The following is a 143,490-nucleotide window of genomic DNA, read 5'->3' on the forward strand; positions in this document are numbered from 1 at the left end:
AACCCTAGCTCCATTAAAATAAATGGAAATTTTTCCATTGCTATCCAAGAAACGAAGATATCACACTAAGGGGCTTTGTATTGAGCACTTCTCTTTCTAAAAGCAGACGTTATGCATCAAATCTTCCATGGCAAAGCTAATTTATAATCTGGTCAGGATCTGTGTACGGGTGTGTACATTCATATGGTTGCCATGAAAATTTTCTACCAGCCAATCACTACTGCAGAGTAGAATGGAAGCCAGTGGAGTAGCTAATTACTCTCAATAAGAGAAATCTGCTAGCATGATTAATGCCTATTTTACCAATCACTGCAGTCATTTCAGCTGCAATCTCAGGAAAGAATTTCTAGGGATGACTCTTGTGGGATTTTCTCTTTTTTCCTTTTGCTGTGCTACAAGCAATGTTTCATTCCTCATTCTCAGAGGCATTTCCCTGGGCTTCCAAGTACCAGCAATGACAGCTATTAGTATGAAATGATTTACATACTGGAACAGGTTGCCCAGAGAGGATGTGGATGCCCCATCCCTGGAGGCATTCAAGGTCAGGCTGGATGTGGCTCTGGGCAGCCTCGTCTAGTGGTTGGTGACCCTGCCCATAGTACGGGAGTTGAAACTAGATGATCATCGTGGTCCTTTTCAACCCAGGGCATTCTATGATTGCCACAGTAATGGTGCAGCACCATCCTCTTCCATAACACCATTCATCTGCAGACCCCTACTTCTGGAAGGAGGCACCATCAGCACTGTTTAACAGGTGTCTAAATCTGGATGTTGCAGTAATACAACAAAAAAAGCTTAGCTAAAAGACACTGATGTTGTCAGTGAAGATGCGACTCAGCATTCACTGAAGTTAGATGAAAAGCTATCCATTTGGATCAGACTGACAAAGAAGGAAAAGAGTCAAAGAAAACTTCAAGATTGCTAATCTCCTTTCTCCATTTCCAGCTGTACTGAAAATAAAGATATTTGCGCCTACTCAGAAATGTACTTATCTCTAAACTGATATTATTTAAAAAAATTAGTTAAAACTATTTAGAAAAATAATAGCGTTGAGTATTTGGCTCACTGTTCATATGATATTTACAGTAAAGATAATGGCTATGCGATGACTTTTATGTAACGCCTGTTTATTCTGATGAATATCCATTTTCCTTACAAATGAATGGATAGATACCACCATTTCATCTGTAATTTTTTTGACTGCTTTAGGCCAAAAGCTTCTTTGCTTTATTGGTACACACAGTACTATGGCATGTGGGAAGGAGACATCCAGACTATTCAAGAGCTATTGCTTCCCTTATGTAGGGACTGAAGTGAAGTGGTACAAAATACCCCTTCCAGTCTGCTGCTCAAGTCCTACCAGCTGCTAAATAACATCTTCATGTGAAATGAAAAAGAAGGAGTTGTTACTGTCATTTGCAGAAATTCTAGTCAGCTTTAAATGACAGAAGTGTTTGTCTACCTTCATGAGCCTTCTTCAAGTAACAATTCACTGTGCCAAACAGGCCTTTTGTGTAGCTCGCTGGGAAGAAGGGATTGTGTGAAAATGTGTCTTCTCCTTTTCGTGGAGCAGTATTCTTTGGCAGCTATGGATAACAGGCGGCAGCACATGCTCCCTTCTTGTGGGAAGGAGGTCACCAAGAAGGGCTGGCAGAGAAACAACCTCTGATACTCAGAATCCCCCAAATCCCCACAGAGATAGTGTGAAAGGGTATTGCACAGCAGTTGGCCCTGTCATACCTCCTTCACTACATCAGCAATACTTTTTTTGCAAAGCATTTGTGCATTAAATGCTTTGTATTTCAATAATTAAGACTGGATACACCAAGTGAGACCACAGCTCCACTGAGCCAATTAACAGATTTACACCAGTAGAAACTGTCCTGGGGGAGTGAAGGAACAGAGGGAAGGGGAAGGCAGCAACTCCTCCCACTGCACTTCCACTGCACTACCTCCAGCAATCTCTGGCTCAAGGGCTTCTTGAGCCACATGTGGTATTTTTGTGTTTGCACATGTGAGAGTCCTGTGCACAAGGGGCTCTCAGTAGCTGCCAGCATCCGTTGCTGCAGTTGTTCCTCTGTCAGCACAGGACTCTCTGGGCTAAGCAGCAGTCTACAGTCTTTTGCCTATACCCTGTTTTGTGATGCAAAGAATCATAAGGAATGTAGCACATGTTCAAACAGGTTCTGAGTTGTGATGCTTAGTCTGCCTTTGTAGCCAATTTTATTCCTGAAGCTGGCTAAGTTCCATTGCAGTGCTCTGGTTTGGTCTAAAACTATGGTTTGTGTCTGAAACTGAGCCCAGAGCTCATGTGAATGGGATCTGTTCTCTTTTGAGACTATCTCAGATAGCAGTGCTCCCAAAGGAGCAACTTGGTGCTACTTGAAACAGCGCTCCCTCCCTCCCAATGAAGCTTTTTATCCCAGATGACTTCAGTCATGGTCATGTGAAATGTTTTCTTCTAACAGGAAGCAGCTCGACCTGAATACAGGGCTCAGTATTTGTGAACTTTGACTTTTTGCAAAAGTTTCAAATATACACAAATTTAGAACATCCATATGCTCAAGAAGCTGGCAAATTCCACCTCATCTCCAACAACAGGAAGAGAAGGAAAGATAAAAAAGGCTGGGAAGAGTACATCTGGTGCTGGGATCACAATCTAGTGCAAACCTCAGCCAGCCAGCAAAGCAGTCTCAGGAACTAAGATATACCAGTTGTGCGGCATTAATCCAGAACTCTTTTACGAACAATTTTGCTACGCTTATTGATGGAACAGAATACAAATGAGGTGAGTGATGCATAGTAAAGATACACCATACTCCCTATATGCTGAATACACAGCATTTGTGTGACTCATCCCTGAAAAAAGATCTGGGAGTCTGATTCATTTTTGAGAAGTGACAGTCTTTTTGTAGCGGAGAAATTAGGGAGTAAACACCGTTTAACTGGACCTTTGTTATCAGAAAGTTGACAAGCTCTCTTACCTTCAGACTTGTTCCTTTTTCCACTTATGCTGGTCTGAAAGATTTCTGGAAATATCACTCTGCTCTCAGGTTGCTTAGGTTGATGTTTAGGTTTAAAAACAATTAGCTATTTATACTGGCCTTCGTTAGAGAGCAAAAAAATAAGTAAAATAAAATCAGTGCTCTGAGGACCTTTTTGACATTTCATTGTCAACAGAGCAGTAAGGAATGTCTGACAAAGCCTCAAGGCAAATGATTAAATTATTTGTCATGCCAAAAAAAGGCTACTCCTCTTGGTAGTAAGGCTGTATTTGCTGTCCGTCAAAGAGAAGGTGAAAAATAAATCCATGACTAGAAGCTATAAAGCTTTGATCTCATGGTCTATTTCAGGATAAAAATAGTTCCTTTGGGTTGGGTAATAGATATTCCTCAAATGTCAGTCATATTTATCACAGAGATTTCAGAAAATTGTTAATTCCTGCACTAAAAGCAGAAGAGTTTTCCCAGGAAACATGAATGCTGATGAAAATCACAAAGGAAGCAGTGTTAAAGTCATATTCCTTTTCCACATTACACAAGTTTCCCTCTATAAAGTCTATTATTTTAGATTTTCTACACTTGAGCAACTTTTGAATCAACCATTTTGTTATTTTAAGACTAGAACCCATTTTGGGAAGATGTTAAAAACTCACAGAGAAAACACCCTGGAGTCCATGTTTTCATGAGCAGAAAGGTGACAAATCACAAACTGTCATGAAAAAAATTGGACTGAGTATCAAAGGCCTTACCTTGGAGAAGAAAATGCTATAGACAAAATTGAAGCAGTGCAATCGTAGTTGGGAGAACGTGAGGGAGTAGCAATCGTGAATCTTTGGAGCATTTATTCCCTTAGAAAAGGTCACATTATCAGAGATGAGTGTAAATAACTTCCACCTCTTATGCAGTATGCTAGAGAGGAGACACTAGAATTTGGGAACAGATATTATTTTATGTTAGAATAATTAATTGGCAGGAGATATAAACATGCTGAAACATATTTAGTTGTGTTAACAGTAAATAAATGAAATGGAAAAAAGATGAAGATGCACATCAGGGATGGCAAGAGACCTAAGCAAAGGGCATTGAAATGCTGTCTTCTTGGAGAAGGGGTCCTTCCAAAGCAGTGCCGTATGTGCTCAAGGCTGGTACAGAGTTTAAAAATACAGCTTTATTTTAAGAGAGAAATATATGAGACTGAGCCAAACTGAGTTTTTTCTTCATGTCCTGCCAGAAATCATGATTAAAGAAGTCAGAGTATTGTGTTTCTCTGCTTCAGCTGTATTATTAGCTGCTCGCACTTAATCACAAAAAGTGTTAAATAAAAAGCTCATTGGCAAGTTCCCTGCGAAGAGTTATTCTGGCTTCTTTGAGGCGTTGTCCTGTTTCAGAAGTCCCCATGAGTGGGCTTCACTGTGCCCGCAGCACCCAGCCGCAGGGCAGGCCTCGATGTGTGGGGCAGGCCTCGCAGCCTGCCTCAGCAAGCCAGCTAAACAGGGCATCTCATCTCTCACTGACGCTCCTTTGTATTTCAGAAATGAACAAACAAACTCTAGCAAACCCAGAAAGCATCTGGCAAGTACTGCAAACAAGAGGGAGGGAGAGGGAGCATGAGATCTCCTTGCAGGTCGGAGGTGAAGTCGAGTGTAAGACCGATGTGGAGGAACTTACAGAGCATTTGTTGGCAGTAGCAAAGCCCTTGGCTGCCTTTCTGCTGGATGAGTTCCTAAATCCACTCATCTGTTTTGGAAAGGACAAGGCAACGCTTCTAGAGTTAATCATAACCAATTTATGCTTCCAAAAGTGTCAACGTGTGATATATAGAGTGCATTTTCTTGACTAGCTTGTCCTCTGGAACACAATGGCTTATTTTTATTGTTTTTATTGCAGTGTGAATATTGCCTCATGACTGGAATGACTAACAACTTCCCTATTTAATTAAGCCGTTTGAGATTTGCATTTGTGCTCACTGAAGCCATCTCTCTTCTCTCCTGTGTTATCATGGCTGCACCTCAGCTCAGAGGAAAAGGTGAGTAAATTATTCAAAGATGGCTGCCTAATTATGAATTAATCCACCTCCTGGGAGTGTAACTAAATGTAGTGGCTGGCATTTTTTTCAATGACACCAACCTTGTCACCGCCTGCACAGCTGTACAGCTGGTTGGCTTGATCCCAGGATTCTCATATCTGCTCAGACAGCATATATTATGTGTAGATACTGCATCATGTGCGGAGATTATTTATGAGATCTTCCATTAAATGAATTTTGTAAAAGATATCTAGGCTGCCTTCTAGGGATTCATTGAAATCATCTGCATGTTTGGTTTGCAACATACAAATGAAGTGCCATTTGCACCTTGCCTACAAGAACTCAAAGCAGGCGAACTTCTGCAACATCACTGTGGTCTCCTGTGATGTACAGTGAAGCACTGTAGTGCTTCCTAGTGGCCTGGAATGTGGTGAGAACACTGACTGACAACTGGTTGTCTTTTGTTCTTCACAAACAATCCATGTACTGTAGAATTGCAAGCAAGAGTTGCCTGTAACATTTTTATGTGAGGATTTTTTAAATTTTTTTTTAAGGGCAACACTTTCTATTTTACATGTAGGAATAGCCACTCTGTGCAGGAAGACAAAACAGTAAATTACATGTATATTGCCACCCCCTTCCAGGGAAAGACTGTGAAGTCTCCATCCTCAGAAACCCAAATCAACGAAGGCTTGGGCACTCTGACTGACTGCGCCTGGATAAGAGGGGTAGGACTAGATGATTTCCAGAGTTCCCACTCAGTCTCAACTACTCTGTGAGAAAACGAACAGGTACTAACAAAGAAAGAGTGTATTGATCTTCCTAACACATATTAGATCGCAAGTTAATGACCTAATATGCTACTTCCCTGTATAGGAAAATATGAAGTGAGGAACTGTGAGAGGAAAGGGAGAAAGGCTGACAAGACATTCCATTTTAGAAATTGTTTACAGTGGTGAGGACTGTTTCCTTCGAATGCATAATATCCCCGTCTTCATTAGTTCATGCTTCAACCTGACATAATTTCTCTGATTTATAAAATTACTTGCACTCTTCTGCATATCTAGGGTGTGCACAGTGTACTCTGCCTTGCGTTTCTTTCATCTGTAAGCAAAATTACAGCATGTAAAAATATACATATAAATGATGAGTGGAGGTTTGCATATACTCATGCAAGGGATAGATTTTCAGTGGCACTGGAAACCCATCAGGCCACCTTCACAAACAGATCAGACAGACAGTCTGCCCAACACCCTGCAGAGCTATTTATTTCAGAAGATAGAAGCAGTCTTCCACACAGAGCTCAGTGCAGTCTCTCAGACTTACCTTCAAAGAGAGCTGGCACATCAGCTTCCTCAACCCAATCTTTGTTTTTTTCTTGCCAGTCCTGACAAAATCGCACACTGAAGTGGTACAGCTCTGGGCAGTTTTCAGATCTCGAGTGACCTAATGAAATTAGCAGCTGTCTGTATGCTCCCAGCTCCCACACTAGGCCATGGAAACCCTTCTGGAAACCCTGGAAATGAATGATGAGAATATCTCAATTTAAACAGCATATATTACAAAAGATGTTATTATGTGTCACTGGAGACATAATAATTTTGTCCCTCCATTTTGTCTCCCAAATTCTAGTCTTCCTAAAGTATATCCCGAAGCTTTGCATTAAACAGAAATAATTTGTTCCTCTGTTGAAAGGGAATGTTCTGACACATATCTGATAAAGTCATCAAGAACACCTGTTATTGTGTGCCATAATGGTCCACTGGAGTGTTTGATTAGAGCATTTTCCTTGTCACATCAATGAGCTAAGAGATATTATCTACCTCAAGAGGCTAAATGGTAGACTTGAAGGATAAAAAGGTCTGTTGTTACTATGTGCATGATCTTGTGACTGAAAACATCACAAGAGATTAAGACAGCTCACTAGATGTATGGAATGAGTCAGTATGTGTAAATTAGCTTTGTTTACCAACACTGATGTGTTGTGATTATTCTATCTAGCTTCACTTTAGCTTAAGAATAAACTAGGGAATACTCCAGCTGTGATATGATTGCTTTCTTGTTTACAACAAATGTTGCTTCCCTTATAAATGGAAAAAAAGGACTGGTGTAGATATGAGATGTCTGTTTAGATCCTAAAATAAGAAGCTCAGTAGTGCTATTACATGTTAAGATTACTTCCAAGTCCCACCCATTTTCCAGGTCTTGACCTCCTCTAAGATCATTCACTTGCCTAAAATACATGGGTTGGTGGGCCAGCTTTTTCACGTGGGCAATCAGCCCGAGAAATCCAGCTATTCCTGAAACCAAAGAAACTGCTCTTGTCCTCTGCTGCACTTTGTCAATTTCATGCAGCATTTTCTCAAGTGTTGCACTAGGAAAAAACAGAAGCAAAATACTTTGGGAAATATCAGTGAATATGCCTGGCTAAGTGCATACGAGGTGAGGAAAAGGCAAATAAGAAAGAATTGCAGCCCCAGGAGTATTGCGACTAATGATGTTGGCTTGCTTCCTCCTTTCTTTTTATTGTTGCATCACTGATGTAATTGCCATCAATCTTTGACACTAAGCCTCAAATATACGTTTATCATGCCAGATTTATGTATCGCTTTAAAAAATGCTACTTTTTTGGTGGTAGTACAGTTGTTATGGTGACTCTCCTCTCATTCCCTCTTCTAATGCAGGAAGCAGAGAACTAAATAAAATATCATTTCTTTTATGAAATTTATAAGAAACCTGCTCTGAAGCTGTAACTTACGGAGAGATGTTTCAGAATACTTAACAATGTTTTTATTTTATACTATTTGACTTTTCACTCTGAAACTCAGAACTTTGTGGAATTATGTGGTAATAAGAAATGTATGGAAGGAAATGTATGAGTGCTAAACATGGCTACAGAGTTAGCATATTAAACAGCAGTTCCAGAAGTTCTTAATGGTATCCATTCACATATTTTTCAGGCTTTAAGCATCAGAAACACCCAACACGCTTCCTTCATTACAGTTTTTCATTTAGGTAAGAGTTGTTTCTAAAGCTACCTTTGAGATGCAAGTGCCCATAACTGTACAAATTATTTAGCGTTTTATGTCAGCTCACAATTTTAAACAAATTTATCCCAACATAACTGATAAGTGTTGGATTTCTGCTTTATAACTAAGAAACTGAGGCAATCAGATGTGCAGGCTAAACCTGCTCTAGGTCTACAGCCAGTGCAGATTGATTGAAATTGCTGGAGTTCACTTTGTCTGCAAGCATGTCCTTTATTGTCTAAAGCTTCTAGGTGAAAAACAAGGATGGGCAGACCTGCAGAGTTCTTCATGCCACTTTGAATGTAACTTCACTGATGCACTCTGATGAAGCAGATGTGAAGGAGGCAGAAGGTGGTCTCCTGGAAGGAAGAGAGGGAGCTAATGGGGAAAAGGGCTCTGGCACAAAGAGGGAGGGGGCTAGGGAAATTAAGAAATGTAGGTGTTTGGAGGAAAAAAAAAAAGAAAGAAAAAAAAAAAACATGAAGGGAAAATATTTTAAATAGCATGTAAGTCAGGGTGCAGCTGGCGATGTGCTCAGAGAAGAACGAGGGTCTGAAAATTGGCAAAAGTAAATCAGTCCCAGAAAATACACAGCCTAATAACATTTCTCATACAAAAACACTAGAAGGTATCTGTGGTGAAATGTTGCATTTGAATTACTGTGAGAGGATAATTTTCCCAGAAGCAGTGTTATCATTTTATCAGCCTCCTATATGAAAGCATCACAGTGGAAGAGAAATGCTGAAGTTTTATTAGGAGCAGACTATCAGTGCAACTTTTTAATGAGTAATTTATCACCCTTACAGGCCCTGATTTTTATTAACCTCATCTATGGCTGAAGATGAATTACTTTCCCAATCTAAGGCTGGCAGTCATGAAGCATCCCCTTATCAGCAGCAGGCCATTTGCTTGAAAAGCAGCTCTCATGGCAAGAGGTATCCATTCTTCCTGGTAGTACTACAGCATGGGACAGATGCCATGCCAGTGCCACCTGCTGAAATGCTCTCTTAGGAGATGTTAAGATATACAAAATGGGCTTTCCAGGCAGTCTGGCAGGCTTGCACACTTCACATCTGCAGGCTGTGTATGAGAAGCCTTATATTTGTCTCACCAAAGACACAGAAGTGCTCCTCTAAAAAAAGACCCTGACACTGGATTCCTCCACGTCCATGTGCAAACACAGGCAGCTCCCATCCCACAATAGTGTGTTTGTGCTGGTATGCTGAAAACACAACTCCTATGGGTACCACAGTCTTTCTTCCCAGCTCATTGCCCTTACTTTCCATACCCACATATTCTCTGACACCTCCAAAAGGCATCATCCTCTGACCATCAGCCAGGCTGAGAGAAGGGATTGTCCCGCTCAGTTCTGTGTTGCTGCAGCCTCACCTTGAGCACTCTATGCAGGTTTGGGCACCACAATATAAGAAGAACATAAAACTGTTTAAGAGCGTCTAAAGGAGGGCTACAGAGATGATGAAGAATCGAGAGGGCAATGTGTATGAGGAGAGGCTGAGGTCCTTTGGTTTGTTCAGCCCAGAGCAGAGGAGGCTGAGGGGAGCCCTTGTGGCAACCTTAGGATGGACCCAAGGGAATGGCTTGAAGCTGTATCAGTGGAGAGGCCAGGTTAGATATTAGGAAAAGAAAGAGTAGAGCGGGTATGGGGTCACACACTGATCTTATTTTGCCTTTGACCATTTCTAGCCTGCTATCTCTAAAACCTCACAGCTGATACATCCCTAATCTAAATCAATAGATTTAAATTGATTTGAAATGAAGACACATGCAGCAAAATATCTTAAAATTCCTCATTTACAGGAACTCAATTCAATTAGCTTGTGTATTTCATATCACAAGCTTGTAATTACTATCTGTAAACATTTAACTGTCTTTTACAAAAAATTGATTTGTTTCCAGGAGTGTTAGGAAAATGGAAAAAAAGACTATGTCTTTCTACTGTATAATGATAAATTATTAGTTTGAGGAAAGAAAAAAATTGTAGAGCCTATGAAATACATATTTTTTTGATATGACTGAGTGGTTTCAAGGAAACTGTAGTAGGCATACACATAGGTCCAGAAAAAAGGAGGCTACATTGTCAGGTTGTAGTAAATTATTTTATTGTAATAACTGGTATTGGAGCAGATCACTCAAAATGTCCATTTTAATTTCAAATATCTCATCCAGTAATATCCAAATAGGACACTTTTGTCTACAAACACTACCAGCATCTTAACTGTTGTAGAGCATCACAGAGATATTAATAAAGGAATAATTAGACCTGAAATGAAAAATGAAATAAAGTGGAAAAACTGTAAATGATGTTTTTGATGAGAAAAAGAGTCCTTCTTTAAGAAATAGTTCATGAGACACACCAATAAGATATATATATATATATATATATATAAAAATCCTTCATTGTTTACTGCAACAGCAAACTAGTCAAACAGTAGAGATTAATCTGGGTTAGATGCACATGAAAATACCAACAAGAATCTGTATTGCTCATTATGGAAGCAAAATTTTGGCAAGCAAATCTGAAACTCACTGCAACATAAAAACAGATCCCAACACACTGACATACTATGGATATATCAAACCAGGGGGAAATGAAGTTCAGCCTTCCACCTTCTGTGTTGCTGCCAAGGGATAGAAATATACCAGAGGTTAAAGATTCTCCTCCAGCCCTGGCCACTTATAACCTAACATATAATTAACTTTCACAGCTGGTCACTAGCTTTATCAGAAGCTTGGGGGAATAAAAAAATCATGTCTGTTGAATCTGGATATGAACGTACTTTAAATACATCTCATTAAGTCCATCCTGAGTTACCCCTGTTGCTATCCAGGTTAGATGCCTGCTGGTGTGCTTACAATACATGAAAATACATGGAAACAGTACATCATGATTTATCTAGTCAACAAAAACAACTTCCCCGATCAGAACTGTTTTTGTCATTACACTGGTATGCAGCAACACAGATATCACGCTTTTTTCTGACCATAGGCTTCAGTCCCACCTGCAATTGCTCACATGCTCATAAATTCTGATCTCCTTCTATGATTGAGTCACTCGCTTAGTAGATGCTCTCTACAACTCCCTGAAAGGAGATTGTGATGAAGTGCAGGTTGGCCTCTTTACCCGGGTGATAGTGATAGAATGAGAAGTAATGGCCTGAAGTTGTGCCAGTGGAGGTTCAGATTGGATATTTGGAAAAATTTCTTCTGAGAAGGAGTGGTCAGGAGCTGGAATGGGCTGCCCAGGAAGATGGTAGAGTCACCATACATGGAGGTGTTCAAGAAACGTTCAGATGTATTAAGGAACATGGTTTAGTGGGGAAGTATTGGTGATAGGTAAAAAATTGAACTGGATAATCATGGAGATCTTTTCTGACCGTTATGGCTCTATGATTCTATGATTCGAAGTTATCAATGAGACTCACTCTACTTAAGAGTTTGGGCCTAGCTTGTTTACTCTCCATGGTCAAAACCATCGTATTATACACACATTTGCTATCAAAACTCCAGTTCTGCAACATAATACTTCTGCCTAGAGATTGCCTGCAGTGAACTGAGGATTTGAATATTCCTCTGATATTTTTCTGCTGAATTCTGTTGGCAGAAATGGTCACTGCAGAGGACAAGACAGAAAAGTGCATTCCTTGAGAGGGTCCCAGCTGATAGCCTCTAGCACAATCAGATCACGAGATCTCACTAGAGATATCCCAGAGCTTCCAGCTTCCTGTTGCAAAATCAAGGAACTCAGAGCATTTGGACCTATCTGAATTCATTTATAATGGTGTGATTTCAGTACAGATTCTCCAAACCACTTTTTTAAACAGGGATAATTACCTAATGCTATTTGGGCTTCTGATTAGAGCAGTTATAAATCTAGTCTAGCAGAAGTGGTAGCTTTTTAGAATGATGAATGATACAGTTCCTCTAGCTATGTGGACATGTTTATTTTAATTAAAATGAACATTTCTTATCTTCTCTAGCAAGTTCTACCACGAGATAAGGTGGTGGATAAACTGAAGTGAATCGAACCAGATTTAATCATTCCCATTTTGCTTTTGCAAGAGATTGCAAATGAGCAAGCTCCTGCTTGCTACATTGACCCTAGTGAAATTAATGGAACTTTTGGCCTGGACTTGGGTAAGGCCAAGAGGAGCAGCTCAGTTCCCTTGGTTTGTTCAGCCCAGAGTAGAGGAGCTGAGCAGAGACCTCATGGAGGCCTGAAGCTCCTCAGAAGGGGAGCGGAGGGGCAGCATTGAGCTCTGCTCTCTGTGACAGTGACAGGACCTGAGGAAACGGCATGGAGCTGTGTCAGGAGGGGCAGCTGGGGTATAGGGAAACATTCTTCATCAGAGGGTGGTGTGCGTGGGGCAAGGCTGCCCAGGGCCGTGGTCACAGCACTGAGCTGCTGGAGTTCAAGGAGCGTTTGAGACAACAACGAAGGATTTGAATGTTGGATGGTCTTATGTAGAACTGGGAGTTGAACTTGATGATTTTTGTCAATCCCTTCCAACTTGGAAAATTCGATTATTCTAAGGTTAGGATAAAAACATAATGCGTGCTATAAATAGAAACTTATTTTCATACCTGTGTCACACCCTGAGTAATAGTAAAGATAATTTCAGTCTGTCTTTGCAATGTAGTTGTGAATACCCCGCTAACAGCTTGAGGACAAACAGTGCTTGCTTTGTCTGGAGGGCTGAAGCTGATGGAGAATGAGTAAAGTATAACTTCACACAGCTAAGGATACACAAGTAAGCTTAACTGTCTTAACTTTCTGTTCAGAAAAAGAATATGTATATTTCTATATAAAAGTAGGTCATCAATTTAAAACATCTCCTAAATATAATTGCATGAGGTTTTTCCACTTCTACCTCTCTTTTCATAACCAAGTTCTCTTGGCTTTTTCTAGGTGTGTTATATGTGCAACAACCCTGTGTGAACCATGTAGTTTCATATTCCGTTTTAATGATGTTTTTACTTGTAATTCACAGCATGATGTTCCTGCTAGCAAGGAATGATATCAGAGCCCTCCTGAGACTAAAGTAACATATGAACATTTCTGTAGAAATGCTGTAAATCTAATGGATAAATGACTGTTTTGTTTGAAGATTCACAACAGCTCACCTTTAGCTGTTCTCAAAGTTCTACCTGTTTCCCCAAACATATTAATACGAAAAGTTAGGTTAGTTTTTATACTCCTCCATCTTTTCTAAAGCAGATCATCATCCAATCTGTTTGATAAGTAATGGAAGCCAACACTGTGAAAAAAAAATCAACACAATTGCCTGCAATGTCTTCATGGGCTAATTTTGTTACAAAAAAGAAGTAATTATCCCTGTTTGCAAGTCCAATCATCTAATAATCAGCACTATAAATACTCCTTAAAAAATGCATTAATAAGATGTGATAGTTTCTTTGCTAACAGAGGCCTCTATATCTGTTTGGACTTTCAGAAAGCCTTAACCTAAGATCTAGGAATCAGAGGAAATAACAAACAATTTAAGTAGTCATGCAGGAATGAAAATACTATTCCAGATTTTACTCTAAATGTCACATGTAGCTCCAGTCCCTCTTAAACGCTCACATTTATTAATTGTAAAAAATATGCTCACATAAAGACCTCTCCCCTAGTAAGTTAAACAGCACAGAGGAGTGTTCCCAGGCACAGGAACTGAAATCATCTACGCTCAAGTGTTACAAGGGTCTCTGGTATGTTTTTGGCACTGACTGATTTGTACTTTCTTTTGCAGTTCCCAGGCAGTTTGAGAGACAGAATAATCTGTGGACCATTTCCTCAGCTCAGTGATTTCACCAGATAAGAGAGTACAACATGGGATTTTTGTTCCATTTGGCAACATTGTAGCTGAGTGTGTCCAGCCAATTTCAGTTTAATAAACTCTTAAGAAACAGACCACAATGAATGGAGCTAAATTAACTTTATACTTATGCTGTTTTGGAGATGAAAGCAGTCTTTAGTTTACACTTCAGGTTTTATTTAACAAACTTCTATTTCAGTGTGTCTGACTTCAGGTAGAAAGATAATCCTTCTGTAGCCTTGGGACTTCAATAAAAGCATCTGTTTATCTGCTTTGTTGACAAGTCTCGTCTCTACACAAGGCCTTGATAAAGTCTATCTCTCTTTTGATTAGGAAACAGTACTAGACGTGAAAGCTAACTTGATACATCATTGTTACCAGGAATTTCATCCAAAAAAAAAAAAAAAAAAAGGAAAAGAAAAGGCAGAAAAAAAAGGAAAAAGCCTAGCTGAAGGTAACATCCTGGTTCATCTACAAGGCCATATGAACCATAAGGCTCACTGCAGTGTTCTTGAAGGTAGAGGCTTCTGACAAGACTCTGTTACCCAACAAAAGCTGCACACTCCTTAGTAGTTTCCTAAAACTGGATGCTCAGTCATATAGAAAATCAGGTCCCCTTCATGCCTTCTTGCAATTTATATGATTTGGGAAATACTTATTTCAACATTTCATCAAATATATTTTATGGTTCATTTTCTGGGTTCTATTGTCAAAATGATGTTCTTGCACGTGGAAAGTAATAATCATAGGCATTTCCAAGATGCCTAACTGTACACAAACTAGTCCTCTCAAGTACAGACAGCTCACTGTTCTCTGCTGATAGGTAAATGCTTTGTGCCTTCAGTGACAGAGAGGTCTGAACTTGTTAGCCTCTGGTCCTGTTCTTTTCCCATTCAGAGCTTTAGTCGCAATTTTTTTTCCTTCTTAAAGGTGCTCAGTTGCATTTTTTCCAGAGGCTGCTTCCTTTCCCCAAATTACTTTTACCTCACAAGGCATTTTCTCAATCTTGCACAGTTTCAGCTGTCCCAAATTAGGCTTCTTGTGCTTCATTCCTGCTCTCTTCATCAGAACATTTACCTCAGCCTGCTATAGAAGACTTCAGACAAACAGCTTCAGTGTACTCTCAGATCACGTTAATTAGTCGCCAGGATAAGTGCTTATAAAAAAAAGGGAGTAACAAAAAAATTCTTCAGACTTCTTCAAAAATCCCCATGTGAAGGAATATATCTGTATCCAGAACTGCTCATAGACAGATTTTTAATTATGAAAGCCTCTGTGAAGATAAATTAGTTCCTCAGGAAGTCTGTCAGAATATAAAAGAAGGACCGTCCCTCTGAGACCACACTGAAGGTATAAAGAAGCTTGTAACAGCATCACACCCTGATAGAGTCTTTTGGACAGTCAGGAATAACTGCAGGCAGTATTACAAATCACACTCAGCAAAAGACTAGTACGGCCTGAAACTGAATTCCTCACATTGTATTTGAAACTGTTCCTATTGCCTCAGCCGTGGCAGTATCCACTTTAAGTGAATTTAAACATAGCCAAAGCAATGAGAGTGGAGTTTATAAAAATAAATAAACAAATAAATGTGTATATATAAATATAAATAAAATTTTATTATATTTATATATTTACACGATGGACACAATACTGAAGACATGAACAAGAGAAAATGCTGAAGCTGTGTGACAAGAATGCTTTGTGAATTTGTGCTGTCTAGCTTTGTGTTAATTTTGCCTGCTAAATGCAACACTTCAGACAGTATCACTGAGATTCTTTGTTCTAACTAGTTACGGTGCAAGTTCTCTCTGCTTTCTGGAGGGATAAGGCAAACAGATAAACTCTAGGTTTTGGAAGGCTCTTTTTCTTTTTTGAATAATGCATATCCAGAGTTCCTCAGACATCAAAGGATGACAAAATGCATTTCAGTGATACACAATCACTGGCACTGACGTGTAGCTACTTTGAGAATGAAAGGTGGAAGGTAGCTCACATGGTATGGCACAGGGAAATTGTGGCCATGGACAGAAAGGTGAAGCTGTTCCATATATTAGTTGGGAGATTTTTAACATCTATACTGCTTAGACAGAAACACAGCTTTTGAAGTGTGGACTTGAATACTCGACAGCAAGCTGAAAGGAATTTGATTTATCCTGTGTAGAAAGAAGAGATGAGTTGGTTTATCAGAATAGTTTTTGCAACTTATGCTAGAAATGCTACCAGCTGTGATATTTAAAATTTCATTTGAAAACCTGGAAATGCCACTACCCAATCTAAGAACTATTGCCACCGCAAGTAATGTCTGACACTCCCTGCAAGCATTCTCCCATGAGTCTGTGAACACTTTGAGAAGAAAGGGTACTTTCCGCATGACCACAAATGAATTGTGACATTTTACCAAATGCTATGCTTTCTCAACCATCAGAGCATCCTCAGCAGTGCCTTGACATATTGTCCTGTGTCCTCAACTTCCTTCCTTGCCACAAAGATCTCAGCAAGAACCTTTGGGTTCTTGGCTACTGGCTATGGCTATTCTAGCTACAATCTTGAAAAGATGACAGATTCTTGAAGGCGTACCTGTGTCCCACGTTTTGTGTATAGTGACTGCATTCTCATTTGCCTAGCAGAACTGTAGCACTTCCACCTAGCAATATCTGTAGTGAAGCTGGTGGCCTTTCTCACTCTCTGGAACAGGGCACTCAACCTAAGAGCTGGAGACCAGAGAATAAAGTCAGTGAGGACTGCATAAGAAAGGTGAAACTAGAGGTAGCTACATCTCAGAAAAGCCTCTGAAGGATGTAGAGTAAGGAACTGGCAGTCTGGGGGACATGAAGGTCTGCAGAGATGCATGCAGATCTTTCTTGTGTGATGGGCTGGATCAGGATTGCTTGCATAGGCCTGGATCAGCTGTGGGGCAACACAGCAGGCATACCTCTTTTCTCCCAGAACACTGGTAAAAAGCTCTCATTAAGTGAATCTACTTCATTATTCGCTCAATGTAACAGCGCTTTTCCAAGGCGCTTTTGCAACAACTTATGGTCACACAGGATATCCCACAATTCATGGTGTGACAAAAAGATGAGGTAACTTCAGATATAAAATTATTACCATTATTAATTTCTCAAGTAATAGTTGGTGAACCACTGAAAGCTACTATTACATGACTTACAGCATCAAAAATCACTATCCATAGCATTTTCTATGTTCTTCAGGGGAAAAAAAAAAAAAAAAAAAAGAGGCTAGTATTCAATGGACTCACAGAAAAGTATGTATCATAATATCAACATATATATCAGTTGACAGCACCAAGTACCAGTAAACAAAAAGACACTGAATAGACAGAGGAAAACTATCCCTAAGAGCACGCATTTAGTCTGTGCTTCCTCTTACATTAATGCACCGCCCTTCAAAGATCAGATAAAGACTTACAATGTAATTTTAGAGCTAAAAAGAAAATTAAGTGTTACTGGGAACAGAGAGGTGGAGAACACTGTGGTCTTCTATCTAATGAAGTCATTAAAATGAAACCATTTTTTACCCTGGTAATGGAGGATGCACATTGACACAGTCTTACAAATCTCTCTGATTGATGAAATTAATCAAAAACAATGAGAGTTGCCCTCCACGTGCAGAATAAGAGCCTGAAAAAAGCAGGTGAACTAAGTTTGGACAGGACAGGGGATGTAATTTTCAAATGTTGTCCATCCTCAGGAAAAGGAAGCTATTGGCCTGAAACTCTTGGAAAAAAGTTTATATTGGAAAGACTTTACTTTGATGACCTCTACAGAGTGTGAGAGACATTCATAACCCATGAAATACACACGAGCTGTTGATGGCTTCACCCTTTCATACACAACAGAATGAGATCAACAAGAGAGTGTCCTATTTCAAACTCTTCTAAGAGGCTCTGAGGCTGATGACTCCATGTGAATTTATCAAATCTGGGAGTCTGCTCCAAGCTAGTTAGAAAGATGAAACACAGGAAAAGAGGAAATTAATCTCATCATTTCCCTTAGGATTTTAGAGGCTCCGATTTTCATGGGAAAGCTTTCTTTTCAAATTAAACTCACCTATACTTCATACACAAAAATAGGACTGTTTCTAAGAAATTTCTTACAGACTAGCTTGAGGCCAGTGCATTTTACATGTTTGCCATCTGATCCATTGCCCAGCAAGTCATTAAAGCATTGTCTTTCGGCCACATACAAACACATTATGGAAAGACTGGTAATGAGACCAGTAATGATGCAAAGCTCTTAAATGTTCCGTGTATTTTCAGCCATAGAAAATAGTTCAGAAAAACTGGAATCATGGTTTCTTGTGTTAAATTGAATTATGGGGATTACTGGTTCACACTGAAGCATGAATTTACTGGAGGTATTAAAGCATTGGGCAGCATCATACATATGCTGAAGTCAAACTTTAGTCACGCACTGTGATTTTAGTGCATCAGACTGCCATTGCATCTGTTGAATGTAAAAGAAAAATACTCTTCCTGATAGAGGAGTATTACAGAGCTCATTTCAGTGTGATTTTCCTTTTGCTCTGTGCAGTGTTTGGTGCTACATATGTCCTTTTTATTCCCTTGCATTATTCATCCTGCAAGGAACAGAACATCTCAGAACATAGGTAGCATCTCAGGACATGCACCCTACAAGGAACAGAATATCTCAGGACATGCTACCTATACAATTTTGAATGTATTTTCCATACAGTAAGGATGCATGCCCTGCACACCTCAGCTTTGTTCAGAATGCTTTATGGTCATTAAAAAACACCAGAACCATGCTTCTTGCAATACAGTTCTCTAAGGTTCATAAGGAAATCAAAGAAGTTAGAACCAAGGGACATGCAGAGATCAGATTGTTTTTCTTCTCTCAAGGACAGCAATATAGATTTTCTTCTTCACAGAATTACAGAATTTCCTAAGTTGGAATGGACCCACAAGGAGCAAGTCCAACTTCAGCCTTCACACAGGGCCACTCAAAAATCAAACCCTATGTCTGAGAGCGTTGTCCAAATGATTCTTGAATTCTGGTAGTTCGGGGCTGTGCCCACAGCCCTGGGCAGCCCGTTCCATGCCCACCGCCCTCTGGTGCAGACCCTTTCCCTGACCCCCAGCTGCCCTCCCCTGACACAGCTCCATGCCGTCCCCTCAGGCCCTGTCGCTGTCACACAGAGCAGAGCTCAGCGCTGCCCCTCCACTCCCTGTGAGGAGCTGCAGCTGCCATGAGGCCTCCCCTCAGCTCCTCTGCTCTGGGCTGAGCAAACCCAGGGAGCTCACCTTCTCCTCAAACATCTTGTCATCTGGACTCTTCACCATCTCTGCATCCCTCCTTTGGACTCTCTCTAATAGTTAGTTTTGTAGTCTTCCTATACTGTGGCAAAATTGTACACTGCATCTATTTGTACTTTTATCTACTTTTTTAAATAGAAAATCTCATTTTAGATTAAAAAAAACCCTAAATCTATTTCGTTTAGATTAGATTTGTTATCTCTATTAAAAAACAACAACAACTACTACACATATTTTATTTATGTCCAGATAAAAACAAGTCAATTTTTCTTATATCTTGAGAAGAAAATGTACATGGTTTAAAGTTCTTTCATGTTGACAGAAGAGTGTTTGAGTATCAGTGTAAATGAGAAGCAAGTTCTATGAGAATCAGGTACTTACAAATTCTGTGTGGATATTCACACAAAAAAAAGGATCCATAAAAGAATACAGAAAGGAATTAGTACCTGAAAAATATTGATTTCTTAGGTATTAAGGAGGCAGTATGAATCCTTTCTTAACCGCTTTTCCAATTGCAAAATTTAAAAATTCATTGTAATGCATTCATGTGAACTAACAGTATGTGAATGAAATCAGTGTTGACGATACCAATGATCATCATTACAAATGCCATGCCAATTATTTAATGCAAATGTTTTCCCATAGAGTTAATCAGGAAATGTACACTAACATTAAAATGATTAATATTTCTAAGTTAAAACTCTGGTTGTACCTGTAAAGTTTCCTAGAGATGAATCAATATGAAATCTATTCACTCTGCATCTATTCACATCAGTCGAAGATGAATATTAGGCGTTTGATGCTTCATGCAACCAGCAAACATGAGAATTTACTGAAAAGAAAGCAAGAGAAGAGAATGGATACTCTTCTGTCATCATTCTTATTGCTAAGGAAACCATCTTCTTGTTCTGTGACAGGCTACAGCAACCAGTATACCTCGTGTCTACTACATTTGCACCAGTACAGTTCTTTTTCATTGTAGGGAGGTAGGGAGAATGTAAAGCCCCATCCTTTACAGTTAAGGATACATTTTAAAGCATTGTCTGGTAACTTGTTCATTTTCTCTGAATTTCATTATATAACCTGTGTATACTTTTTCTTCTGACAGTGTTCATAGGTTGATAGGTTTTTGTAGCACCTGGATGCACAATATTCAGTACTTGGGAATATATGCAAATATTTTAAATAATACATACACTGCAGTGAGGAATGTGCCCTTTTTATTTATTTGTTTTTTAATTGTTTTCAACAATGACAAGTAGAACACTAAAACTGGATAAAGGCAGCAGCTTATGTGGCTTGGAACAACAAAACTGAAGTACGTTGTACAGTTTGGGCAAGAGTTATGTTAAACAAAAGGGAGCATAGAAGTAAATTTAGATTCTAGACAGCTGGTACCCACATTAATTCATTGTTACTCTGTTTTGGACAGTTTTAATGATATCTCTCCAGGAAAATTATGTTCTAGTGGAGCCAAATGAAAAGCGCCACCAGATACAAGAAGGTCACTGCCACTTGGCCTCTTTTCTGCAGAGGTTTACATGCAACTCCTGCTATATCCATAACACAAAATTAAGTGTCTTGCATAGAAGGTCATAAACCTGAATGCCTGAGTTGTTTGGTTCCTATGTTATTGTGCAGTGCTACATGGATTTTACCGTGCGGGGCCAGAAAAGAGTCCAGACACTGTAATGTGCAGTGACACATTGCAAGTCATTGCCTGTCACCATGTAGCCATAGTGTTCATTGTTAAAGTGCTCTAATGATCAAAGAGTGAGGATCCTCTTCTTTACTGTGGAAATCATGAGGATTCTTTTGAAACATTAGTCTTCCTAGCAATACCTACTTGATTATTTACTTCATTTCCACTGCTGAATTTTCTATGATGTACACTGAATGCTGCTTAGAAAAATGCCATGATATCATTTGCTTTAATCAAAGCTTTTTGTCTCTTAGTCTGGAGGAGTAGTAGGGGATGAGTCTGATACTTCCTTCTCCCTCAAAGTTGTGGCACTTGCGCTCTTTGCTGGTTCTGTCTTCAATAACTGCATTGATATTTTTGGACACAAAATGTAATGAAGTCGTGACTAGCAAGTAGTGATTTAATCATATTGGCTTCCCCAAGTGTTTTCTGTCTCCTAATGTTGATTGCCTGCTGAGCTAATGATAACATTTTCTCCAGTCATCTCAGCTAAGTCTGCTCTATTGCACACAGCCCTGTTCAGTATGTAGCCACATGACATATTCTTGGAACAGAGTAGAATGGGCTGTTGTATAGGCTCTTATGGCTTTGCAACTGAATATGAATATAAATGTCTATGGCAATAAGAGGAAAAAAAGAGTTATCTATCCTCTTCATCATTTTTTTTTTTTTTTTAACAATAAAAATAAGCATACTTAGCCTTAAGCTAAGCTAAGTAAAATAGAATATTTACAAATTTTCAAGGTTTAGTCTTACCTTGATTATAGCTTTAAAAACAAATATTTTTTTTTTTTGTCATAGTATAAATAACCATAATACTCACAAAAATAAATCCAAGTAATATATAACAGTATCATCACTTACAACAGCAAGGTTCATTTGGTGCTTCATGGAACAAATCCCTCAGGCCTACCTCATTTCACAAAGGAAACACAGGGAAGACAGCTAGATGAAGCACTCTCAGATGAAACATTTATGGACCATATGTATATACAGAAAAGTGAGACCGCAGGCTTTTCTTCTCCAAAGGCATTTGCATGGCCTAACACCTACAGTTACATCAACACAAAGCATTGCAGGAAGCCTCAAACTGGAATCCACCCAGTGTAGCTGACAAGACCGGACCACCTGAAATGTTCCATTGTGGTGTTTTAAAAGCTATAATATTTACAGTGTAGGTAGGATATTTCAATCCTTCTCCAAAAATAACATTTATTTCCAGCGGCTAGGATTTTTAAAGGCAGCTAAGGGACTTGGGCCTGCTGCTGAGAGCATGCAAGATATTAGATCCAAAATCCCTGGATGCTTAGAAGATGTCAGCCAATCTACACCATCCAGATTTTTTCTTGAATGTAGCCCAGACAACACAGATCTGGCATTACTTTAGATTTTCTCTCTGGCACCCATTTATTGCTTCAGCTCCACCAATTCTCACTGTCTCAGAGATAATTCCAGTTCTCCTATTTTAAGAAAAGAAATCCTCCTCCATTCCTTTTCTATGCACCAGTTCCTTCCAAAAAGAAGAGCCTCACATCCCTATGCAATATCCTGAGTTCTTCTGTGTTTAAAAACCTTCTCCCATACATGGAAAAACCCACAATTCCTTCCCTTTCTCAAGCCCCATAGTCCACAGTACCAAGCTGTATCTTTCTGGAGCACACCTGGGTGACACTGCTTCAGATTTTGATTACACTGGTGTGTGGATGCAAGGTTTTTAACCAGCACTTACAGTATAGAGAACTCTTAATGCGGCTGCTGGTGCTGTTGAGAGTAAGACGATACGGGCCTGTAAAACTTCCCATTTTGTTCAATGGGAAAAGCAAATGAGAAATCAGCGTTTGGCTGCTACTAGCACCAGATGGAGATTAGAGAGAAAACAATAAGCAAAACAGCACAGATGCACCAGCATAGTCAGGAGAGGTTGATGAAGCACCTTGTTCTTCTCCATGATTTCCTGAAGGTGTAGTCACTCAGGACTTACATAATTCTCTTGTTAAATTTTAAGGGCTTCGGGTCAAGTCTGTTGTACTGTTGAGTGCCTTTCCCCTCTTTCTAGCAAATAAATCATGCCACTTTTTGACATTTTCCCTGCTTGATAAGCAGTTGCTGTGTCTTACAGAGTGATGTGAGGCTTGTCAGATCAGTGCAGTCTGAATTAAAGAGCAATTTTAACACAAATGCCAGCTTTTTGCAAAAGCCTTCTTTCAAGGGAGACCTGTTCCCTGTACATTATATGCCACTTCAAGGAGGCCTGTTCATATAGTGCAATACTTGTGAATTATGAAAGGTCCTGTTCTTTGGATTTAAACATTTTACTTCAACAGTCCAAGAGTATTTAAACAATTCCAGGGTTTCATATCTTTAAACAACTTAGATTGGTCTTTTGAAGTCTGGTGGGAGCCACACTTGTGATTTTCTCAGAACAAAAGAGAGGCAGATGCACAGCATTTTTCCAGACTTATTTTGTATTCTTCATCCCACGTATGTTGTCTGGACGAAGGCATAAATGTCCAATAAAATCAGCATTGCAGAAAAACACAGTGAGCTCCCACAGTTTCTTCCTTTCTTATGTAAGCTTGCCTAGGATTAATTCCTTTAATTAGAGCTTAACCACTCAAGTGACACATATATTGCACATTTTATTTTTTACTCAGATACTCCTCTTCTGCAGAAATATCATTCCTACCAAGTGAATTCTGGACTCCTTCCTACTCATTCAAATGAAATTGTAAAATGAAATGGCAAAAATCAACTAAATATAATTTAAGTATATTCTTCACTAAGCGATACAGGTACAAAAGTAGCTGTGGTGTCCCCAAAGGTTTCTTTCCCTCCCTGATTTCCCATCAGGTAGTCACCTAAACTTATTTATGGATCCATACCTTTCAATAAATGTAGTATCCTATGATCTATACTCTTTTTAATTAAAGGTTTTTTTCTCCTTTCCATATGTTATTCTCATTCAGCCCTAACTTTGTCTTATTGTTGCTAAATCTATAGTAGCTTAGTTATATTGTTAATAAAGAGAATTTGTATTTTAGATTCTATGAATGTTCTGTCCAAATTTCCACGTGGTAAAATATGCTGTGAACTTGGTAATTTCCTCCCATCCCTGAATTTATTACAGTTGTACATTTTGATCAGCCAAGCCTATTAAAAATAGATTGGGCTGGTCTGACCAGAAATACAAATGTATCATGTACAACTTAATTAACTGCATTTCACAACACTGAATGCAAACAATGCAGGCAATGTTTGCCTTAATAAAGCAAATCTATTGTAGAATTTTCTCAAAGTAATGTTTTGGTTTTTTTAAAAATTCATTTCTTGTGCATTACATTGGAGCCATCATTTCACTTTCCTTTTAGATCATTTTATGTCTGTGACCAATGGCTCAGAAAATTCGACTTTCTTTCAGCAGAAATATTCACCTCCAAATTGTACCATAATATAAACTACCAGATGCATACTGAGGGTAAGAAAACTGTTAATGTACTCTATTTCCTTACTTATTTCAGAAATAGCTTTGGCATCAAATATGCTATTTGCAGAAATAACCATGAGTTCTGCTGTTGTCTGATTGATTTCTTGAACTTTTGGGCATCTCTTAGGAACACAATGACCCGTTTAAAGTCATAAGAGTACCTCCTCTCCTTTCCCTACTTCCTGTTCACACACAATAATTTTTTATTATTATTTTAAATTTTCTCTGTATTTTTGCACATTTCTTGGCCAATATGTTGACCTACCTGGAATTCTCGCAATGAGCCACACCAGTCAAAGACTCTGCAGGAAATAACAGTCTCAACTGCCCAGTTGACTGGAATCTCAGAGAGAGAGGAAAATGTTTGCTCTGCCTTATTTTGGAGGAGAAAGAAAAAAAAAAAAAAAAAAAAAAGCAATGAAAATGGTTCAATTTTTCTGAAATGACCTTTTTTCCTCTCTCCAGAACACTCCCATGCTTTGTTCCAAGTCAGAAAACAAATTTTCTTCGTAAGTGTTGGTTTTTCCACAGTCAGAAAAATCTAACCAGGAACAAGAAAAGCCATTGCTGCTCCTGTTCAGTCTTGCTGAAGCCATCTCTGCCAGAGCCTTGGTCTGAAAGCTGCAGACACTGGCCTGGTAGGATGGGAGTAGTGCTAGCTAGCAGCTGGAAGTCACAAACTCTGTCATTCCTTGGGATGCGTGTTCTGGTAGCAGGGCTCAGTGGTAGTGATCTGCTCATCCTACACATGCACGCATGCCTAATGCTTTTTGATACTCATAGGAGTAAAAGACCTATTGGCATGTAACTCTCCCATAGAGAGTCAGACAGACACATAGGCACCACGGTGGCTCACCTGTCTTTGCAGTGTTGGAACTCCTGGAGCTAAACCTGAAAAAAAATATGAAGAAGATTCTTCTTGTTTCATGCTTGAAATCACCAAATACTTTTGCATGGCACTGCGGAGCTGAGACCAGAGAATGAGTCTCACTTGTGCTTTTGTATCACTGTTTGCATGTTTACTGTATTGCTAAATTAATAGTAAAATACTCTTCTAGTTACTCCAATAAATGTTAAGCATTTCCAAAGGAAAAACAGTTGATAACAGCATTATGTGGGATGGGAGGCTAGACACTGCAGTATCAGATGTAGATCTGTATTATATAACATTAAAAAAAAAACCTTATTCAATATCCAGTAGTGTTTCAGTGCTTACTGTGTTGAAGACAATGCAATGTACAGCAGACAAAAATATTCATTAACTTTGTCTCATCTTTTCCTGAAAGGAAGTTGGTTACTCTCAGATAATCACATAGTGTTCAAAATGACAAAAGAGACTTTACTCTGGAGGAAATCAACAGATTTTCTGTAAAGTATTTTCATATCTCTTTGGTAGAACTGAAAAGTTTGTTTTCTGTGAAACTGGAACAGCATGTAGGAAACTCCAGAATAGTAAAGCACAATGAAACAAAAGGTCATTTCTAAATGTTTGGCCTTCACTTATATCTTTGGGACAAAGTACGTTACAGAATGTGCACTCTGAGTTCAAGTTACAAACAGAGCATTTTGTGTCATTTTAACATCTTGCACAAGTCTCAGCAGACAGACCCTATAATCCAACAATCACAATCAACGCCTTGTTATACTGTAGAACAGAAAAGGGTTCTTTGACAAGATGATTCGGTGTTATACATGCTAATGTGAGCCATAGCATCTGCAGAATAGCTCATGAATACCCCAAATACTGTTCAGCACTCCAGTGAGAGTTGTGTTTTACTTAGCTATAGTGCCAAGATGCAGTTTCGTTAACCTTATTACTCTTTTTTTTTTTCTTCAAGGAATAATTCTGTTGTCGCTTAGACTCACCAGGATACAATGTCATGGATACCAAGTAGAGTAAATAGTATTAACATAATATGCACAGCCTGTGCTTCCAATTTTCATGCTTCACACAGGAAGATGTGTAATGACTAGAATCTGACAGTTTAATTTATTCAGCCCTTTTGCACTGGTTTGTTAAACACACACACACACACAAAACACACAACAAACACTCAATTCCAGATTCATTTTCATTTTCTTAAACCACAAAGAAAAAAGTAATGTATTTCCATGCTGCCTTAATTTTTGACTGACCCATAGTGCACACAGTTAATAGAAGAGCAAAAATTTTTAAATATCAACAGGGACCAAGCTTCTAGGCTATACCTAAAATGTATTTAAAATTCTGACCACTACTTGATATTGACTTCATCCCACGGTTGCTCAAAATCAAAGAGCAAATGGGTTAAATGTATATTCAGAAAATGAACAACATTAGAAATATTATATTTGATCTCAGTTTCTAACCTCAATGAGGTTGTTTGTAATAACAGGAAGTTGTTTTATCTTCAGTTTTAGCAAAGTTAAAAAACAAAGCAAAACAGAGACTCTATAGTATGTCAGTAGTTGATGGAAATAAATTCATTGCAAAAATTGGCAAATGTTAGTATGTGGTTCTGGAACTGGACTTTTTCAAAGGGACCTAATCTAAAACTTCAGTTTAAGTCTCCATCACAGGTTCACTCTGTAATCCTAAGCAAATCACTTATGGACAGAATCTTTAAAGTAATTAGACACCAGATCCCATTAGCCATTTTGTTGTGACCATAGATACTTAACTTTGGAAAAAAAGTCATTCTCCCTGTGTCATGAAGTTCATTCCTAATGCAGGGCAGACAGATGTGCTGACTTTGGTCAGGGGTGTTAAATTCATTAGATACTGGAGTAAAAAACAACTTTGATAAAGCAAATCACAAATAAAAAAAAGTTTGCTTGTAAATCTCAACTTTCCAACATTCACAGAGCTCAGATTTTGAACTTTGATTGTGAGGTCTATTTCTAGAAAACTTCCCCATCAATCATATCCAAAAGAGTGCAATAATTATGGCAGAACATCTAACCTGTACAGACCTATGAGGTTTGCCTATGTGTGAAACAGCTTTGGAAATGCTACCTGGAAAATTATTCCGGTGATTGAATCGTGGCTATCACACTGTGCCTCTTGCAACACTCTTATGTTTAATCCCTTCTAAAATACCATAACCTAAATCAAAATCTTCAGCTTTCTTCTTGAACACTTCATCAGTTTAAAATATTCACATAAAGATGGGTTTTGGTCTAGTATTAAATGTGGAGGTTGGTAGCCCTGCATGTAGCAGGAGGGTTAGAGATTCATGATTCTTGAGATCCCTTCCAACCCTGGCCATTCTGTGATTCTGTGATTTCTAAGACATGATACTTTTATTTTGTTACACACTAAGACCATGCACAAATGGTTATCAACACATGGCTAATGAGCAGTAACTCAGCAAGTCGCAGATCACAATCCAGAATCCTGAAATCTGTGCTTCACCTTAAATTTACATAAACTTTTCACGCAGTTGAACCTCTACACTGACACAAATTCGACATAGCAGCCTCCTCACTTAGCATCAAAAACACCTTCTGCTGAGTAAAATAATCCAGAAGTTCAACCATGCAACCCAATATTACATTCCCAGAGAGAAGTGGAGGTTTGAAAATTCAGGGGATATTTAGACATGGAAAATTGAGTTTGATGTCATTACTAGTAGGAAAAACACAGAAAGGCCCCTTGATGGCCACAATATACTCATTTTGAATTACTGAATGCAGCAATATTCTGCTGGGTAATTCAGCATGTTTTTCCCAACAAAAACTGTTTCATCTATTTCTTAATACAAATGTAACAGCTAATTGCTTCACAGGCATGCTGTGCCAGTGGAGAGACTGCAGAAGAAATCTCTGTTGATCAAAGCTCTCTGTCTTGTTATTGCTTCCCACCTGGAAGTGGCATCCTGACACTGCTCACCCTCAGGACTTGCTCTGGCTCTGCTAGTCCTGTGTCTAACGGTGCTGCAGTTTGCTGATGTCTTTCATTCCTGGGCCACTGCCAGTTCCTTGGTGAAGTAACTGAGCTAGCCATATTCTATGAAATTCCACAGCCATAAGTACAGGTGTACATAAAAGCACTGCTTAATAAATCAACAGTTTCTAATTGCGCACAAATAGAATGAAAATCCAGGAGAACAAGAAGCTATACCATGTCATAGCAAGTGTTTTCAAAGAAGGCAAAAAATGCCCTGTGGCCACTACTTGCACAGTCACACATAAGATTTGAACTATGTAAAATATTTCATGAGGAAGAGTCCTTTCAGAGAGTTTGGCTCCATCACACCTGCATTACCTGTATGTCTGTTCAGGGAAGGCTTTCCCTGGGCTGGTGTCACAAAATGTAGCACCATATAAGGCACTGAGGAAATTAGGAGTGTTCATTATCTCTGTTATAAAGTGCTTTTCACATAAGTGCAAAACAAGTCAGAGAGGGGAATCAAAGTCCATGTAAAGACGTTAGGGGGAATTCCTCCAAATCTGTTTTTGGAAGGCAGGCTGACCTAAATAACTCCTCAATGACTAATTGGAAGAAAAGCACAAGCTGATTTTTCAGAAAGTCTTTCAGTAATCAAAGTCCTGCTAACGCTTCTTGCCAGACCTGTAGCAGGCAGCAGCTCTTCTGGGCTAAGTGGTGCATGAGAGGATGTCCAGCTTGACATATCTCCCAACTTAGGGCCATTTTTACCATAGTTTTTTACCATCTAAACCACAAGCTATTAAGATTTATTTGACAAGAATATAATTTCTTATTGGATGAACTGAAATGTAGTGCTACAACATGACACATAAGCAGACAGTCCTCACTCAGAGGTAGACTTCTAGGTGAAGGCAGTGCACCTCAAGAGTATTTTCACAGTTATCTGAGGGGAAGAAGAACAAGGAAGCAGAACTGCAGAATTGGCCAATCCTACCCCTCTCAATACAGTTGGGCAGGTATTTTTCACTCAAGTGATTTTTTTTACTACAAAATCCCAGATTGTCAAAATTGCCTTGCTAGTGAAGAAAGGGCTTTGATTTCAACAAATATTTGTTCCTGGAAACATTTTGGGGGAAAAACAAAACAACAATAACAACAACAAAGAACCAACCAACCAACAAACAAATAAAATGCTCAACATTTTGAGCCTGTCAGAATATCCAATAGCATCATTATTGACTGGAGAGATTCCAACTTTCCTTTTCTAAATGACTTATGCCAAATTTCAAGCCACTTCAAGCTCTCCAAACTAACCAACCAAAAATCATAAAAAACAAAGGATTTCTAATTTTGTTCAGGAGCGCTTTTCAAGATCTTAACTTTTCATCCTTATTTGAGAAAGGGCCAAAACTGCTATTAGAAAGGGATACAACTTAATTAAAAAAGTAAGCTGCAGTTGACTCCCTGCTGCTCAGATTTGCAGAAATCTGAAAGCATGAATCCACCAGTTTATGCCTTACCAAGTGAACTTTCTTGGCAATCCTATACTTTTGTTTTGTACAGAACACTTCAAAGACTCACAGAAGAGATTGATTTTTCCAGGAATCTTTCTTTATGGAAATGTTTAGGTGATGTCCTTTTCCAAAGTTCACATATCCTGTAACAAGCCAGGTGGTGTTCATCATCTCCCATCTTGCAAGGTGTGACAGGTTCTCTGACCCCACTGTGGGTTGCCCTACTAATGCAGATTAATGGCAGGGAGATTTGTAGATTTGTGGGTTTCTGTCATTTGTCTGTAAGTGCCTAGAAGATACTGTCCGGGCTACAAGAGCAGCAGTCAACAGCTGTCTCTTGTTATTCATCTCCTTTAATTCTTCTTTCCCTCCTCACTGTTTCCACTTACTGATTCAGTAGTGAGGGAAGATAAAAGAACTGCCAAAGATGAGAAACACAACATGTAGAAATGAAAGGAAAGGCTGCAAGGACAGGGTGCCTATAGGTGACATTCTAGACCTTGTGCTGAGGGGAAGGGCAGAAGTTTAAGTGGATGTGGATGAAGTGGTGCTCATGTTCCCTCATGTTTCTAATGGGTGCGCTCTAATGTCACCCATTAGAAGAAAAGAAAGATCAGTTCTAACTGTATTCCAAAACACAACATGTAATAAAACAAAATAAAAAAAATCAAAAGGAAAAGGTATCCCTAGAAAACTAGGAAACAGCTGAAATAGTTTATTTCTAGGCATGTCTCTTTGGGTTACTCTACAACAAAAAAATCATTTAAAAAAAGATAAAATTCCTGTTGTTTCCAAAAGAACTTGAGGCTTAATAAAACTTTCTAATACTCAATGCAAATAATGTGAGAGTAGCATGAAACCTGTGTATAATGCTACTTATTAGTGATAGAAATTCAACAAATTCATCTGTAGCAATCGTCTCAAGCAAATTAAAGAAAAAATTAGTATTGCCTGGGACTAAATTCCTTGTGATGTGTTGCGTGTACTTCAAAGTGATATTCCCTAACAAACATCTTACCTTAACCCATAGTGGAGTTGTATACTGACAGAGAGGAAAAAAAGACTCAAGGACATACAGTGCTTTCCACACTCAGGTAACTGAGATTCTTGCATTAAGAGCATTTCGCAGGAAATACACCTGGAGTGCTCTGAAAGTAATGCTTCCTATTTAATTCCATGGAAACCACAACAGATACCAATAACAAGATTTGATAGAGAAAATTCTCAGCTACAAAACATTATTTTTCAACATAGCACCACCATGAGCTATGTATTTTGCCAGCAATAAACAAGAGTCTGCTTGTGCTCATAAAAATCCGCACCAGCGGAAGTGATCCACAGTTTCACAGCTGTGGTGACAGCATTGTTGCTGGAAAATGTTGTGCACGCAGCCCATCTTTCATCAGCCTTAACAGACGGCACAAAATCAGGACTGTAGGGTGGGTATGATAAACAGTTCAGCCAAGATCAGTGTGGGGGCCTGGTGTTACTGTGTTTCAAAAGAAAGGTTGTCCTCTTCTCCGGCCTGACTCTGGAAGTTCAAGCCTTCAGTTTAGTCAATATTGCAATACAGTGGTCAGAGTTGGTGATTTGTCCAGGTTCCATGAAATATAGAAGGACCATCCCTTTCCTATCCCAAAAGACTGTACACATCACTTTACCTTCTGAGAGCTGTATCTTGAACTTTTTCTTTGATGGTGAATTCATATGCCACCACTTAATGGACTGCCATTTTGACTCTGACGTGACACAACATTTTGTCGTCAGTAACGATGTAATCCGGGAAACTGTCACTTTCAGCCCCATGTTGGTTCAGTAGGTCCTGACAAACTTGCAAACAGAGATTTCTCTGTTCCTCGGTCAGACTCACTTGGCACAAACTTTGTGATATTTCCACATTGCTACCATCGTTTCCAACACATTGAAGCTGGTATTCAGCTCCATACACAGTTCCCAGGTCATAATCTGCCACTTCGCGTATATGCGCTGATGGAGATGCTCTTCATTTCATGGTGTGACAGCTGTGCATGGCCATCCAGAATGTGGCCTGTCTTTCATGCCACTGTCACTGCTGCTGAAACGCATCACCCACCTCCTCACTGCTCTCACATCCACTGTTTGGTCTCCATAAATGTTCAGCAAGTGTCGATGAATATCAATGAATGCCATTTTTTCTGCATGGAGGAATTCAATTACGTATCTTTGCTTCATATGCACTTCCATGTCAGACAGAGTTTTCTCAGACTGCCCCTCTGCTGCCATCTGTCACATGGCAACAAAATGTAATTGAATATTGGTGGGAAGGTTCAACCTCTACTGCCATACCACCTCTGACATTGTGGGCCAACATAATAAAACAGTGGGCGTTGGTTTCAGAGGAGCCCTTACACTTTGGCTTTGAATAATGATTCAAAAGTAATGATTCAGAGTTTTAGGGGTGGTATTCTATGCAGAGAATTATTTCTCCACAAATTCCTTTTTAAGTGCCTGCTGTATAATTTAATTCAAGTTCCAAGCATGTCTCTTCGTGTATGTGGTAACAGAGAGGTATTGCTATAGGTGCACACTATAACAAAGGGAAAGAAACCACCTCAACCTGGTCTTCAGATCATTGGCAGCATTTTGTTAAAGCTTCTAAGAATTCCCATGACTGCTACGTAACTTATTGCTATCCTGCTTCCTTGAACTAGTGGGGGAACAAAATATTATAAACTGCCTATTTCTTCCGTATGTTCTGTATAGAAATCAGTACTGCACTGCCTCAGTACATAGCTACAGCTCTCAGCCCCCACAGCAGCAAGAGAAATAATATTTAAAATTAGAAAATGCTGTAGTAATGGTATCAGCTGGGGGAAAAAACATGAACTGCTGCCATTCAAGCCAAACCTACAGTCCCTGCTGTCTGTTGTGTCAGCACCACCTGCTGCTGCTTCTTTGCAACGCTGCTGGGCAATCAGCTTGACTCTGTATTTCAGCTCTAAACATGGGAGAAAGTAAGTACCTTGTTTTCTAAATGCTTCTGAGATCACACAGAACAGTTTGTGCTGATGCTTGTTGTTGTATAAGGAGTAGAATAAGAGACTGATCAAAATCTTACCTCCCAGTTTAGGCAAAGCTTGCTCTGAAACCAGCAGAGACATCTGGAGAGTTGATTTCTGATTTGCAAAAATTTTTTGCGGGTAATCTTGTTCAGCACATTTTCCAAATAAAAGCAAATTGGATTCTGGCACAGTGAATGATCCTGAAAAGATCTGTAGACAGATCTCATTTCACCTTTTGGGTCTGTGAAATGTCCCAGCATCTCGGAGGATTCATCTCACCTAACATAGTCGTGTCCATAAGCATGTTCCCCATCAGCTGAGTGTGCCTGAGCAGACAGAATTCTCTCAGCTTGCCCCTTCTTGCTATTCCTGCAATACAGTACAAGTCACACAAAACTAGATGTGCCTCCGCTCTACCAAAGGCAAATCAATAGATATCAAGACTCCTGGAGGGAGTTTATATACCTCTCCTGAGGTCCCTCTGTTGATTGCAAAGGAGCTCTGCCAAACTGACTGCTAGCATGAAATGCAAAGGCAAACCCAAGCTCAAGTGAAACTGACACTGGCAGCTGTATCTAGAGGAAGTTTATATACCTATACATTTTAAACAGATTAAATTACGGCAAGTTATTTTCCTGAAGGGACTACCACTGGTATGTCACAGAAATTTACTAGTGTCAAAAACATTGCTAGGGACAGAAAAAGTTACTGGTAATTACCAGAGGGGCTGAGAGGATGGGAAAGACCTTGAGCATGATAGAAGAGGAAAGTCTGATATTTCATATGCAGATGTGACTAAGGAATTGGAGAGAAATACAGTGAGAGAGTACGCAATGCAGTACGCAGATTTGTGAAAGTTTGAGAAAATTTGAGAAAGTTTGTCTAATATTTTCATTACTACAGCTTCCCCCTGCAGGAGTCTCTTGAATCTGATTTGGACCACCTGCCACACTACAGATCATCAGATCTCTGAAACCTCCATCTTTCTCTGCACTGTGCCTCTGAAACCATTTGTTGGCAATAAGAGGCAAGGCGACAGCAACTAGAGCACCAAATGAACAAACATGAGCACTGACAAGATTAATTTGACTTTCCTGATTTATAAAACCATAACTGGAAGCAGTTCAGTTCTGCTCTTGAATGCTGCAACTATAGCTGTAACTTTATGGTTTTTTTTTTTATTTTTCTCAATGGCATTCTCTATTTTTCATCTTTCATTTTATCCTGTTTTCTAAGAAAACTTTACATGTGCAATTCTTATCAAATGAAAGACAAACACTTGTAGGTGCCCAAACTAAACAACTAACTAAATGTAGTCATCATTAATTTTTTTCAAAATTGTAGGTAAATATAACCAGCAAAAAAGAAATAAGAAGTAGTCAGTAATGACATGTTTGAAAACAACAAAACAGCAATGGAAAAATTAAGAAAATGGAACGTTGCTGTTTTGGAATTTTATTTTAATTTTTTTGCAAAATTCAATGCAGTTGAGAGCTCAAGACATTCTAGATTGAAATAACAGAACATTAAACAACTGAAATAAATTTCTCTTAAAATATTTTAACATAATGAATTTGAGAATTGTAGACCTTTAGAAATCAGCAATACCGATATATTTTTAATGAACTGTGTTCTTTGTTGTTATAGGGGTGTTTTTGTTGGTTTTTTTTTTTTTTTTTTTTTAATTTTAAATAGAAATGTGAATCTCTTAGCCCCTAAGAAATTTCCTTTGGTTTATCACACAATGTTATCAGTTGCAAAACAGCTGGTACACTGTAATCATAGGCCATGACAACCCATTGTGTTCACCCCAACACATTTCTCATTCCTATGTTATTTTCCTATGGGAAATTTCCCTCTAACAGTTTTCTTCACAGCCACAAAGCACAGAAGTCCTCCTCCCTGCTCCACTCCTCTTTTTCTAGGACAAAGGCCATGGGACCACAGCTCCTGGAGAAGAAACACTACTGGAGAACTACCTGCTGACCAGTACTCACAAAATCTCTCCTACAGGACCTCACATTTTTGGCAGAAAACAAAGTAATTGATTTAAATACAAATGTATGTCAGCACTAATTAATTTGGTGCTCAAGTGTGAAAGGTACAAGGTTTCTAAGATATTATACCTCACTGTGACTTCAGAAATGCCTTGAGAAGATTTTGTTACATTTCTCCATTCTCCAATAGCTTTCCCTTGCATTTTCTTCAAAACATTTCTTCCAGCTGCCCCAGTTACAAGATCTCCTCATTTGACACTTCCCAGTTCCAACAACTTCTTAAAATAGTGACAAGGTGCACACCATGGCAATATTTACCTCCAGCTTTATCTTGCTACTGAGAATCCAGTCTTGGCCAGTCCCAAGTCAGACAGGATCTCTCACTGTTTTAGCAAGTGATATCTGAACTGAAGCTAAATCTAATGAAAATGGTGTCTCTTATACAAATCTTAGTCTCACCTCAGCAACCTGTAGCAAACTCAGCAAACTGTAGCAGTTCAGTTCAAGTTTTAGGATCTCCCATAAAAATCACATCAAAGTATCAACAGCTGTTCTGGTTCTGCTGAAGACATACCTTCATTTCAACCTTTTTTTATAGGAACATTGTCAACAGACCTTTCTGAATACTCTTCATTCAGAGTTCTGAGCTATTCCTCGCAGAGCAGAAATAGGTGGTTGGTGAGTAAACAATCCACACCATTATTCTCTACCTCCAGCAAGAAAAAGGTAGCAGATTGTATAAAAGATTGGAGACTAGATAGCAGCTAGCTATGTTTAAATAAGGAATGTGCCATGACTCGGTAAGTTACATTCTCAGATCTTCCCATCTCTCTAGGTATACCATAGAATCATAGAATTGTAAAATCATAGAAACACAGAATTACAAATGATAGAATCACAGAAGGGTTTAGAGATCGTTCAGTTCCAACCCCTGTGCTATGGGCAGGGTTGTCATCTACTAGATCTGGTGATATATACAAAACTCAGATGTTTTTCAATTTAAATAGATACTCCCTATTCATTTTTTAGCATGTATGCATTCCTGTTTGGTAAATTATTAAAAACAAAATCCAGACTGATGTTCTGCCTAGCAGACAAAAATGTCTCCTTTATACTTCTGAGATTCATGGTAATCCCAGTGTGTCAATATGTAACCGTTTTGTATTTTTTCTGTAGAGTTTTTGTAGACAGTAAAAATAATTTGGCATCACAAGTCCTTGAAGTTCAAAGACCTGACCCTAAGATGCCAGTAATATTTTGATCTTAGTCCAAAAAGTATTTACTCATGTCAAGTCTCAGCACTCTATCTCAGCCTCCAACCCCATTAGCCCAGTTGTTCCTTAATGCTATAAATGTAAAAATATAATTTTTTCCCATCCCAATCCTGATCACTCTTTTTAAAGGTTCTCCAATGTTTTTATTTTAAATATATTTCTAGGTACATTTCTATTAATCTTATGTACATGGTAACTTCATTCTTCTCACCTTTTCGTCTTTTCTTTTATGTTACATCTAAAAAATCAAAGAGAGGCTTGTTTAACTACTGTTTTTACTTGATTTTTAATCATAGATTTACTTCTGGACAGCAACAACTGCAGTAAGATTTTGAAAATAAAAGACTTGTCCATTACCTGAGTTATTTCCAAGTAGAAGATTGTAAAATTATGTTAGTTTTAATGACCAGGAGAAAAATATCTAGGATAATTGAGGAGTATCTAAGACAAAAATACAGAACCAATTAATTTTATTTAAGGAACTAGAAGCCAATAGATTGTAATTAGTTGTTTTCAATCTATTACCATGAAAGAAAACACTGGTCACAACAATAATGTTATAAAAATCAAAATGACTGCTTGGGATAGGCAGATTAAAATTTCCAGATGTCTGAAATTACATAAATTTCACTGAGAAAAAAAAAGATGCACTAATCTGTATTCAGGTGATCTCTGAAAACGCTGCTGGCAGCCTTAACCAAAGAGGAGGCAATCACAGAGAAAGACAGATGGGAATAATGCCAATGTTTAGGGTAGACAGGCCTGTCAAAATATGAGACACTTATTTATTAAAAAAAAAAAAAAAAGCAAACAAACAAAAAAAAACCCCACAACTGATTTAATAATAGAGTCATTTGGCTTTTTAAAGCAATTACAGTTTAGACATCCTCTTTGCTAATTCAGTCTGTATCACCACAGGACACTTTCCCTTAGACAACAGCTGCACACTACTCCTGAATCCAGGGAAGACTGAATGGAACAGCACGTGACTGCATTTTTATTCTTGACATATTCATACAAAAGGCTTCAAGTGCAGGAGCCAAGTGAAGTTGAATCTTACTTCTATTCACTTTTTTCCCTAAGTAAGGAAAAAATTCTTTACAAGCACACATGATTTGACCTATAGAGATGAGAATGTGAGAGCAACGTGAAATGTATTATATATGCAACCTTCAATCGTGCTGTTCTTCTTTGTCAAACACCTGAAAAGATTCTGAAAAGGATTCTGCAGGAAAAAGCAATCACATGTACCTATGGTTTCACTAAGAACAACACTGACACCGCTGTATAGAAGGTAGTATTGACCCATGAGAGTGATCTGCTGAGCAGATCCTCCAGTCTGCATACACACCAAAGAGTTGGCTTACTAAGAAGACACAAGCACATGTGCACAGTTCCACAGTCTGCCTTACAAGGTTGCGTGTGACCCCTGCTCTGCTAACCACAGCCCCCAGCATTTCTGAAGTGTAAGCTGTGGTAAGCAGGCTCTAGACAGGCTCACTAGAGAAAGCAGTAGGTTTTTGTTTGAATGGCTTTGAAAACAAATGTTCGCTGGCTACTTCAACAGAGTGTGAATCACAACCAGCTGTATGCTTCAGAAATATCTCAGTTTAGCATACAGGTCACCATCACGTGCTAAGGAAAGTCCCCCCTTCCTTTCAGTTGGGGATTAATAGAGCATTTTGTGTGAATGCTGGATAATTAGTGTTGTTAGCTGTCAATTCACAATTTCGGATGAAATCCCAAGTAGCCAACTGCATGCTGCAATCACTGGCATATTCACTAATTTGCATTACAAAACTCTTCAGCTGCCAGTCATCTCAGCTGGCCTCACAGAGATTTATTTGTGTGCATATACAATGGACCTACTTCTTAATGAAATATCTAATTGGAACCGATCTATTGATTTCTACTTGTACTATTACTAACACTTGTTTTCCATTACATACAAAATATATTCATTATATAAATATTCTTTTACTGCCTTGTCTCCTTTTCTTCTTACATTCATTCTTGGGAAACAGAAAACATACACTTCCAGATATTACTTGTTCTTTGTTAGTTGTACTTAGGGTCATTCCAAGTCTTACCTCTCGCACTACATTGTTTTATTTCAGTACAGATTAGGACATGAAATATTCAACCAAAATTTCAGGGGTTCATTGCACTGGATCTGGCTGAGATGGCATTAATATTCTTCACAGCAGTCCCCAGGTGCTATGTTTCCATTTGGGACTAAAGCAGCATTGACAACACACCCAAGCTTTGGCTCTTGCTAAGCAGCACATTCACAGCACGGAGGTTTTCTTCCTCCTGCTCTGCCCTGTTGGTGAGGAAGCTGGGGGTGGCCAAGAAGACAGAGGGGGACACAACCAGGACAGCTGACCCCAAGCAGCTAAAAGGATATTCCATACCATGCAGCGCTGGTTAAAGCAATCGTTAAAGGAAGGTGGACATTTGCATTTATGCTGTTTGTATTCCTAAGGAATCCTTGAATATCATCACAGAATCACAGAATGGCCAGGGTTGGAAGGGTCCTCAAGGATCATGAATCTCCATCCCCCTGCCACATGCAGGGCCACCAACCTCCCCATTTAATGCTAGACCAGGCTGCACAGGGCCCCATCCAATCTGGCCTTGAACACCTCCAGCGACGGGACACCCACAGCCTTTCTGGGCAGCCTGTTCCAGCACCTCACCACTCTCTCTGTGAAGAACTTCCCCCTGACATCCAACCTAAATCTGCCCTCCCTCAACTGAAACCATTTCCCCTCGTCCTGCCGTTATCTACCCTTGTAAAGAGTTGAAGCACTGACCAAACAGTGCTCCCCTGGAAACAGCTAAACATCTGCCCACCAGCAGGAAGTTGTGAACGAAGAACTTATTTTGCTTTGCTTATGCATGCAGCTTTGCTTTGCCTCTGCAAGGAGGAGGAGAGGACACGGACAGGCACACAGACACGAAGCCCGCCGCCCAGGCTCTCTCCGATGGCGGCGAGCCTCCATCCGTCTCCACGGAAACAGCGCGGTGGGCGGGGCCGCTCCGTTGCCATGGCAACCGGAAGTGCCGCGCGGCGCTGGCTCCGCCCAAGGCGACCCGCGGGAGGGGTTGCCGCCCTCAGAAGATGGCGGACGGCGAGGCAGCTCCCGCGCAGCAGGAAGGGGAAATGTCGGCGGCCGGCCCGGGCGTCCGGAGGGAGCGGCAGCACCGCGGCGGCGGTCGTCCGCCCAGCGCGCGAGATTTACAGGTGAGCGAGCGGGGAGGAGCGCCCCGGTCCCTCAGCGGGGCGGAGCGTTGTCTCGGGTGGCTGTGAGGCGGCAGGGCGGAGCGCGGGGCTCCTGGTGGGGCCGTGCGCCTTAGGGCCGGGCCTCCGAGTACGGGGGTGAACCTGAAGTTATTTGCTATTCCCTCTTTCCTGGCTCCTCCTTAGCATCTGCTTGTGGTCTTTGCGTCTGCGATTTGATATCGCGTATTAAATAAAGGAAAAGTTATGAAACAACGTACAGTGTTATTCAGGGCAAAAGTAAGTTGCTAAAAAAATGGTGTGTTAGATGTGCCTCTCACTGTTTCCTGAAAAAGAACTTTCCATTGATATGGCAGCCCGTGGGGAGAAGTTTCTTATTAGAAATATTTACAATGATATTTGGAAATCAAGCCAGTCAGGCTGAGTTTCTGTCTTAATCCCAGTATGTACTTCAGTTGCATTTTTTTTTCTATTTCTGTGTCGTATGGTTGTAAAATTTATTTGCTTCCCAGTTTTATCAGAGGGATTCTTAACAAATTTATTTCAGTTTATTAGCATTGAAGAAATTATGTGTAACGTATACAGGTGTGTGTAGTCTGAAGCTTTAATGTAGGCTGAAGGTAACTAATGAGACTCTGTGGACCAAGTGCAAGCAGAGTACAAGTATCACATAACTCTGGCATGAGCATATTGAGTATTTCTTGCTTTTTTTTTCATAAAATAGAAAGGAAGCTTAATTTAGAGAATTAATTGAGTGTTCTCATGTTGATGTCTCTAATTTTCTGACAGTGTGCACGTTTAGCATTAGTGTGTCTTATTTCTGTTCTATATGTAGCTTTAGACCTCTAAAAAGAGTACTGTTTCCAACAGTTGGCCTTGGCAGAATTGTATGAAGATGAAGCTAAAAGGCAGTCATTGCGTCCTGACAAACCAACGACAACAAAGATGAGTAACTCAAAGGGGTAAGGGGCGCTTTGTACTTCAGACATGTGTCAAATAGGAGCTGTATTAGCTAATAAAATGTTGTCGTCGTAGTTAATTTCTTCTTTTTGTACAGACAGTGCTCTACAGCAGTTCACAGTCAAAAGTTCGGAATGCCTGCAATAATGCATAGTCCACGTCTTAGAATGGTTTTTTAGTCATACTTATTTGGCAGCTGTTGTGTTATATGCTATTCCAAAGTGCTTTAAACCCACTTCACCTAAGATGAGATTAAGATGCTCCAAGTGAAATGTGGTGTTGCTTGTTTTTTTTTCCTCAGAGATAGAATTCAGGTAATTGCTGTGTCAGAAAAATACTGCAGTTCTTTCCTTCTTCAAAATTCAGCAGATCAGTAGTTTGTGTGGAACTTGATGAGAGCTGCTCTGAGTCTTCTGTTTAGGTCAGTATTACTTAAGTAACTAGCCAGATAAATGAGTTGTGGGTTCATAGGAGGTGAGAGAAATTAGGATGACTTTGTGATTAAGTTGTTTGGTGGTGCTGGGTGGATAGAAGACGTGTTTGTAGATATAAAGCCAGGTTTTGCTGTCCTGTAGTGTTTGCAGTTCACATGGGGTTTGAAGATTCAATATAGCTTTGAAACTTTTATAAAGAAACCTTGCCAGTTCTTAATTAATTGTTCTTTAATTGTTCTAAAGAAGTCTTTAAATCATCACTGTCAATGATGCCATAACAAGGATTGTATTTGGCTTGTCTTTCCTTCTCTGCTGCCAATATGAATCTCCATTTCAAAAGAGGTCAAATATCAGAAAAAGAGCTTAGTCAGCAGCACTATACCTTGAGTGCATTTGCAAATGCAGATCCTTAGGAAGAGGGAATTTAGCACCAGATGAGAAAATTGCAGAATAATAGTTTGGGTTTCTTGGACAAAACTGCCTAAGATCAGTTATGTAGAACAGATTTTATAAACAAATTAAACAAACAGCTCTATTTATCTGTACCTGTCATGAAGTTACAGCTTCCTGTTCCAGATGAAGAAAAAACTGCAGTACAGTGTCTTAAATACTCAGTGTGACTGCTATTGGCAAGGACTTGCTCTTTGTTGGCATTCATGCTGGAATCTGAAGTGGAAAATGGCTGCAGTTCTGTTATTTGCATGGTATCCAAAATGAGATGTATATATATTTTTTTTTACTTCAGTTTTCTTTTAAATGAGCAGTGTTAATTATAAGGAAACATAATGCTTCTCTTGAAGTCATCTACTTGTCTGCACAGTTGCAGGTATAGAGGATGTCTATGGGCCCTGCCGGAGCAAATGCCATTATGTTATATAATCTCTAGCAACTTCACCAAATTTAGGACAGTTGGCATAAAAGTACAAAGCCCAGAATGTGTCAAAGGAAGAAAACAGAAGAGATTAAGAATAGAAGAATAACACCATAGAAAAGCTTTTAGTGCCCATGACCTAAGTTTGTAACAATACGTTTGTTATTTTTTTCTGAGAAGAAAATAAAAAGCAGAGCCTTCTTGGAGATGTAGAATCACCTTGTTTTAACACCAGTACTTAAAAAAAGTGATGTCCTGCTCCACTATATTTTGATTTGAAATGTATTGAGGTGAAACATTGTTTAAGTCTGAATTAGCAAACTGCCGTGTAGCGGACTGTTGTATGTGTGTTCTTATCTTGCCTGTGAGCTTGGCTGCCTTACGCAGATCCTTCATTGATGAATTTTATTGTGAAATACTGCAGGATGAGGGTTTACATCTGTACAGCTCTTCCTGGCATATTGCAAACTAACAACCTCGTTTGTCTTCTGGTAGCATACCAACTGGTCCCTGTGTTGAATTAAATGGGCATTTAATAATCTTCTGAAAGTCTTTGCAACAATGCCATTCAATATGTTTCTAAGATCATGCGGGATAGAAGTGAAAACTGCTACTACTTAGTTTCTGGGATACTCATAGACAGGAATTCCAGGACATCAAAAAAGTGGCAGTGGCTTCACTAGGCAACAAAATCAGCTAAAATGTGGGAAGAATTTGAAGTGAAGTTAATACTGCAAGACAGGATTCTCCAATTGATGTTCAGCTTGTAATATTACCTTTATTATCTGTGAGATCTGCCAGCAGAATTTCACTTCAGGCTTATTCAGTATTAAGCGTCTGTGTACCATGGACAAACAGATATGATGAGAAGATAAACTTATCATTAAGGTGGATCTTCTGGAGCATTTTGTCTGGCTTAGAAATAAAATTGTCTTGTTTAAAAAATGGTAAAATCAAAAATATGTCCTTCCTTTTAAAAAAGTGGTTTCAGAAGTTGGATGTGAAGAATTTAGTGCATCTGATACATGTGGCGAGTATGTGCCAGTCATCTTCATTTATATTCTTTCATTTTTTCTCAACAGTCTTAAAATAGATTCTTTCAGAAGCTTAAGAAAACCAGAGAGAAGCATGAGTGATGATAAAGAAAACCAAAGGTATTTTAAAAACAAAAAGCTCATGTAACAGTTGTGAAAGTAATTGTTATTTTTCTTGACATTGCTCCACCCTGTTTTTGAAAATGCATTTGTTCATAAACTTACTTTCACTAATGGGAAGAGGAAAATTATGTTTGTTGTTTTAAAGCATTGTTGCTTATGAATGTTACTATTCTCTAGATTTTATTCAGGTGACTCAGAATACAGCGGATTACAAATTTCTGGGGCTTCTAACAATCCGAGTAAAATTGTTGCTGAACTCTTCAAAGAAGCAAAAGAACACGGGGCTGTACCACTAGATGAAGCCTCAAGAACATCTGGTGACTTCAGTAAAGCTAAGGTAAAAGTCAAAAGGTATTTTGATCTCTATTTACATCAGGCTCTTCGAAACTCGCATAATCACATGAGAGCAAATATGTCCTTCTGTGGTTTGCATATAGCAGAGGATTTGATCAATGCAGTTGTGTATTGTATGTGCTCAGTAGCTTGTTCTAGAAAATAAAGTGATGGGATACCATGCAATTTCAGGGAATTATAGAATCACCAACCTTGGAAAAGACCTTCCAGATCATCCAGTCCAACCATCCAACTACCACCAATATTTCCCCACTAAACCATGTCCCTTAGTACATCTAAATGTTTTCTGAATGCCTCCAGCGATGGTGACTCAACCTCCTCCCTGGGCAGCCCATTCCAACGCCTGACCGCTTGTTCTGAGATGAAATTTTTCCTAATATCCAACCTGAGTCTCCCTGGATGCACCTTACAGTCATTCCCTCTTGTCCTATCATACTTACATGGAAGAAGAGGCCGACCCCCCCCCTTGTCACGACTTCCCTTCAGGGAGTTGTAGAAAGTGATAAGGTCTCCCCTGAGCCTCCTCTTCTCTAGACTGAATAATCCCGGTTTCTTCAGCTGCTTCCCATATAACTTGTGCTCCAGACCCTTCAGGGCTTCTCGCTCCACGGCCTCAATGTCTTTCTTGCAGTGAGGGGCCCAAAACTGAACACAGCACTCGAGGTGCAGCCTCACCGGTGCTGAGTACAGAGGGATGATCACTTTCCTGCTCCTGCTGCTGCACTGTTTCTGATACAAGCGAGGATGCCATTGGCCTTCTTGGCCACCTGGGCACATGGCTGGCTTGTTTAGCAGAATGCTGACCAACGCACTCAGGTCCATTTCTTTCACGCAGTCTTCCAACCACTCAAGCCTGTAGCGTTGCCTGAGATTTTGTGGCCAAAGTGCAGGACTTGGTCTAGTTGGACTTCATGCTATTGGCCTTAGCCAATGTCAGCTTCTTTAGGAGAATACTGTGGGAGACAGTGTCAAAGGCTTTGCTGAAGTCTAGGTAGACTACATCAACAGCCTTTCCCTGGTCCACCAGGTGGGTCACTCGATTGTCGATGGAGATGAGGTTGGTCAAGCAGAAACTGCCTTTCATGAACCCACGCTGGCTGGGCCTGATCCCTTGTTTATCTTGCACTTGTTGTGAGAAGAATTGTTAGGTATCAGCTTGAACTGGGATTATTTGCTTCATTTTTAATTAAGTTGATTTTTAAAAATCAGCTGCAGTCAAAATGTCTGGTTTGAATTACTTATGTTTGAAAAAGTGTACAGACTAGAAACTAATATTGTTTCTATACAAATCACTAGATGTATACTTTCTAAACAGAAAATTTTAAGTTACAGTTGCTTGCTCTTTATCATGGAAGCAAGCTTGCTGTTGTTCTTAATTGTACCTTGATAAATTTAATAAACTGTTTCAGATATCTTTTCAGTGAGCTTTACTTTGTCTACTTTTCAGTCATTTTCTGGTGGTGGATATAGATTGGGTGACTCGTCTCAAAAGCACTCTGAATATATATATGGAGAAAATCAAGATGTAAGTACAATTCTGAATAGCCATAAACACTGTCTCTGATTGTTGCCTGCCTTTACTGTGTCTGCAGCTTAAAATACCAGTATTACTGCAGTTGTCTATGAAGAAGGACAAATATCTAAATATTAAAAATGCATTCAGTAGAAATTAATTGAAAGTGTTCCCAGAGGAAAAATATTTATTTAGTAGATACCATTAAGGGTTGTGTTACAGATATGCTTGACAAGAGGACTGGATGACCACATGCAACTTTGGGAACTTGAGTGCTGGGAGCATTCTGATCTCCTGACCTGATTTGTGAAGCAGAGGTTAGAATTAAAAGCTTAATTTGATGCAGAGAAGAGACACAACAGCTATTAAGACCTCTAGGCATTCACAGAACTGATCTGGGTTAATTAAAATCCCTTGGTAATTAATTATTTCTGTTTAATATTTTTTGCTCTGTACATATATTGGAAGTGACTGTTTCTAGTAAATACCTACCACCTGAATATCTTTACCATGCTTGGTAAAATAATAGTAAATAATAAATTAAAATAGTGATTTTTGGGTAGTTCATAATGTAGAAAAACAAGTTGTCTTTATGTTAAATGATACCACAACTTTATTTTGCCAGTCACCTTTTTCTTAGTGTTAAGACCATGCAGATAGTTGAAATGTAGGAAAACTAGAAAAATAAAGGATTTCTTCAAAACTGTGGGGAGAGACTGCTTTGATTATGACTGGAATGCAGTTAGCAGGGTACTTATCCATGATTTCACAGAATACTTGAGACTGGGAATGTCTTTGTTCAGGTCACCTAGTCCAATGCTTCTCCTCAAGGAGCCTGTTGCCCAGAATGCCATGTCCTCTAAGGAGGAGACTCCACAACCTCTCTGGGCGGAATGTTCTATTGCTCAGAAACCTGCAAAGTAAAGAAATGCTTCCTGATGTTCAGAGCAAACCTCCTGTATTCCAGTTTGTGCCCATTGGCTCTTGTCCTGGCACTGGGCAGCAGCATACGCAGCCTGACTCTGTCTTATTTGCACCTTCAGGTATTTACAGACTGATGAAATCTCCCTGAGCTTTCGCTTCTTTAGGCTGAACATGCCCAACTCGGTGTCAGACTTCCCACATAGGGGAGGATGCTCCATTGCCTTCATCTCTGTGACCCTTTGCTGGACATTTTCCATTACATTTGTGTCTTTCTTGTACTGGGGAGCCCGAAACTGGACACAGTGCTCTTAATGTGGCCTCCCCAGCCAACTGCTGGCAAAGCTTTGCCTAATACAGTCCAGGATACCATTAGCTGCCTTTGCTGCAAGAGTACATTGCTGGATCATGTTCTACTTGGTGTCCTCTAAGGTTCTGCCAAGCTGCTTTCCAGTAAGTGCCCCCCCCCCAGTCTGGTACTAACTAGGATGTTTTCTTCTCCAGATGATGGGCTTTGCATTTCTTCTTGAACTTCATGAGGTTCCTGTCAGCCCTTTTTCCAGCCTGTTGAGGTGTCTGTGAATGCCAGCATGATCCTCTGGTGTATTCAGCTACTCCTCCCAGTTTTGTGTCGTCTTCAAATTTGCTGAGGGTATACTCTGTTCTGTTGGTGAGATCACTAACAAAGATTCTAGACACTCATCACCACTTCTGGGCCTGTCTGTCCAGCTAGTTTTCAGTCCAGCTCATTGTTTGCTCATCCAGCCCACACTTTACAGCCCCTCTGTGAGGATCTCCAGGTGGGCAATGTTGACTGTTCTCCCCTCATCTTCCAGGCCAGTCATTTAATTACAGAAGTTGGTAAAAACAGTTTCTAGTTGGTGAATCTGTGCTGACTGCTCATGATGAATTTGATGTCTTTCCTATGCCTGGAAAACGACTTCTGGGTTTAGATGCTCCAGTCCTTTTTCAGGAATTGAGGGGTGAGGCTGACTAACAAGTAATCATTTGGCAAATTTGTTTCATTTCTTATGGTCAGCAGGTCTTAACGAAAGACTTTTTCTCCCAAATACATCTGAGCTACCACAGACATGCTTAAACTCTGTTCCAGATTTATTTGAGCATGTTAGTGATTTTGAAACCAGCAGTTCACATCCTATCTGTTAACCAGCTGAAAGTGGATTTGAGTATAGTGGCAGTTCTGTGAATGTCACCCTTTGATTTTTTTTATGGAAAATGCTTGAAAACAAAATTAATTCAAAATATAAAAAACAGTTATGTTAATACCTCTGTAGCATTTATTCTTTGTTAATGGAAACTAGTTTTCTCTAGACACGATTCAAGTTCAAAACTGTCTTAAATTTTGATGCTAAGTTGAGGCATGGTTATTTCTGAGAATAGATAAGCTAAAAGAATCCCATTCTTCTTTAATAATAATATTCAGTTCACTGTGTCTTTATAGTTTTTTATATAATCTGTGTACAATTTGTGCTAGAGTTGTCTTTGCAAATTATTTTCAGTATGGTGGAAAATGCATGGTTTTCCCTTCATAGCAGACTGTAACTAGTGGGAAAGAAGGCTCAAGTCAGGGACAGTGTGCCCACCCACAGCTGAGAAAGCACTGATTTCACTACTTGAGAAACTGTGAGGAGGAAAAAAAAAAAGTTTTCTCCATGTTTGTAGTCATCTTTTGCATGCTTTCATGTGAGTGGCTGAAATTGATTAAACCATTCTGTTGCACAAATTATAAATGGCTGGTTTTGTAAATCCTCTCTATGCAGGTTACTTATATCTTCTCATCTTGACACTTCTTTGCTGTACTTGACACAATTTGTGGAATAGTCTACTCTGACTCAAGATCGAATGTGGGAAAAATCAGGTCATCTTTTAAATTATTCCTCATTTTCTTCCTTATACAATTTAAATGCATCCTAGCTGATAATATGAAGATAGTGGAGACATCAAAAGCTTTTATTTGCCAGTTTTTCAGTCTGAGCATGAGTTTCTGTCTTCTTTTCCCTGTGTCTTAGATACAGCTTAAATTTTTCCACTTATTAGTAAGAAAGAAACAAAGGTTATATATACTGCTAGTCTCATAATGTTTAAAAAAAAAAAAAAAACAAAACAAAAACCTAACATGCTAGATTGAAAGACGGTCTAGTCCAGCCTCTTGTTCCCACAAGCCAGCAGAAGTAATAAGTTGGATCAGGGAGATGATCCAGGTTAAAAGCTAATCTTTTCTTCTTTTTCTCCCTTTCTTCTTGTCAGATTTATGTTGTTCAGGATCATGTCATTGTGTGAAAGTGAGGGAGAGTCAAAAATACAAAATCTTCTATATCTCGCTATTCAGATGAGTGGCTAGAGATGATGTTAAGCTCATCGAGGCAGGAAAAATGAGAGAAGCTAAAGGATGTAGTTTAGGTTGGGAGCTTATGTCATGGCATGCCAGGAAATGATGCCTTCTTCCCTCTTAAGTAATCCTTCTGCTTGTTAAGTAATAGCCTGCTCTGTTGAGCCAGAAGCATGTTGCAGTGGGGTTACCATTATTTGAAGCAGGGCTAGTTTTCTAAGCGCAGTTTTACTGATTAGGAAAGCCTAATCTTGCTGGGCTGTAAGGTGTTAGTTGCAGGGAAGAGAGGTGCAGACTTCTGAGAGCTGCAGTGCCTCCAGTGATACAGGCTTTGGCTGGTGGTACGTGCAGGCAGCAAAATCAGAGGGAAGTGATGGAAGCTGGTGCCCAGCAGTGCTCAGAATTTGAACTGGGTAGAGATAGTATCAACTTTAACTGCAGTTAAACAATTTGAGGAAATAGCAATTATAACTCTAACTGGTATATCAGCAATATTTCGTGAAAGTATGCATTTGTTTCTTAATTTATCAACAAGAAGTGTTTACTGCTTTTAAAAGTAGTTGAAATACTGTCGAGCTCATTATGAAGTCATTGTATATTATCTGTATGTCACAAATAACAGATTAATAAGAGATTCTTTACTGCAAATGTAAAAATGGTCTTGGAATAAATGGTAATCTGTAGGAAACTGAAATACCTTACTTGTGTATCTTCACTTTCTGTAACTTCCATATTTTTCCCTCAGGTTCAAATTTTGCTGAAACTGTGGAGGAATGGCTTCAGTTTAGATGATGGAGAATTGAGATCCTATTCAGACCCAATAAATGCCCAGTTTCTTGAGTCTGTTAAAAGAGGGTGAGTTAAAATAGCAATTTTATTGAGGCGCATCCTTTAACTGAAGAAAACTGTTTTCTCAAAATGATTGAAATTATTAAAAACTCAAGGTTTTTGCTATGTTTGCACCCATAAAATGAGTTCTATATTTGTCATCAGATGCATAGAGTACTTAAAAATTTGAAGTTTTTTGGTTTCTTACTCATATAGGCTGTTAGTTCTGTGTATTTTGTTAGTGATTTCTAGGCTGATCTTTTTTCTTCATTTTAATTTTTCATTTTATCTGTTATTTTGAGATGAAATCAATTCGTAAAACAATTGGGCATCTCCATCTTCTAAAGCAAGCAGAATGCAAGCATGAACTTGTACAGTGCAAGATTTTTGTGTAATTCCTCATTGCAGTACAGAGCATAACTGAGAGCCTTTTTTTGTATTAAGGGAAATTCCTGTGGAACTGCAGCGACTTGTTCATGGTGGCCAGGTTAACCTGGATATGGAAGACCACCAGGAGCAGGAATACGTGAAGCCAAGGCTGCGATTCAAAGCTTTCAGTGGAGAAGGGCAAAAACTTGGAAGGTAAAAATCACTGAGTGTTCTGTGTCCATATGTCATTCCAAAAGCTGAATTGAATCAGTTAGGAGGCTTTTGGAGAACTAATCAGGTGATGAAAGCAATATGAAATCATTTTGTGCTACCTTGATTTCAAGGTCTCAGCCCTGATTTCATAGTCACTTGTGAATGTGGAAGCTTATATGTAATCTTACTAAAAGGCAAGTCTTACTTCTGTGTCCTGGATCTGCTCTTAAACCTGCTAGATGTTTGTTGGAAATACAAGATTTCTCTGCATATTCTTATGTATAGCTTTGTGTATACATATATTTTTCCACCAGTGGAACTGGTACCTAATAATGCAGAAGTCATTTCTGTGTTTTGCGTGTCTACTTTGTCCAAATATGCATAATCTCTGTTCTGATTAAATTACTGTCATAATAAACAGTTAAGTGACAATTCTGCCAGTGAGCAGGCTTTTTACATGACAATTATCAGTTTCATAGCATCTTCTCCCACTGATTTGATATGAGCTGTTGAGTTGTGCATGTTCCTCAACTTTTATTTATGATTATGTCTATTCATGTGATGTTTGTTTGCCAAAAAAGATACTAACAGTATGCTGTTGTACTTAATGTTGGGGAAGAAGAGGCTGAGGGGAGACCTTATTGCTCTCTTCCAATACCTGAAAAGTGATTGCAGCGAGAGTGGGGTTTGTCTCTTCTCATTGGTGACTGGTGACAGGACAAGGGGAAATGGCCTCAAGTTGCACCACAGGAGGTTTAGGTTGGATATCAGGAAAAAGTTCTTTACAGAAAGGGTCGTTAAGCACTGGAATAGGCTCCCCAGGGAGGTGGTTGAGCCACCATCCTTGGATGTGTTTAAAAACCGTCTGAATGTGGTGCTCAGGGACATGATTTAGCAGAGGGTTGTTAGACTTAGGGTAGTATGGTTAGGTTGTGGTTGGACTTGATGATCTTTAAGGTCTTTGCCAACCTGAGCAATTCTGTGATTCTTTGTAATTCACTAAATGCTTCTTAGTAGTTTCCAAACTGTATTTCCCATTTAAAAAAAAAAAAAATCAGGAAATGTGCTCACAAGAAATAAAAAGGTGAGAAGCTCTGGTAGGAGTGATGCTGTGAACAGTTATATTCAGTAGCATGTTCACCTGAGCACTTGCTTGGGCTACTTAAAGAAATACAGAACAAAAACAGGTGGGGAAGAGAGGTTGTATACAGAAGAATGTGCACACAAAATTGTAGAATTTCTTTGTTTTAGTATCTTGTGCAGTCTTAACTATTTAAGCAGTGAAAGAAAGGAACCAAATAGTTATCTCCAATCAGATTTGTCTTATTTGTATACTATGCAAGACAAAGACTGTAAGCTTTCTACGCGGTGTTGCCAATTATCTGCTCTAAAACGGTGGGGCATACCCAGAATCGTAAAACGTTGCTCATGACAGCAATTTCTAAATTTCTAGTTTGTGACAGTTAGTACAATATAATGCTGTGTAATTATTCTTTTTAAGTTCAGTCTGTGAGTTATGATATGTAAATCCTAGTATCAAAGACTGTCACTTCATGTTCTGCATGCATAATATTTCAGTTCAGATATTTTAGTTTGTACTTGATTACCAATTTAATATCGGGTAAATGTAAGGATCTACGCAGTTACAGGAAAAATATATGTGGAATTTTAGTCTTTGAAAAGAAACTATATAAGTATTGTTTATCTCATTTTGTTTTTTTTCCACTTGTCTAGTCTTACACCTGAAATAGTCAGCACACCTTCATCTCCAGAGGAGGAGGACAAATCCATTCTTAACGCACCTGTTCTGATTGATGATTCTGTTCCAGCAACTAAAATTCAAATCAGATTAGCTGATGGAAGCCGATTAATACAAAGATTTAATCAAACACACAGGTAAATTAATTCTACATCAATAATTAATTCTTCATCAATCAGTCTGTGATTCTGTGATTCAATACAGGTGACAAAAATTATTTTGGTAAGTTTGTGCTTTATCATCAAATGAATATCAGGAAAGCACCGAAAAGGGGGAAATAAAATTCCACAAGAATATCACAGATCTGCATTGTTTTCATAGACAGAGATGTATTGATAAATTGACCATCAGAACAAAACTCTGTAATTGAAAACACAGGATATTTGGTAATTGCAAAGTCACAAACTTTCCTGACTTGTGATGTCCCGTGACTTGTAAAGACTCAGTACCAGCCATAATGAGTGTCTGTTTAGGTATGAGATCCTCTTACTATTCCTGAGAAAGCTGACATCTGGACAACCTTTCAGTGTAGTCATCTCAACCCTGAACTGATCATGGGAAAAGCCAGTGGCTGACTTGAATGACTCTGTGAATGCACCTTGTTTTAAGGCGTTATGGAGTATAATGAAATGTATTCCACAGTATAGGCAGAATTGCTCCTGCAATCTGTATTTCTATTTCACTGTACTTGAAGCTGCCTAAACTATGACTGAATAAGATATGATTTGTAAGTGTAGGCTGATTCCTGTAGTCAGAAGGGTATGGTCACACCATACTCTTTTCAGTTCTGCTGTGTGGCTGGGCTAGTGCTGACAAACAATGGATGGTTGTCTCCTAGGGATGGGCAGTGTGTGAAACTTGATGAGTGTTTAAATTCATTAAATAGAATAGTTCAGTAGGAAGGGATGTTCAAAGATCATATAGTTAAACTGCCTGACCTCTTTTGGGGTTACTCAAAAGTTAAACATGTTGTTGAGGGCATTATCCAAAAGTGTCTGGAATGCTAAGGAGACACGGGTCATCAACAACCTCTTTAATAAGCCTGCTCCAGTGTACGATGACCTTCACAGTGGGGAAATTTTTCCTTATGGCAGGTTTGAATCTCCCCTGGCACAGCTTTGTGCTGTTCCTACAGGTCTTGTGAATGGTTATCAAGGGGAAAAAGGCCAGCAGCTGCTAATTGCTCAGTGCTCCAATCTCTCTAAAACCCTCTGCAGAGCCTCTCATCCCTCTCAGTTTAGCATTGCTAACAAACTTGCTGAGGATACACCCCAGTCCTGCATCCAGATCATTGATAAAAATGTTGAGCAGACTAGAATTGAGCCCAGGGAACACCGCTGGTGATCGTCTGCCAGCCTGTAGCTTCATTTACTACAACCCTGTGCATGCTACCATCAAACCAATTCATCACCCTGCATGACATGAAACAATTTATCTCAGAACTGGTTAATTTGTCCAGAAGGATGCCATGAAGGGCAGTATGAAAGGTCTTAGTGAAATCCAGAAAGATTACATCCCCTGGTTTCCCGTGATGAATTGGTCTTGACTATCCCTGAGAGTATTTTTGTTGTTTAAATGCCTTTCAGTGTTCCACAGGACAGTCTTCTTCATAACTCTTCATGCGTCTGAGATTAGATCGATAGGTTGTAGTTTCTTCAGTCTTCTCTCATGCCCTTTCTGTAGATGGATGTAAGATTAGCTAGTTTCCATTAGCAGGGACTTCTCCTGACTTTCATGACCTCACTTAAAATTTTGAGAGAAGTCCAGCTGTAACATCTGTTAATTCCTTCCTAAGCACTCTGGAATGAACCCTGCCTAGCTCTGGGGACTTAGGAATGTTGAGCTAATACAGTTGTTCCTTTACAATTCCACTGACTATAGATGTAAAGTCAGGGTCCTCCAACTTTGGGATCGAGGCACCCCAAAATCTATCATTGCTATTAAATATCAAGGTGTTAAATACCTCTGTTTTTTCCTCCTTATTCAGTGACCATCTGTTCCAGTCAACTTAGTAGGCTGTTGTTTGGATCTTGCCATCACTTTTATTGACATTTTTGGGGCATTATCACAAATGGTGTTGGCCAACCTCATTTATTTGTCTAAGAGATTGTTTTAGAGCAAAGTTCTGTGAAGTTATGCTTTGTGCTTGCTGTTCTACGTGGCTGAGAGAACTTTGAGCAGAAGGCAGAGATTTGGGTAGTGGTTCTACCCATGCTTGACAACCAGCAAGGCTCAAGTTAGCCCACTCCAAAATCTGTAGCATTGTGTTAGAACACAGCTGAAACTGGACTTGAATCCTGCCTTGAAGGTGATCTTAGTATCTTAGTGTGTGGACTCAGTTTCTTTACAAAGCTGTTATATGGCTTTCAGAGTCCACCTGTTCTCTTTTTTTTCTTCCATTTCTGTCTCAGAATAAGGGCAGAGCCAATGTGCAACTTTCTGACAGAATACACAGACTACAAGAAGGTAATTTTAGCTGAGATGCCAATAGACAAGAAGTTGCAGTAATGTCTCATACTTAGTAGACTTGATGATACCAGCCCAGGCTCTTCCTTCCCAGCACCAATTGGAGAAATTACTTGCTGGAGAGGCTCTGTACTCATGATGTTTTATGTTCTCTGCATTGAAGGGTAGAAGTGGTAAATTCCCAGTAACATCTGTAAGAATGGCTGTATTGACAGAAGCTTATTTAATAATTACTGGTGTTCTCTTAGTTATTTTTACTAAAATGCATTGCTTGCATCATAAGCCTTGAAGATAGAAAGTTTGTCCCTGCTTATTTGTTTACAGTAAATCTATCTACTTATTAGTTCAGTAGACCTTCAAAGATGTTATTCTCAGTTTTATTGTTGTTTTTTATCTCTAAAAATCTTACTTTCATCCATGTCTTACAAAACTAAATTATATTTGCTATGCTGTGTCTGTTTTATTTTGTTTGCTAGTTCAATACTAAGTGAAAGCAGGGGAAACCTACTTGCTATTGAGGTGCATTAATAATTCCCCTCTGCTTTCTTATCACCGTATGTTATAAGATTTTTCCTTCCATTAATATTTTAACCTTCATGGTGTATACTAATTAATATGGATATATATTTTTTTGCAATAGGAATTGAAATTACTTGACTTCCTTACAATGCACTCCTATGTTAATACTTTTATTTCTCTTATTTGAGAAAACATGCAGCATTAAAATTAATTCTTAAGATTTTGTCTACAAGAAATAAAACATTTCTAGGCTGCAACCCATAGCAGTATGGATGAAATTGAAAAGTAAAACCAGTAAGACATATTAAACAGTTTTTCAGTCTATTAGAAGATTGTGTTCTTTGTCTTCAAAGATTCAGATTGGAATGGAATCATACACAGCTTTCATGTCCATATCCCTTCCACAGGATTAAAGATATTCGAGATTTCATTATCCAGTCCCGTCCAGCATTTGCATCAACTGATTTTGTTCTTGTGACGACTTTTCCAAATAAAGAGCTAACAGATGAAAGCCTGACACTACGAGAAGCAGATATACTTAACACTGTGATTCTCCAGCAATTAAAGTAATCTTAGAGCTGTTGCTAACAGAAGCAGTATGTGCTGTATTGTCATACAATGTTTTCAATAGATGAAAAGAAGAAGGATCGATGTCTTTATTCTTCCACTTCCATAGATCAGATTTTTAGGTTTCATGTCTTCCAGCTATAGCGTGTCTTATTTTAATTGCTCAGCATTGTTTAACCCCCTTTCAGTGTTAAATTGAGCTTCCCTTTGTTAGTATGTTTCAAACAATGCCATGTATGAGATGTGAGCTATCACTCTTCAGTGTTTTATGGAGGGGGGTGGGAGAGGAGGTGAAGAATTTTTCTGGAGGGGACAATGTATTTCACACAGTTGGTAAGATTTGCACTATGGAAATGTTTTATGCTGCACTGACAAACAGCCATGTGAAAAAAACGTAGCCTGTAGGCTATGTTTACCTTCCAAGCTGTATTATCATTAAGGTATTCTGTTTGATAGGTTGACAGATAATTAATGCTGTATTATAAGTTTTGTATATTCTGTTTCTAGTGTTTCATGGTGTAGTATAATTATTTATATTCTAATTCTTATGTAAATATCCTTATATTGTTGTTTTGAGGGGATCAGTATCAGGAGATGCAAAGCTCAGCTCTTGCAGACTATAACAGTGTTCTAATTTGTATTCTGGTTGTTCTACTTGTGGTGTAAATTAAGTATGAATTTCTTTTCTTCTGAAGTTAGGGAAATGAGAAGGACTACTGTCATCTGAAGAACTGCTGTGATGTAGACTTTGTGAGGGTAGGTCTGTGGTTACTTTGAACTTGAACCCTGTGCAGCTGTGTGATTCTTCACATGAGCAGTTACTTAAATAAAAGCTACCGAGAGGTGCACAGACAAAAATTGTTTATTCAGTCATTTGCATGCAGAAAAGTAGACATGTTAACTGATTGTGTATTTTTGACCTGAAAGTCAAAATGTTTATATTTGGAATTTTGGCTAATAACCTTTTGTAATATTCAGTGGGGATTCACTTGTGCAACTTGCCATTATACACTTCCATTGGAGGTTGTATAATTAAACCTCTTAATCTTTGAAATCATATATTTTTTTTCAAATAACGTGGTCCTACACTGCAATATGTAAGTAGGGATCTTACATTGTGGGCAGACTGGCTGCTGTGCTTTAATAGTATGCAGATTTATAATATTTGTGGCTTTATATCAAATGAATGGATCAGACTCTGAAGGAGAGTAAATGGTCTGTGTTCTTTGTACAGATATATGTATTAAAAATACTGTTTTCACTGATTATTTTATCTTGAAAATATCAATGTGTTTATTTATGCATAGCTTTATCTTTGGTTGATATATTAGGTTAATCTTTTAATCTCAAAAGAAAAGTTTGAGTAAATTTTAAATGTGCAGTTGTATTTGAAGTCACTTGTTTTTGTAATCTGTTTGCATGATTTAATCATAAAGCATTTAATGTGCTAAGTAAATAAATTTCTACGCTAAAAGACTGTAGGCAGTTGTTGTTCTTTCCAGTATATGTTGTGATGAAGTGGTGATTGTTGTGTGCCAAATATAAAAAAATATTTAGACCTAAGTGGAAAGGGATGGACACGCACTGTGCATGTATTTTATATATTTATATTCTGTCTATAAACGTGAGGTCAGAGTCAGTACTGTGAAGCAGACCATGGGCAGTCTGTGCTTTGGGCTTATTTCAGCTCAGAATGTAGGTGCAGTTGCATTGCTTATTATCTTTGAAGACTGACATTAAACACGGAGTTTAACCAAATAATATTTTTTTCCTCTTACTGTGCCAAAAAACAGCTCATATTATGACAGCGTTTATTTCAAATAGCTGATAAATGTTAATGCTCAGTAGCAGCTGATACTATCTAGGAGCCCCAGTAGTTGAGTTTATTTTGTCAAGCATTAGAAATTTGTATCGGTGCATGAATTAAAATATTTCAATGCTTTGAAGTACTCGAAAACCTCTAGAACCTGTTCCCTCTTTCATAATTGTGTTTGTCATACTTTTTATTAATGTTAAATTCTCCCTCTTGAAGCTAACACAAGGCACAAAGCTGTTCTTGGAATGAAGATCTATGTGAACGTGTAACTAAGACTGGCTACAGGGAAGAAGGGAGTATGAAAACAGAACTGGTGGAAGATCTCTTACAGAGCAAGGCTATTGAGGTATTTGGAAGTTCCTTTTAGCTTCTGTGAAATACAAGTGATAATGCTATCACACTTCTAGGCAGCTTATGAAAGGCTCAGGCTTGACCTTTGCTTGCCTTTTACAGAAATCCTTTATCACACAAGACCCAAACAATCCAAAAGTAAATGTTTTCTGTTGAAAACCTGGGCTTGAAAGCTTGTGCTTTTTTTGGACACCACTACCATTTTTGTAATCATTTATTCTGGGCAAACATAATCAGGCTTGTTGGTTTGGATGTTTTTTCAGCAGCATTTTGAGAAGTTTGTAAACATTCTGCCTTAATCTGACTAGTGGTTGCACTTGTTGTGTATGCTAACAACTAGATCGTGCTGTTCTCACTCTTAATGCAAATCTTTCTTAATATTAAATGAACCAAGTAAGAGCTTCTAAGTGCTCAGAGGTGCAGTTAGCAGCTCCTGCTTAGTTGCTTGCACTAAGGGAAAGCTCCCACGATCTTTAAATGGCATTGTTCTGCAGGAGGATCAGACTGTTCCTTCTCTTTGCTTGTGCTGTTCAAGCCTGTCAGGCCTCAGCCAAGGCATCTGCAGTTCTATGGGCAGATGAGGCAGTGAATGGCAAGAGTATAGAATAATAAGGATTGAAATGATGTCACACAGAGAGCAGTGAGCTTGTGTTATTTCTGTGAGTTGTATATTGTTGGAGTGGGGTTTCGAAAAGTTTAAGACTAGGATTTTTCAGCTGATGTTCAGCTGATCATCAACTGTTTGAAGTTAAACTTCAAAAACCCAATGATTAATGCAGTGATAAATGGCAGTAGGCAGCAATTGTGTTGAACACTTAGTGAATTATAGCAATCAGATCAAACTGTATCCTTAATGCAGCTAAATGTTGAGGTATGAATCTGGAACTAACTGTGGAAGGCACGAATAGTCTAGAAAGTACTGACCCTGAAAAGGAGATGGATGACAGCAAGAAAAAAATTCAGCAGAACTGCCCCTACTCCTCTGAGGTTTATGGAGTTTTCTTTATGGCTGGGAGATTACTTTTATCCATATGTTTGTTAGTAGTGAACTCAATACTTCTATGGTGCTTGTCTTGCTGAAGAGCTTTGGAATTAGGAAAATAAGTAGAAATAATTTAAGAGCTGAAGAAATTACCTTAAAGCTCAAAACAGGGTAGCTTATTGGGTAGAAGACGGAGAGCTGAGCTGATTTACAGAGGGCATTCATTCACGGGGTGGGATTATAGTATTATAGGGCTCTAGTAGAAAAAAAGCATAATGAAAATTAGAATCTTGTACAGAGATGGAAGATCAGATATTTTTGAAGAGAAATTAAAACACATTCTTTAATATATGAACTACTGCAACGAATCCACTTGAGAATCAACTGCTATTTTAATTCTCATTGTTATGGTGGTTTTCTTTAAGATTTGGTTACAAACACAGTATGTATGGGTTTTTCCACTGTGACAAGATAGAATGAAATGGTTTAGTATTTGAAGAGCAGTTGATTTGGCTTTTGGCTTGTGATACTTGCAATTAATAGTTTGTGATGGCTGTTTCATGCTAAGTACTTCACTGTGCATCTTCAATATTTCCATTAAGAAAAGCTGGACGTGAGGCAGCAGTGTGTCCTTGCAGCCCAAAAGGCCAGCTGTATCCTAGAGTGCATCAGAAAAGGGGTGCCCAGCAGGGAGAGGGAGGAGATTGTTCTCCCTCTACTCTGCCCTTGTAAGACCCCTACCTGGAGAACTGTGTCCAGGCTTGGGGCACCTAGTACAGGAAGGGTGTGGAGCTGTTGGAATGGGTCCGGAGAAGGCCATGAAGATGATCAGAGGCCTGGAGCACTTAAGAAGACATGCTGAGAGAGCTGGACTTTTCAGTGTGGAGAAGGCTCCAAGGGGACCTCATTGTGGCCTTCCAGTACTTAAAGGGAACATAAGCAGAAAGGGGAGTGACTTTCTACATGATCTGATAGCAGTAAGACAAGGGGAAATGGCTTTAAACTGAAAGAGGGAAGATTTAGATTGGATGTTAGGAAAAAGTTCTTTACTCCTTGGGCAGTGAGGTGCTGGCACAGCTGCCCGGAGAAGATGTGGACTCTCCATCCCTGAGGGGCATTCAAGTCCAGGTTGGATGGGGCGCTGGGCAGCAGAGCTGGTAGGGGGCAGCCTTGCCCATGGCAGGGAATTGGATGATCTTTGAGGTCCCTACCAACCCAAGTTATTCTATGATTCTAGTAAAAAATAAATAATTAAAAAAAAAAAAAAAGTTTACTATCTCTACCTTCCAAGATTACCAGATAAGTACACTTTGAGGATAAAACAAGTTTTCTGACTATCAAATTTAATTTTACTAATTGTTTCATGTTAATAGCTGTCTACAGAGTTTTGGACAACTTAATGTCTCAGAATTTTAGAGTTTATATTGTGCAGATGTTTCAGTGAACACAATTCACTTGTGTTTATCTTGCAATTGATCCTAATCAAGTTCAGTTAAATCATGATTTATCAGAGGTTCAGAATATAAATATCCTTATAGTCTTTTTGCTCTCATTTAGTTAATCCGTTTTAATTGAGACTTCACAGATAAAAATTTCTGCCCAAATGTGCAAGTGCTTGTTTTATGAGAAAGTTTGCAACTGATGAAGAGTCAGGTATGGAATTTATTTGTGCTTGTGTTTGAATACTTCATCTGTTAACAAGCTGGTTGTTAAAATCTGATTTGAGGTGATTTTGGCTCTGAATGCAGAATTTTATTGCCACATATTGTCTATAAATGAGTATGTCAGTTCTTGTGAGCCCTCGTTTCCATTTGTATCACTTTTTTATTGAGTCTTTTGTTTTGAACATGTGTATGCTCTCAACTCCAGTAACTATAAAATTGTTTGTATAGCTTTTAAAGCTGCGTATCTTTACTAAAGCTGTGACTTTCCATAGCAGTCCCCACATCCCTAGTCTAAAAGGAACTATTGAAAGCAGAAGACCAAGTATAAATGGATATAGACAGATGGTTATGTTAAGATGCTTTTCTCTAAATGATTTGTTCCTACTCTTACAGTCCAGCAACTCCTTTAGTTTTTTTAAGGAATCTTCCCTGGTAACAGCCACAGGTCTTAGACCTGTGACCGCCACTGAAGATAAGCCTGGTCTGTGTGAAGGGATTGAATGCTTCATCTGGAGAGATAGACCTTAAAAGGGTCTGCTCAGAGAAAGGCAATGAACTCAAATCCTGTCTTAAATATTAATACTGGGAAGGCTCAGCTGTATCACTGAGTGGTACCAGGTGTATTTCAGGTTTATCTTTTCAACCAGTAAAAGGGAGACTAGCTATTCTTTGTATAGTACAACATGCAGCTTGGTGGCCATTTGTTGAGTTGTCCCTCTCTACCTCCCTCTGTTCCTTGTTGTTTTGATATTTCACATTTAAATCTGACCATTCATGGACTTTGTCCACCAAAGGACTCAGTATGAGTAAGCACTACTTTTTGTATTGTTGCTGCAGATCTCAGCCTTTGGAGAACGGCTCTGTCTTTGTAGGATCCTACTGTCCAAATAAAGAAATAAAGCTTAGGTTGCATGTATGATAAAGGTGTAGAGTAGGTTCCATTGTCAGCAAGTAAACTTGAGAAAACTAGATAGAACTTTGGAAGAACTATAGTTCTTCATGTTATTCCTGTAACCTGCAATGACCTCTTCCACAAAGCAATTTTTACTTGTTATTTACTCAGCTAAATGTCCATATACAGAAAATCCCTTTAAGTTAATCTTGCAATGCTTAATGTCTGCATTTAATTCTGTGCTCTGAGCAGTTTACTAAAGACTATTGGCCTGCCTGTAAACACATGAAAATAAGTTTGATGCTTTGTTCCAAAGTTTTTTTTGTGGTTGGTATCTCTCTGCCTGCAATTCCTAAAAATACTGACTGCCTAGTTGCACTCTTCTAGGCAGATTGCAGTAAAGCTTAAAGAATAAAAATAAAATTAATTAGTTTAATGGGTATATTACTGGTTTCCCCAGTTCTCACTCCTAGGTCCTGAACAGGATTGAGTGTTGCTGCAATAAAATTGTTGTTTCCATGGGTCTCCAAGTTGATGCACAGATGTACGCAATATCTAGTTTTGGTGTAGAGAAAACATATGTCAGATAAATACTTGTTCTCTTGTTTCTTTCTCTTTTGAAACAGCAGTTTAGCTGAACACATAGAAGTTAGAACGCGCCAACCTGGCAAGGTCTGTTTGCCTTAGTTGCCTTTATAGGTTTTATTACCCAATCTGCTGCGCAAGCAGAGAAGGTAGAGGTGACCTGGAGTTAGCGATTACCAAATAGCCTTCACTCGTTGCCAAGGCCACCAACAAACATGCTCTTCACTCCATGAACATTCTTAGAATAGTACCATTTGCAAGCTGAGATAGTGCTGCTGTCTCTGTACGAGCACAGAATGGTTTGTTAAGTATTGTTACAACAGTAATACAGCTTTACTGTAGAGAAGACTACGTATTGATAAAAGACTTAAGTCTGTGCTTAGTGGAACAAATTTGACTCCCTCCCAGTAACAATGTCAATAATAAGTATTTGTATTATTTAAGTATATAATATATGTATTATATAAGTAACAATGTCAATAATAAGTATTTGTCAATAATAGTATTTGTAATATATTCAGAAGAATTTGAAATTCTGTTGTAACAGTTTTATTATAGAGAACTTGTCTATAGTTATATGGGTATTTTAAAGTCTGCAAGACAGAATGAAAAAAATCTATAATTTTACCATTATATAGGAAAAAATAATGTGGGATAGGGTTTTACAGAAATAAACAACCAGGGAATGCCAAAGCTACTGATCTAAGGAATCAGACTATTCATCAAGAATCAACTACAGCATGGTTTGTTGAGGACATGGTAGTATTTGTCTTTCTCTTCTCAGTGGGGGGAAAAAAAAAAGATTCTGCTTGTAACTTGCTATTCCTACCGAGAGGGAAATGTTAGACCTTTAAGAAGTCAGAATGTTTTGGAGATTTGAAGGCCATACTTGAATGTGGCAGTTAAGCAAATGAGAAGTAGCTATTAACACCAGGGAAGAGTTTTATTTTCTGGTTTGCCTTAACATTGGGCAGTTAATTAGAGAGAGACTTTGTGAGCTGATCATAGCAAATAAATAGGAGATTTCTCTTTTTATGCAGTCAGTCTGAGGAACAGATCGTGATCTGTGGTAGATAATTCTGCCAGAAAAGCTCCAACAAATGTGACAATAAAGGATGTTGCCTTCTTTCTTCAGGCCTCATAGCACTCACTGAGCTTGCAGCCTATACTTCCCATGCCATATGGCTGTCCTTTCATAATTGTCAAGCATGTTCCTTGTATTCTTGCCTGCTTCAGCATCTATCCCAGTAACTGAGGGAGTCTTCTGACAACGTTTTCATTCTGTGTTCTGAGTCTCATTCAGTATATTGTATCTTATCCATTTTACAGCTACTGATTCTACTTGAGTAATGAATACTGACCTGACTAATGCTTTGCTTGGTTAACTAATTAGGCTGATCATGTAGCAGCATCTAACTAAAGTTTACGTCTTTTGGAAAACTTTGTATCCCAAGGATTCACCTTCTGAGAGCCATTTTTTGAGGTGCATATTTAAGAAGTCATTGGCAAGACATCTTTTAAAGTTGAAGGAAGAGAAACAATTCATCCTCAATTCAATAGTGGAAGATTGTCATATTTGATACAAGCATCATTAATGCATTTTGATTTCCTCCCTTTTTGATAAGCTAAGTTTTTCAAGTTAAACATCTCAAATCTTTTTAGTGTTGCTTCTCTGTTGCTATTACCCAGGAGGTATCAACCTCTGAGAAATTCTCAACCCTTCTATGCCCAGAATGAAGTCTTTTTAATTTGAAGGGAGAGGTAAAAGGCAGGAATTGCATTAGAAGTATGAGCCTCATCTCTTATTCAGTGAGGGAAAATACAGGGAATGCAGAGTGAAGTTGGCCACAAATACCAGTGGATGTAATAAGTGGATGCTCTATTCAGCATTGGTGAGGCCGTACCTGAAGTACTGTGTCCAGTTCTGGTCCCCTGAAAACAAGAGTGACATGGTCATAATGAAGAGTGTTCGGCAGAGGGCCATCAAGAGAATGAAGGCACTGGAACACTTCTCCTATTAGGGGAGTCTGACGGTGAGCTGGGACTGAAGAAGAGGAGGCTCATAGGGATCTCATCAATGTCTGTGAATACCTGAAGGAGAGGTGGAGAGGGGATGGATCCAGCCTCATTTCAGTGGTGCCCCATACCAGGACAAGAGGCAGTGGGCATAAATTGGAGCACAGGAGGTTCCTGCTGAACACCAGGAGCTGCCCAGAGGCTGTGGAATCTCCTCCTTGGAGATCTTCAGCAACTGCCTGGGTGTGGGCCTGGGCCCCTGCTCAGGGTGTCCCTGATGCAGCGGGGATTGGGCCGGTGGGGCCCTGAGGGGCTTTCTTACTTTTGTCATTCTAATTATGTAATAACAACAAAAGACCGTGTTTAGCATGAGAGAGAGTGGTGGCTGGTCCCTACTGTTCCTACTTATGAATTTCTCTTTTCTCATTGCTTTTCCAACTTTTTCATCCTAGAATGTTGTTGAAGACTTCTGTCTTTCCTCACCATGTTTGAGTAAGTGGATGATTATTGCCTTGAACCTAAGCTAATGCACTTTTGCATTGTCATCTCAGTAATGGGATTTGAGATCTTAGAGATCTGCAGCTGATCTGTCAACTCATGTCATGCCAAAAACTGCAGATATTGCAACTTAGCTGTGGAAGAATTTCTCCTTTCTGATTCTCCTTTTTAATTTTTTTTTTCTTTTCTTGCTTCTCTGTATTCCAAAGCAGAGCAATCAGTCTGGATTGCTACAGAAGTCAAAAGGGGTTTATTCTCATTTTTAAGCCCCAAACCACAAACAAACTTATCTAGCAGCAAGATGTGACTTTGCTTCTGAACCTCTTCCTATGAGCACTGAATCTGTTGCGTGAAGCTCTTCCTTTCTTGCTAGCAATACCGAGATTAAAAAAAAAAGAGGGGTGAATTATGTTATGAATTAGGTCAAAAGCTCCTCGTTCATTTGCACCCTAGAGCTCTTTCACCCTATTCTCCAGATTTAGTAAGGGACCAACAGATTGGGTAATGCACAGCAGCACGGGCAGAAACCATAGAAGTGATGTACATGCCAAATGAAAAGATTGAGGTTTGGGGATCATTTGGATCCAACGCCATGAGAGAAAACTCTTAGAATGTGGATTTGGTACAACTTGTTTTACAAATGATGGGAATTGATGCTGAGAAAGGGTAAGAAACTAAAAGCTAAAACGTCTTTGTACCCTCAATTATAACTTTATTATTATTGTTTTTAATAAGAATCAATTTTCAATATGATAAGTAGAATGTACTCTTACCAGGTAAAATGTACTTCTTATGCAGAAGAATTTTCCCGTTGCCTTCAGGTTCCTTTAAAATTCTTCCTTTGAAGGATATAATTGATGTAGTTTCTTATTGTGTTTTGGGAGTGAAAATTAATGATGGAGTTGGATAGTCTTGCACCAGTGAGCCTAGCAAATTGGGCTTTTTTTCTTTTATGAATACGTATTATTCTATATTGCTCTGTGTAAAATAGATTAATAAAATTCTCATGTTGATAAGAAATATCTGCATCACCAAGCATAATACATGGAAGCTTACCAGAATAAACAGCAAATAAAACCAAGTAGTAGTGCTATGAAATGTCAGTTATTGACTTTGCTTTGCTTTTTGATTGGCAATTTGTATTTTTTCCCATTGTATTTTAAACTAATAGTGATGCAGCTCTGCGCCTTTAAAGCACTTCTTATTGACTTTCAAGGGTTTGTGCAATGGGTATCTCGCTGCCTGATTTGAACAGGAAACCTACCACAATCATGAGACTGTGGTTGGACTTAATGATCTTGACGGTCTTTTCCAACCTAAATGATTCTATTATTCTATGACTCCGAGCGCCAAAATTTACTGTCAGCAAACAGGAATGGTTTGATGAGTCCACGTTTGTGTATAGAGCAGTAGGTACACAACTGTCCTTGGAATCTGTCTTGATATGTATCCCTCATGTGATTTTAAGTTAATAGTAACAACACCCCTTTCTGCCTTGTAATCGTGTTTACAAGGGAGAATTTCAAAAGCTTTACAGATTGAATTCTTTCATCAAGAAAGCTCTAGTTTAAATTCCTTCTGATGTTGATGAGGTTGGAAACAGGCCACTCTCCTGTATTTTGGGGAACTTTTACTACTGAAAAAGTCCAAAGTGAGCTGGTAAATGTTTTCAATAGAAAATTCTGTTTAGGTAGGCTTCAACATATGACCCACAGTAGGAGAAAAAATTAACAGTTCTGTGGTTAAAACAGAAAAGCAGAAGTTGTAGTTTATGTATGTAGTTTATTATGAAGCTATGGAAATAATTCATTTTGGAAGGAACTGGATGGTAGTCATTTCACAGATCTGATCTGAAGCAAAATATATGAGAATGTTTAGCAAACTAAAACATCATAACAGCCAACATAGATCAAATGGACCAATGGTGTTTTTCATCTTTAATCCTTTAATTTGCAGTAATTTTGAAATGAAAGAGCTTTTCAAATGGGAATAAAACCAGAATCACAGAATCCCCTGTGATTCATTACGTCAAATCGCACATAATATTTCAGATCACAGAATCACAGAATGGCCAGGGTTGGAAGGGACCTCAAGGATCATGACTCTCCAACCCCTCTGCTACATGCAGGGCCACCAACCTCCTCATTTAATACTAGACCAGGCTGCCCAGGTCCCCATCCAATCTGGCCTTGAACAGCTCCAGGGATGGGGCATCCACAACCTCTCTGGGCAGCCTCACCACTCTCTCTGTAAAGAACTTCCCCCTGACATCCAACCTTAATCTTCCCTCACCCAACTTAAAACAATTTTGCCTTGTCCTGCAGTTATCAACTCTTTCAAAGAGTTGATTCCTCTCCTGTTTGTAGGCTCCCTTCAGATACTGAAAGGCTGCAATGAGGTCACCCTGCAGCCTTCTTTTCTCCAGGCTGAACAAGCCCAGCTCCCTCAGCCTGTCTTTGTAGGGGAGGTGCTCCAGTCCCCTGATGTTGCATTTTTCAACAGAAACCATTGTTTGAAATGTTTTACCAGATCTTTGCAGTCTTGACTCCCTTGGCTTTTTCACAAATTGCCTAATATGATGCATGAACCAAGAATACTTTATCTCCAGGATTCCCTTTCAGAGGGTGATTGTGAACAATAGCCTCCAGTGCTGGATCATTGTTTTACCATTGTTTATCTGTTGTTCATTTAACTTTGTTTTAAAAATTAATGACCCAAACTGAATTCAAAGACTGTTGTTTTTTGGTGGTCCTCAACACTGAGAATAGGATTCAGTTCAAAAATTAAGAAGCTTAAATGCTGGTATCTATTTCTGTGCATTTCCAGCTACCATGATAGTGAAGGTTTAGGCTTGGTTAGGCTGCCACCCCACAGCCAGACCCCTGAATTCTTGAGGTCTTTAAGACACTAGGATGTTGATAGATTTGACACTTGACTTACAGGATCCAGATATCTTTATGAAGTGAGCCTAGAAGTTACGTGGGATACCTCAGGGCATTTGCAATGGCTGTGGATACCTGTATGTGGGCAAAAATCAAACCCCTTGTTAGTGCTGCTGATGTAAATTATTTCAATCTGCATACACGTGGCACCCAGTTTTTTCCTTTTTGTATGTCACCATGTATTCATTGCTGAAATTATTATACTGCAAGAAACTTGAAGCTATTAATTTATAAAAAAACACCTGCCTAAAAATATAATTATCCCTATGGATAAGCATAGCAAGCAGAGAAAATTCTGTATTTCTTTAGCTACTTCTTGTTGCCCAGCATAAATTTGGCAATACAGAGATTGTAATAATGGTTACACAGTGCTGCTGATAGTTGCATGTGTTTTATTTGGCAGGCTCCAAATATATTATTTTACTGGTAGTCCTCTGCACAAAGGGTCAAGGCTGGTTGGCAGTGCAGTTTGGTGTACTGATCTTTAGCAATAGCAGTAGTAGTGGAACACCTTAATAAATGCTGTTCAAGGCCAGCTTCCAAGGCTGAACATTATCGCCTAATAACTTTGATCAGAGCGCTCACAAATATTTGTGTAAGTACATGCATGCGAATTCAGGCTGCAGTATTTTATTTACAGCAGAAACTGTTTGGAACAGAATCTGTTTGAGACTGCTCTGGAAACATACATTCATACTTTCCACTAAGGTGTCAATTACAGACCTGTCCTGTGTTTCTTCTGACTCCATCCTATTGTACCTTCTGGTAATCCCCGTTTCTCATTTCACTTTTGTTCTTTCTTGCTGTTTTGTTTCCCAACACAAGCTCACTTCAGTTATGGTCATGCCATGTTCCTTTCTCTCCTGCTTCTAAGCTTACACAAGTGCTGACTTCTTCCTACAAGCTGCATTTACATTTCTTCATTCAAACTTCTTCCCAATCAGCCACATCAAGTCTCAAAAGCAGTACTCCATCCTCACCCTTGGTCGTTGCTGGCAGTCTTTGTCACAATTAGTGCTACTCCTCTTAAAATGTTATCTCTTGGCTTCTGGTAACTGCCACTAAGATACAGCCTTTCCTATCCATCCTCTGAACAAAATACTCACCCATGAGCTCCTTTCCAGCTCTTTTGGTATTGCTGCCATTTTCTGGTGCTTTCCTGCTACATCTATTCCTATTTTTGTGGCAAAGGTAACTTATTTATACTGTGATCCTGCCCTGCTGACTTCTACACCCTTTGCAGAGTCAAAGACAAATTGTTCTTTTTTTCACTTTCAAGTATCTTCGTGGGTTACTCCTCAGCTGTCTGTCATCTGGTATCTTGTGCCCTAGTTCTGACCAGATGGAGACAGATGCTTTCAGTGCCGGTGATGAACTTGGCCTCTGTCAACCTGTTGGTCTATCAGACCACTAGTTGGCATACTGGCAGCACTGCCTCCTTGTTTCCTTGTCCTCCTCTAGATGGATGCATTTTACCTTGTATTTTGCTTAGATTATTACCTCCTTGGGAATAGCATTTTTATTCTGTGTTTATATAATTCTTACAAGAAAGTCCTGATCTGTGTGACAACAATATAAATCATAAAAATAATAGTAAAGTACTAGGCCAGGGAATACGCACGTAACTTATGCCAACACATAACTTTTGAAACAACTCCTGGAGTGAGACTGGGGTGGCCCTTCAGCTCTTAGCTCTGCTCTGCTTGCACTGGGAGCCTCAGCTTGATTACTGAATGGCAACCAGTGTCTACATTCTGGCATCAAAACACCTCTAGTACGAACCTAATGTCAAGAACCCACAGGTATCTCTGCAAATCCACTTACCCAGTATATCTGTATCCAGCACCCATATCATTCAATTATAGTTTCTACAAATTCTGCAGATTTGCCAATGGTTTATCATCAAATTTCAGGAAAGATCCTTTGACAATAATCTCTTTGGACTTAGTCCCTATGGACTTAGGAGAATAATTTTAAAACTTTATTGGACAGCATTTCCTGATCTGTTTACACAGGTTCACTGTCTCTGAATAATACCTGTGAAAAGTTAACACATGAGGCATGCTTAATAGAACCCATATAGTTACTGTGGCTTACACTGTTAAGGGCTTCCCCATCATTTTTAATGCCAGCTTCTGACTCTTATAAGGATATTAGTCCTTGTTATGAGTTCTCACAAGTGAGAAGTAAATTAGTCATTGAATGAGCTGGTTCCATGTAGAGGGTGTATTTTCAGAGAACCTCCACCTTTCCCGAGGCTTTGCTTACTTGTGCCAGAGCATCCCAGCTGAAAAGTTGAGTAGAACAGAGAAGAAGTATTTATCCCCCTGCCTAAGGAAGACTTGTCTTTGAAGAAGGGTGCAGAGCTGAAATCATGAAATCATGGTCATCAAGGCCCAGATCACCTCCCATCTGCTAATGCAGCTCTTTGTACAACGTTCATCAACCTGTTCTTCCAACCAATCATGCAAATTTGTGGTGGTAAGTGATAAAGCTTTTTGGAGGTAATAAAAGTTCCTGTCTGTCCACAATTCTTTTGCAGACTCTGTATGGTACGGATCAGATACCTGCACAGAGAATGGGTTGAGAAGAGACAAGCGAGCTGGCATTGATCTATCTGCAAACGAAGTTAAAGGTGAAACTTCATGGTGCAGCTGGCACAGCAAATCACAGGGACAACAGAAACTTGGTTTTGTGATCCCATGAGCAAGCACTTCATGCAAGGCATCTGCCAGCATTTAACATTAGAGCAGAGGATTCCTGAAACACACCAGAATATCACAGAAAAAAAAATTATATATATTTTTTGGAATCACAGCATCGTACGCAGCTGCCCCCAACCAGATGAGTCTGCCCAAAGCCCCATCCATTGTGGCCTTAAGTGCCTCCATGGATGGGGCACCCATAGCTTCTGCGGGCAGCCTGTGCTAGTGCCTCACTGCCCTCTGAGAAAAGAATTTCCTGGTAGGTAGGGCTGGTAGGTTGCACACCTCTAGTTCTTATAGGGGTTCTGAAGAGGTTTCAGTTACATTTTACATACTCTCATATACTTCTGGCACTGTGTGGTGTTACTCTTGACAAAAACGGAAGGTTTGTTGAACCTTCAGTCTGATCATTCCCAGTTGATGGTTTTCTAATGTTCTTGTGGATGTCTGTATGTCTCAAGTCTGTACTTATTGGAGACGTTGAGACATTTAATCTCCTGTCAATCAACAGTTGTACCAATGCTTTTGAAGAAGAATTACGTGGGTCTTCACACTGAATTGTTCCCAGAGTGATTTAATCAGCCAAGGTGTTTTAATCTTTCAGAATCTCTATGAGGTCCTTCTGCCTGAGGAGTTAGATTTCAGAAATGATTGTTATCTTTAAAATTATAAATAGAGAGTCTGCAGGATCTTATTTACCGCTGAATTATGTAAAATTGGCTTTTCATTTAAAAAAATCATTGGTTTTACACTGATTGCTCTGAAGTGACCTCTTTCTTTTCTTGATATGTGAAACACTGAAGATTATTTGATTTTCGTTGTTTGACTTTTAAGTGCATCTCACAGATTTGTCTGTCTTGGCAGAAAACAAAATAAAGTCAACAACAGTTAGCAAGGCGGGTATTTACTTTGACTACTGGACAGTAGTCCATTTAAGAACATGTAATCTTTTTATTGTTTAATTCTAAGGTTACTCTGAGGCAATGACTGCTTTTACCACCAAACCTGCTGTATACAGCTGCCTAGAGAGGGACAGGCTGCAGGCATCATTATGCTCAAAATCTCTCTGTGAGCTGTTTAAGTTTGCTGACATAATTGCAGTTATTTGTGGTGTGAATGAGGGCAGATCTGGAGCAGGTCCAGAGTAGGGTCGCTAAGTTGGTCAGAGGGTTGGAGCACATCTCCTGTGAAGAAAGGTTGAGGGAATTGGGCTTGGAGAAGAAGAGGCTTCAGGGAGACCTCTTCGCAGCCTTCCAGTACATCAGGGGTGCTTACAAGAGAGACCAACTTTTACATGGTCATGATAGGACAGGGGGGAATGGCTTTAAACTAAAAGAGGGGAGATTTAGGTTAGATGTTATTGGGAAATGTTTCACTCAGAGTGTGGTGAGGTGCTGGCACAGGCTGCCCAGCTAAGCTGTGGGTGCCTCATCCCTGAAGGTAATCAAGGCCAGGCTGGATGGGCCCTGGGCAGCCTGAGCTGGTGGGGGGCAGCCCTGCCCACGGTAGGGGTCTGGAACTAGATCTTTAAGGTCCCTTCCAACCTAAGTCAATTCTATGGTTCTATGATTCTATGTTCAGGCAATTGGCTACACTTCTTTAGCACTCCGTGCATTTCATAAATAGTGGTTGCATATTCATCCTGCGATAGCTCTGTTTACGCCAGGACTACAGACAACATTTTCTGAAGCACCTCACTGACAACCAAGCTGTAATTATCGTAAAAACATATTTCATGCTTTCAGACAAAATTATGCTGTGATCTTTCCTCTTTCAGGTTCCTCTTTTTTTGCTTTAGAAACTTTCATGAAAGGTCCTATAATGTAATCAAAGAACAATTTAAAATTAACTATGAATTTAAAAATCTCTGTTCAAAGCTGTGCTCACTGAAGACACTTGACAGGGTGAAGAAAGTCTGACTGAACCTAAAGGAGTTCTGTTACCAGGCACCCACAGTTCTGCTTTTATTTTATTTGAGCTCAGTTTTGATCTAGAGTAGCACTGTGCACACAGCTTTGCCTTTGACCCTTCAGGATCCACAGATGAGGAGCACCTCAAAGCTCTGAAATTGTGTCCCCATGCAATTCAATGGCAGCCTCTTCCATTTAAAATTTGGCAGCGATAGTTTTAGAGACCCTGTCAAGCAGCTCTAGGCTAACCCTGAAGCTTGAGAAAGTTGCTGATGTGCTGCAGCTTTTGAGGGCCAGGCCCCAACCACTCAGAGCCAATGCTAATGGGTAAAGAACTGTCTGGAGGACTGGGCCCAGAGAATGGCAGTGAATGGAGTTAAATCCAGCTGGCAACTGGCTATGAGTAGTTCCTGAAGGGTCAGTAGTGGGGCCTCTCCTATTTAGTATCTTTATTGGATAAGGGGAATGAGTGTAACCTTAGTAAGTTTGCAGATGACATCAAGCTAGGAGGAAGTGTTCATATGCCTGAGAGTTGGAAGGCCCTTCAGAAGGACCTGGACAGACTGGATCCATGGGCTGAGGCCAATGGGATGAAGTTCAACAAGACCAAATGCTGGGTCCTGCACTTTGCCCACAAGTCCATTCAGTGCTACAGGCTTGGAGTAGAGTGGCTGGAGAGCTATGCAGAGGAAAAGGATCTGGAGGTGCTGGTTGATGCTCAGCTAAACGTGAGCCAGCAGTGTGCCCAGGTGACCAAAAGGAATCCTGGCTCGTATTAGAAACAGTGCAGCCAGCAGAAGCAGGGAGGCGGTCATCCCTCTGTACTCAGCACTAGTGAAGCCACACCTGGAGTACTGTGTTCTGTTTTGGGTCTCTCACCACAAGAAAGATGTTGAGGCCTTGGAGAATGTCCAGAGAAAGGCAATGAATCTGCGAGGAGTCTGGATCACAAGTCTCATGAGGAGCAGCTGAGGGAGCTGGGATTATTCAGCCTGGAAAGGAGAAGGCTCAGGGCAGACCTCGTTGCTCTCTACAACTCCCTGAAAGGAGGTTGTGGCGAGGTGGGGATCTGCCTCTTTTCCCATGTAACTAGTGATAGGACTAGAGGGAATGGCCTCAGGTTGTGACAGCGGAGGTTCAGGTTGGATATTAGGAAAAATCTTTTCTCACAAATAGTGGTCAGGCATTGGAACAGGCTGCCTGGGAAGTGGTGAAGTCCCTGTCCCTGGAGGTGTCCAAGAAACATGTAGATATGGCCCTGGATGTTACAGTTTAGTGAGCAATATTGGTGGTAGCTGTGTGGTTGGACAGGATGATCTTAGATTTCTAACCTTTATGATTCTGTGATTCTACTAAGGCCCCTCCACTCTACATCCTCCAGTCCCAAGCCTGCCACTGCTGCCTCCGACTGGGGCTGCTGCTGCTTTGTGCCCACACTGCTGGAAAGGAGCTGGCTCAGCCTGCCTGGCACTGCTGACTGACCAGGTGGTGTTACATGACTCTTAGCATCCAGCAAAAGGTCACCTGGTGGAGTTGATGAATCCCAGCTGGTGAATAGCAGCTGTGGCCAACATGGTTTCAGACACGTAAATTGTCTTATCCTGCTAAGGTGTCTTGTTACATTAGTAAGGTCATTGTGTTGCTTCCAAGAACTGCAGCATGAGGTAATGTTTTCTTTTAGCCTGAAAGCTGTAAAACATTTTCACTGCCTTGATTCTGTCTCTTTTGCTTAGGTCATAAGCCATGTGCTCTCACTCAGCTGCCCATGGCTTGTTCCCTATCCCTAGATTGCTGCACAGAAGCACTCACACAGCGCCAAGCAGAGCTCATCCAAAAAATCTTGTGCCTTAAAACCCCACGTGTGTCTGATCCATCATGCACTTTTGCCTCTTAGGAGGTACCCTCACCTCTACCCATCTTTTACAGCATAATCATGCAGTTACTGTCTTCCCTTAGGGTGTGGATTCAGTGCTCTCTTCTACATCAGGAGCTTCCCCATGTCAGGGAATTAAATGGTTTTTCAGCTATGGGAGGAATTTAATTATAAGAGTACATGTTGGAGTCATGCAAATTGTCCTGCTGAATCTGTTCAGTTTTTCAGAGAAAAGCTACAGATTCACTGAGCAAAGTGAATGTCTGTGCCAACCCAATGGTTGAGGTTCTCAACTGGGAGGTGGGGTCTTTCCCCCCTTTCTGCTTGTATCCCTTTATGCGTTTTACCCAGCAGTTACGTAATGTGAAATACTCACGTAACCTCACGTAACATGGCATAGGCTGCCTCCTTCACACCAGCCTGGATCAGCTCAGTATTTTCCTATTTGCTTGCACGGTGTTTCACCTTAATTTTTTTTTTTTTTTTTTTTTTCTCCTTCTGTCTTGAGAAAAGTACTGTTACTGGAGAGGCAGCAAAGAGAATCACCCTGATATAACCTCATGATGTCCATGACCCTGGAAAGGCAGGTGAGCATTGATTGCTGAAGTATTTGATTACTTTAGCTGAGGCATAGCAGCCACAGACTTTGTACCATTTTCTTCCCTTACTTGCATCTATGTGACCCTGGTAACAGAGGTTTAACTCTGGTTAGAAAAGTAGCAGTTATGGCAGCGAACAAAAATACTTGCATATAAGCTAATATTAAAGAAGAAAATAGATGTAAGAAAACTGTTTGAACTTTTCATCTGTATTTCTTTTGCCACAAAGTAGGAAGAGCACTCAGGATGTTATGCTGGATCTTTTCAGCTGCATAACAGTAGATCAACACTAGAAAGTGGCATTGGTCTGCAGAGTCCTCTGAAATTATGCTGATACAATCTTTATGCCACAGAAATTCAGAACTGGGCAAAAAGATCTGGTTGACTGCACTGTTTTATATTTCTTTTGGTGTGAGTATCAATTCACAGGCTGTGAGTCCAGACATCCACTGAGAATTCCTACCCCAGCAGAAAAAATGATGGGAAGCTGAGTGATGAGGCCTGTGCTCCAACAGGGATTTTGGCATGAGTACCTGAGCCACCCATATGGGGACCACTGGGTTCTGGTTTTTACCAACTTATGGTGACCCTGCAGCTAAGGCATTGTGCTGGAGGGGTCAGGATATGGACTTTCATGCTTGCCTCTGTGCTGTGACTGGTTAGCTTGGGAATGGCCCCACTGCCTCTCCTAGGAAATCTGAGTTAGTTCAGTGTGAGAGGTGTGCAAGAACTGGCTGTTGTTAAGTATGTAGATCTGATCACTATTATTAGAAAACAGTTGAGCTGCATGAACTAGTGCCAAGGTTTGTATTTGGAAGAAGTCTTCCTACATTTCTCATGGAATGAACCTTCTGCTGACTCAGGTAACTCAGAGCAATAGAAGGTTATGAGTCAGATATATTATAAATCCTACGTGGAAAGGTTTGAGTGCAGGGCAGATCATTAGCCTACCATTGGAACAATGTCTAGGAATGCTCTTGCTCTCAGTAGGTTTAAACCAAGGGCATAATTTGAATGAAAGAATATGTTAGGAAAAAAATAGTTTCTGGAAAAATAAACTGTCTGGTTAAAATAAATTTGGCTAGAAGTTGATGTCAGGGTGGCTTTATGACATAGGCAGACCCCAAGAAGTTTGTAGGTATTGGCAGTCCAACCCTATACACACTGAATGATCATAGACCTTATTCACATGACCCAGAACCTTTTTTTTCTTAACATGGTACTGCTTTTCTCAAGTGCAACAGTGAGATTGAGCCAGTTGGAGGACCTGTCCCACCATTCACTTTCTTTGACATTAATTATTTCCAATTCCTGAATTTAGATAGACTCAGATTGACTTTTGGCCCAAATGACTGTGTAGTCTTGAGAGGCCTAAAGAGCTAGTTTTACATGGGATCTTTTTAGCTAGATTTTGTATTCATTAAATAATTCTCATGAACACAGTTCTAAGATCATAGTACTTTGGACACAAAATGTCTTGGTAGCTCTCCTGGACATTTCTTAGTCACGTTTGCCCTAGGAGGAGTATTTCTTTCTCTTTGGCATTTGATTCAGATTTATTACAACTTCTTTGAAAAATAATGTTTGTAGCTTGCATATTGGGGTAAATAATTTTCAAAGCAAAGTTTGTCATTGGGTGCATCAACATGTATTACAAATAAAAACAGGTATTCTTTATATTTTAATTGCAAATACAGTTTTGAGAGCATTGGTTTAGATTATTTCAATTGAAAATGTGTAGGGATTTATGCAAACTTCAATTAAGCACTTTTTGTACTAAAATGTCAATGGCAATTTTAGCATTGACTTCAAAACCCACATAAATTTCTGAATAGCAGCCTGGTCACAGAACTCAACAATTTTTTATTTATTTGCTCTTTACCTTCCTGGTACAAAAATTGGCTGAAGACTATAGACAAATCCAAAACTTATTTGTAGCAGTTATCTTGTATGTGCTGAGCATTAAAGGTTGATCTAATTCTCACTGATGAAAACAACAGAAAAAACAAGCCTCAAATAGAAAGTGAAGTTTCTCTCTGTATGTCTGCTGCAATGAAAACTGTGGATGGCTGCCTCTAACTGAACCTTTAGGTAAAATGCTAAAGTCTTTATGAAGGGATTGAAGAGCCAGAGAGACAGCACCTATTTCCTTCCCAACACCCTCTGTAGGTCTGTCCAAGTATCTAGAAGGAGTAAACAAAGGAATATAACACGGGGAAGACTTAGTGGTTTAGGAGTCTGTTTCAGAGCACTAGGAAAGAGAACAGGTGTCTGACCTAATGCATACACAGTTGGTATAGTAGGTAAGACTGGGTAAGTGAGACCAGGCCAGACAAGCAAAGACCTGAGAACATATTTCCAATGGATCAGGATTGTCACACAGCAGAGGAAGGAGGAAAAAGTGTCAAATAGTCAATTCAGACCTGGAGATCTTGGTTTTTTTATTGCCTGTGCTGTCTCTGTGAGCGTCAACTCGTGATAAAGTCAGTGACCTCCCCACAATGCTCCACACTTGATTTTAATCCACTGGGTTAATCCTGTGGTGTTTTTGACCCTAGTTCACTACCAATGGTATTCCTTAAGTAGCTGAAAGTCAGATCAGCTTTGGGAGCTACTGAATACTTCGATTTCTCATAGACCAAGGGAGCTGAAAGCAAATATTAAAGCAGACTGAAGCTGTCAGTTTGAAGGAGGCAGGAAAGAATGTTTAATTTTTCAGGGAATTAATTTAGCAATTAATTTAGGAATTTATGAATTAGTTTATCTTTCATTCTCTACCACTGTAATTCTTTCACTGTAATATTTTGAATACATTTTCATCAAGGAAGAGTATTTGCTTAAAACATTGCATAACGTTGCAACCCTCAAAACCTGTTGTTTTAAGCATTATTTATTTAAGAAAGGAGGAGTAGATACTCTGATGGTATTAATATGTGCCAGGATAAATATGACTTTCACGTATTCTCTGAGTCAATACTAACTTAGAATGAAACTCTTATAATTGATAGAAATCATACAAAATATAACTGATGGAAGTGCAAAAACAGGCTGTACTGGATACTAATAATTCAAAGCCACTTTCATTATACCTAATAGTTGTAATATTGCAGATACTATACATGGCAAAGTTTGAATAAAATTAAAAAGATAACACGGTTAATAATCACACATGCAGAATCTACTTCTTTACCTTTGCATATTTAACATGGTGGATAGTGAGAAGAGAAACATACATAATTTAAAGCAGTTCTAGGACACAGTCCAAAATTCCATGTTTAGGATGCTCTATCAGCCAGATCAGATGTCTTGCCAGAATGTAAAATTTGAAAATATCAAATAGCTGTGTATTTCATTTTCTGTCATGAGGCTAACATTCAAGTCAAGGACAGAAGTTAAATCCTTTGATACATACAACAGGAAAACAACTGTATTTTAGGTCCATTTGTTCTTTCTATTGGCAGATGATAAGAAACCTCCTCCTTTCAGCCTGAAGGTGGTTCACTAAAAACTGGATTTTATGATACCTATCTATCATTTGCAGAAGAAAAGGACAGGATGTTACAGAGAACCAAATGGTACTATTCCTGAAATGGTTTTTGATGATGGAATTGAGTGCACCCTCAGCAAGTTTGCTGACGACACCAAGCTGAGTGGTGTGGTTGACACGGTTGAAGGAAGGGATGCCATTCAGAGGGACCTCGAGAGGCTAGAAAGGTGGGCCCGGGTGAACCTGATGAGGTTCAACACGGCAAAGTGCAGAGTTTTGCACTTGGGCCGGAGGAATCCCAGGCATCCATACAGACTGGAAGGAGCGGTCCTTGAGAGCAGCCCTGTGGAAAAGGACCTGGGGGTCTTGATAGATGAAAAACTTAATATGAGCCAGCGGTGTGCCCTGCAGCTCGGAAGGCAAATGGGATCCTGGGCTCCATCAAAGGAGGGGTGGCCAGCAGGGACAGGGAGGTGATTGTTCCCCTCTACTCTGCTCTTGTGAGGCCCCATTTGGAGTACTGCGTCCAGGTCTGGAGCCCCCAGTACAAAAAAGACAGGGAGCTGTTGGAGAGGGTCCAGAGGAGGGCCACAAAGATGATCAGGGGACTGGAGCACCTCCCCTATGAAGACAGGCTGAGGGAGCTGGGCTTGTTCAGCCTGGAGAAAGGAAGGCTGCGGGTGACCTCATTGCAGCCTTTCATACCTAAAGGGAGACACATGAGGAGCAGCTGAGGTTACTTGGCTTGTTTGTCTAGAGAAGACTGAGAGGAGGTGTCATGGTGGCCTACAGCCTCTCGTGAGAGGAGCAGAGGGGCAGCACTGGACTCTGCTCTAGGGTGACAGAGACTGAGAGAATGGCATGGGGTTATGTTAGGGGAGGTTCAGGCTGGGAGTGACTGAAAGGTTCTTCACCAGGAGGTGTTGGGCATGAAACAAGCTGCCCAGGGCAGCAGTCAAAGCCCTGAGCTTCCAGAATGCAAGGATTGTTTGGACAATGCTCTCCGACATAGGATTTAAATTTTGGGTGGTCCTGTGTGGAACCAGGAGTTGGACTCAATGATCCTGGGCAACGTAGTGCCTGATCTAGTGGTTGGCTACTCTGTCCATGGCAGGAGGGTTGGAACTTTTAGGTTCCCTCCAACTCAAACCATTCTATGATTCTATGATGGTTATGAATCCCTTCCAACTTGAGATATTGTATGATTCTATTCTTTTAGCTGGCTAGTGTAAAGGTGGCTCAGTTGGCATGAGATAAGCATGTAAACCTTTGAGAACATTAAGACACTAAAACCAATAATGTAGAGAGGCACTCAGTACACATAAAATCATTTATTTTAATAGATTTACAACTTTCTGAAAAGAAATATATTACAGTGAATATAATACAGGTTTTGTAATTTCACTAGAACGTGAAAATTTTTGTAGATTTTATTCAACTCTTTCTAGTTCTTCATAAAAACATAAAGGTACTTTACCAGGAAACTCTTTCCTTCCACTGCTTTTACACAATAAAAATTTTACTTCACCCCTGAGGAAAACTTTCCATCCCCAACATTTCAGCTATAAAAGAGAATAAGTTTTAACTTCCTGTTGAATTTATACAATTTTGAACCATCTGGTAAACTTCTAATTATATTAGAAAAATGGGATACTGAAAAAGTATTTTCTGGCCAAAAGAAACCCCCCAAAACTACTGTATAAACACAGTTCAAAACTACTAGTTGCATTTTAGAATGGCTGATAAAAGGGGAAACTTTTGTATCGACATCATGCATTAAACCCACTGTTTGCTGCTACCATATGGCATACATAATATATTTTCTATTAGGCTGATGAAGTAGCATCTTCCTTTAGATTTTTCCACTGATATTTGCAATGTTTCATTTGCAAATATATATAATATATATACAAAGTGTAGGTTAGATAGTGTATTTATACTGTACATAGTTTATAGATTTAGTAATATCTGTATTCATAGACATTTTAGTCTGTACCTGAAGTCAATGTCATTGGATGGTTGCAAAATACCCAGTCCTGCACGGGATTGATCTAAAGATGGACACTGCACGTTACTATCAACAAGATCTATCTCAAAATATGAAAATATTAAAACCAAAAATTGTTTAATTTCATGGACAGCAAATAACCTGCCAGGGCATTTTGCTATTCCTGCCCCAAATGGCATATAATAATACTTCAACTTGCGACCGTTGCGGTAGAAGTCAGTCTTCTCTTCTTTATTCTCATTGAGATAGCGATTGTATTTGAATGTCTGCAATAAAACCCACAGAAGAGTTACTTGATATCTGAATACCTCCAAGGTCTGGGTGATGCTATTAAGACACAAAATGCAGTCTGGGAGGGAATTGCTTCTGGCAGTGTTGTACAAGACAATTTTTCTGCTATTTGGAATGTGTAGCCCCTGAGAAATTCTGGCCTGTGGGACAGTATAATCTCAGGACCTTTGCTAGAGTTGAACTAGTGATTCTTTTTGATAATTTTTCTTTTCTGACCCATTAAAATAAGCATTACAACTTGCATCAGAATTTGAACATTGATCATTCCATATCTTTGGGAAAATACTACCCTTGTCCTCCCTTGATCTCCCCACAATGATGACCTCTTCTTATTGAAGAAAGCAAAAAGCAGAAGGCTCTCTTGGGTTTCCAGCCCAGTTTTTGGTTATAGCAAATCATGTTCTTCAGATAGACAGTGCTTGCACTGGCTTTACTTTTTCTCTTGCCCATCTTTGAGTATTCATGCATTAAGAACAGACTGTCTGGAGTGTAACAGTGAATCAGTTGTGGGGCGCTCCTGATAAATGATCTGTTGAATGGCATGTTAGCTTCTGCCCGAGCTCAGAATGTAATGCACTATGATAAATACTTACCAAGGGGTCAGCATAGATTTCTGGATCAAAATGCAACAGTTGAGGATAAAGAGCTACAATATCATCCTTGCGAATGTTGTAAAAGCTGTTCTCTAAATGCAGAGTGAAATCCTCCTTAGCAACTCGGAAAGTCATGGATGCGCTCGATAGCCTCATTGCCTCCTTGATGATGCTATCTATAGGCAGAGGAAAAGAAATGGTTACCATAGAAACAGTATGTATATGTCCATGGGGGAGCTTATGTATTTTGAACTGTTCAAATCCATCATCAGGTCCTGTTATGAGAAATAATTTAACAAAACTTTACAAATGCCTAAGAAAGTATCTTCTTCATTTTTTGTTGGCATTTTTATCCTTTCTGCAGATTAGTCTGAGAACATAATCTTCTTTCCATTGAAAAATATTTATAGCTGATGCAACATAATATTTGAAAGTAAAACATGCTTTTATACTGAGGTTAAGGCAAAACTGAAAAAATAACCTTCCGTAATGGGATATAAAATTTGACAACACCTTTTTTATTTGATCTTAAGTAGACAAAGTATTGTTTTGAATTACCCATGGGTGTCCAATGCTATGTAGTTGTGTAGCAGTATTCGGACATCCCTTTACCCATGAAAAAGTGCTATTCATGTGAAGTAATATTCCCAGGACCAGTTCTGATTCTGGTAAGAATGATAGTTAGCCACTGCTAAGGAACAAATAGATGTTTGTTCTGGTTTTGGTTGGTTAATAGTAATCCCATAGCAAGTATTATTTTGGGAACTAATAGAAGATATTGAAAACAGTGGGGCAATTTTTGGTACTCCTGAATGAAATAGTCATACCTAGCACTGGCATATTATCCAACTGTTTTCGGTTCAGTGAAATATAGTTGCCATCTAAGCTAATCTTCTCTCCAGCACTTTCCAAAATACTTTGCACTTCTTCGGTAGCAGCTCTCATTGCTTCTGGATTCCTAAAATAAAAAAAAAGAAGTGTAAAGTAGTCTTAGGAGTGGTATAAAAACAGGTTTTGCCATTCGTTTTTGTCCTGACTAAAATGTAGTTTGTTAGCTGAAAAAACTTCTAACATGGCAATGTTGCAACAAAATCTATTTATGCCATCACACTGCTTGACGTCTTGGCAAAGACGCAATAGCTGCAAAAAAGGAGAAAAAACACTATTTGTTTCTGTCTCCAATGACAATGGGACAGAACTAATGTGCGTAACATAGGCAATAAACAGTGATGTCACGAAAAAGCAATACCAGGAATAAGAAATCAGAAACAATCAGTCATAGATTAGGAAGGAGCCCTACAGCGGCTACAAGATTTAGGAAGGGGATCATAGATCAGTTTTATAACATCACTTTCCTACTGATGTCCAATCCTATGGCAATGTGTTATGTCTAAAAAATTCTTAATACTAAAAGACATAGTATCCTCTACTGTCTAGATTTTGTTATAGAATATCTATCTATAAGCTATGGTGAAATATGTATAGATAATAATACAGAATGTGACAGTATCATTGTTATGAATGCATAATTGGGGCATTAAATGACTTCAAGGCCAGGAGATTTAAGCCAGTGCATTCATGGAATGAAAAGTACCAAAAAACTTCCATTATTAGCATCAGTGGGTAGATATGAAAATACAAGACAGAAATTTAGATGAATACTCAAGAGGTAGACATGTAGGGCTAGATTATGCAAGTTTAGATTCATTCCAAAATGGACATTTAATTGTTTTATCTGAACTGTGCACTCCTCTCACGAGTTACAAGCTCAGCAGATGCCATTTACACTGCAGCTATCTAAACTTAGGAAAATACTATATTGGAAAGTCTAACCTGGAAGTTTAGGAAAAGAGATGTAAGAATCCTGAATCACTTGGGGTTTGAATACCCATCCTTCTCTCAAGGAATTCAGACATATCTCAGGTGAATCTCAAATCTCTGGTTTAAAACATCATGCATTACTTGTACAATATTTTGATGATCACTCTTCATGCTGCCACAATGGCTTTATCCTCAAATACAAAAGCACTGTTGCAGTGAGGGTGAAGAAAGCAGCAGGGAAGTGCCATTTCAGTATTGCTGCATGACTACTGTAACCTCAGTAGTATATCAACATATAAACTATTTTCTATTAAATATCTATTAAAACAACAACGAAGTTAAAGCTCGTTTTGCCTGCTCTAGAGAGATGATCTAAAAAGATCTGATTATACTGGGAGAGCCTTCAATACAATTAGTATTCTGACTGCAACCAGCACTTTTAATGTCATATCGTATAGGCTTACTCCAAAACTTTTTTTACAAAGCGTATTACATTTTACTTTTTACTGCTAGGATTCAAAGTATTGCCCCAGAGTAGTATTTTTTGAAAAAGCATCTATGGAATTGCCACCAGTGGTACCACCACTGCTTGGTCTGAGACAAGTGAGGGAGTTTTCTGCAGAAGTCCAGAACAGCTTGTCACTTGTGCTATTATTGGCTGAAGCAGCAAAATTTGTCCATAGTAATGAACTGGCTTCTGAAAGACAATAAATATTATTCTTCTCATTTGGAAGCAAGAAATGCTGGGACTTACTTAAGAAGGTAGAACAAGCTCCAGAAAGTGGCAGGAATGGTGTTAGCTTGTGAGGCCCAGAGCACTGCCACGTGTGTCTTTGCTTTTTCCATGTCATCAAAGGTTGACAGAGTGTCATTAAGAAACATGCGGAGCATGACGAGCTCGGAGAGGTTGTCCCTTTTCAGGAGGTTCTTGTGGAGCAGAGCCTCTCCCAGCTTCTCACGGGCACTGTGGGCACTCTTGAATAGATGGATAGGCAGCCCTGCCACAAGGGCTGGGAAGATCCTATCAAATTCCTTGAAGTTTTCAAGGGCATTCAGGATACGAGCTCTCTCTGTTTCCCGCTTTGATAGATTTTTGTCATGATTTGGATTAAATTCTTTACCAAAAAGTGTTAAAAAGCCAGATTCAAACATCACCTGGCAACAGAATGTGTAAAGTCCTTCTGTAACCCAGGTGTTAGGCTGAAATTTAGGTGCTTTTGACTGCAGCATGACGTATTGTAGATTTTCCATCATTGCTTCGATGAGGGCATCTAAGGCATTACCTTGAAGTGTTCTAATGAAAGTATGATGAAAATTTTCAGTGGTGTTTCCTTCTGCAGGGTCAATGCTACCATGCCCAAAAGCCTGTTACAAAATAAATTATGTGCATGATAAATAAGACCTGCCATGACCTTGATAATAAAGCCTAATAGAAATTAAAGCCAAAGTATAAATTCACAGCTTACTAGAGGAAAGTATGATAAGGACTGCAGAAATTAAAGCCAAAACACATCATAGCTAACCATTGGGAAGCATCATATGGACTACGAATACTAGAACCAAAGCAGCTAAGTAGGCAAATGAAAATAAAAGTGAACAGATGCTCACAGATAAATGGATGTGGTTACATAAAGCATCTTTCAGCTCCCACTGACATCAAAAGGAGCCTGTTGCTTACTTCAGTAAAAGTTTGATAGACCCTCTACTGTGTTGCATCTCATGTTGAGATAGTAGGACCAAATCTTCCATAGTGATAAGAATCTCCTGAAGAAAGCTTAAGCTTCAGCAAACTACATATAATTTGGCAGAAGGTTCTAACTGTGTTTCTCCTATAGCAATTCGGGATACTGCCTTGCTAAATGTATTTCTTGGATAATCCAAATCACTGTAAATTTTCTTTCCATTAAGGAAAAAAAAGAAAAAAAAAAAACCCTCAAGATTTTATACAAATAAAAGTGCAGAAAAGTGAAAATTATATTTCAAATTAATAGTTATGCTACAGGGATTAACTAAGCACTATCTGTCCTGCCAGCACGTTAGATATTAAAACCATTTTTAAAGTGGTACCTTGGCAGAAGTAGCAAAATGGAACTTTTTCCAGTCCAAGTGTTTTCCCTGGCGCATCAGCGAGTGATATGAAAACGGGTCAGTGAGGAAATGAATATATTTCCCTGCTACTTGGCAAGTGAAAATGTGGCCATGCTTCTTCCGTTTTTCCCTGAGGAATTCGAGGGGGTTGGCACCAAACTGCAAGGCACAGCCCAGGTATGGAAGAAACCCATTTTCAAGTGGTGGCTCTCCTTGGCGCCTACAAAATAAAAAGCTGAGTTTAGAAGTATGTATCAAGATCACTTCTCCAAAACTACCAAGTAAAATGGTGATGGGAGAGTTTTAATACTTAATTTCTGTTGCTGTTGACAAGTAATTTCTTGCCCTTCTGAAGAGTAAGCCAATTGTGAAGTGTATGTTAGTCAAAAAAGAATAACAGTCTCCATTACAATAAGCATGACAGAACACAGATTCACTATCTCACTTTTCCCTAAATTTGTTTGTTTTTACCTGTTTAAACGTGACATTATTGCCTCTAGCTAACATGCACAGATGCATAATTGTCTCATAAATGCTTTCCACTAATATTGTCTGAAACGTAATGATATCCACAAATCAATTTGAACACCAAGGGGAATTGCCTTTTGAGTGTAGAAAGGTTGTTATTATTGGCATATCTCACTTGGACTCAATCCCACTGAAAACAGTGGGAAATTTGCCATGATCTTCACTAAGCATAAGATTTAGTCTTTCAGGCAAATTGTCATTAAGCCCATGCCTTATGTTAAGCATATGCTTAAAATGAAGCACATGTTTAAATGATGTTTTTTATTCTGACAGACAGAAAATTACTTTCCTGCAGAAAGTCACCATGGCTGCTAAAAAACTTTCAGATAACTCTTTTCCTCTAGTATGTTCTTGATGGTTATCATTATATGAGGTTAAATATTTTTACTTTTTTTGTTGAACTTTTAATAGTAAAACAAGAAAATGATTGCTGAAAAATACAAAATTGTAACAGAATCATAGAATCCTCAGTTGAAAGGGACCTTTAAAGGTCATCTAGTCCAACTCCCCTGCATTGAGCAGGGAAACCTACAGCTACATCAGGATGCTCAGAGCCCCATCCAGCCTGACCTTGAAAGTCTCCAAGGATGGGGTACCCACCACATCTCTGGGCCACCTGTGCCAGTGCCTCTGCACCCTCACTGTAAAAGACTTTTTCTTTATATCCAACCTAAATCTCCCCTCTTTAAGTTTGAAGCCATTTCCCCTTGTTTGATCACTACAGAGCATGCTAAAGAGTCTGTACCCTTCTTTCTTGTAGCTCCCCTTTATATATTGATAAGCAAATAACTTGCTCTGTGTAACCACACAGGATAGATTGATAATAGGAAATGTTTATAAGTGGGTATTAAACTAGGTAGATAAAAGCAGGTATTAGCTGATTAGCTAAGATTAGAGTACACTAAGCCCAGTGCTTTAGCAAAACAGAACACACATATTAATATTTTAATTAGCTCATTTGTGCATAGATTTCTATCGGCATCTATCTCAAAGAACTCACTCACTATTATTAAAAGTCTGTACAAATTCTATTGTCACATAAGTCTCTCAAAAGATGTAACTACAGTGCTTCCCATGTTACCTGCATTTATCCACCCACATTTATCCATTTGATAATCTTCAGATTACACTCATTTTAGTCACATGCACAGCATGTTTGAAAGAAGCAAAGAACAGGTATATACTAAGATGCATTTACAAATGGATTCCTTACCTCCTCCTCCTCCTCCCAAAAAGAAACCAAAAACTGCAACAGATTATTATCACTGTTCCCCAGATCCATGGTGTTATGAACATTTCTGGTAGTGCCCCAAAACTTCCAAATGGAAAACCTGCTAACTAACACTATAGCAGAAAAGGTGACTGAGAATGATACGGAATGACCGGTCACATTTTATATACGGTAGATGCACCACTGCATTTAATGGCACTCAGTCAACCTAGCAAGCTATTGATTAACCATTTCTGGACGAAGCCTGCTTTGTCTCTGCTCTGACATCTTTCAGCAGAGCTCTTCACTGGACTGATGTGGACAGTTGCAGACACGGCCTTGAGTTGATATCAGGTATCAGAAGTTGTTCCAAAGTAATCAAACAGCTGTAATAGTTGATAATTTGAAGGTCTCTTAGGTGTGTTTTCATCTATCCTGCAGATTTACCAATTACAGTCTATAGTTCAAGTTTAGCAATAAATTAAATGGCTGCTGACAGATGTTCAGTGGAGTCAGGCTGAGTAAATGGTGGCTGCAGTTCATGATGTCCCTTGGCTGCCAGCCTGCCCATTCTCTCCTTTTTCCTTTGTGTGAATTTACCTGGCTGCAGTGCGCTGCTGCAAGAGGGAGTGGGAGAGATTCAGCTGTGGGTATAAGGATGGACTTATTCCTCTAACCACGTTTCTCTACTAGAAAGAATGAAATACATTTTATGTAATGCGGAGCAAGGGAAAAGAAAACAGATTTAGATCATTACACTGCTTTTTTTTTTTTTCTTTTTTTTTTTTCCCCTCTGTGTCTTTGGATCTCCAAATTGCCTTTTACCTTTCCAGTTAATTCTTCTGCTTTCTGCCCTTGCCTCAAGCTGCACAGCACCAATTCAGCCAATTTAACAGCTTTGGAATATGACCTCTGATCCTGTATCAGAGAAACTTTGAGGAATGTATTGAATTTTCAGCGCCCAGGTCAACCAAGACTTTTTTCTTTTCTTAATTTCCTTTGATTGACTTCTTTCTGTTTAAATATATCCATATGTAACCACTTTATCTGTTCTGAGTTCTGCCATAGATCAAGAAAGTGGAGCACCTCTCCTGTGAGGAAAGGCTGACACTGAGCTGGGCCTTTTCAGCCTGGAGAACAGGAGGTTCATCAGTGTCTGTAAATACTGATGGGGAGCTGCAGAGAGGATGGATCCAGGCTCATTTCAGTGGTGCCCAGTGCCAGGATAACAGGCACAAATTGGAAGACGGAAGTTCCCTCTGAATACTAGACAGCACTTCTGTGATGTGCGGGTGATGGAGCACCAGTACGGAGCACCTCTGGCCAGAGGCTGTGGAGTCTCTTCCTTGGAGATCTTCAGCAGCTGCCTGGATATGAGCCTGTGCACCCTGCTCTGGGTGTCCCTGCTCGAGTGAGGGTTGGGCCAGATAAACCCTGAGGTGCCTTCAAACCTCAGTAATTCTGTGACTCTGTGATAGCTTGTCCATACATTGCTAAGACCTTTCTAATTCTCCACTTGCTGTGGTCTAACTCCAGTGGGCAACTAATTACCACACAGCCATTTGTTCTCTCTGCCCAAGTGGAATAAGTGAGAGAGTTAGAAAATGAGAATTCCTGGGTTGATATATCCGCTGCAGCATGGACTTACTCACAGCCATAGTTGCTTTGAGGTGTACCTGGCACAGTCTTTTCCAGTGGCCACAGTCCTTCTGAACACCTGCTGTGTTGTGGTCTTATCCACGGTCACAGACACTCTGTGGTATTCTGGTATGGCTTTATTCCCAGATATTCTATAGGCTTTGCAAGGTGTGTACCTGCTGCAGCATGAATTTCTCCATAGCCACAGACAATTTGAGGTATGCTTGCTTCAGAGTGGACTTATCTGTGGCCAAAAATGCTTTGGGTCATACATGCTCCCATGTGGGCTCATCTGCAGGCAGTCCCTTTGAGTTCAGCTCAGTCTGGAGTCCCAGCCTGTCCAGTGCAACAGCACAGGGACAGCAGTGATGACCCAGCCATCTGCCAGCCCAGGCTTATGGCCTTGGCTGTTATCAAAATGTTCCCAGGCAGAGAAAGCAACATGATAAGGAGTCGATGATAAGGCAGAAGCCAAATCTGCCACTAACAAGCACTGGTCCATAACATACAGTAAAGCAAACATGTTGCATGACAAGTGGAGGAGCTTGCCAATTAGCAGCTAACCTGCTATAGTATCTCTAAATTTGATCTAACACACTTCACACACCAATCAAATCCGTTGCTATCTCAAACCCTTCATGCCCCACATTGGCCACCAAAAAGGACTGTAGTGGTTTAATCCTGGCAGGGAGCTCAGCACCACCCAGCTGCTCACTCATTCTCTCCAGATGAGGATGGGAGGGAGAATTGGAGAGCTCCTTCTGGGCACCAGCCACTTTTGTTCTGATATTTGCTTTTATCAGTTATCACGAATCCTGGAGTTGTTCCACTACTCAGATAAAAAGAAATTGCTCGGAAACTTCATCTACTCATGTTGTATACTGCTCTGAATGCTATCGAATCCATACCTTTCCATTTTAAAACTCAAAATCCTTTCAATTTCATAACTCCCAGGCTTCAAGCCTTTCCCTTGCTCACTTCTATCATTATGAGCTGAAAAGATTACAAATTGAGATGTATCATCTGTGTCTGCACAATATGTATGCCATTCTCCAGCATCTTGGCAAGAGAACCTTCGCAAGTGACAGGATGGGACATTCCATTCAAGAGTTGACTAAATTCTACCTGTAGTATGACTTAATCACAGAATCACAGAATGGCCAGGGTTGGAAGGGACCTCAAGGATCATGAATCTCCAACCCCCCTGCCACATGCAGGACCACCAACCTCCTCATTTAATGCTAGACCAGGCTGCCCAGGGCCCCATCCAACCTGGCCTTGAACACTTCCAGGGATGGGGCATCCACAACCTCTCTGGGCAGCCTGTTCCAGTACCTCACCACTCTCTCTGTAAAGAATTTCCCCCTGATGTCCAACCTAAATCTCCTTTCCCTAATTAGTTAGGGGGGGAAGTGCAGTCAAAAGGCTTGGGGCAGAGAGATCTGGGAGAAGATCCCAAAAAACAAATTTGCATGGGAAGAAAGCCATGAATTGCATTGCTATTAGTAGAGCAGCAGCAAGCAGCAGAATGTGTTTCAGCAGGATCACGAGGCATATGTGTACAGAATACAATAAACCATGAATGATGAATCACACTAGCTATGATAATTTCTTGGCTATTTATTCTTCAATATTACCATTAATTAGGACACCCCAAGAGCAGATCCCCATTGTGACATGTGCTGTGGAAGTATATTTTTCTCCTGAAGCCACTTCCAGTACAGCCAATGCAGAGTGGCTACGAGAACAACGTGAGAGACATATCTTGTTAACTCAAAAGAAAAGTGACCTAGATGGCAAAGGGAAGGAAAGGAGTCAAGAAAAATTGGGTGGGAAATAGGACTGCATGTAGTGGGGGACCTACTACAAAGAACAGAGACTGGAGCAAAAAGTCTGCTAGCTCTAGGCTGGAGATAATCCAGGCATGAAGTAACTGCCGGGGGCATTCCAGCTGCCCAAAGGTCAGCAGTAGGAGCGCTCATGGACATGCTCCTATTTGGTAGAGAATATGTCTGGCTTCTCCCTGCTGCTTTCCCTCAAGGCTAAGCTGTGGGGAGTAGGAGAGCACTTCTGGTGCTCAAAAAGGATAAAAGGATAATCCAGGATGAATGTAGTAATCATTAAACAGAAATTTCCTCTTGTGCTTTGTCTAAAGTCTTCAAGAAAATTAAGGAAAAACTAATGGAAGCTATGCTGCTTTTTAACTGAAATGAACAAATGCCATAATGAAAGTTGTTGGATGACCATTGGAAAAAAAAAGGGCACAGCTATGTTATTTCTATCGTGATGTTATTTTAACTGCTTAAAATTAAACTTTTTCCTTTACAGTGAATGTTCCAATTTTGGCTTGCCCATAGCACCTGGCATTGAGCCATCTAGGAGGCAGAGCAGCAGCATATAGCGATGTCTCACTGGTCATGTGGGGTCTAATCCGTTTCTGAGGAAAACTCTTGGGTTTTATTCCTTTTTCAGCCTCACTCTTTTCTCAGTTTTTGTTGAGGTCCCTACAGCTGTGTGATAAAACAGTAAGGATTTGAATACTTTGCCAGGGTCTGCCCTGTCAAGCACAGCACTGAAGGAATTAAGCTGCAAATCTAGTAGATGGAAGTACTGTCCTTGTGTCAAACCGAGGTAGGCAGTGAAGCAAATGCTGTTATTTTGGAGACAATTTTTAAATTTCTACGCTGAAAGAAAAAAAAAAATGTTTTACAGCACTGAAGTTTGCCCTCACTTACTCTGAAAGCCACCTCCTTTCACATGTCAGCTCAAGATCCAGTCTCCTACTTCACTTACTTTTAAGTACAGGTGTTTCTTATATTTTCCTAGAAAAATAGTTTATTCCCTCAGCTGAAAATAGCTTCTTTTAACAGAGTCACTCTATAAAATTCATGCTTCACATTTTCTGCTTGTTTCTGTTAGGGGAAATTTCAGTTCTGAGTGTCATCTTTGACTACAAACTGTCATTTCATCAACCTAAACAGGTATGGTCACTTTATTATGTTTGCACCTGATTCTTACTGCATGTATAGGTCTCAGACTTCTCATTTCCAAACACCACTAAACAAGAAAGTAGGAAGTTTTGTCAGCTTTGTGTCTAACACCCCACAATGCTGTTTATCCAGATTCAGATACCTGTGGCTCCTCACACAATGCCTTTTCCTTTCATGATCTGGGTAGTTGTGCTGCAGTGTGATGATGATAGTTACAGATATTACCCTGCTTCCACAACAGGAGTAATTTCTCTCAAACTGCTAACCTTTCTTGATTTGCTCATGTAACAGTATTAAAAGTGCAACCATGTTTAGGCAGAGAACAGGACTTGCTTTGCGGCCTATTTTAAATAATTGCATTTTTTTCTTTTTCTTCCTTAGAAAAATTAAATGTGCTCCTTCTTTTCCATTTAAGAAACCTTTCGGTTGCAGCACTGTTGATAAATAACTATTATAGCCCTCTTGGGCCAATGACACCAACACAAATAAAGCACCGCTTATGCCTGTTTTGGCTGCTTTACAAACATAGGAAAAACTGAACAGTGCATTTGATGGTAGTTAAAGGAAAATGGAAAACATTTTAACAATTGCCCAGTGTGCGCAGTGGCTACCAGGAGCACCCTTTCTGTCACCTCTGTTCCAGGCTGTGAAGTATTTTTGGTCATGGACTCACTCCATGGATTCAGTGCTGCTCCCATGAAGCAAACAGGCTCAGCTTCACATCTGGAGAGGAACTGCTGTGATTCCTGAAGCCTAAGAGAGCCTCCTGGCTTGCTTGGTACAGCTGCATGGAAACAACTCGCTATCCACCTAACCAGCTTCATCTCTTATATTGCAGCTCTATGGTTTTAATTAGTCATGACCGACACACGGTACTTAAATAGACAATAATTGACAGGCCAAGCTAAGGTTAATCGTTTTTTTTTTTTCCCAGGGTTGCTGATGGCTTCATAACTCAGGGGTACTGAAGCACAGAAGGGTGTGACTGAGTTACAGAAGGCTGCTGAGTGCAGTTGCCTGTAAATAGCAATGCTGTACACAGTGAACTAAAGCCTCTTTATTCAGTGGAAGTCAATAAGAGGTACACCCTATTAAAAAAACAGTTGAGTTTTTTTCCCTTGAGTGTGATGTGAGATCTGGGTTAATAGTTTTCACCAGCAGATAGAAAATAAAGAAACTGCACAAAATGCAGCACAGCAGCACAGCAGCAGTTGGCAGAGCAATGCAGGCTGACACAGTGCAGCCTGGAGGTGCCATCACAGCTAGGAAATGCTACTGAAACATATAAAAAGAATTTCAGAAAGCTGCAGCAATATGAAAGGAAAGCATAAACAAGAAATTTAGAAATCCCTGAGTACAGCTGCTTGTAGTGCTAGAAAATTACTAATAAATAATTAAATATCACCACCTACTGGTAAACCTCCTCGATTGGCACTTGTGTGCTGTGTCCTAGAGCAGGCACTGAACTTTGCTAGTCAGTGTTTCCTACTTCTATAAAACAAAACTGGCATTCATTCTAGGTACCTATGTATTTGTCTTTGCGTTTAAATATAATTATAGATTTGTTCAGAGCTATTTTGGGGGGAAGAGAGATTTAGGTTGGCTCATGGCACGGATGTTCTGTAGGCAGCACTGCCTGCACTGACGTGATGGGTAACATCGCTGAAGATCCCCAGGGCCAAAGTGTAAACCTGGCTTACTCAGCATAATTGGGAATTTTGCTGTTGAATTCAACAGAAATAATGCTTTACTGTTCTCCAGCCATTAGTAGCAGCTCTTTTTAGAGAGGACTGCCAGCTGTCATCACATAGCTCCTACAATGAGAGGAGAGTCTAGAAACTGAAGGTCCAGCATCAGTGTTGACCTGACACAACTATCATATGCCTAGAAACTTATTTAAATCATCTGCCCCTCTTCTACAGACCACTGACTCACAGTTTGAAAAGCATCAGTGATGTTCCATGCACAGACAGGACAACACTGGCTGCCACATCTGCTAACAACAGCTAGCCCTGATCTCCCACCATGGCACGCCATCACTCAGCCTGACCTCACTGTAATTTTCCAAAGCCCAATGCATCTAGTTCCTGGATGTACTTAGGCAAAGAACTGCCCCTGCAGGGAGCCTTAACAGCAGCCAAGCCATTAAGTTTTAAGCCTCATCTCCATTGCACTCCAAATTTTCTGTTCTGCCCCTTAAGGAAAACTTAGCACTAGGAAATGGAATTATGACACTTCTCAATCCCGTATTTCTCCACCATTTTAGAGCTCTGTTGTAAGAGCATAAACTAGTTGCTGTTTTCAGTGGATCATGCCAGAAATGTAGTATCTTCTTCAAAGAGACTGTAACCCCAGAAATAAATCCAGCAGATCCCAGCCTGGACCTTATGCTGATGGAAATGGTGGAAGTCTTGTAGACCTGACTAAGAGTACAGCATCTAAAAGAATTGAAATTTTAAAGTGGAAGAGGGTAGATTTAGACTAGATATTAGCAAGAAATTTTTTATTGTAAGAATGGCAAGACACTGGAACAGGTTGCACAGTGATGTTGTGGATGCCCCCTCCCTGGAATCACTCAAGGCCAGGATGGATGGGGCTTTGAGCAACATGGTCTAGAGGGAGGTGTTCCTGCCTATAGCAAGGGGTTGGAACTAGATGATCTTAAAGGTCCCTTCCAACCCAAACCCTTTTATGATTCTATGAAAATAATATTAAAATATGCCATAGGAAATAATGCCAAGCAGTTTAGGATTTTAATAATCTAAATAATCTACAGTAATTGCATGATACTAGAATATAACACTACAATTCTATTTTAATTATGGTTGTTCAAAGGGCAGCTTTTGCCTACACTGCAATCTGCCTTCTGCAAAATTTGTGAGTCATCTCACTCCAAAGATGTGCTGTGCTCAGATTTCCTTTACTTCTCTCCCCTGCTGTAGGTTGTCTGAAAAGAATTACAATTCTTTTGTAATAGCATATCTTTGTAATACCTTTGAACCTGTAATTTCTTTCTTTATGAAAAACTATGCATGTACAGTGTATCGTATTTGCAATACAATAGATTATAAAGGTGTGGAAACCAAGCAATTTGCATCCTGTTTAAGGACAATTGCCCCAAACATTTCAATAGCAATATGGCTGGATGTTTCTTTTACTGATTAAGTTAATGTGTACATTCAGAGGATGCTCTGAATGTACTCACGTATCAAATGATGATAAGAGTGATTGCTTACACAATATCACTTCATTTTCTGTCTGGAATTTTCTTTGGCAATGTCCAGTACAAAATTCTGTAACCTTTCCCTCAAAAGATGAATCTTGCTATACCACTACCTTTCCTTTAGTATCAACCATCTCAAACTAGATCTCATTAACAATTATCATCCTTTCTTTCATTTCAATGAATTTTAATAATATGCTGCATGCTGACTTGACAGTTTTCCTTAAAATAGTAGAACGACTACAGGAAGTACTGAACTTTTGTTTGCTGGTAAAAACAAACAAACAAAAAAGAATATTAAGATTTAAGGGTTTTGTTTGTTTTGTTTTTTGTCTAGGTATCGCAGAGAAGAAACAGAAAAGAAAGAGGGCAGATACAAAAGTGGGGTAAGTAGGGAAAGGAAATGAATACTGGATGCAAAATAAGCCACAAGGAGCTTACTACTACTTACTACTACTTTTTACTACAGGGCTTACTACTACACAACCAATGAGCATCTTCCTAGAGCTATCTTTTTTTTTCCCAGTTGGTCAGTTTATTTGTATCATTTGTTAGCAAAACACTAAACAGAGAGAAATCAAAGCTCAGATGCAATTACAAAAAAATGATACTACTGCAAAAAAAAAAAAAATTATTTGGAGAAAGGTAATTGGGTGACATGCTAGTAGGAAACGACTACAGTGCAACAGTTTTGAAGAACACAACTAGCTATTCTGGACTGGCCCAGCAGATGGAGCAGGGAATGCAACAGCACTTTTGTCTTGCTTTTCTTCACTTTGTTCACTAAAGTTCTCTTTTTTTTTTCCTTCCTTTTTAATTTTTTTTTTAACAAACAAAAAATAAACAAGTTCACAATTTTCCTATCTCCCACATATCATTGTGGCTTACTATTTGCTCTTTTGCAACTTGATGTGTGTATTCACTTTCCTGAGTTATCCAGCTCTGAAGAGTAGCTCTTCATGTTCCTTACTCTATCAAACTCACAACTTGCTTTTACATCCCCATTTAGAAGTCATGAGACTGGGATGTCGAAAGATCCTCAGCCAGCCAATATCATGTCAGCAAAAGGAGTGTGAAATAATAGGAGTGGATCTCTAGAGTCAACCAGTGCTGAAGACCTGATATCTATCCTTACATATATATATTTTTTCCACCTTCACATTGCTCATTGGCTAAATGTACTAAATGCTCATCAGCAGAACAGACTACATGTTGTTCTGTATTGCCAAGGTTTACATTCATCTCAAACAGAAAAAAAAAAAAAAAAAAAACCACAAAAAATGATGCCCTCTGTGAAATCCAATTCTGCCTCACCTGAGGCAAATTCTCTTTGCACTCCTGATCCAAACAAAAATGCTGAAATAGTTATGCACAAGTTTACACTTACACACATATTAAGACCCTCTCCCTTTCTACTTACATACACAAGCATGTATGTATCCCTCGACTGTCAAACAAAAGATAAAAAGCCTTTAATTCTACTTGGTCTGAAACCACAATTAGCCTGGCCAAGCAAATTGACGCAAAGTCTCCAAACAAGCAGATAGGCTCACCCACCTACAGGAAAATGCCCAAACTATTCACCAACAGATACGCTGGCTGTTGGTTTAGCAGATACCTAAAATGGAGACTGAAGGACAGTAAATGAGAAGGATAGTTTTGCTGTTTCCCCATTCCCTCAAAGGCAGATATCTCAATGAAATATATTTGTTTCTAGCTTTAATAGGCTAGAAGGCAGCTGCAGTGCTTGGGCAATGCAGCAGGAGAAGGCAGAGACTGACTGGCCAGTTTTGTAAAGCAGTGGGCAAGCATGTAAGAAAATAGTGAAAAATAGTCAGGGATGTCTGTGAGAATTTACTTTGTGAGAAGGATGGCATCTTCAGAACCATTACAGCAATTTTCATCTTCTCTGTACAAGTGCTGGTATCCCTCTGGGTCCTACATCACAGGCTTGTGGCACTTTGACAAGCCAAATATCAGGTTGCCGAGAGGTTGGCTGCATGCTTGTTTTGTTCCTGAAGCAATCAGTCTGTGCAGTGGTACCTTCCATTGCTGCAGTAAGGAAGGAAATTAAAGGGTCTCCCACCTTACTGGTAGGATGCTCTTTAAGAGTTGGGAACAAGCATGGGACCTGTGGTCAAAGTGAGGACTCTTCCTATCGGCTGTCGCTGCTGATCTGAAGGGAGACAGACCAGGAGGGAATTTATAGTTGGAAGTCATCTATGAGTTGCCCTTGATGGTGGCTCTCACAGCCATACTGGCACTGGTGAAGTCTTCCATCAGTTTAAGGAATGGGGAAACTGACTGTGGGGTACTCTGTAACTGATCCACATTTTTCTCATCCAAGGAAAAATGCAGGTGTCCTCCTCACATTACAATTGCTTGAATACTATGTTTTCTCCATCTCTATGTGCTACTCTCTATTTTACAGTATTTGTTGGAGGACATGATAGAGTGATTCAGCAGTGAGTTAATTTATATACTGCAATACAAATCTGCCAGTCATAGCTGGAATCATTTTCTGTGATATATTTCTCATAATGATCATATTTGTATCTATATGCAAGTTTTTATTTTTTTATTTTGTTTGTCTAAAAGAAACTTTGGCAGGGAACAGTGTCTTCATTGTGTAGAAGAAAGAAAAAGGAAGACATTGCTATAACAGACATGATATGAAAGCATCTTGAAAGTGTGAGGCTGCTCAACTATCCAGATGAGATTAAAGAGAGATTAATATGGAACAACATAAACAAGTTTTCTAAACCACACTTGCTTAACATGTGAATCAGCCTTCTGGCCTAAGAAAATTTAACTGAAACTGAATGCAGATGGCTAATTTGAAAAACTATCAATCTTTGCTAAAATTTAATATGTAATTTGATTTTCCTCTACCAGAATTGCTGTAATACTGTATTTTACTCAGCTCTGCCTGTATGTTTTTATATATATACATTTAACTTATATAAGCTAAAAACAAAGATATAGCTACTATGGCTTTACTTCACAAACGGAAAGACTTAAACCATAACAGTAAAAGAAATATACAAAATGAACATGGTACTGCAGAAAGAAAAAAGTGATAGATGATGGATGACAGGTAGATGTTACAGAGAACAGGAGGTTAAGAGAAAACATAAGGTAAAAGACAGGAACAGTGAAACAGCTGGAAAGTTTACAAGCGGGAATCGATTATTGCTTCTCCCAACAAATTAATAAACATGAGTGCTCCAGAAGCCACATGGGTCTTACAAGACTCAAATCTTGTAAGTTAAGTAGGTTGTGTGCAGTCAGACATACGGTGGCGGACTTCCAAAAAAACCCTGCAGAAAGCATGTGACTTGCTGAGTCAGTGTGGAGACAGCTCCCCAGAAAAGCGAGGGCACTGAGCTGCCGGCACAGCAATCCCTCCAATGAGACACACGTACCATGAGCATCCAGCCACTTAAGGGCAAATCCTGTTTCCAGGGCTGTCTGCTCCAAAGCTGTCAGGTTAGCCCAGGGGGAGCAAAGACTTCCAGCCATGATAGGTGAACCTTGCCAAAGGAGACGGAGTCATTGTTGGCATCAGCTTTTCTTTGCCTCCTCTGCCTGCGGTCACTGTTGCTACAGCAAAAGAAGAGCACCTGACTGCATCTCGGCCACTCCAGCTTGAAGGCTGGTGTCTGGTCAAATTTATGCTCAGCCTATTTTAAGACAAAATGCCAGATTCCCATCCAGGCAGCTGTGCTCCTGCTTCCTTGTGCCACCAGCACTGAAGCTCTGCGTTAGCAGGCTCGGTGAAGTTTACAGGCACAGTGAAGTTTACCTTGTCACCATAGGAACTTTTCTGTTGGCAGCATTCAAATCTATCTAAATTCTGGCTGTGCATTCATTTTTGGCTGGCTCCAGAGTTTTTCTGTGACCCGGTAAAGGCAGAACCCTGAGGTACGGCCCACCAGGCTATGCTGTCTGCATACTTTGAGTATGCAGACGGACATGTCTGCAGTCCTCCAGTCTGGCATCACTCTTCATTAAAAACACAGAATTTCACCAGAGGCTCCATAACTCAAAGACTAGGGCCTCTGCCTGAGCTAGACAGTCTCTGATGTGAATGTACAACACGTTCAGTTAAAGACACTGAGAAAAGGGAACAAAAGCACTGAATTCCTGAGCAAGCAGTGCTAACAGTTAAATTGCTTCTTACTGTGAAATATATGCCTTATTTCTGCTATGCCTGGTCTCTGCTCCTACTGCTTAGAACACTAAAACAAAGAACACAGAAAGGCAGAGAAGAGCTGTGGGGTTCATTCCAACCCCTTCCAGCAAACTCCTGTCTGCGGCGTAGGTGCAGGAAAAGCACAGACCCTCCCACCTGAGGCCTGCATCCACCCCTTCCCAGGGCACCTTGCTGCCTCCTCCTGGACTGAGGGTCTCCTATTAAGAAGCCTGTGGCTGGCAGGACCAGTGCTTTGTCTGCTGCAGGGGCGGAGAGGTGTCTAATGAACAAGGAGGAAGGATCCTGGCCAGAGAGCTATGTCTCCAGGCTCCTGCACTGGGGCGAGTGCTTCTCCTTGCTCTCACGTAGGTGATAAACAAGTCCTCCTGCCAGGCTCTTCTCAAGCACCCTCTGTGTTTTCGATGCTCTCCCGCTGCCCTGCAGGAAGCCCTGAAGGCTTATTTGGAGAAGTGTTGGGCACACGCGGCCCAGAGCGAGTACAGGAAGGTATCTATTTAATAAACAATTCTCAATGCACAAAATACAAGTTTATAGAACTGAAAGCTCATTATAATGCACTGTGAGCATGCTAGAGTGAAATGCCTTGACTCTCTGCCCATACATTGGGAGTTAGAACAGAAAATAAATCGCTAATTGTTTGCACAGTACTCAGACACTGGAGTGTTCCTTAGAAAAGACTGTGACAACATTAGCATTTCCATCTTTACAGCAGTCTGAATAGCAGGCAGGAAATCAGGCATGAAACTGCAAACTGAGCAGTGGAAAATCATACATTCCCTGAGCCCCATCCGGCTGCGAGATGGTGGGGGACAACGGGAATAATATGTCATGCCATCCGCTGAAGGTGGCTTGAGAGTCAAAAACAAAGCAGCCTCGGCAGTTCTAATTCCTGCAGCTTCTAATGTTAAGCACGTAAACTTGGTGAAGTTCCTGTGGTGTAATTTACCCTACAAAGAAAATAAATTTAAGGTGACATTCTTGTTTCTCTACACAAAAATTCTTCTGTAAGAAGTCTAGAGGTGACCTGGTACAGCCCAGTGTGACGTAGCAGTTACGTATACTGGTTTGGGGCTGGTTTGTTCAAGAAGTACAAACAACACGTCAGGATACTCCTCGCTCATTGCACACAGCTTGGAGCAGGGCCAGTTAATACTCTCACAACTATCCCAGGAACAGAACCACTCTGGAGCAATTATTCCTCTTCCAGTAATGACAGGGTGCTGCCTGCATAACTTGTACATGCTTTCAGTGATCATCTGTCATTTTTCATTGTTGAATGGGTGGAGAATTTCCTAGCAAACAAAAGCACAGTTTGTTCCCAGCTTCAAAGGAAAAATATGAATTTTGAGGTAACTACTTCACATTATTTTATTAAGATTTTTGCAGCTGTAGAGACTGATATCAATCAGTAGTTGGCTTCCATTATTCTTTAAAAGTTGGCACACGACTGGAAAAAAGAAAAAAAAGACAACAGAAAAGAAATAGTATATTGACAACGGAACATGCTATTGTCTTTGGGTGTTCTAATTTCAACAACCATCTGATGACTTCCCCTATTTTTTCCACTACTCTCAAACAATAGATACAGTCTTGGAATCCTTTTTGAAAATAACTCAGGAACTAATCAAGAGCAGTTTGGGCCTTTTACCTCTGACTCCTTCAGGCTCCCCAGTCTCGGTGGCAATCTTGGAAAGGGAGATCTTCTAAAACCTGTTGTTAAGGCTGGCCACATCTTCATACTGTTCTTCAAAATTGTTAGTGAAGTTAGTGCTTGGAGATGAAGGTGGTGAGATTAATTTTTATTACTGGAGCTACTGCCTGTAACTTGGATTTTGATAGTGCACAAAAAACACACTGAACAAACAACAGACTATACAGAGCTGAATGTCTTGGCTAAGGTACCACCATAAAGAATGAATGTTCATCCACTGCAGTCTGACAAATGCTACCACCTTGACAGTAGAATGTCTCAAAATATCATGACAAGGGATGAAGTAATTCAGAAAACAGCAAGTAACAAGTTCTCTCTCTGGAGGTAAGAATAGTGTCTCTGCAAAGAGAAGGGCATTTGATGCCAAAAGAAAAGAAAATATTGCCTTTCTGTTGTCAGACCAATGGCCGGCAGAACTGCACCACTAGGAGAGCAGTGTATGGCATGACTGCTATCCCCATGCTAGAAAGGCACTACCATGGTCTCGGTGCTCCAAAGTGAGTATGGGGCTTCACTGCAAGGGGCTCACTGTGGGACAAAACACTACGTCCCCTTCTGAGGTTTAAGTACTGTAAATCTTCCACTGCACTTCTGTGAAAATTCACTTTTGGCTACACAGAAAATTAAACAGTACAAAAGCAGTAATCATCTGTCATTATTAAACCAGAACTTCTTCCCTGCTCAGAAGGCACTAGCACAGGATTTTTGAGAATGTATACCCCAAGCCCCAAATTGCACTTCATAACTGTTTAGTGATCCGTAGTTGCATGACTCAGTAGCCAGTGGTTCAGATGTCCACAAAAGAAAGCAGTAGGCCTGGGTGATAGATTTAGAAAGAGCAGCTGGAGAAGGGCTGTTACCTCTGCACTAAGCACTGTTGCAATGGCTGCTACTTTGCTGCACACTCCACGGTGCTCACTGAAGATGCTGACAACAGGAGAAAATCAAGAAATTTACCATAGAATCACAGAATATCTTGAGTTGGAAGGGATCCACATGGATCATCGAGCTCAACTCCTGACTCTACACAACGCCAACCAAAACCCAAAACCAATCTCTGAGAGCACTGTCTAAACACTTCCTGAACTCCAGCAGCTTGAGGCTGTGCCCATTACCCTGGGGAGCCAGTTCCATGCTCACTGCTCTCTGGTGAAGGACCTTTTCCTAACCTCCACCTGACCCTCCACTGGTGCAGCTCCATGATGTTCCCTCAGGTCCTGTCACTGTCACCAGAGAGCAGAGATCAGTGCTGCCCTCTGCTCCCCTCGTGAGGAAGATATGAGGACAGGAAAACAGAGCAAAAATCTCCGTTTAGCGTGAGTGTATGGGTAGTTCAAATGATGAAACAGCCAGAAGAAAAAAAAAAGGAATCACTCTTCCTTCTCAATCCCATTTCTTCCTTCCCCTCCTCTCCCCTGTTCCATATGCACCCTCCCTTCCCTTGCTCTAGCTGATGCTGGTGAAATCCTGCTTAGCTCACCGGCCCAGCAGAAGAACATTCCTGTTTTTTGGTGGATTTGAGTTGTGCTGGAGCAGAGTTGAGGTGTCCCACAGAAGAGCCTGAGCACTGCCAGGACTGGCTGAGGAGCAGCCGGCAGCTGCAGGGCAGGAGGAAGGGGCTGGAGGCAGGCTCTGATCTCCTCCTGTGGGACTGGAAGGTTCAATAAAGGTTAAACACCTTCACTGAATGCTCAGGTTTCTCGAGATAAGATTCAGGGAGCTGAGCACAGCTAGTTGCTTGCCTGATGAAGAAGGTTTGCAGTCAGGCAGCATAGCAAAGAAGGATTTTTCAAGACTGAACACTGTGGTAGAGAGCTTAATGCTATTATGGATTACGGCAATTAGGCACAAAAGCCTTCCTAACTCACACAGAACTTCTCTGCCATGGGTATACTCTATGCCATGGTTTCTCTGAGGGTATTTCTCTAGATGTGCTCCTCTTCCAGGAAGCATTGCTAGGCAAAGTCCTGTGCCAGGCTGGTCGGGCGCTGTGACCGCAGCAGGCTCTGCAATGAACACACGACGAAGGAAAACAGAAACCGAAATTAAAAAATAAAAAAAATTGAAAAGCAACAACAACAAGAAAAAACAACCGTTAACTGATACAATGCAGCAAAATGAACTTTATTAAAGGAAAAGAAATATGAAAAAAAAGGAAAATGTTTCAGGAGCGAGGCGTGCGTGCCTTTGCGGGCTGGATCTCCTCCTCAAGGAGTCAGGCCAACCGCAGCCATACGCTCCCCTCACTCCGCATCCCGTTGCCTCCGCCTTCCAACGCCACGACCTAAAACTCTCAGAGCTCTCAGCCCCCTCAGCCCCGGCGGTTCCGCCTCCCCGGCCGGCAGCTCCCCCGCCCTCGGAGCATGCGCAGAGCCTGGCCAGCTCCGCCGCCGCCCCCGCTCCCCTCATAGCGGCGCCGCCGGGAGTTGAGCGAGCCGCCGCCGTTCTTCTGTGCGCTGACCCTTTCCTCGACGGCCGAGCCGGAGGTACGAGATGAGATGGTCTCTTTTCCTTTGGGCGGCTTCCCGCTCTCCTTTGCGGGACCGAGCGGCGCCCCTTCCCCGGCGGTGTGTGAGGAGGGGGTGGGGAGCTGGGAGCGCGGTGCTGGGCACGGCGGGGCGGGGGGAGTGCGGAGAGACCGCGGTGGGACGGGCGGGAGGAGAAGCTGCGGGGCCGGCCGGCCTTGTTGGCAGAGGAATGGTTTCGCCGTTTCGCTGGTGGAAACGGTGTGTGTCCTCCGCTCCCGCGGCGCCCCGAGCAGCAGCCATTTCGTGGGGCTGCGGCGTGCCCGCCGCTGGGAGCCCCTCCCGAGGGCTCCTTCGGCCGCCGTGACCGAGCGGAGAAACGAACGCTGTGTGCTTTGGCATCCGTTCTCTGCCTTGGGTTCGGGATTTTGGGGTGCTGCTCTTTCCCGTTCAGACCGCGGGTCCCTTGCTTGCTTCCCAGTCAGCACCCTTGTGCCTCTGCCAGGGGGCTGGGCGTTCGTACCGCCTTCTGTTTGGATCCGGAGGTGGAACGGATGTGTTGTGCCTTTGTGGGTGAGCGAGCCCTTCCTCAGGTCTGAAATGGAGGCGGCACCTTCCCGAGTTTTCCTCTGCAAGGAGGGCAACGCTTGGAGGCCAATTAGGCGGTATCAGCAGGAAAACACCGAGTGATTAGTGGAGGTCACAGCTTGCGAAACAGCTGCTGCCTTTCTGCTGTCTCAACCTGACCTTCGGGAAGTCACTCCTAAGTTTGGAGAGGGAACTTAACCTCACAGCTTTTGAGCTGTTCTGAAAGCCAGAGTTGCTACTGTAGTGCTGGTTTTGTGGCTTGCTGTAATCTCCGCATGAGCTGCAGGCACAAATCACCTTTACTCAGCCCACTCCAGCCCCTAGTACTGTCTGCTGCCAATTTCAGACACAGTGATAGCCACAGATCAGACATCAGCTAGTTCTCAGGCTGTGTTCAGCTGTGTGGTTTTCAACCCAACAAATGTGTTGGGCTGACCATCTTTCTTCAGCCAAGCCTGCATGTCACCAGACTGCACCTACTTACGGGACTCCCTGCACAGAGCCTGAGGATGTCACGAGTGCTGCCTGCCTGTTGGTTGGGCACTGCCCTTGGTCAATAGGATCTGCTTATCTAGGCAGCCTGCTGAATGTCCTTCTGGCCTGAGGATACTTGGAAACAGGGTTTTCTTTCCTTTTTGCTTCGTGCTTTTCATGAAAGCCTCAGGTTACTGTATGCATTCTTCGTGTGATGTAGGAACCTGTAAACAACTGGAAAATGGTTCTGCTGCCAGCGTAGGTTCCTGAGGGAGGACAGGAGGTGAGCAGCTCCGTTGTGTGGTAACTGCTCCCCAGCTCCCGTCTGAAGCTGTTCCAGCGGCTGTCCAGACTTTGTGTTCGGACTTGTTATTGCTGTGAGTCACGGATGGATTCTTCCTCAGTTTCCTGGCGGTCTCTGATGATGATGGTAGCTGCTAAATGGTTGTGTTTTGAACTGAATACGGTACTTTGGGGCATCTTGCGTTGCCTAATGAGACGTTAGGTGCATATTTAAGTGTTAGAACTGTCTGTGTGGAAATTGAAAACGCTCCTTTTTATGTAAGAGCAGTGAAGCTGGTATGTAAGGAGATGAGAATGCAGTCAGTGGTGACCGTTATTCCAGTTATTTATTGGAAAACCAAAAATAGCATCCAGTGAGATTTTGAGGAGGAAGCTGGCAGGGCAACTCTTTGGGAGCTGTGACACACCCTTGGGTTTGCAAGCTTCCAGCTGGGGAGGGAGGTGGCCTTGATGGTGATGAAGCAGCAGGTTAAGCTGCTGGAGGGGTTTCTTTGGTGACTGGGGTACCAATACATTTAGCACTGCTGCTCCTTTGAGTGTTACTGGTGATCACCATGCAGGGGGAGATTGGACTGTGGGGCTGGCCCAGCTGGAAGCATGATGCCATGAAATGGTCACCAGAACCAAAGACCCTGCAGATGCTACAATGAGCTCTGCCTGGGTGCCATTTGTGCTGCTGTGGATGTGATGCTCTGTGTAGCTTTACTGGGGATATAACTCTAAAATGACAGAGGGATATTTCAGTTAGTTGTTAGGAAAGAATTTTTTCTCTCAGAGAGTGGTGAGGTGCTGGTACAGCTGCCTGGAGAAGCTGAGAAGCTGTGGTGCCCCATCCCTGGAGACACTCAAGGTCAGGTGGGATAGGGCCCTGAACAACCTTGCCTGGTGAGGGGCAGCCCTGCCCACCACATGGGGATAGAACTGGATGATCTTTAATATCCTTTCCAATCTAAGTCATTCTATGCTTTTAGCAGCAGAACGAGGTGGCTAGGGACTGCTTACCTGAGCAGGCGTTCTGCCAGGCTTTGGCTTGCATTTGCTGTTATCCATTTTGATTGAGGAAAAGCATTTGCATTGATGGCATTCAGGTCAGTGCTGCCTTTAAAATGGAATCTTAAACTGGTGTTAAATGTGTCTGTTTAATTTTTAACGTTTCTGGGTCTCAGTTATATTTTGTTTGCTTGCAATGACCTGACAAAAAATATCAGTTGCAAATAACAATGAACGCGTGGCCAGTTCTGTTGGGGTAGTTTAGATCTTTGTCACACTTTGGGCTCCCTTTGGAAGTGTTAATTGTGGTGTGACATGATACTTGAGCTGCTGGGCGCTCTGCTGAACAAGTAGAAAAGCTGTTGATGACATTAATGTTATGTGAAGAGACATCTATTGTGTTACTGCAGCATGATATTGAGCATTAGCTTTTTTAATTTTAATCAACTTAGTATCTGCATGTAAAGAAGCAGCAGCTCAAGGATTTATGTAGTGGTCACTTTCAGTCTTGCACAATTTAGGACCTCTAATTTATCTTTGGATGAGAGAATTAATCTTCCAACCAAAAGCTTTTCATAGTGCCTCTGTTAACTGCATTAATGTTTTTTGTGCCACGTCTTAACTTTTAAAACTTCATTGTGTTCTTATTTTCTGTTTCTGTCCTTTCTTTTGCTCAGTTAAAATGTTCACTTATTCTGGGGTGAAATGTCTTAACTATTCTTTTGTGAAGTTCTGTTTGTGAGAATTGAGCAAAGGATCTCTCAAAAGTGGAATTTCTCTAAAGCTTCTGTGGCTCAGATCTAGCAGAACTGCGTGCCTTCCAGGATCACGTGAAGTGTTTTTATTTCATTGCTTCCTGTTACGTTGTCACAGGGCTCTCTCCTCATCACATGAGGGAGGCAGGCTGTGGATTTCAAAACCCACCACTGTCTAGGTCTGGCTGGTTTGTGGTCTGTTGCTTCTCTTTCTTACATTTAATATGGTACAAATGGACACAGGAAGCCAGTTCTCTAGATAGGAGTGTTAGAAAAGATGAAAGCCTTTGGATAGTGTGAAAACTTCTGAAAGTTTTCCTCGGTTGTATGTGAATTACTGTCCTACTTGGAAGGTGGAACATAATTAGGTTTCCAACTTAATCCTCATCATTGTTGCAGTACTTCCTGTGAAGCTGTTCTCTGTGCAGGCTTTCTCTTAGCTGCACCTAAACTTTAACAACACTAAGTAGAGTAAGCAAAGCCTATTATACACAGGCTATTAGTGATAATAGATTAAATGGTTAGTCTTAATGAAATTTGTCTTCAGTGCTTTGTATCTGTAGAGCTAAGATTTACAGGTCACAACTTGCTTATTTAGTGCTTTGTCTGCTTTCTCTTTCATTTCAGTTTTATGCTATAATGCTAGGCAAATACCCAGTGGCTAACCCTTTCTTTGTCTTTCTCCAACTCAGTGAAGCTGCATCAACATGTCTCTCTATCCTTCCCTGGAAGATCTGAAGGTGGACAAAGTTATTCAGGTATGGCAGGCTTTCATAAAGGTGGTTTTGGTAACAGTAATGGTCCTGTTGATATTTAAGGCAGGGAGGAGAGGACTACTAGATTTCATATTTTACAGTCTCTGAAAAGGAAAAGAAAAGGTAAAGTGTCTCAGTCTCACCTGTGTTTCTCTGTGGGGTGAAGGACCTTTTGGAACTATGGGAGCAGTGTTGGTATTTCTTTGTTCTACTCCATGTGCCCTGCATTATTCTGAGGTGAAGGTACAGTCATTTGACAGCGAACTTTGGTTTAAAAACGAAACCCAATCCTGCCTGGAGCTGATTATGTGCTCCTTCAGCCTTCTGAAAACCAGCTGCCAGTGTTTGTGCTATAACTAAAAACTCTCTACTACTTAACTTTTGTGACCACGGAGGTAATGGAAGTAGAGTATCTCTGTACTGAGTACCGAAAGATTCACCATGTCCTCTGCAAATCAGTATGCTTAAAATGAAAACTGTTTGGGAGTGGGAGGGGAGGGGGGTATTTTGAAAAACAAAACAAAAACCTGTTCTTACTGTACAGTGTTTGAGTTGGAGACTTTTCTTCTAAGTCTTTTGATATTGGTAAATAATGAGTCACTTTTGCTCTGAAACTTCTTAAATGTTACTTCCTGGAGAGAATAGGACTATGAAATCTTCTATTTTTAAAGCCTTATTTCCTTTAAAAAAAAAAATCAGTAATTCAGTCTTCATGTTGAATTTGGTGATTTATGTGTCCTGTTTGGCATTGTATTTCACTATTTTGAAACTTAACCACACCTTTAACTTTTAAGACCAGTAGCAATGTTAAGGTGGCTGTTTCTGTTCTGTGTAATAGTAGGTCTCTGTCAGGTAAAGAGTCAAAAACATTGTGGATGCTCAAGGCTAAAAGAGAAGCAGCTCAGATACTGTGAGAAGAAAGGGAATTGGCTTACTTTGAAACAGTCTCTTCTATTTGTAAGCCAATAAGCAATATGGAAACTAAACTTAGCACATTCATGTAAAGTTGTGCATTTGGGAACTCTTGTAAGAGAAATAATTTTGGTAAGTACTTGTCTTTCAGAAGGTATGGAAGTAGTAGCTCTGAATTGTATGGAGCTTCACTTGCAAGCTGCAAATGGTTGTGGCATGAATAATAATTCCAAATGGTGAAAAGGTAGAACTGCTGGTATCTACTGGGGAAAAAAAAAAAAAACTACTGTACTTTCATACAGTACTGGATGTGCTTTAAACTTTAAGTTTTAAGCTTTGGCAGCCAAGCTTATGCATTTTTTCAAGATCACAGGCTTTTTAACTTGCCTAATGACAAAACTGGAACTGAGGCTGATGGTGAAGCCTTCCTGTGTTATTAGAGTAGCTCTGTCTCTCAGGAAGGTTCGAGTTCTTGTTGAAGTAGTATGATAACACTGCTGCATATTGTGTTAAATACTTCAAAGAACATGATTGCCTTCAGTGCTTGAAGTTGAATGACAATTAGCATATAAAAAAGAAAATACTTGGTCCACTGGCTGTGTAAGGAACATCTCTTATACGAGAAAGATTCATGTTAACTTGAGTTTCCTTCCTTGTAGGCTCAGACTGCCTTCTCTTCAAATCCAGCTAATCCAGCAATTTTGTCTGAAGCTTCTGCTCCTATTCCTCACGATGGAGGTAAGGTCATGCTTTGCATAGTATGCTAATGTTGTTGGTACCCTTTGAGCTCTCCTTAACTCTCACCTCATCCACTTGCATATACGCACTTACTATGTGTGTTTGTAAACTTCAGACTGCAGCATGAATCTGAGCATCTTCCCTCTGGAGCATATCGGCTTGCTTGGAAATGAGCAAGCACAGAGCTGTTAATAGAGAAGTGCCCAGGAAAATGGAACTTTAATGTTATCATGCTTTTCACAGCTTTTGGGGTAAAAATGTATGTTGGAAAATGCAGTGGACCTAAAGCTGTCTGTCTCATTTCTCCTTTTTATTCCCATGCTGATGTGCACCCACAAAGATGCACAGATATGCCTGAAAATCTGTAACTAGCGTGACCAGCTGCCGTGCTGGAGTCAAGGATGCTGATAGTGCGGGTACTAAGGCTTGGTGGATGTACCTTTGTCTCCAGCTGTGCTCTTGGACCTCAGTGATTTTAAAGGCTGGAATTTGTTTAGCTCATCAGAGACCAACCTTAGATCTGAGAAAGTGAATCAGACCAGAAGGAACTGAAGATCTTACTTGACCTAGCATCATCAGATCAAATGCAAGTTTGCTTTGTTGGTCCCTTTTTAGTAGCATTCTTTCTGCTGCCTGGAGTTTGTGTTCTCTTGCAACTTTAGTGCCTTTCATATTGCTGATCAAATGACTTATTTTGACATCAGCTTGTCTGCAAATTCCTCAGATGTTGTCTATGGCTGAGAAATGTTTAATTGCTTATTAGATCACCATTCTATTGGGGCATATTGACAATTTCTAGGACATGCCAAGCCCAAAGGGATTTCCTCAGTCCTGTTGGAGGCAGAATGTATGTTATCCTTATTGAGAGATGCTGGATGTTTTGTGCTGTTTGGAGTACTCTCTTACTTTGAGTTGGAATGTAATACAGCCAGCAAGATGCATTCTGCAGTGTTATCTTTTGATGAAGAACAAAAGACAAAAATAAGGTGTTGCCAAAATCACGTACAGCTTTCATTCCTAAGGGCTTGAAATGCAAGCAGAAGGCAGCCACAGAAAAAAGTCATTGAAGAGTTGCTGACTGGTATCAATAAACCAATTTTGAAATAATTGTTTTTTCTTATGTGAAACAGATTGTGAACTTGTTCCTAAATACTTTCAGTTGTCAGAAGTATCTTGGTTAGATAAGAATATCTTGTAATGGCCTTTGAGTTCTTTCACAGGAAAGGTAGCTGTCAGTTTCTGGTCAAATGTGGATTCTTAAAGTAGTTTTACATATAAATGAACACTAGAAACCTAATGGATGTGTATCAATGAGCCTGCTTGCTTTCATAGTTGCCCCTTGTAGCATTTTGCCCTCCTAGAAGCCTTTTCTATCACCACTCTTGTCTGAAGGCCAGGTAGATTTGTAAGAATTCTTCTAATTGCTGCTTGTCAAATGGCACCATTTAATCATCTGTGAAACATGAGCGACATCAAGCTTTCTTCTGGAGTAGTTTGACTCAAAATCTGACAAATCTGTGCAACTTTCTTTTTTCCCCATTCCCTGCCACCTGCTCCTCTCAGAAGAGGATTGTCCTGCTGGATGTGTCAAGGGCTGTAGTTCTTTCTCTGTTGGTATGAGCAGCGTGACTAAAAAGGCTTCCACTTGGAACTGTGAGAGAATGGCAGCAACTTGCTCATGAAGAACATAATATTCAATTTTACTCTGTGTGTGACTTTTCTGGGGAGAACTTCTCGAGACAAATGCCTGTTGGTTTCATGAGTATCTCTTGTGCTGTTCACTTCTGTCTTCCATTCTCAAATAAAATACGTTAGGATATCACAAGATATCAGTTAACGTGCATATGAATAGTATGCTGTTCTGTTTAAGTGACCTTACATTAATTTCATGTTTCTCTTCACATAGGCTTGTACCCCAGACTATATCCAGAACTTTCTCAGTACATGGGTCTGAGTCTCAATGAAGAGGAGGTGCAGAGAAACTTGCCAGTTGCTCAGCCACAAGGTGTAGGTACCAGTCAATGATGTTTCAGAAACCACAAGTATAAAGACTAAATGTTTATCTGGGATTCTAGGTAGTAGACTATTATTTGTGTTAAGTACTACAGTTAACTGATAAATACTATTTTTTCTTAAAAAGTCACTTTTTCCTCCACTTATAAACTAAGCTATTTCCATTTTGAAGGGAGGAAGAAAAGAGCTGGTGTTGTGATTTAATTATTTTTAATCACTGGACATAAACTGAGTTGTCTGGCTATTTTGTTTTAATCAGCAACTGGTAACGCGACCTCCTGCTAATTATATGGTAGCTCCAGTGACTGGAAATGATATTGGAATTCGCAGAGCAGAAATTAAGCAAGGCATCCGTGAAACAATTTTGTGTAAAGATCAAGATGGAAAAATTGGACTTCGCCTTAAGTCTGTTGACAATGTAAGTATAGCAGCTTGCTTTTCCATGAGAAATCCTACTGGATTAAATTGGTAGTTAAACTAGTGTGTGTCTGTACATATACACACATATTTTATATATATATATATATATATATACACACATATATGTGTGTGTGTGTGTATTTTTGGACAGAAAGTAGTCTCGTGCATAATGCTCAGTTATCTGCAATCAGAATTTGAAAGTCCTCCATTAGCTCAAACTAGAGCATAGACCAGGGTCTAAATTCATAGCAGCAATATGTTTTCATGTTTTACGACACCTGAAGAATATCTGTAATTTTCTTTTTCACTTTGGAGAGTAGAGGTGGGTACTTAGCAGTTCAAGACTTACCTTTGTAGAAACTGTGGGAGGTATGTAAGTTCAGCAGTAGGTGGAGTAATGCATGTGGCTTAAATATAGATTCTTCTAATAGATTTTTAGAGATGTTAATAGAGTTCTTTACTATGCTATCTGTGAGGGAATTTAGGATAGCAAGAGTGTCATTTTACTTGTATGCAAGGAATAATTTCAGAGTAGGTCTCTTCTAGTTTTCCTTAACATGAGTATACTACCAGAAGATACAGGGGATTCCTAAGTCTGCTCTGAAGTTCCCCTCCTTTGGTATTGCTCAATTCTCAATGTGGAAAGCAGTACTATTTTGTTGACTTCGCTTTTTTCTTTTGTCCAGATTGAGTAATTTGAATGTACAAAAAAAACATTGTATTCAGGGCTTCAAATAGGGTTAAATTGATTCTGCGTTTCTCTGAACCCAGAAATGCTGGAGGTTTCCTAGAGAGTACTATGACTTCTTTCTACTGCCTGTCCTGTCGCACCAAGAGGCACTACCTTCTGTACTGACCTGCTCTATCTGAGTTTTGGGGTGGGGTACTTTGACTAGGAATTAGTGGTATTAGGTTTGTTGTTCTAATGCTGCTTTTGTTGTTTGTTTTTACCTTTTGTAACAGTCTAGCAATTCATAATTGGTAGAAAGTTGAAAACTAATGAGGCTGAGTAAGAGGGAAAACTATGTGGAGCTCCTAGCACTGCTGATCCATCTCTCAAGCTACACATAGACTGTCTCGCACAGGAATTCCTAGTCAAATATGCAGGAAGATAAGCAAATTTAGTAATAGTCTGTATAAGGAGTTGCTCAGACTTTTTTTTTTTTTTGCTTCCACCCTGCCCCTTTCTTTTGCAGGGAATATTTGTCCAGTTAGTACAAGCAAACTCTCCAGCGTCTCTAGCTGGCCTGCGGTTTGGAGACCAAGTTCTGCAGATCAATGGTGAAAACTGTGCAGGATGGAGTTCTGATAAAGCACACAAAGTTCTGAAACAGGCTTCTGGGGAGAGGATTACAATGATCATTCGGGACAGGTAATGCTAACTGCAAATACTCCAAGATGGGTGACAACCATTTCTAATTCTAATTCTGTGAGGTTTGGGTTTCCCTTCACTTGAAAAGCATTGCAGGCATAGTACACAGACAAACAGGTTGCAGGCTTTCTTCATATAGATCTCTAGAAATGTTCCCTCTTATGGCAAATAGTACAGATAGTAATAGCAACTAACTTGCAAACTTCCATTGCACCCCTCATCTTGGTGTGATGAGACCTGATGTCTTTAAGGTAAACTGATGAGCGCTAGCACAAGTTTAAATTCTGAATTCACAATTTCTCTGCTGCTTTGACGCAGCTTGACTTGTGCTTATACCAGTTGAAGAAGCAATAGTAGGTAGTGTTGAAATACTCATTGTATTCATGTGTTTAAAACTTTCATTTGCGTTTTTATTTAGCATCATAGTTTCCTTCTGAACTTCATTATTTACCTATGAATTTGTGACTTGTTTATTACAAGTATGTTTGGTAAAGCAATACGGGTTTTAAAATTGGAATTGGATACGTAGTCATAATGGGAAAGATTCAGCATGAAGTACATAGGTTGAGAAGATGTATCATACGCAGTGAGACTAAGTAGGCCTTCAGAAGCTTTCTCAGTGTTACATTTTTAAGAATGAAGATTGACCTCAGTGGCAGCATAAGACTTCTATTGTGTTAAACTAAAATACAGTGATAGTATATTTCTCTGCTGCATTATGCTTCTGTGCCTGACTTCCTACCCTACTCCTGGATTAAAGTGGTCTACAGTATGTCAGCTACCTGGTAATGCTTGTATGCTTGAATGGCTGTTTGTGTGGTTGGTTGTTTTAGTGTGTGTGGTTCATTTTTAATTTAGAGGGGGGAATATCTATAGAAAAGGGAAAACATACCAGGTTTAGAAAGAGGCTTGCATGTGAAATGTGACTTTGCTGGGGAAAAAAGAGATTAAAATAGCAACTATTCACAAAATGAAGCTAAACCCTATTGCTTTTCATTGTATTCTAAGGAGCCATACTTCAGTTATATGAACTTCTGGTGAGTTGCAGGAACTGAAATTACATGTTGTTCTTACTGTGGTTTAGCAAACTGAAAATGTGTTTTTGCATTTTACAATTCCTTTATTTCCTACAGGCCTTTTGAGCGTATTATTACTATGCATAAGGACAGCACAGGCCATGTTGGTTTCATATTCAAGAACGGAAAAATAACCTCAATAGTGAAAGACAGCTCTGCTGCAAGAAATGGACTTCTTACTGAGCACAACATCTGTGAAATTAATGGCCAGAATGTAATTGGATTGAAGGTAAGATAAATACTGCACAGTTGATCTAGGGGACACATTCTGCTATGCAGTAAGTGTATTTTGCAGAGGGAAAATGATATATTTTTGAATGTTTATAAAACCTCCAATAATGGAGGTAACTTGATCTGTAACATGATGGGAAACACCTGTTTTAAGGCATCTTTGCTATTTACTATCTGTTAATGAGAAAACTCCTCTTCCTCTCTCCATCTACCTATTACACTTAGCCCTCTGTTGTTAATCTTTAACTTTACTGGCAAAACGTAAGGAATATTTCCTTTGTCAACCTGTGTCAAGTTGTAGTAGGATGCCTGTATCCCTTCTCCAGGCAATTCCTGTAAAGAGTAACTCCACAGATGCTTTTTGATTGGCACTATGGGTTAGTGATTAGCCCTGGAGGTTAAAATCCTGAAGTAAGGAGCCATGCATCTCTGAACATGTCTAGAAGGAGCTCCTGAACTCTGCTTTATTAGTCATCTTGAGTGATGTTGCTGATATGATTTCTTGTTCAATAACAGGACCCTCAGATTGCAGACATCTTGGCAACGGCTGGAAATGTAGTGACAATTACCATCATGCCTTCAAGTATTTATGAGTATATAATAAAGAGGTAGGTAGCAACCAAACAAAGCAGCCAGTGTTAATTATGCTCAAGTTGACAACTACTAGCATTCGCAGGCTAAATAAAATATAACTTGGGCTTGCCATGAGAACAAGCTTGACAGAAAGACTGGTTAAGATGAGGAAGTCTGAAAACATGCATCATCTGATGACTTGCATCAGACTGGGGTGTTTTGGTTTTGTTTTCAAGCTGTTCCTATGGCAGTGGTGCTCCTTTGCTTTTTCTTTACTTCCAAAACCCTCTTCTTAGCCCAAAACCCTCTTCTTAGCCCAGTTCCACTAAGTGCTTTGAAGTACAAGTCTTTGTTACCTTATAACTAAAATACTGTTTCTAGTGGTGTGAGAGGCCAGTATTTTTAATTAAAGAGGTAGCAACAAAAAAGATGCAACAATCAGTTGACTTTCATATCTGTCTTGCACAACTGAGCACCTTCTCCTTTTCTTTAGGATGGCAACAAGCATCATGAAAAGCCTCATGGATCACTCTGTTCCTGAAGTCTAAACTTCCCTCATGCATGTGTGTGTACATGTATAACGAGAATTCCGCTCAACTTGGCCTATTATACTCAGTGATTTCTTTCTTCTGCACATGAGCCTTTCTGGAGGCCAGGAGAAGTTATGCTGTGTCAAGCACTTGCATCTGTCATGGCTGGGAATGTTACAGTTCAACATATCTCGTTTATTCGCAAACTGTAAAACTTGTAGCCTTATATGCTTGACAAGTGTGAAATTCCAATTATGTTAGGACTTCTTTTCATAGGTCTCTTCCTTAGTTTACTACTATGATAAGCCATGCAACTGAAGGAACCAGATGTAACATGCAAAGTTAAGTGTTGTTAACTAGGGCAATGCTGTGCTTTGTACATTTAAGAAAAAAAAAAAGTATTTTTACTGCTTTCTGTTTGCAAGAGTAGATTTGAGATAGCAAAGTAGAAGTATGGCTAGTAGTAGCTTATTTTTTGTTCTAGTAAATATGTTTACACAAGAATGCCAGCTAGGCTGAATATAGCTGAAGGCATCACTCGCTAAGTATAATGAAAAGTAGTGTACAGATAATCAAATCTTTTTATTACTTGTTATACAAATTGTAACTAATATGCTTATCTCTCGCCTTAACCAAGTTCTTAAGGATTCAGAAATAATGACAATAAACAACTGAAACTTTAGGTGGTGTGTGCTTAATGAGATCAGCTAAGATGGGCTTCATTCAATAAAGCTGGAAGCAAAGACAAGCTAGGAAATAAGCTTAGTTAGGAAGATGTTTAAAAACTTCACTGCCATCAAAGTTGAAATACATTAGAAGTATAGATCTTGCATGTTTAGACAATACATGCTTATTTTCTACCTTTTGTTTAACATGTAGAATAGAAATTCCTGTTTATCAGGAGTACTAATTGTGTAGCTGCAGTTGTGCTCAGTTGTGTGCAGCTCACTAAGTATACTGGGGCTGGCAGGGATGGAGTTAACTTTCTTTGAAGTGCTCCCAGGTACACTGGGGTTTAGATTTGTGTTGAGTGCTGATATCCTGTGTGTGTTTGCTAAGCAATGCCTGCAGTGCACTGAAGCCTTTTGTTTTTTACTGTTTGTGCAGTAGGTGGGGGGGGGGGGAAAGAGACTTGAAGGGATGAGAGTGGGATTGCTGACCTGAATTGAACAAAAGTATTCTGCACAGTCTAACATCAAGCTTAGCAATAAAACTGGGCGAGGGAGGAAATACTTCCTGAACTGCTGCTTGGAGACTACCTGGGCTTTGGTCTGCTGGTAAGTAGTGGTGATTGTCTTCACGTAACTTAACATTAATCTATCTTTTCCCCTTCTTTTCCAATCCATCCTGCTCTGTGGCAGGTGACAAACTTGGTGGGGGCAACAGCTGATGGGTGGTGAACTGTGAGTTTAGGTCATAGGCATGGCTTCAGCTGAGTTTTTAAGTGTTCTGAAGTTAAATGCCAAGTTTAGCAATTTGTTTCCCTTTTAATGCTCTGTTGCAGGCACTAATTGTGTAAACATTAGTTCTTTAGGTACCTTATTTGTTTGCTTGTTCATCTAACTGAAGAAATATTTCAATATGGGAATGCAGAACGTGCTTTTAAAGAAAGCAAACAATAGCTACAGGCTATAGGGTCACTCTGTTAGCACACATAGGTAGCTGTGGATTTCCCCATTTGCAGAGGTGATGCTTGGGATAAAGTTGGCAACTTCAGTTATGTCTGTGAGCCACAGACCTGCTTTTCTTCCTGGGCATGTTAATGTATGAGTACTGTGTATTCACCCACTTCTAGAGAAGAATCCATGTTGCTTTTATTCCTCAAATGAATTTGTAACACTAATGTTAGCTGAGAAAACTAATACACTACTTCAGGCTGCAGTGGCAGTGAAATTCATTCTGGGAGCCACTTTAATTTAATTGTTCAGTTAGTAATGACCATGACTGGGGTGAGCTCTTAGTGGCACTGATTAATGATTTCACACAGTGTGTTATGACTCAGCCTTATGGGGGTAGGGCCTGTGGCTTTTAGCAGTGATCTTGAGGTTCCTAAGAAAGTCCTGGAACCTAAGACAGTGTATAAGTGGATACATCTGTTCCTTTATGTCTCTTTAGACAGATGAGAACAAATTAAACAACAGACCTGGAGGTGAGCAGAAAAACCCTTAATATGCTGTGTAGAGGGCCCTTCAGTGAGAAAGGAGTGGGCCTGTGCCCAAAAATTGAATGAGAAGGGTATGTGAAAAGTGGGGGAGTTATAAGTACTCAAGAAGTTCTCTTGTGCTTCTTCAGGCATGCCAGAGTGCAACTCAAAGCTGTCCAACTGCAGATTAGCAGGAATGGCGTAGAAGAGCATACTAAACTTATGAAACAAGTTACAAAACAAGTTTTAAACTCCTGCAAGAGCTGGGTGCAGAAAACCCAGTGAGCCAGGGAAGAGAGAGTGGAGTGGAGGTAAACAAGCAAAGATAGCCACAACTGAAGCAAAGCCTTTAACATTCTCCACGAGTCAGTTTTGACCTTGCTCGATGCTTTGTAGAATTTGGGTTTCTCTTCCTTTTGGCTACATGTAGCTGAATGGAGGAAATAAATAAAATGAAAAAAGAGCAAGCAACAACCAAACATTCTAAGGCAAGGTTAAGCAAATCTTATAAGAGATGTACATACATTGTCACATTGCAAATCTTTTATCTTAAATCTTTTAAAGAATGCAACTGCTGCATCTTTAGAAATGGTTCAGACAACACACTACAACAGTAACTACCAGTTAGGAGCTCTTTAGTTACAGAAAAATAGGTCTTTAATCTCATCTCATAGTATTAGACAAAGCATTTTTGGTAGTTTATGAAAACTCAATGCATACATTATGGAAGTTAAGAGCTCTCAGAGAAGTCACCAGAAAGTTGTGGTTGAGCAAAGCTTCTCTTCTGGTTGAACTTCAGCAGCCATCATTGCACACAGTTAAGTTCATTTAAAAGGTTTGGTTTAAAATGAAAGAGTTCATTTAAACAGCTGGAGGGAAAGGCACTTAGTATTGCAGTTTCCAGAATATAATTTGTTTGTCTTCCCCTCCAGTAATAACACTGTTGCACTGTTCATTCATCCACATGGAGGTTACAGCACCTGGAGGAAAAGAAATAAAAAAATCATCAATAGACACAAGTAGAAGAGAAGGGAATGTATTCAACTCAGTTTAGGATCATCAGTCAGAATCTTGCATTACATTGATAGTATATCCAGTACTGTAAGAAGAGTCACCTTATATCCCCTGTTAAACTAGTGACCTCTTGGTACACTGCCTCCACCACTTTGGGAAGAAGAGGTGAACTGTAAGTTGACATGTAGAATATAGATCACAGTAGCAAAAGGATTCACTGGGAAAGGGGGACAAGCTTGCCTAGAAAGTTTTTCACTTTGCCCTTCGGGTTTTTCATATTATAAGTATGTAGCATCTTAAAATGTATGCTTAGCATCTCACTTTAAAGATTCTCCTGGCTACAGACTGATCTCTGTATAGCTCAAATTCCAGAGCTTAAGTTAAATTAGGAGTTTGAAATAACTATTCATGAAAGCAGCCAAGTAAAACTAAGTTATTCCTCCCTTCTTGCAGCTTGGTTGCTAGCATACTGAAGACAAAGCAGGTACGCATAAGATGTCTACAAACACCCAAAGTAACTTTATCACAGTCTGGCTAACAAGTAACTTTATTAGTTAGAAAATTTTAATGCATCTGCCTCTGTTCAGTCTTGTAACACTGGAAGAATACTGCTGTTTATGCTTCCTAAGAGGTTCAGGTGTTACCTGGGACAGAAGAAAAAGGTACGTGTAATATCAAGAGTAACTGAGTGGAACAAATGATTCTCAGAATTTGTCAACACTAACACAGACAGAAAATAGGAAACTTCCAGGCAATTTGAGAACAAGAATAGTTCAGGCATACCTGCATGTCCTTTGATTCTTTCAGTGACTTTTCCACTAAGGAGGTCCCAAGTCAGCAATTCACCAGACTGACTTCCTGACAAGACGGTATTTCCATCCCATCTGAAGCACCTGCAAAGTAACTGTTCATTAGTACAGTTAAAACTTTTGTATACAAGCTGAGCAATTCCAGACTAAGATAGAACAAATTGGAAAGGCTAATGTGAGTTTCCTACTTCAATCTTCACCTGTTTACATGACACAGCATTGTATACATTTTAGTTGGTGAAAGAAATAGAAGTATTAACTGACTGCTCTCTTCTTAGCTTACACAAAAAAGGAGCTTTGGAAAACAAAGGTTATTGACAGATGATGCAAGAGAACTGGCCACTTCCTAGAAACGTCAGTTCTGGAAGAGCTGGTTGGTGCTACAGCTAAGCAGCTTTTTTTTTTAATACAAGTTAAAGACTGTGTTGAAAAACAGAAGTACTTCCTTGAATAGTTGTTTCTTTTATCCCTGTTTGAAAAGCTTGATTGGAAAGCCTTTGCACTTAAGTGCAAATTAAGTATTTTGTTAAATTCAGTACCTTCACTGTTATCACACTTTTCTTTTTGCTATGGCCAACTATTGAGCTTCTACATGTTTAACTAAGCTGGCCATGCAGCTTCATAATCCATGTATATGTTCTCAGGATTACCTTTGTGGCTCATCAGCAGTCACAGAAGATATAAGCATTCCAGTCTGTACATCTATTACTTTAAAACAACAGTCTTCTCCCGCACTGAGTAGATGTCTGCTGTCTACACGAGAGAGCAAACCATCACAACAACAAACAAAAGGAGCATGTTTAGATATGCAGTCCCAGTTATTATCACAGTCTGCAGTATGGCATGTTGGCTGTGATAGGCCTGATCTACTTATTTAGAGAAAATGTACTTTACATTGCCTGCAAGCATTCAATGATAAACACTGGTCTACAATCCAGACTACTGGTCTACCAGGTTAGTATGGCCTTGCATCAATTAAAAACTTCTTTATAGCAGAGAAGCATGTCATAGAATCAGAATGACTGAACTGGAAGGGATCTTTAAAGATCATCTAGTTCAACTCCCCTGCCACAGGCAAGGATACCTTCTGGTAGATCTCACCGTTCCCCTTAGACTAGAAATTTCAATAACAGAGCATATTACATGTAATCAGGTAACTCCCAGACTTGTATGTTAAAACTGAAATCCAACATACCGTGACTAAAAGCAGCATCGAACACAGTACCAGAATGACAAGGCAACTGGTGTAACACTGTTGCTGTGGTAACATCCCAAACACTAATGGTACCCTCTTTGGTTCCAGATGCTAGTATAGTGTTTGAAGCAGTAAGGTCGATTGTATTTACCTAGGAAGTTAAACATCCCATGATTTTCCTGTTCTTCCATGTAAGCTGTCTCAAAACAAGTTTTAAATATACACAGAGAAGTCTGTCATCCATTAAGATGCCATTTTATTGACAACAGCTTTTGAATTTAATTCTGCAACATCCTTAAGTGCAGTTATTACCAAGAACATGTACAGGGCAGCTCCCTTTAAAATATCTGAAGAAAAAGATATTTTAAAGTACTTCTTTGTAGAATAGGAAACACAAAGTGACATTTCAGACTACTTTTAGTACCCGTATTCTCAACCTAAATGTAAAACTTTATGCTTGAGGTTAATATCCTCCTTTATCAGAAAGAACCAATGGCTAGAAATTTCTTTTAAAAAATACTCTTGGACGCCATTCTTAATTGTTACAATACTGACATTAGATGCTGTAAGAAAAGGTGCACATTTACATGTGATTAACCACACTGAATGTGATTATACATATACTGTGAAATTCAAGCAGTGTGTTTTGGAGTATGGTAAAAAAAAAAAAACAAAAAACAGCAATAACTCAATTCTTTTTATTTGCTTGCCTTTGGAAGAGTTTCATTAAGAGGAAGCAATAACAATAAAAATACTGAAAAAAAAATCCTCATTCTTGAGTTTTCAAAAAGCAAAAGCAAGAAAGAAAACTAACAAAATACCAACTGCCTCTCTGCTGTCCACCTCCCCCAACCTTGAACTTTGTGCAAAGAAGCTGACGAAAGCAAATAAGAGTAAATGAACAAGTAAACAAAATAAAAACCACAAAGCAGAACTCTTCCTACTGTCCCTTTCCTCCTTAAGAGCAGACTTTTCAACAAAGGAAGCCTGGGATGCTGGAGAGCAGCACACTCATCTCAGGCAAAGTTATGCCACCAAAAGCCAATGAAACAAAGCAACCCACTGACCCAGAAACACCTAAACTCCAAAAGAGAACAGACACACAGCAAAACAAGACATCACCCCAGACAATCCTCATACTTTAGTTGTTTGTTAAAATAAGAGTAGAGATCATGTGAAACAATCTTAAATTCTGAGGTACTGCATCTCTGTCAGCATACTTACACTAACATCATGCTCTAACTCTGCAAGCAATTCAAAGCAGTTTCTTTTATTGCTCAGTGTCTCGCCAGGTACGCATTTCCACACCTACAACACAGACAGTTAAGTTTGTTCAAAGAAGCAGTAAAGTAAAATTGGATGAGTTTCTCCACTGCTTAATGCTCACATTACAAGTGCTGCTTATGTAACTGCAGGCCTCATCTGTGTGGCACAACAGCAACTGGCACCTTGCACTGTTTACATTAAGCAGAGCAACACCTTAAACATGACTGTGCTGATTCCAAATAGATTACCAAAGCACTGTATTTCACAGCACTGAATGGGTACTTACCACAAGAAGGCTTTGGGAAATTCTTTTCTATCTCTAACTTCCAAATTATTTTTATTAAAGTAACACTTCAGCTTTGAAACACAGTTGAGGTAAAGCTAACAAAAGAGAAACTACTTGTACTTATTTTATAATACTATTTATAGTAGCTTATAAATATCATATAAAATTATTCATGTATTTATTACTAGAATATAACAGATGCATCCACTCCAATGCATGTCTCTGGCCAAATATTAACTGCTAGCAATAAATAGCTACTGAAATATTGTAAACTCGTCTACAAACCTTTACAGTGGAATCCCACGATGCAGAATACAAACACCCATCTCGCCAACAAATCTTACTGACAGCATCATCGTGTCCCATTAAGATGTCCTGCCGTCTTCCAAATGCAATTGAATAAAAATATCTAACAGGAAGAGATCATAAAAGTGTTATACCTTCAGGTAACATAAACAGTTTTCTCTGAATTGATGAAATAACTTTTTTTCTACAGGAACCAGACTGAAAAAAAAAAAAACAAATGTAGAAGTACAGATATTTCATTTTATCAGTGATCTTCTGTATCTGTAGCCATAACCATAACTACCAAGGTACTCAATATAATTCAGTAGAGTCAACAGGAAGTAAATACTCACATATTATTGTCCCATGAAGAACTTATGACAGTGGTATCTCCTGGTAAGATGATACAAGATGACAAAGCCTGTAGAAGAAAAGGAAAAACAAAGCAGTGTTCTATTTCTGACCCTCAAAGAGAAGTACAGTAACATGGTTCTGGAGAACAAGGAGCATAGTAATCTCTTCTATGTGCAGCATTCTGGTGTTGTATGACTGTTAGTTAAGAAAAACCTTATGAAAAACTCCAGTAAATACAAAGTTAACTCCAAAGTTCAGAAACACATGCACAACTGATGGGACATTCATGAAGTACTTGAGAAAAGGAGATCCATGTGATTCCACACTCAGGAGAAACCAAGCCAGCTTTTCATCTTTTAAGCTATGTCAATTCTATATGAAAACAGAAACCTGAAAAGACAGGTTTCTTTCTTTTTTTTTTTCCTCCATGATGCCAACTTATCTGCTCTGCTCTCTCAAGCAATGGATGTAGTCATGCAATTCCTATTATTACCAGCAAGAAAAAAAAAACAAACATTCTTTACAGACATCTCCTCAGTTACATTACTGGAAGCAGAAGGAAAAAAACAGTGCAATGCTTCTGTAAGTATCATCAAAAAAATGAACAGTAATCTGTTCTTAAAAACAGCAGGCAGCTGGAATGCAAAGAAATTATTGCTTCTGGCCTTGCTGCAACACATCAACACTGAAACTACCAAGGGGGCAGGAGCGAGTGAAGAGGAAGAGAAGTGTACACGACCTCCTCACTAAAGATTAATTTGGACTAGGATTCAGTGAAAAACTTCTTTTTTACAGTGTCAAGAGGAGCATACCATGGCAGGCACCAGTGTCTTGATCTTACAACTTCATTGGGGATGTGCTAGAGTATACTATATGGCTTCTATCTGGGCAACATATGTGCCTTCCCTTCCCTTTACTCTAGAGAGGAGGGTACAGAGGAGTGTTAACACATCCTAGTATCTTGTCTCAGTAAATGACTCAGAAAATGACCCAGCTCAGGCCCCAGCGCTCAAGCACAGAAAATAAAACACAGAATCCCTTTCAAAATTCTGTTTGAGAAGCATGTTGTTCAGAGGTTGCTGAGATCATCGCTCATGAAGCAATGACTGCTCAAATTCACACAGCTAAGATTCCACTCCCCATCCTTTGCATTCTTCAGCTGACTGACTGATAGACTCCGAACACTTTGGGTATGATTTCAACATGGTATAATTCAAGCTTTGTTTCTGGTCTTGAACAGCAATTCAAATTTGTTTGGAAAGACCTGTCTGCTCATGCCAGTGTACCTTAGTCTACCGCAAGACCGTCCCTATATAGCAGAAAACTCAGAACAGTATTAACACAGAAGAGAACCATTTAATGCTCCCTTGCTGCATTCAAAGAATGTGCTCTCTCTCCCTAGAGACCTGAAAGGCAATCTCAATTCACTCTGCTAAATTACCCATGTCATATAACTGAGGAGAAGAAAGAAGAACACACTGAGGTATACCAAGAGACATTTCTGTGAGTAGCTTTCAAAAGATTCCTAATGATGTTTTTATTTTGACAGCAACTTACCATATTTGAAAAGGACACACTTCTTTGGAGTGTTTTTGATTCTTTGGAAAACATCTTCAAAGTTGAGTCTAAGTATAAAGAACAATACTACATATAACATGACTGGTTTATATTACAGAAGATAAAAATTTTGTATCTATTTGAAGATTCATATATTTAATAATAAAAATCAGGTATGGTTTTTTCAGTCTTCGAATTAATAATCTAATGGGATAAATTAACACTTTCACAAGCCTAGATGTGGACCACATTGAAATCCGTGGACATCTAAAACTTAAAAAAAAATAATAATAAAAAAATCATACTTAGCTATTTAATTACAGGAAATATCTATCTGACTTCATTAAGTTCTACAGTAGGTGTCTTGGAAATGTAAAAAAACCAAAAGCAACCAGAAGTACTGACATACTGTTTGAGAACTTCAGTATTTGTAAGAAGCAATAGGGCAGAAAGTGAAAATGAAAATCTTGCATTTGGCAGAACATTGGGACCATGTTCTTTTAAAAACCTGTACAAATGAGAACTCAGTGATTCTGGAAGAAATAACCTTTAACACTGCCTTAATTTTGCTCCCAGTGAAAGTATTCTAGGGATTTAATCTTCTTCACATTTGAAAGTTGCATGCTCTTTTGTTCACAAAGCATCACTTGGTGTTACAGCTTCTTATTGAAGCATTTGCACTGCAGGTTTGAGAAAATAACTCTGTAATAATACTCACCTTGGGATGTGGTGAAAACAGAAGACCCATTGCAGGTGACTGCTATTCCAGTAATTGCCCTGTTTAATACAAGTAGGCTCATCAGTGATTTCATAAGTTTTGAAACTTACCCACAATACTGCAAATTAAATACTGCTGAAATCTGTTATTTGATTTCTATTTAAAAAGTTAAGATATTCAATGAGATTAAAAATACTGCACTGGTGAGCAACACGCCCACATACTCAAATACACCTTGTTATCACCAGTACAGGTTCCCTATATTGTTCTGCAAGAACTTCAGCCTCACTGGAAAGGACATGCCCATGTGAGAGGATTAATGGTTTCCCATTCAATCTTCCCAATGGGGGGTTAGCTGGGCTTTGTCAAAGTTCAACTGAAATGGGGCTGCTTAGTGCACAGCTCCCTAGGAACCCATCAGAACACCAGTGTGGTACCTGGATTACCTTACTGCCCATGGCTGGAGACTTTACAGACTCCTCATATGGAGGCAACTCTGGGTTGTGCAGTAGCTGAACTTTTAATTGGCTTAAATTTTCTAATTAAATGGTATGAACAAATAAGTGGAAATGCTTATCTAGCTGCTGCTATCACAGTTTTGATGAATGGGTATTAATGTCTACTTCTAAAATGTGAATGAACTTGCTTTAGATCTGTCTAAGGAATAAAATTAAGCTCATAACTACCTTTTCTAGATTGGTAATTCATCATAGTTAAAAAACAAACAAAACCAACCCAGCTATCTCAAAAAAGAAAAAAAAAGAGAAAAATTACCATAAACCCTAACCCATCGTTCAAATAGACCCACAGATGCTCCCATCTGTAATTAAATGGAACAATTGTGACTGAAGAGTGAAGAGCAGTACCTACTCTTTGTGAATTTTATATTGTTCATCTTGTTTTAGTTTAGAAATATTGTTCCAAGCAAGCGTAATGCTTTCTTCCGTCAAATCTTCAAATGATTCTTCATTTGGAGATACTGCAATAAAATGCCACAATAGAGTTTTACTATGGACAGAAATCAGAAAGACAAACTTCAAGAAGTAGGTGAAGGTATAAACATAAATACAAAAGTACAGAAATCATGCAGAGCTCCAGGAATACAAGTTTTTGGTTACTGTAGACATTGAAATGTCAAGAGTTTTCCAAATGGCATGAAAGCCACCTATCTATTATCCTAGTACATTCGATTAAGAATGTTTAAGTTTATTTTCTGCAGCGTCTCAGAAGTTAAGGGATAAAGAAGCGGAAACACACTAAATATAAATTATCATAAAAAGGCCAAATCTGACAAGGATTATGTAGCCTACTACCAGAACCATTTAACATGCATGGCCATTATTACAGCCATATACAACTGATATAGTTACAGGTCACCATGTAAGTAATAGCCATCTTTGCTTCTCTGTATAAAAATGAAAGCCATCATAAGGTCAGCAAATCAAGGACAATCAACCAAGAGACTGAATGTCTTCCCATTCAATAGATAGCCTGGAGATTCAGTCCAGTTTATAGTAGAACCACTATTCGTATAATGAGGGCCACAGAACCTTAATTTCAGAAAAATGGGCAAAGTTTCACATTGTAAAGAAACCTGTACTGCCATTACATATCCTTTTCTTTAAGTTATTCCACCAATTTTTTTTCCAATATATACTGTAGGGATAAAGTAATTTCTCTACAGAGTTTCACTCAAGTAACAGTAGAGGGGAAAAAACCCTAGTCTCACACATTCATATCCAGGTGCTCAAATTAAATTCTCAGGCTTCATACAGTTCAAGCTTATTGCCATAAAGACAGTTCTGTTCAAGAACAGAACAAATCTCTACATTATTTACAGTCTCTACAGAGACAGTCAAAGAAGCTGCTGTCATATCAGTTTGATTCTGAAGTGTCACAAAAGACCAAGGAACACAGCCCTGCTATGTCTTCAAAGGCAGAGACTGAACAGTCCCTGAGGAGACAGCAGGACCATAAAGCAAAGTGCAGGATCGCAGCTACAGGATGTGTGTATTTTCAGATTTGAAACTGATCTTGCCAGTTTTTCCTTTAATAGATAAGCTCATGGATTTATTTTGACTCTGCTTAAAGGGCAAGTGGCCAGGAGAGTTCTATAATGAGATCCTATGGGAAAAGATAGAGAACTCCTCAAAATTACAAATCAGTTACATCAGTTTATCTGTTACGCACTTACCTGGAGATTCACTTATGGAAACACTTCGACTAGATGTTCTAGAGGAGCTTTTTGGCATTATCCGTTGAGGATGAGGAGTTGTAAACAACTGCTTTGGTGTCTGTCCAAACTCCAAGATTTGCGTCAGCAAAGCTACTTTCTCATTAGGGTCCATAATGCTTCAGAGAGGCAACATAGTTAGTTAGGGCTTTGTATCTGTCCTGGAAGCACAAGGCTACACATACAATTACTATGGTCATCACAGAACTGATTTACCACAGACACAACAGACATTCATATGACAGCTTCACAATTTCCTTTATGTACAATGACAATGTGACCTTCAGATAAAAATAACAGTATTAATAATAATAAAAAAAACCATCAGATAAATCAACATGAAGAAGAGTTCAAGTACCTATCTTTGAACATCTATTAAAACTGACAGCCTGGTATCAGTTCAGAGAATGTGAAGAGATGACGATAAATTTAGGTAACTGTTTTTACAAAAATCAAAAATTCAAATTCTTAATTACCTGTTTAAATCCACTCCTCCTTCATAAGTTAATGGATGAAACACTGGAAAAAGAAATATTTGTACAATATAAAAATACAATGTTTATCCTGGGCTTGAATCTAAGAGACTCGGAGGCAGTTTCCAAAGCCAGCTCCTTCATAAAGGAAGGACAGCTTATTTAATCTTCCTTAAGGAGAACATACTCCCACCTCCCCAAAAATGCATAGCTATGTAACTAGATCTTTGGTTATTTTATAGACAGGTAACAAAATATAGCGAGAAAGATCATAAAAGTCCATCCATGCTCCAGCTCATTCAATCTAATGATAGTGGGTTGCAGACTTTGCAAATTACATTGGGAGCTCGATATATGAGCACTGTCTCGGTATATGAGCACTGTCTCTTGATATCAAGTCATTTGTAGACATGGTCCTTTCTGTCTCTCTTATCTACTCAAGAGGGTCTTGCAGTTCATTATATTAATTAAAAAAAAAAAAAAAAATCACACTGCATCAAGAGAAGCATGTTTTGCTTTAGAAGAATATTTGCACAATAACATACAGGTACTGTAACATAAATACCACTTCTATTAATTTAGAGTCATAAACGTAAGGTAAAATATGTCATGGACACCTAATCATATGATAACTGGACCCTGCAAGCTCTAAATACAGCTAATCATGATTCAGAGGTACGTGAGGAAGCATATTCATATCTATGTATTTTCACATCAGCTCTCTCTGGAAGTAGAAAGCAATGACTGTCAAAATTAAGAATTGCTTATGCATTCCTTCCCAGTAATTTTAAGAAAAACAAAACCTGCCTGTCTCAAATTTTCTCTTGCTTATAATCAGGGTTTCTGGAATAACCAAATTATCTTCATCCTATATTGTGCATCTGCTAATCTTCCTTTACCAAAGATGTTTCCTTATCAGATAGTAACACAGGCTAAATATCACACTGTTAAACAGATTGATCATTAATATTACTATGATGTCCGCAGAACTTCAGCACACCAATATAACAAATACTAAGCAACAGCTTCTTTTAAGAATTTACAATAGCTACCTACAAGATCAAAACAATATATCAAACATTTAAACTTTACTTACATAGAATAGAAAGCATATGTACTACAAAAGGACAAATCTGGTTACCCATGTACTTTTTCCTCTATTCATGCTCTTAAACAGCTGTAGCCCATTACCTTCTTCTTTTCCTTCTCAATTCACTTAAGAGGGAAGGAGGGGGGAATTTCTGAATTGAAATTCTCACACTACAATCACAGCGTAGGAAACGTTAAGTACCTGTTTGCATGGCTGCTCCTACAAATTCCCATTCCTAACTGAGACACACTACTTGAATGCTACATTGCTGTACTGCACTGTAAGTAAATAACAGCAACACTGCAGAATCATCTTAGCTGCCATTTTAGAATCATGGAATTGCTCAGGTTGGAAAAGACCTTAAAGATCATCAAGTCCAACCACAACCTAACCATAGTACCCTAACTCTAACAACCCTCCGCTAAATCATGTCCCTGAGCAAGGACTTTACATCTTCAAATATGAAGACAACAGATTTACAAGACGCTACTTCGGGTAAGAAAAACCTGTATTTCCTTTAAGGATCAAGCACTAAAAGCATAGCAATAAAAGATCAAAGCCAATTTATCATCAAAGTTTTGGTTTTGTTACTTCAGTGAAATGTATACTTACCATTGCAAGCCATAACAGCTTTACTTCCTTTTTGTTTGCAGCCAAACACGAGGTCAATCCACTCATGAAGATGCTCCGAAACGTACTGACTTTCTAAAGCCTCTTGGCTCTTCCGAAGAAAGTCATCAGGACCTGGCAAGAGACGGGTTAATTAAAGATTTCCTACTTAGTATTATTACCCCTCCCCGTTCTCACAGAAAGAATCAAACCAGAAGACCCATACTAAACTGAAAATTGCCATGAAAATTAAACACAACTACAGAATGTATGAATGCTTAAGAGCAAAAATTACTTCAGGACATAACTATGAGAGCTTTTGAGAGAAAAACGATCCCAGAAAATAACAGTGATAATCCTGAATTCATTCATAATGCAAGAAGCTGGACTACTACTACCTGATGCCCAAGGGGGAAGCTCTACATCTTCAACAGTCTTTCCACCCTGTCTTTTTCCCAAATCCAATTTCAAGCTGTTTACTAGAAAGCTAGAATCGTTTTCATAAAATTCTGGAATCAACTGGTAGAAAAGAAAAAAAAATAAGAAAGGAAAAAGTTCTGAGGTTAGCTCAGCTTCAGTTATTTTAATTCAAAGACATTCAGTAAAAACAAAGTTATTCAAGTTCGTGCATTAAGCCCTAAAGTTGGATAGCAATTCCTCCAAGCTTTCCTCCTTGTCAGAAGAGCAGCACTAGAAACTTCCTTGCATTTCATTTCAACTTCCAACTATTAGGCATCCTGTCCACCACCAAGGCAATTATCCAAACTAAATTCAGGGACCTATATATTTTTATATATATATGTAGCATTTGAATTCATAATAACAAGATCCCTAACTGTATAGCTGCCTTCTTATTTTTAAGACTTCAGGTAAGATTCATGACAAAAAATCTAGAATACAACTAGAATGACAGAAGTTTGAGAATTTAGATCAGTTATTTAAAGATCAACAAAGCTAACCATTCTTAATTCCTCCACTATATATTTTAAGAAATTAATTATCATTAATCACTTTGATAAAAAACATTTAACACTAGTTGGCAGTTAATCATTCAACATATTCTACTAGTTATTGCTTCTATAAAGCTCAAAAATGTCTATCATTTAACATCCCAAATATACTGTTACCATAGAATAACTTGGGTCCAAAGAGACCTTGAAGCCCATCTAGTTCCAAGTCCCCCCACTGCGAAAGCAGTGCTGCCAGCCACTAGATCTCATCACCCAGGGCCCCATCCAACCTGGCCATGAACATCCACAGGGATGGGGCATTCACAACTTCTCTGGGCAATCCATTTCAGTGCCTCACCATCCTCTGAGTAAAGAATTTCCTCATGATAGCCACATTTTCCGTGTTCTAGTTTAAAACCATTCTGCCTTGTCCTACTGCTATCAGACTGTGCAAAAAGTCAGCCTCTCTCCTTATTATACGCTTCCTTTAAATAATGGAAGGCTGCAACAAGGTCTCCTCCAAACTGAACTTCCTCAACCTTTCTTCAAAAGGGGAGTGCTTCAGCCTTCCAAATATCTTCATGGCTCTTCTCTGGACCCATGTCTGTCTTGTACTGGGGGCCCCAAGCCTGGACACAGTACCCAAAGAGGGCCTCAACAGGGCATAACAAAGGAGGACAACAGTTACCTCCCTTGCTCTGTTGACCATCTCTCTATTGATGCAGCCCAGGATACAGTTGGCCTTCTGAGCTGCAAGCACATACTACCAATTCATCTTCAAGTCCTTCTCCACAGAGCTGCTCTCAAAAGTTTGCACAGATGTCTGAGATTACCCAGACCCAAGCACAACACCCTGCACTTGGTATCCTTGAATCTCATGAGGTTCTCTCATACCCACTTCCCAAGCTTGCCCATTAGATGGCATCCCTTCCTTCTATCACCTGCAGCATCCTGCTTAGCCTTATAACGCAGCCAAATCCTAGAGAGACTCCAGTAGATGAACCCAATACCTACGATTGTACATTTTCCCCCTTATCCCTGTAACATTCATAATGACACTTCTGCCAAATGAAAAGATAGAAAGGCGTAAGAGGAATCACACAATTACAGAGAAAAAACTTCAAAACATGAAAGGATACAAAAAATGCCATCAATAGCTGAGATAAAATATAAATGAATTAAGATCAACAGGAGACATCTGAGAAAAGTTCTGCACAAGTGCTTAGACTCAAGTTATTTTCTGGCCATTTACCTCTTTGAAATCTGTTGCGCCATCCAAACAGTTTTTCCAGGTTTCTGCAACACTAGACAACATATCAATTACACATTTTAAAATGTTTTCTAACATTTTCTAATGCTTTGCACTCCCTTGATGCCCATTTTAAAATGACAACTTACATATAGACAAAATGTAAACAAACCTGTTGAACATTCTGTCAGCATGATCAAACTTTCCATTCTGCAGACAGAGCATGTATTCTGGAGCTAGAGAGAAATAAAAAGTCATCATCTTTCTTTAAACCTTGCCTGCTTCTGAGGCAAATGTCTGAACAGAGAATGCATAAAAGTAATCTTACCAACTCTAACAAGATAAAACAAAACATAACCCGGGGATGAATAGTGGCTCCCATACATGAACTTAGGTTCTGCCATTTCCTCATAACGTGTCTACAACATAAGGAAGAGAGGTCTGTTTAATATCAGTGCTCCTGCTTTCTTTCACAGTTTTACTCACAGTCTCTATAGATTTATTTAAAAAAGGGAGAGATGAGAGCCACCCATTACATTTCTTTTTCCCAAAGACAAAATACATTCTAAGCACTAATAAGCATGCAGATTTAATCAGGTCAGTAAATCAATAAGGCACAAATGTTCTTATAACTCATCGTCCAGAATTATCAGGTCTTCAGCTTTTTTCTTCTCTTACTTTCCACACGCTAAGGCAGTGATATAACTTCAAAGTAGCATGAACACAGCCTTCCCTTTTTGTCTTTCACATGCAGTTTTCTAAGGTTATGGAAGAACACACTGATTGAACTCAACCTGGCACATTTCTTCACAACTTAACCTTTTACAGGTTATCCCTAAAACCTACTCTACTCTAAATAAGAAGCCTATTAGTGCACTAAGTATAAGATGGCTAGCATTTTGAGAAAACAGCCTAAACTTAGAAAGAAATTTTTATTTACTGTTACTGAAAATGTAATAGTGATCATATTTGTACCTTCCAGAATCTGAAGAACTGTAAATGATTTGGGAATAGCTACCTTACCATGCAGAAGATTATTTTGTACTACAGATTTAAAGCAAAGAAATGGAGAACCTTCTTACTCTAATTGTCTATTGGACTGTTTATAAAAAAGAATGTCTACTTATTTTGAGAAATGGAAGAAATTTATTTACTATTATCTGCATCTTCATGATCCTCCAATCTCCATGAATCTGTATTTCCTCCCTTTGAAGCACTCTCACTCAAACTCTACATTTTTCTAAATACTTTGCATTGCTACTACTTTGCCATCTTTTACATTATGCTTTTTTTTTTTTTTAATCTTTTGCTCTTAAAGTTCTATATTTCCAGTTATAAACTGCCAAGTCATATAACTACTATAAAAAACAACCAATCAACCACACAGAACTTTTAAAGGTACAACACACATGAATGGTACTAAGAGAGATAAACTAGACTCGAATAATTTGAAATTTTTCACTTGTAAAACCAGTGCTGATAAATAATAAACTGAAAACAATTGTGATGAAGTTTTATAGGCAAGTTTGTTTCTGATAAGGTTAATAGATTGTTTACACATCTGCGTACTTCACAAAGACTGCTTGACAAAGCTTCTTTTATTGCCAACATGCACTAGGCCAAAAATGTAGTATAGATAAAGTTCAAGACAGACGTACCAATAACCTCTCCAGTCTCTCTTTATTCAGGGCACCAATTGGTTTACTAAGGTCACGGAATGTTTCAGGTTTTGTCAGATCTGAAAAAACAGACCATGAATCATTCCCACTAGAAAGGAATATGTTCTGATCAATACTAAAAACTGAAAGACATCCTAACAATAGAAAAACAACAAAATCCACAGAAACACCCAAGTTCTTTTCTCCCCAACTGCAAGAGAATAAAACTCTTACCATAAGCACATACTTGTATCCTTACTTCCCAGTAGACTTATCTCAAATCTCTTGCTTAAGAACTAGGTGTCACACATCATTGACAGCTATTGCAACTAACATCACCTGATGCACAAGATGCTACCAGTTGCTAACCAGTACTTTCGTCTTTCTACATGCTACAGTTAAAAACCACCAAACAATCAGACTGCAGTATCTGAGTAGATGCTTCCCCTACTCGGCTGGTTTTAGAGGAACACAATCCTCTAAAGAACAAGCTTCCAACATACATTAAAAAAGGCCCTTAAACAAGAAGCCTATTTAGACACAAGCCTGGTCAGCTTCTTTTTAGCTTGCAATATTAAAAACCTGCCCAAGAACACCTAGATCTTATTCATTTCAATGCATCCAAATCATTCCATAGAAAGCCATTATAGTGGTTCTTATGCATTTCTTAGAATCACGGGCAGTCTTGGAATGTTCAATACTACTAATTTTCAAAGTGACTGAACAGGTGCAAAACATTCTGAAAAGTGAAATTTTTCACAGAAAAAGTGAAACAACTGAAGTATTTTTTCCACCAAACTCTAGAGTAAGAGTAAGTGCACATGAAAACATGCAAGGTCAATAACGCCAGCTGCGTCCTGATATACTTGCAACATCATGCAGCGTAACACATTCTTAATGCCTCCCCCCAGGTTGACAAGCATGATGCACCAACATGTTGTCTCATTGACACGCACCTAATTCTGCACTAGAGTAGTCTGCTATGATCCAGGGAAATACAGGATACTGGGAGAGATCATTGCAGCTCCTATCAGCTAGATTGTTGAGATGAAGCAGATACTGGTAGTTTGATATATGTCCTCGCTGCCATTGCAACATGTAACTCTCAGCTGTATGCTCCGTAATATGGTTTTCTAAAATAAAATCAAACATTAAGGGTTTTGAGGTTTGCAGTTCCACTCATAAAATTTTACAGAGATTAGCATTATTCAAGGTACTATACAGTTATTATTGGCACAGAAGCTTAAAATCAAAAGTCAGAATTAAGTGGTGATTTTATGTTTCAATAGCTGCTATACTTAATACATTTTGTAAGACCTGTTCGGATAGGTCTGGAGGAGTATTAGAACTGAATACGGAAACAATGGATGGGAAAGAACCTGACCATTAACGGAGTTAATTTTCTTAATACATATGCTAGTATTTTGGAATGTTTCTGTTCATGATCTGCAAAAGATACATTCATTTTCTAGGAAGTAATGAATAAAGGACTTAATAGAAATAAGAACGTAACTGTTTTAGAAGGGTAGGTTTCATCATCCATTGCTGGGCCTGAGGAGAGTCAGTGGGGTCTGTTGTGACAGGACAAAAGGAAATGACTACAAACTAAAATGGGAGATTTAGACTGGATATAAGGACCGTAGTTTTTACAATAAGGTTAGGGAGGCAGTGGAACAGGCTGCCCAGAGATGTGGTGAATGCTCCGTCCCCAGAGATATTCCCTTGATCTAGCTGCAGACATCCCTGTTCACTGCTGGGGAAGACTTAATGGGGCAGGAGGGGAATCCACCCATACAGAACATAATTGAGCAGAATTGATCTTACATACTCATATACTCTTTTCTGTTTACGATAGTCTTTTTTTTTTTTTTTTTTTTTGAAGGTACATATTAAGTTGTAGATCAAAATTATCAGTTTCACTTTAATAATGTTATCTCAGCTTCCATACTCAGCTCTTCAAATACAAAGAAAACTTTTCAACATCCATTTTGAACTTTGCTTTCTTCTATTAAAAATTCTTATGGCTAATACATTTTTAAATTCTTCCCACAAATCAAGAGAGAAAAATCTAGACAAATTTCTCCTTGCAAAGAACTACAAACTACATTAATAAATTAAATGCTGCAAACCTATGTATGTTGCAATAAGGTAATAGAGCTCATCTCGATCTTGACAGTTGTAGAATTTCAAGTAGATGTCAGAACATATATCATTTTCTGTGCAAAATACTTCGAGTCCCTTAGAAATTAAAGAGGGAGAAAAAGTAAATTGAAAGCAGTTACTAACAAGCTATAACATTCATGCTTTTACAGAATATTCCAGTTACTAATGTCTAAAACTCAGTGCTGGTCATAGTTTTGCATGCATTTTCTAACATTTTCATACACTGTCTAACATTTTTCATCTTTCCTACTTCCAGCCTTAAAAATACTCCATCTATACCCAATCAAGCAAACAGATTAACAGCTGTTCATAGACAGTCTCTACCTGGCTTGTTTAAGGGCAGGTAATTTTTTTTGCTGTCATTTGTTTGTTTTCTAGTTTAAATGTGTTTTGAGAGAAAAGTTTTGTTCAAGTCTGAAATTTCAAGTGTAAACACTGGAAACACACAACTGAGGTTCCACCGCAGCTGTGTCAACATCCCTCAATCACATACAGCAGGGTTCATCACTCCACATTAGTTTCAATCTACGCTAGTGATCAGACTCCCTCCATGAATCAATCCAGGGAGAAAGTGCACCAAGAGAAGACAATTCATTCTATTTTAAGGTAGGTGTTTGAGATAAATAGAATGAATTGCTTCCTGGAAGTACTCCTTCTCTTCTCCCTCTACACCAACTGCTTATGAAGGAGGTTTTTCATCCTTGACAGAATTCACTTTTTCTGTTTTCATCTTTTTGACAACACAGGGAACAAAAACACTTCAAAACTAGAAAGTGTTGAGTGCTGTTCACTATATAATCCATAGGTTTTAAAACTACTTCTGCCTAACAATGCATACAATTTCAAATGGTCCATTTAAGAAACTATATACACAGTATGTTGTTTAAAAAAAGTATTGAGCTTACCAGCGGCATTAGACCATGTCTTCTTTTATAGATGCGGCGTACATTCTGCAGTGTTATTTGTACTACTGGTTTCTGTAGGGGGAATAGGGCAGAGGGATGGAAGAGAAAAGATGGAGATATATGTTCTTCCACCCTTACCTTTCCAGTTAACCTGAAGTTTCTCTGAACTAGAGACACTTGGCAATACAAAAGCTATATCCTTCCACATCACATTAGCAGCCCAACAGTGGTTTTAAGCAGCTACTTTAAATATAAGTTAATCTTTGCTGCAGCTTCATGTGTGAGTAGAAAAGCAGGTTAAGACTAAATAACAATGTATCATCACCCAAATTTATTGCCAGTAAGAATAATCAAGCAAAAGATGAGCAGAACACACACAGCTACATTAAAAATAAGGAAGCCATCAGGTTAGTGGGCAAAACGTTTGCTGATGGTGCCATCTGATGGACAGAAACTGAATGGCATTCTGTCATAATAAGCCATCATAATTAGCTAGAAGCAGATTTTACTTGTCAGGACATGTTTTTCGTATCTTAGAGCCTGTTAGGACTACTGCTGCTATTTCGGTGACAAAGTTCCAAAGCAGCTACATGACTGTGATATGTACTCAGTTTTCCATTAGGGAAAGAAATGTTCAGATTTATAGAAAACCTAGCTACAAACTTCCTAGCTACTACAAAGTGAATGAAAGCTCTCACCAGGCAGGAGCAGCACCACAGAGTAAAATTAGAAACTTATCTTAAATTATACACTACAGAAAGTTATTTTTTTAAAAATATTAATGGAAAACAAGCAAAGGATATTTTGTACTTTGTCAATTTTAAGGAAGTTAGCTCGGAATAAAACCTCAGAGTACTGAATGTAACAAAGCAGCATAAATTACAGGAAAACTAAGGACCTTTTATCAGAAATGAAAACAGTCTTCTTGGAGATGTGCCCCACATGCATTTAAGAGGAATAAAAACAATGGAAACTGTCCATAGAGGAGCAGTGTGCTCACACCATATGCAAGACCATGAGGCACTTACAGGATATCCATTAAGAGGCTGGAAGTACAAGTTAGCATCAGTAACACACACATGCCCTGGATTAGTCACCAGCGGTGTCACCATTTCTGCTTTACATTCCATACGCAGCGTTTCAGAAATGCTTTGAAATCTACAAGTGAAGAAAGGGAGTAAGTTTACCTCCGGTTCTTACATATGCAGAGCTATCCTTAAATTCTTTCAGGTTAGTTTATAATTTTGGCACATCTGAACAGGGATGCTTTAGGCACGAAGAAGGTTCTCTGTTGAGAACTCTAACTGGCAGTCCAGAAAGAAAAGTCGTATGTCCTGCTTCATTCTCAGAACAATAACCCATTACTACTTAAATTATCTTATACAGTGCTTTATTTGGCATTTACTATACCTAACCTGAAACAAATTCATGGATAAACAGAAGAATCTGAAGAGGAAAAAATGAAAAAAGTAAAACGCACACCTTCACAGAATGTCCTATTCTCTATACCAAATTTTTCAGAATGTTACAAAGATAGATCTGCAATTTAGCCAACTTGTGCTGCCCAAAGAAGAACCTATTATGTAATGAAGCCATAGACTAAATAACCAATAGGTAAAAAATATTTTACCATAAGTTATTAGAAAGATACCTGTTTTTATCAAATGAAGTTCTAGCCAAACGGGATTGCAGTATAGCAGTTATCTAACATGAAAGAAAAAAAATAATATGCTTTATGATTGAAATGCAATTAGAATTTCATTAGAAACAGTAATATTCTGAAATAATCAGACACTTACCATGGCAGCTTGATCTCCCATCTTATCCAGACAAGAAGCCCTGTAGAGCTAAAGGACAGTGAACTAAGTGAAATAGCACTGATGTCTCACACATTTGAAAGTCTTCAGCAACTAGGAAGTTAGCATTCTCGATGACCAAGAGAGTACTAGAAGAGCTATTATTATTTCTCTTTAAAGCTGAACACATTTACTCATTTTTATTGTTAAGTGATTGGTCTATATATGATCATCTTGCATAGCAAAAAGCTAGTGAGAGTAGCTTACAACTGACTTTAGAACTAGAAGGTATATTCAACTGCTGCATTTTCAAAACTAGATACTCCAAGAATTTCACTTTTAGAAATAATTAAAGGAAGCTTCCCATTAAATATCAAAAAAGATTCTGTGGAAAAGTGTGTTGTGATAACCACATACCTGATGTAGAGTTTGCACAACATCTCCTAGTTTCCCAGCTACATCCAGTTGGAATAGGTGTTCTGTTTTACCCTAAAACCAAAAGCATATTTACTACAAAAAAAAGTTCAAAATACAGTATAACAAAAAAAAATTAACTAAAATTAAACCTTGTCAAAGTATGTTGCAGTATACGTTTGAAAGACCTATGTAAAACCTGTTGTGTTTTTTATCTTTATAAATTTAACTTCCCTGTGGTAACCTCCTTGTGCAGTCCCTGGTATTCTTAATATAATATACAACAGCTATGAAGCACTCCATTTAATGTAGCACCAACATCTCCAAGTCTAGAACTAATACATGCTTGAACTAGCTTCACTAGCATCACATACACAAGCAAATCATGTAATCACAGGAAGGCTTATATTAGAAGGGACTTTAAAGATCACCTGGTTCCAACCTCCTTGCCACTAGCAAGCAGCTCTCTGAAGTGTAATTTCAAAATATTTCTGGTTTTGACTTACGTCTGTTAAAAAGACGTATGGATCAGCTGATAGTAACTCTTACACATGACTCATCTACAGTGGAGGTGGTTGGGATCCCTTGAAAATCCCTGAGCATAGTATAAAACTGCACTGACAATTCTGTAGGGTTCTGTTATTTCTTAAGTTAGACTTCTAGTGGTCAGTGTCTACTTCAAGACATTGATCAATGTGGGTATAACTACAAACAACCTAAGAAAAGATGAAACTCTGGATGACTGTTAACATAATTTATGCAGTCAGAGCTGAACTGACAGCAATCCAAGAGCAAAACATGGTTCAGGAAACAAATTGCCAGATTAATGAGAGACAAGAAATTCAACAGCAATTTGGATGAAAGCCTCAGTAACATTTCATTGACTACACATTTTTTCCTTTAACAGGAGAAACACAGCTCTCTTTCAACAGTCACTTACAGCCTAGAGGGTAAAAGCTGCAGAGAGCAGTTCTTTGTCTAGCTCTGCAGCCTGGAAAGACCGCGATTTGGTGTTTTGTAATACATCTCCAAAAATAAACAAATAAATAAATAAAATCAATGGAAGACACAGAAGCAAAATCATACTACCAGATTCTAGCACCCTGTGAACCACCTAGAACAGGCAATGATTCAGGTATACCTAGCAGCAGCAAAGAAATACTCTTAAGTGGCTGAAGGCAAACTAGACTTCTTGTTTTGCTATGAAGAAACATAACTGCACTTTCGTGAAGGAAGTTGTAATGGTTAACTATTAGGAATTATTTAGGTATCTTGACTTCAGACAAACTAAAATGGAGAAGTTTCCAAACAGCTCTTCCAATTATTTTTTTTTTCCCCTTGTGTCACCAATGCTATTGATAGTTACGTGATGCTTCAGAAATCTTGCACTTGGAAGCAAAACAGAATACAAGAGAACAGAAATGAGGTTTTGCATAAAGAATTAGTGGCATAAAGTAAACAAGGAAAATAAAAATAATAATTAAAAATCGTAGTTTAGAAACATCCCCAAAGTAGTTGTTGAGAATAATTCAGACATCATCTATTGCCTCTTTGCTGTTCATAGTAGCAACCTAAGTTTACTGACTTGATCATTTTTGAAACCTTTTACTTGAAGAAACATGGCAAGAAATTTAATTTCCACGGTTTAGAAATGAGCAGGCAAAAAGTCAAGGCAGAAAGAGTGTTTATATGACTCTGCATTTCCCATTTTGTGTTTGTATCTTCATCTACCTCCCACTTCAGCTGAAAACCACTCAATTCTTTACCCTCAAGCCTTTAAACTCAAGAATTTGAGTGGAAAGCAACAGAAGCAAGCTCTGGATTCTGATGTGAGCAAACTTTTTCTGCAATTTCTTTGAACTGTGACCCGTTCAGCTGGGAAACAAATTAAAACCAAGGAGAAACAGTGCCCACTGAATATGAGCGGCCAGTTGTCTGTCTGGTTGTTGAGCTCATAGAGCTGCACATTGAGGTAACTAGCAAGAGACAAGTCTGCAGCACGTATTCCAGTAAATATCGCATACGTGTTATGGAAGAATTTGGGCACTAGTTTTATTTAATATGCACAATTTTTTTTTTTCAAGTTTTATTGTGATATTGCACCAATTAGAGTTATCTTACTCTTTTATAATGGAGAGCATTGGTTATTTGCAAAATATTAGTTTGCTAAGAATAATGAAAAATTGTATACTTACTCTTACTGTTTTATAGGGTGCAATAACATTTCTTTCTTTAATGAGAAAAACCTGAAAGAGCAAGAAACTGTTAAGGCTTTTGTTCAAAAACAAACTAACAAACAACCGCTCGCCAAAAAAAAAAAAACCAAAACAAAATACCACCTCTTCCACCAGCCATCAATAATAAATGTAAGTCCTGAGAAATACAAAGCTAAGAACACTGCTTAAGCAACCAAAACACTAGGTTGCAACATCCTGCTTTAGCTACCATAGATGAACAGCAAAAAAACAATGACCTTTTGTAGCTTCTGTGAAAGGGATGAGTGTTCAGTGCATTTCACAGGCTTACTTTGACAGTCAATTAGTGAGCTTTTATTCCCATCATATGACCTTCAAGAAGCTGTAAGACTTAAGGCAGTAAGCACAGCCAGCAGCCTAACCCCATTCAACAGAATACTTCTGCCTGCTTTTTTTCGTGGCAGCTTATGCCCCTGGGGTTCTGCTCTGAAGAGAATACCTCTTTTCATAGAGGGCCTCACTTCACAACTGCTGCACAAGCCTTCTCAAATGAGCTCTTTCTATGCCAAACATTTTGCTTCTAGTTCCAACAGTTATGGATGTCATTTCCTTTCCCATCCTACAGCTTACTTTTGAGCAGTTCTGTTTCTTTGATGCTACTCCCAGATCTGGAGAGGATCCTCCACCCAAAAAAACCCACCAAAACCAACAAAAAAAACCATATGAAACCACTTCCCTTCATTTCATTCTCTTCACAGCCCCTACAGAAAGGCTTAACTGTTGTCACATTGGTTTATAGATTATCACCTTATCATTTATCATCTGAAAGATGTCAAAGCCAAAAATGAATCATACTCCACTCCGTCTATAAGAAATGCTCATACTTGCAAAAATCTCAGAGCTGGGTAAGACCCTAAATGGGTATGAGCTCCACAAAACACACTAGAGTGAATGACCAACGGTTTTCTGCTCCATGCCTGAGAGACCTGTCCACTCCAACAGCCTTCTCACACACCAGACACATGGTTTGCTTGGGCCCAATGCCTTGGTTTGCTTCCCACAGCAAGCACCAGGCCTGTGGGTCTGCACCCAAAGGCAAGCAAAAAAGACAAAAGCAAGGTCTGGCCTGGCAAATGGGGGTAAAGGGAGTGGATAGCATCAGCCTGAATAGTAGTAGACCCACAAGCAGGAGAGCTGGCCTTTGCCACAAGGCAACTCACAGTACCAATATGCCAGAAGAAATTAAATGGTACAGAGGCTCAGCATACCTCTGTAAGTGCTACTTTAAATAATAATTGGCTCCTTTAATCTGACATCAGCTTTTACAGACCTGTATTAGACATAAGAAAATCAACCCAGTAAAAGATATGCGCTTTATACTTAGCTCTTCTTGTACAATAATTGAAGACTTTTCTATACTGAGACACCCAAATTCCAAATTACATGGGAAAAGTAGACAGTACACATCAAAATACATACAGAAGCAGAGCAAAAGAGTTGCCATGTTGTATTAGCGTTATCTATTTTGTAAGGCAGTTCTCCAACACTACCTTGAGAAAAATTACTGAAAAATAAGTTTATAAGTTTAATCCCAAATTATTTCTATTTACTGTATTGTATAGCCATTAATCTTTAAGTTATTTGTTACACAGAGCAAAGCTTCTTGTCCAGCTATGGATTAATACTATTTTGAGCCTGAAAAAAAGGCAAGTATGTTTAAGATGATCTGATTATTCAATATATGCACTTCCCTGTAAGACAGAAATTGCACTCAGAAGAAATATTCATAATTAGGTCATGATTTATCATGAATACAACGTGTGAGTACTTCATACCTGACATACTTTTACACAAAAATACAAGCATACGTCATTCCAACAAAACATTTCAGAACACTTCCCCATGCTAGGGCTAACAATATTTGCCATTTTAAAAGTTAATTTTTTTTTCCTTTGTAATGTTTCTATACTTACCTGTTCTGCAGAATATATATGAATATTGTATGATAGAGGAATAGAGGAACAGGTAATAAAAAAGGCAATGACATTACAGACAATACTTCAGATATTTTTTCCCCTTTACCACCTGGAAGTTTACATAGAATAATCAGAAATGCCTTAAAAAAAAAAAATAAAACCATTGAATACATAAAAAACCATGAACACAATGAGCCTTGACTACACAGAACTCTTCAGAGAAGTAGTTTCAAGATGAAATTAAGTGTACTGATTACCTTAACACAGGCCATGAACTTTTCTAGTGCAAATTAAATTACATGCTTGAGTTCCTTTTTGACTGCCACAGTACTTAACTGAGCAAGGCTACCGAATTCAAGTCTCTTTAAAAAGAAATTTTACGAATTTGCTACAATGTTTAAGATAGTATTTTCCACCTCACTTCAATTATTTCCTGAAATGAAATTTTTTCTGAAGCATTGGAACACTTACCAGCTCCAATTAATCAAAGTTTGAAGTACATTATTTTGGTCTTTACTAAATACAAACATGTTCAAGTCAATCATAACCCACAACTGAAAACTGAATCCATGATTCAGAATAGCTACTGAAAATGATTTGGTGGACAGTTTATGAAAACACAGTCTACTGAACTTCAAGAATTAAGATGGCTTTGCTATTATCAATACATGCTTCAGAAGAAAGAAAATGATACATAACTGTAGCAAGACCAAAACAAAGATAATGAATAACCAGATTTAGATAAGTCTACTCTCTTTTTACTCAATTCTAAAATTGTCCTAAGCCCCATTATAACATGTACAGTGCAGAAAATTCCCTTTAATCAAAGTCTCATTAATAGAGCCACTAATAGTTTAAAGTTTCCAGCATCAACAGCTTCACATTAATGCTAAGTTTTGCTTCCAGAAACTCCTCATCCTAGAATTCCAGCTATGAGAAACACCATTAAAGAACATAACCTCTCACATTTATACACCGAAAATCCATTATATGCAGCTCTTACCTGATTACACACAACAGAAATCCCTCCAGATGTCTCCCTAGAATGTAAGTAAGATACTTAGAGATGGACATTTCAGCTTTTAAAAAAAAGGTAAATGCATATATACAGTAATCCAAATTCACATACCGTAAGAATGGGTTGTTTGCTTCATTGTCTTCTGGTGCTTTTATACTAATGCAGTCTCTCAATGGTATCTGTGGCAAATTATAAAAACATACACAGATGTGTGCTCCTTAAAAGCAACCTTACTTTCCCAAGAAGTTGCAGTCACAGAATGACGGAATCACCAAGGTTGGAAAAGACCTACAAGATCATCCAGTCCAACCATCCACCTAAACATCCACCAGTGTTGCACTGCTTACCTTGATAATGGGTTGGAGATTCTCATCAGGTTCGAAAATGATTGACTTTGAACAGATTTTTAGAGAACCTCTTATTTTCCTAAAGGAAACAATAAATAAAGAAGTAGTTGTGTATATCTTGCAGATAGATGAGACTAGAATAACTCCTGTAAATGAGGGAATGTAAAACTTTTGTACCTTTCATCTCTGCAGCCTTTATTTATGATATGACTAGCTCTGTGTTGTTCGAAGTAATATTCTTCCAGGTTAAGAAGCAGCAGTGAAAACCTACAAATAAATAAACTCAAATTATTCCTTCAAAACCAAAACACCACAGAACAGTTAATATTCTTAATAAAAATAATCAAGTGCTCGGGAAATGTTCACTGTTATTGAAATGTTATTATGCTCCTCCCTCAACCCCTAAGAATGAATAAATTTATTTTTCAAAGAACAAATCTATGTGGAAATTTTGTGCGCACGTGATGATGACCGTCTCATGCTCCTCCAAAAGACGTAAAGTTTGATATTTCAGGCCGTTCATGCCTCAGGTGTGAACTAGCCTAGAACAGTCAATCTTTTAAAATAATAATTCATTTAACCCACATGAGTATAAGCCAGCTAAAATCTGCAGTGACACGAGAGGTGGAGCTGGAATTAACAGCAAGGAACACAGAAGATCTTTCTGAAGCAAAGTGACACTGGTGACACTGGTTTAAAATGTTAAGTGAAAACCACACGCGTGGTTTTTAGAGCATGGCTGCATCACTCTACAGATACACTCTGGTGAAGTATAACCTTCCTCTCTGACCACTTTTCTGCACTTTCATTGTACCAGTGCTTGCTCAAAGGCACAGAAAGGTCTGCTTATGGACTAATAAACAAACCTCAACCAAAAAAAAAAAAGTAGTCTGATGTATTTCATTGTGGGACCACTGTCACGCCAATACTCTCACAAGATAGATGCAAATAGGCTAGCTTTGATATAACACAAACTTACATCCTTAAACAGCTTAAATAACTGCTACAAGCAATTAAAGATTTACTAGCAGAAGTAGTTCAAGTTCTTTACAGAGGGTGGTGAGGTGCTGCAACAGGCTGCCCACAGAGGTTGTGGATGCCTCATCCCTGGAGGTGCTCAAGGCCAGGTTGGATGGGGTCCTGGGCAGCCTGGTCTAGTATTAAATGGGGAGGTTGGTGGCCCTGCACGTGGCAGGGGGGTTGGAGATTCGTGATCCTTGAGGTCCTTCCAACTCTGGCCATTCTGTGATTCTGTGATAGCAGGGTGAATTTATGCTCACCTACGATTTTCAGTGGTAGGGATGACTGAGTATTGGCACAACAGGAGGAGTAGAAATATTTTACATCCTTCAGTCAC

At 39.4% G+C, this 143,490-nt stretch overlaps 4 protein-coding genes and 3 long non-coding RNA genes across 10 annotated transcripts in view; 4 read left to right on the top strand and 3 right to left on the bottom strand.

The window, feature by feature from the left end:
* Positions 1-2,501: 2,501 nt before the first annotated feature.
* Positions 2,502-14,266, top strand: LOC149918607 (uncharacterized). Its single transcript, XR_016465191.1, has 7 exons — positions 2,502-2,788; positions 4,890-5,028; positions 5,673-5,819; positions 7,989-8,043; positions 8,864-8,992; positions 12,716-12,826; positions 13,826-14,266. It is a non-coding gene; the product is annotated as an uncharacterized LOC149918607 (long non-coding RNA).
* A 1,274-nt stretch (positions 14,267-15,540) lies between these two features.
* LOC149918608 (uncharacterized) lies at positions 15,541-39,065 on the bottom strand. 2 transcript variants are annotated; one of them, XR_016465190.1, is made up of 6 exons: positions 38,930-39,065; positions 25,233-25,267; positions 24,642-24,749; positions 19,903-20,022; positions 16,472-16,605; positions 15,541-16,047 (listed from the first exon to the last, which is right to left on the bottom strand). It is a non-coding gene; the product is annotated as an uncharacterized LOC149918608 (long non-coding RNA). The 2 variants fall into 2 exon arrangements; XR_016465189.1 differs by having other exon boundaries at positions 38,890-39,065.
* An 84-nt stretch (positions 39,066-39,149) lies between these two features.
* Positions 39,150-56,493, top strand: UBXN2B (UBX domain protein 2B). 2 transcript variants are annotated; one of them, XM_031612819.2, is made up of 9 exons: positions 39,150-39,320; positions 40,188-40,279; positions 42,665-42,736; positions 42,917-43,076; positions 44,541-44,618; positions 48,623-48,732; positions 49,150-49,287; positions 51,022-51,183; positions 54,439-56,493. In XM_031612819.2, exons 1-9 carry the CDS (start codon positions 39,198-39,200, stop codon positions 54,599-54,601), a joined length of 1,098 nt encoding a protein of 365 aa, XP_031468679.1. In that variant the 5' UTR covers positions 39,150-39,197; the 3' UTR covers positions 54,602-56,493. The 2 variants fall into 2 exon arrangements, with proteins under 2 accessions (XP_031468679.1, XP_089993742.1); XM_090137616.1 differs by having other exon boundaries at positions 54,383-54,591.
* Positions 56,494-61,473: 4,980 nt separating this feature from the next.
* LOC149918609 (uncharacterized) lies at positions 61,474-94,494 on the top strand. Its single transcript, XR_016465192.1, has 4 exons — positions 61,474-73,419; positions 90,015-90,076; positions 91,020-91,166; positions 93,646-94,494. It is a non-coding gene; the product is annotated as an uncharacterized LOC149918609 (long non-coding RNA).
* CYP7A1 (cytochrome P450 family 7 subfamily A member 1) lies at positions 78,816-86,603 on the bottom strand. Its single transcript, XM_031612863.2, has 6 exons — positions 85,461-86,603; positions 83,699-83,939; positions 82,386-82,996; positions 80,638-80,768; positions 79,811-79,986; positions 78,816-79,192 (listed from the first exon to the last, which is right to left on the bottom strand). The coding sequence occupies exons 1-6, from the start codon at positions 85,541-85,543 to the stop codon at positions 78,893-78,895; spliced, it is 1,542 nt and encodes a 513-aa protein (XP_031468723.1). The 5' UTR covers positions 85,544-86,603; the 3' UTR covers positions 78,816-78,892.
* Positions 94,495-101,581: 7,087 nt separating the features above from the next.
* Positions 101,582-114,112, top strand: SDCBP (syndecan binding protein). Its single transcript, XM_031612792.2, has 9 exons — positions 101,582-101,721; positions 105,503-105,568; positions 107,137-107,215; positions 109,122-109,222; positions 109,488-109,646; positions 110,845-111,020; positions 112,154-112,325; positions 112,844-112,935; positions 113,394-114,112. The coding sequence occupies exons 2-9, from the start codon at positions 105,518-105,520 to the stop codon at positions 113,446-113,448; spliced, it is 885 nt and encodes a 294-aa protein (XP_031468652.1). The 5' UTR covers positions 101,582-101,721; positions 105,503-105,517; the 3' UTR covers positions 113,449-114,112.
* Positions 114,113-115,819: 1,707 nt separating this feature from the next.
* Positions 115,820-143,490, bottom strand: part of NSMAF (neutral sphingomyelinase activation associated factor) — a 37,329-nt gene continuing 9,658 nt past the window's right edge. Inside the window, exons 2-31 of one of the 2 annotated variants that reach the window (XM_031612964.2) lie at positions 142,311-142,400; positions 142,134-142,212; positions 141,898-141,965; positions 141,772-141,808; positions 138,793-138,843; positions 136,601-136,672; positions 136,187-136,234; positions 136,039-136,091; positions 135,416-135,545; positions 134,388-134,459; positions 133,449-133,557; positions 132,276-132,452; positions 131,320-131,399; positions 129,990-130,080; positions 129,834-129,897; positions 129,665-129,716; positions 127,861-127,981; positions 127,466-127,597; positions 125,767-125,809; positions 125,252-125,409; positions 123,928-124,036; positions 123,058-123,116; positions 122,340-122,407; positions 120,782-120,849; positions 120,429-120,552; positions 119,816-119,899; positions 118,592-118,742; positions 118,047-118,149; positions 117,371-117,480; positions 115,820-116,553 (exon numbers count right to left, since the gene is read on the bottom strand). In XM_031612964.2, the coding sequence (XP_031468824.2) occupies positions 116,459-116,553; positions 117,371-117,480; positions 118,047-118,149; positions 118,592-118,742; positions 119,816-119,899; positions 120,429-120,552; positions 120,782-120,849; positions 122,340-122,407; positions 123,058-123,116; positions 123,928-124,036; positions 125,252-125,409; positions 125,767-125,809; positions 127,466-127,597; positions 127,861-127,981; positions 129,665-129,716; positions 129,834-129,897; positions 129,990-130,080; positions 131,320-131,399; positions 132,276-132,452; positions 133,449-133,557; positions 134,388-134,459; positions 135,416-135,545; positions 136,039-136,091; positions 136,187-136,234; positions 136,601-136,672; positions 138,793-138,843; positions 141,772-141,808; positions 141,898-141,965; positions 142,134-142,212; positions 142,311-142,400 (2,698 nt within the window). In that variant the 3' untranslated portion in view covers positions 115,820-116,458. The remainder of the gene's footprint in view (positions 116,554-117,370; positions 117,481-118,046; positions 118,150-118,591; positions 118,743-119,815; positions 119,900-120,428; positions 120,553-120,781; positions 120,850-122,339; positions 122,408-123,057; positions 123,117-123,927; positions 124,037-125,251; positions 125,410-125,766; positions 125,810-127,465; positions 127,598-127,860; positions 127,982-129,664; positions 129,717-129,833; positions 129,898-129,989; positions 130,081-131,319; positions 131,400-132,275; positions 132,453-133,448; positions 133,558-134,387; positions 134,460-135,415; positions 135,546-136,038; positions 136,092-136,186; positions 136,235-136,600; positions 136,673-138,792; positions 138,844-141,771; positions 141,809-141,897; positions 141,966-142,133; positions 142,213-142,310; positions 142,401-143,490) is intronic. The other variant, XR_004169707.2, reaches the window with a different exon arrangement.

The sequence above is a fragment of the Phasianus colchicus genome, chromosome 3 (genome assembly GCF_987193195.1).
Source record: "Phasianus colchicus chromosome 3, bPhaCol1.hap1.1, whole genome shotgun sequence".
NCBI lineage: Eukaryota > Metazoa > Chordata > Aves > Galliformes > Phasianidae > Phasianus > Phasianus colchicus.

Bases quoted from the DNA above. Each gene is read 5' to 3' on its own strand.
- UBXN2B (XM_031612819.2), top strand. From the start codon at position 39,198: ATGGCGGACGGCGAGGCAGCTCCCGCGCAGCAGGAAGGGGAAATGTCG. The intron at 39,321-40,187 runs GTGAGCGAGCGG...TGTTTCCAACAG, and splicing joins CCAGCGCGCGAGATTTACAG to TTGGCCTTGGCAGAATTGTA. The intron at 48,733-49,149 runs GTGAGTTAAAAT...TTTTGTATTAAG, and splicing joins CTTGAGTCTGTTAAAAGAGG to GGAAATTCCTGTGGAACTGC.
- CYP7A1 (XM_031612863.2), bottom strand. From the start codon at position 85,543: ATGTTCATAACACCATGGATCTGGGGAACAGTGATAATAATCTGTTGC. The intron at 83,940-85,460 runs GTAAGGAATCCA...TTTATTTTGTAG, and splicing joins TTTGGGAGGAGGAGGAGGAG to GCGCCAAGGAGAGCCACCAC. The intron at 80,769-82,385 runs GTAAGTCCCAGC...TTTTTATTTTAG, and splicing joins AGCTTGTTCTACCTTCTTAA to GAATCCAGAAGCAATGAGAG.
- SDCBP (XM_031612792.2), top strand. From the start codon at position 105,518: ATGTCTCTCTATCCTTCCCTGGAAGATCTGAAGGTGGACAAAGTTATT. The intron at 105,569-107,136 runs GTATGGCAGGCT...CCTTCCTTGTAG, and splicing joins AGGTGGACAAAGTTATTCAG to GCTCAGACTGCCTTCTCTTC. The intron at 112,936-113,393 runs GTAGGTAGCAAC...CCTTTTCTTTAG, and splicing joins TATGAGTATATAATAAAGAG to GATGGCAACAAGCATCATGA.